Source organism: Mesoplodon bidens (genome assembly GCF_964165515.1).
Source record: "Mesoplodon bidens genome assembly, chromosome: 6".
In the NCBI taxonomy this organism is placed as follows: domain Eukaryota; kingdom Metazoa; phylum Chordata; class Mammalia; order Artiodactyla; family Ziphiidae; genus Mesoplodon; species Mesoplodon bidens.
The window spans coordinates 89,323,922-89,468,100 of NC_138162.1; positions in this window are offsets into that span (position 1 = coordinate 89,323,922).

The following is a 144,179-nucleotide window of genomic DNA, read 5'->3' on the forward strand; positions in this document are numbered from 1 at the left end:
ACTATCCAAAACACTTTTGAGAAAAAACAAAGCTGTAGGCATCATACTTTCTAATTTCAATCCATCCTACAAAGCTATATTAACCAAAACAGTATGCTATTGGCATAAAAACAGACACATAGGCCAATGGAAGAGAGCTGAGAGCCCAGAAATAAACCTTTGCATGTATGGTCAACTAATACTTGACAAGGGAGCCAAGAAAACTCAATAGGAAAACATAGTCTCTTTAATAAATGGTGTTGGGAAAACTAGATAACCACATGCACAGGAATGAAATTAGACCCCTTTCTTACACACCTCACAAAAACCTGGAAATGTGCTAAATACTTAAACATAAAAACTGAAACTGTAACACTCATAGAGGAAAGCATAGGGGAAAATCTCCTTGCCATTGGTCTTGGCAAAAAGTTTTTGGATATGACACTGAAAGCACAAACAACAAAGGCAAAAATTACTAAGAGGGACTACATCAAGCTAACTACATTTCTTTGGCTGTGCAGAAGCTTGTTAGCTTCTGCACAGCCAAAGAAATGATCAACAAAATGAAAAGGCAACGTAAGAAATGGGAGAAAATATTTTCAAATCACATATCTGATAAGAAGTTAATATCCAAAATACATGAACTCATACAACTCTATAGAAAAAAAAAATTTTAATGGGCAGAGGAACTGAATAGACATTTTTCCAAAGACAGACAGACAAATGGTACATGTTCACTACAGTATTGCTTACCATATCTAAGATATGGAAAAAACATAAGTGGTCATCAATGGATAAATGGACAAAGAAGATGTGGTCTGTATATACAAGGGAATATAATTCAGCCAAAAAAAAGAAGGAAATCCTGCCATATGCAACAACATGCATGGACTTTGAGGGCATTATGCTAAGTGAAATATAAGTCAGACAGAGAAAGACAAATACTGTATGATATCATTTATATGTGGAATCTAAAAAAGCTGAAACCATAGAAACACTGAGTAGAACGATGTTTACCAGGGGCTGGAGATAGGGAAAATGGTAAGATGTTGCTCAAGAGTGATAAGATGAACAAGTTCTTGGGATCTAATGTGCAGCATGTTAATTAGTGTTAATAATACTGTATTATATAGTTGACAATTGCCAAGAGAGTACCTTTAATGTTCTCACCACAAAAATAAATAGTAATTACATGATGTGATTGAGGTGTTAGCTAACACTATGGTGGCAATAATTTTGCAATATATATCAAATCAGCATGCAGTACACCTTACTCTTTCACAATGTTATACATTAATCATATCTTAATATAGCTGTAAAAAAATAAAAAGACTATCAGTTCTACTTACCCAAATCACTTAATACACCTCCAATAACTGTCATATAAACTTATCCAAAAACAGTTTTCATAAAAACAGCAATCCCACTCCTGGGCATATACCCAGAGAAAACCATAATTCGAAAAGATACATGCACCCCAATGTTCATTGCAGCACTATTTATAATAGCCAGGACATGGAAGCTACCTAAATGTCCATAAATAGAGGAATGGATAAAGAAGATGTGGTACATATATACAACGGAATATTACTCAGCCATAAAAAGAACAAAATAATGCCATATGCAGCAACATGGATGGACCTAGAGATTGTCATACTAAGTAAAGTCAGACAGAGAAAGACAAATATCATATGACATCACTGGAATCTAAAAAATAAAAAGGGGGGCCTCCCTGGTGGCGCAGTGGTTGAGAGTCCGCCTGCGGATGCGGGGGATACGGGTTCGTGCCCCGGTCTGGGAGGATCCCATATGCAGCGGAGCGGCTGGGCCCGTGAGCCATGGCCGCTGGGCCTGCGCGTCCGGAGCCTGTGCTCCGCAACGGGAGAGGCCACAACAGTGAGAGGCCCGCATACCGCAAAAAGAAAAAAAAAAAAAAAAAAAAAAAAAAAAAAAAAAAAAAAAAATAAAAAGGGTACAAATGAACTAATTTACAAAACAGAAGTAGAGTCACAGATGTAGAAAACAAACTTAGGGTTACCAGGGGATAAGGGGAGGAAGGATAAATTGGGAGATTGGGATTGACATATACACACTACTATATATAAAACAGGTAACTAATGAGAACCTGCTATATACAGGGAACTCTACTCAATACTCTCTAATGGCCTATATGGAAAAGAACCTAAAAAAAAAAAAAAGAGTGGATATATGGATACCTATAACGGATTCACTTTGCTGGATACCTGAAACTAATACAACATTGTAAGTCAACTATACTCCAATAAAAATTAAAAAAATATATATATATACCTTTGTATTAATTTGCTAGAGCTTCTATCACAAAGTATCACAAAGTGGGTGGCTTTAACTACAGAAATTTATTTTCTCACAGTTCAGAGGCTAGAAATCCATAAGTAGCATGTTGGCAGGGTTGGCTTCCTCTGAGGCATCCTCGCTTGGCTTATAGATAAATGGCCATCTTCTCCCTGTCTTTACATAATCTTCCCTCTTTGTATGTCTGTGTTCTGTATTCCTCTCCTTATATGGATACCAGTCATATTGGGTTAATGCCTACCCTAATGACCTCATTTTTTTTTTTTTTTTTTTGCGGTACGCGGGCTTCTCACTGTTGTGGCCTCTCCCGTTGCGGAGCACCGGCTCCGGACGCGCAGGCCCAGCGGCCACGGCTCACGGGCCCAGCCGCTCCGCGGCATGCGGGATCCTCCCGGACCGGGGCACGAACCCGTGTGCCCTGCATTGGCAGGCAGATTCTTAACCACTGCGCCACCAGGGAAGCCCCCTAATGACCTCATTTTAACTTAATTACCTCTTTAAAGACCTTATCTCTACATAGAGTCACATTCTATATGAATGTTTCAGAGAGAAAATTCAGCCCATAATAACCTTAAATGAATTTTTCAAAAGATAATTAGAGGGCTTCCCTGGTGGTGCAGTGGTTGAGAGTCCGCCTGCCGATGCAGGGGACGCGGGTTCGTGCCCTGGTCTGGGAAGATCCCACATGCCGCGGAGCGGCTGGGCCCGTGAGCCATGGCCGCTGAGCCTGCACGTCCGGAGCCTGTGCTCCACAACGGGAGAGGCCACAGCAGTGAGAGGCCCGCGTACCGCAAAAAAAAAAAAAAAAAAAAAAAAAAAAAAAGATAATTAGAAATAAAAGTCTATAAAATAAACAACTTCCGAATATCTTAATAAGAAACAGATAATACAAATGTACTTTAAAGTATCTGTGAATTACACAAAATTCAAAGTAGTTTCATGAAGAACATTAGAACACGGTTCTCTGACACTTTGCTTCTTATCCTTCATACCTGAGGGAAGTTATGTTCTTTCATCATTCATTTATTAAATGATACATCCCAATCACATACCTAATTGATTTCAAAAAGATTAAAGACTATATGATCTACTTTTACAAAAGTGAAAGGACATAAAAATATTTTCTCAATTTTGAGTTGATTGCATTCAGAATACTCTTATTTAAAATGGTAAGTCACAAAAACAGTTTTAAAGAACTTCTTTCCTTAATTACAATTGGGCACATGTTTGAAGACAGCTGAATACAGAATACAATAAGCTAAGGAATACTGAGGTATACATGTTAATATATAACTGAAGAATGATGCAGGTTACAAAATCAACATATGTCTTTTAAATTTTTTACATTTCAAGTACATAACTAAAAGCTGAAGACATTTTTGGTTTGTGTATGATAAAAGAACACCATTTTTTATTCCTAGAATGATAAGAAAGAACTTATATCAATGTTTAGCTTCAAGAGTTTCAGGCAATCATAAATTCCCCCTTGCTTTCTTTTTACTAGATATTTGCTGCCTAAAAAGTGACTTTCCAGCCAACTGAAGCCCATCCATTGAAATATTTCATTTTACAATTTTACTAATTGGGATATAAAAATTTATGAAATGCTTTAATACTTATCTTCTTTCTTCCCTCTTAAGGAGAGAACATGTATCTCCATTCTTTGAGTTTTCACAAGTAGGCATTTCCCTAAACACTTTCAGCATCCTGCCTAGTCCCTTACTCTTCCCTGTGGATTTGGAATGAATCACCTGTTAAGTAGGTGTCAATGTTTCTCAATTGAATTGAGCTAATATTTGAAAAGTACTTCAGAACAAGAGAATTGGCTTTTTCTTCCCTCTCCACGACACACAAAAAAGAAGGTACTGATTCTTTGTAACTACATTTGCCATTTCACATAGGTAGGCTGTATTAATGTCTTAACTGAGGAGCAAGTAGAAATATAAATCCTGCTTATCTATCAGACTTTCCCCATGTCCCTCAATATAGCTATATCAGTCATACAGGTGATATTTACATCTTCATCTATCTAACTCCTCTAATCTCTCAATTGTTTCTGAATCTGAGCAGGATAGAGGAGCATTATTGGTTGGATCCTATCAAAACCCATCACCCAGTTCATTGGCCAGGAACACCGAAAAATACATAAGCAGTAGAATTTGAGGAGACAAAATAATGTTCAATGTTTGAGGTTTGTCATGTGATGAAGCTAGCATATGAGATTTTACACCTTGGGCTTCTGCAAGTATAAACCATGAAAGTTCTTAATCTTGGCATTTGTAGTAGTTTACATTGTGTCATGCCGCCAGTTATTAAAATGGTTTGGTTAGCTTTTTAACTGGCATGGTCTGAAAGGATTGCTTTTTAAGATGGGTTTAGTAAGCACTGGTAACATATAATTTTTATTTTGGTGGATCACTGTAGCTTATCATGACTTTGTCCATATCAGTGGCTGTTTATTGGCAGGAAAATGACTGTTCTGGTGCAGCATTAGGCTCTTTAGGAAGCAGACACAACTAATGGGAATATAACATTATAGGAAAAAAGAGAGTGTAATCTAAAGACTTAAAAAATTTTTAATGTGTGGAATGTTTTTTCCCTACATTTTTACTATGTTTCTCAGCCTGTTCTGCAGGGTGGAAGACCAGAACTTCAATGAGCAGAGTGCTCTAATTCTAGAAAGCACTAGTGATATTGTAGTTTTAAATGATTAGATTTTTTCTTTCAGTTTCAATACTACCAGTTTCAGCTCCAACACGTAAAGAGCTTTGAAGTTGTCACTTCCATCTTTACAACAAGAAGAAAAACTCTACAAACTGAAAAGTGATGACTTTTCTTGGAGCCATCAGAGATTAGAAGTTGTAGGGCCAACCACCAACAATGAAATCTGGAGAGACAAGCAAGATGAATAAAGAATCACAGCCAAGATCTGCTGACCTAGAGTAAAAGCTACTAGAGCTATAAACTGGTAGGAACACTGAATGGCAGTTTAGACAAATTGTGGAGGCTGCCTGTGGACTAGCATGAGAATGACAAAAATCCTGGGTCCACAGTCTTAGGTGTACACTCAACACTCATGTGGGGTTTATCTCCAGGAACGACACCAGGTTCTCAGAATGAAGGGCCAAAAAAAGAGCCCCTCCCAATTCTAGCAACAGAGGAGAAAAGCAACCATAATAAAATACACTGAAAGGATTCTCCAGGAAAAAAGCCTACTGTATTAACCATGTCGGGTTTTTTTCTGTATTCTAATGCTTTGACATCTTGAGGCCTTGTTGACCTCTTGCTGGTTTCAAATGCAAACCAACCAATCCAGAGACCACACCCCAACCACCTCCTTTATCAGGATCTCACGCTCTTGGCTAGTATCCATCTACCCTCATCACCCCAAAGCCAGGTAAAAGACAACCAGGGATAGCCCCTATGCCCCAGAGTCCACTGTAAGTTTTCAAGGTAGCCAATAATAAGACGGTTTACCCACAGTAACAGACTATTTTACTTCATCCACTCCTTTCCATGGAAACCATAATAAAGGCTCTTACCCACCATTCTTCCTTCTTCTTCTGCTTTATGACAGACCTTGGTACTTCCCCATGTACCTCCACACCCCCATGATATGGCATGTCCCTTCCTCTTGGGAACTGTGAGGAATAAACTATCTTTTCTTTTCTTTCTTTTTTTTTGGCCACGCCACACGGCATGTAGGATCTTAGTTCCTTGACCGGGGGTCAAACCCGTGCCCCCTACAGTGGTGGCGTGGAGTCTTAACCGCCAGGGAAATCCTCCTAAACTATCTTTTCAATGGCAATCACATCCAGGTAAGTTGGCCTAACTATATGTCAATTTTATTAATATACTATATTTTAAAACATCTATGTGGTAGGGAAAAGGCTTTACTAGGGCCTACCTCACTCTTCCAATTACTTGAGTTATTACCCAACTCCAGCTCTCACTAACCTTCCTATCTCACATAAGGGGTGGGTGAGTGGAGAGACATAAGCCACGAAGCATTTGTGAAGCCATGGCCCTGGAACACAGGCCAACTAAAAGGCTGAGATTTAGTCATAAAATAATAGAACACTTTCCCTCCTCAGCAATTTACCACCATGTCAACAGGACTCCTGTGTAATAACAGTGGATTACAGCAAAAAGCTGCAAGGTATAGATTCTATTTAAAGAGTAGCTCTTAGAGGAGCGCAAAGAAAACAAGAGGGACAAAATCAAGGACGCTAGAGGAATTTGAAGCCTCTGGCACTTTCAGCTACAGCAAACATTAAATATAGCCCAACTTCTAGTTAGATTAACATAAAACCTTGCCCTGAAAGTCAATACACATGAGTTCCTATTACCCAAGATATCATGTCTAAATTTTAACAAAAAAATCACAAGCCATGCTAAAAAGCAAGGAAAACAATATAGTCTGAAGGGACAAAGGAAGCATCAGAACCAGACCCATATAAGACACAGATTTTGGAATTATCAGACAGGTTATAATTAATATGTTAAGGTATCTACAGGAAAAAGTAGACAATATTCAAAACAGATGAGTAATGTAAGGTGAGAGCTAGAAAATCTAAGAAAAATCAAAAGGAAGTGCTAAAAATCGAAAACACTGTAACAAAAATGAAAAATATTTTTGATGGGCTCATGAGTAGACTGGACACAGCAGACATAAAAGTCAGTGAGCTTGAAGATACATCAATAGAAACTTCTAAAACTGAAAGGCAAAAAGAAAAAAACAGAATGAAAAATAAATGGTAAAATTTCAAAAGGTATAACATACACATAATGGGAGTACCAGAATAAAGAGGAAAAAAAAAGAGTATTTGAAGTAATAAGGACTGAGAACATTAAACTAATAACAGACACCCAACTACAACACCAGGAATCTCAGAGGAAACTCAGCATAATAAACACACCCCCCAAAATATTCAAATTGCAGAAAACCAAAGACAATAAGGAAGATATTAAAAGAAAGCAGAGAATACAAAACTTTACCTAAAAAGGAATAAGGGTAAGAATTATACTGGACTTTTCTCCAGAAACCTTGCAAGCAAGAAGAAAATGGGTTAAAATATTGAAAATATTGAAAGCAAAAAAAAAAAAAAAAAAAAACTTTCAGCAACCTAGAATTCTACTTCCAGTGACTTTATCTTCAAAAGTGAAGCAGGGGCTTCCCTGGTGGCGCAGTGGTTGAGAGTCTGCCTGCTAATGCAGGGGACACGGGTTCAAGCCCTGGTGTGGGAGGATCCCACATGCCGCAGAGCAACTGGGCCCGTGAGCCACGGCTGCTGAGCCTGCGCGTCTGGAGCCTGTGCTCCGCAACAAGAGAAGCCGCTACAGTGAGGGGCCTGCGCACCACGATGAGGAGTGGCTCCCGCTTGCCACAACTGGAGAAAGCCCTTGCACAGAGACGAAGACCCAACACAGCAAAAATAAATAAATAAACTCCTACCCCCCGCAACATCTTTAAAAAAAAAAAAAAAAAGTGAAGCAGATATTGTCTCTCAGATAAGCAAAAGCTGAAAGAATTCATTGCCAGAAGACCTGTCCTACAAGAGATGTTAAAAAAAGCTCTTCAGGGAGAAGGAAAATTATATAGTCACAAAACTTAGATTTACATAAAGACTGTCAGAGAAGGAATAAATAAAGATAAAATAAAATCTTTTATTTTTCTTATTCTTGATTGAGAGCATAAGTGTTTATTTAAAATAATCATAGTGGAGGCATGGTCCTGCTTTTTCGGCTTGGTGAGCCTGTGAGGATGTGAGGTGCCGGGGCCACCTGGCCACCAGGAGCCAAAGCAGGTCTGAGGAGGGCATCAAGGTAGCCCTGGAGACACCTCAGTGCTGGAAAAATGACCCTTGCTCTTGTGCCCCAAGTTCCTCCTCCCCAACCTGGTCCCCAGCACCTGCCTGTCCTGTCCTGTGTGGTGCGCTGGACCATGCTGAGGTGCGCTGCGGGGAAACATGGTTCTTCAGGTTGTGAAGACCAAGATAAAGCCATGTGGCTGACAGGGTCTAGGTGCTCTGGCCGGGTGTCAGGCCTGAGCCTATGAGGAGGGAGGTCCACCAAAGACCTCCTGTCCCCATGTAATATCAAACAGCGAAAGCTCTCCCAGAGATCTCCATCTCAACACTAAGACCCAGCTCCACTCAATGAACAGCAAGCTACAGTGCTGGACAACCTATGCCAAACAACTAGCAAGACAGGAACACAAACCTGTCCATTAGCAGAGAGGCTGCCTAAAATTATAATAAGTTCATAGACGCCCCAAAACATACCACTGGATGTGGTCCTGCCCACCAGAAAGACAAGATCCAGCCTCATCCACCAGAACAAAGCCACCAGTCCCCTCCACCAGGAAGCCTACACAACCCACTGAACCAACCTTACCACTGGGAGCAGAAACCAAAAACAATTGGAACTACAAACCTGCAGTCTGCGAAAAGGAAACCCCAAACACAGTAAGTTAAGAAAAATGAGAAGACAGAGAAATACACAGCAGATGAAGGAGCAAGGTAAAAACCCACCAGACCAAAAAATGAAAAGGAAACAGGCAGTGTACCTGAAAAAGAATTCAGAATAATGATAGTAAACATGATCCAAAATCTTGGAAATAGAATGGAGAAAACACAAGAAACGTTTAACAAGGACCTAGAAGAACTGAAGAGCAAACAAACAATGATGAACAACAAAATAAATGAAATTTAAAATTCTCTAGAAGTAATCAATAACAGAATAACTGAGGCAGAAGAACGGATAAGTGACCTGGAAGATCAAATAGTGGAAATAACTACCACAGAGCAGAATAAAGAAAAAAGAATGAAAAGAATTGAGGACATTCTCAGAGACCTCTGGGACAACATTAAACGCACCAACATTCGAATTATAGCGGTCCCAGAAGAAGAAGAGAGAAAAAAAAAAGGGACTGAAAAAATATTTGAAGAGATTACACTTGAAAACTTCCCTAATATGGGTAAGGAAATAGTCAATCAAGTCCAGGAAGCAGAGAGAGTCCCATACAGGATAAATCCAAGGAGAAACATGTCAAGACACATATTACTCAAGCTATCAAAAATTAAATACAAAGAAAAAATATTAAAAGCAGCAAGGGAAAAACAACAAATAACATACAAGGGAATCCCCATCAGGTTAACAGCTGATCTTTCAGCAGGAACTCAGCAAGCCAGAAGGGAGTGGCAGGACATATGTAAAGTGATGAAAGGGAAAAACCTAATACCAAGATTACCCTACCCAGCAAGGATTTCATTTAGATTAGATGGAAAAATTAAAAGCTTTACAGATAAGCAAAAGCTAAGAGAACTCAGCACCACCAAACCAGCTTTACAACAAATGCTAAGGGAACTTCTCTAGGCAGGAAACACAAGAGAAGGAAAAGACCTACAATAACAAACCCAAAACAATTAAGAAAATGGTAATAGGAACATACATATCCATAATTACCTTAAATGTAAATGGATTAAATGCTCCAACCAAAAGACACAGACTGGCTGAATGGATACAAAAACAACACCCATACATATGCTGTCTACAAGAGACCCACTTCAGACCTACGGACACATACTGACTGAAAGTGAGAGGATGGAAAAAGGTATATCATGCATATGATAATAAAAAGACAGCTGGAGTAGCAATACTAATATCAGACAACTAGACTTTAAAATAAAGACTACTAAAAGAGACGAAAGAGGACACTACATAATGATCAAGGGATAAATCCAGGAAGAGGATATAACAATTGTAAATATTCATGCCCCCAACATAGGAACACCTCAATACATAAGGCAAATGCTAATAGCCGTAACAGGGGAAACTGACAGTACATAATAATAGTAGTGGACTTTAACACCCCACTTTCGCCAATGGACAGAGCATCCAAAATGAAAATTAATAAAGAAACACAAGCTTTAAATGGTACATTAAACAAGATGGACTTAATTGATATTTATAGGACATTCCACCCAAAAACTGCAGATTACACTTTCTTCTCAAGTGCTCATGGAATATTACCCAGGATAGACCAGATCTTGAGTCACAAATCAACCTTGGTAAATTTAAGAAAACTGAAATTGTATCAAGTATCTATTCCGACCACAATGCTATGAGACTAGATATCAATTACAGGAAAATATCTGTAAAAGACGCATACACATGGAGGCTAAACAATACACTACTAAATAACCAAGAGATCACTGAAGAAATCAAAGAGGAAATCAAAAATATCTAGAAACAAATGACAATGAAAATATGATGACCCAAAACCTATGGGATGCAGCAAAAGCAGTTCTAAGAGGGAAGTTTATAGCAATACAATCCTACCTCAAGAAACATCTCAAATAAATAACCTAACCTTACACCTAAAGCAATTAGAGAAAGAAAAACAAAAAAACCCAAATTTAGCAGAAGGAAAGAAATCATAAAGATCAGATCAGAAATAATTGAAAAAGAAATGAAGGAAACGATAACAAAGATCAATAGAACTAAAAGCTGCTTCTTTGAGAAGATAAACAAAATCGATAAACCATTACCCAGACTCATCAAGAAAAAAAGGGAGAAGACGCAAATAAATAGAATTAGAAATGAAAAAGGAGAAGTAACAACTGACACTGCAGAAATATATGGATCAGGAGAGATTACTACAAGCAACTATATGCCAATAAAATGGACAACCTGGAAGATAAGGACAAATTCTTAGACGAGCGCAACCTTCAGAGACTGAACCAGGAAGAAATAAAAAATATAAACAGACCAATCACAAGCACTGAAATTGAGACTGTGATTAAAAATCTTTCAACAGGGGTAAGATGGCCGAAGAGTAAGACGCGGAGATCACCGTCCTCCCCACGGATACACCAGAAATACAGCTACACGTGGAACAACTCCTACAGAACACCTACTGAATGTTGGCAGAAGACCCCAGACCTACCAAAAGGCAAGAAACCCCCCACATACCTGGGTAGGGCAAAGCGGAGAGATCCCCACACAGAGGATCGGTGCCGAGCGGCACTCACCAGCCCAAGAGGCTTGTCTGCTCGCCCGCCGGGGCGCGCAGCGCTGGAAGCTGAGGCTCGGGCTTTGGTCAGAGCGCAGGGAGAGGACTGGGGCTGGCGGCGAGAACTCAGCCTGAAGGGGGCTAATGTGCCACAGCTAGCCGAGAGGGAGTCCGGGAAAACTCTGCAGTTGCCAAAGAGGCAAGAGACTTTTTCTTCCCTCTTGGTTTCCTGGTGCGCGAGGAGAGGGGATTAAGAGCGCTGCTTAAAGGAGCTCCACAGACGGGCGCGAGTCGCGACTGAAAGCGCGGAGCCCAGTGACGGGCGTGGGAGGCAGGGGCTGCTGCTGCCGCCGCCAAGAAGCCTGTGTGCGAGCGCAGGTCACTGCCCACACCGCCCTTCCGGGAGCCTGTGCAGCCCGCCACTGCCGGGGTCCCGGGATCCAGGGGCGGCTTCCCTGGGAGAACGCACGGCGCGCCTCGGGCTGGTGCAACGTCACGCCGACCTCTGCCGCTGCACGCTCGCCCCGCACTCCGTGCCCCTCCCTCCCGCCCGGCCTGAGTGAGCCAGAGTCCCCGAAGAGGCTGCTCCTTTAACCCTGTCCTGTCTGAGCAAAGAACAGATGCCCTCCGGCGACCTACACGCAGAGGCGGGGCCAAATCCAAAGCTGAGACCCAGGAGCTGTGAGAACAAAGAAGAGAAAGGGAAACCTCTCCCAGCAGCCTCAGAAGCAGCGGATTAAAGCTCCACAATCAACTTGATGTACCCTGCATCTGTGGAATACATGAATAGACAACACATCATCCCAAATTGAGGAGCCAGGAGTCAGTGCTGTGCCTCTGAGGTGGGAGAGCCAACTTCAGGACACTGGTCCACAAGAGACCCCCCAGCTCCACATAATATCAAACGGCAAAAATCTTCCAGAGATCTCCATCTCAACACCAGCACCCAGCTTCCCTCAACGACCAGCAAGCTACAGTGCTGGACACCCTAAGCCAAACAACTAGCAAGACAGGAACACAACGCCACCCATTAGCAGAGAGTTGGCCTAAAATCATAAAAAGTCCGCAGACACCCCAAAACACACCACCAGACGTGGACCTGCCCACCAGAAAGACAAGATCCAGCCTCATCCACCAGAACACAGGCACTAGTCCCCTCCACCAGGAAGCTTACACAACCCACTAAACCAACCTTAGCCACTGGGGACAGACACCAAAAACAACGGGAACTACGAACCTGCAGCCTGCAAAAAGGAGACCCCAAACACAGTAACATAAGCAAAATGAGAAGACAGAAAAACACACAGCAGGTGAAGGAGCAAGATAAAAACTCACCAGATCTAACAAATGAAGAGGTAATAGGCAGTCTACCTGAAAAAGAATTCAGAATAATGATGGTAAAGATGATCCAAGATTCTATTTCCCAGATCCAAAATCTTGGAAATAGAATAGACAAAAATGCAAGAAACAGTTAACAAGGACCTAGAAGAACTAAAGATGAATCAAGCATCGATTAAAAACACAATACATGAAATAAAAAATACTCTAGATGGGATCAATAGCAGAATAACTGAGGCAGAAGAACGGATAAGTGAGGTGGAAGATAAAATAGTGGAAATAACTGCTGCAGAGCAAAATAAAGAAAAAAGAATGAAAAGAACAGAGGACAGTCTCAGAGACCTCTGGGACAACATTAAACGCACCAACATTTGAATTATAGGGGTTCCAGAAGAAGAAGAGAAAAAGAAAGGGACTGAGAAAATATTTGAAGAGATTATAGTTGAAAACTTCCCTAATATGGGAAAGGAAATAGTTAATCAAGTCCAGGAGGCACAGAGAGTCCCATACAGAATAAATCCAAGGAGAAATACACCAAGACACATATTAATCAAACTGTCAAAAATTAAACACAAAGAAATCATATTAAAAGCAGCAAGGCAAAAACAACAAATAACACACAAGGGAATCCCCATCAGGATAACAGCTGATCTCTCAGCAGAAACTCTACAAGCCAGAAGGGAGTGGCAGGACATAATTAAAGTGATGAAGGAGAAAAACCTGCAACCAAGATTACTCTACCCAGCAAGGATCTCATTCAGATTTGATGGAGAAATTAAAACCTTTACAGACAAGCAAAAGCTGAGAGAGTTCAGCACCACCAAACCAGCTTTACAACAAATGCTAAAGGAACTTCTCTAGGCAAGAAACACAACAGAAGGAAAAGACCTACAATAACGAACCCAAAACAATTAAGAAAATGGGAACAGGAACATACATATCGATAATTACCTTAAATGTAAATGGACTAAATGGTCCCACCAAAAGATACAGATTGGCTGAATGGATACAAAAACAAGATGCATATATATGCTGTCTACAAGAGACCCACTTCAGACCTAGAGACACATACAGACTGAAAGTGAGGGGATGGAAAAAGATATTCCATGCAAATGGAAACCAAAAGAAAGCTGGAGTAGCAATTCTCATATCAGACAAAATAGACTTTAAAATAAAGACTACTAGAAGAGACAAAGAAGGACACTACATAATGATCAAGGGATCGATCCAAGAAGAAGATATAACAATTGTAAATATTTATGCACCAAACATAGGAGCACCTCAATACATAAGGCAAATACTAACAGCCATAAAAGGGGAAATCGACAGTAACACAATCATAGTAGGGGACTTTAACACCCCACTTTCACCAATGGACAGATCATCCAAAATGAAAATAAATAAGGAAACACAAGCTTTAAATGATACATTAAACAAGATGGACTTAATTGATATTTATAGGACATTCCATCCAAAAACAACAGAATACACATTTTTCTCAAGTGCTCATGGAACATTCTCCAGGATAGATCATATCTTGGGTCACAAATCAAGCCTTGGTAAATTTAAGAAAATTGAAATTGTATCAAGTATCTTTTCCGACCACAATGCTATGAGACTAGATATCAATTACAGGAAAAGAGCTGTAAAAAATACAAACACATGGAGGCTAAACAATACACTACTTAATAACGAAGTGATCACTGAAGAAATCAAAGAGGAAATTAAAAAATACCTAGAAACAAATGACAATGGAGACACGACGACCCAAAACCTATGGGATGCAGCAAAAGCAGTTCTAAGAGGGAAGTTTATAGCAATACAATCCCACCTTAAGAAACAGGAAACATCTCGAATAAACAACCTAACCTTGCACCTAAAGCAATTAGAGAAAGAAGAACAAAAACATCCCAAAGTTAGCAGAAGGAAAGAAATCATAAAAATCAGATAAGAAATAAATGAAAAAGAAATGAAGGAAACGATAGCAAAGATCAATAAAACTAAAAGCTGGTTCTTTGAGAAGATAAACAAAATTGATAAACCATTAGCCAGACTCATCAAGAAAAAAAGGGAGAAGACTCAAATCAATAGAATTAGAAATGAAAAAGGAGAAGTAACAACTGACACTGCAGAAATACAAAAGATCATGAGAGATTACTACAAGCAACTCTACGCCAATAAAATGGACAACCTGGAAGAAATGGACAAATTCTTAGAAAAGCACAACCTGCCAAGACTGAATCAGGAAGAAATAGAAAATATGAACAGACCAATCACAAGCACTGAAATTGAAACTGTGATAAAAAACCTTCCAACAAACAAAAGCCCAGGACCAGATGGCTTCACAGGCGAATTCTATCAAGCATTTAGAGAAGAGCTAACACCTATCCTTCTGAAACTCTTCCAAAATATAGCAGAGGGAGGAACACTCCCAAACTCATTCTATGAGGCCACCATCACCTTGATACCAAAACCAGACAAGGATGTCACAAAGAAAGAAAACTACAGGCCAATATCACTGATGAACATAGATGCAAAAATCCTCAACAAAATACTAGCAAACAGAATCCAACAGCACATTAAAAGGATCATACACCATGATCAAGTGGGGTTTATTCCAGGAATGCAAGGATTCTTCAATATACGCAAATCAATCAATGTGATACACCATATTAACAAGCTGAAGGAGAAAAACCATATGATCATCTCAATAGATGCAGAGAAAGCTTTCGACAAAATTCAACACCCATTTATGATAAAAACCCTGCAGAAAGTAGGCATAGAGGGAACTTTCCTCAACATAATAAAGGCCATATATGACAAACCCACAGCCAGCATCGTCCTCAATGGTGAAAAACTGAAACCATTTCCACTAAGATCAGGAACAAGACAAGGTTGCCCACTCTCACCACTCTTATTCAACCTAGTTTTGGAAGTTTTAGCCACAGCAATCAGAGAAGAAAAGGAAATAAAAGGAATCCAAATTGGAAAAGAAGAAGTAAAGCTGTCACTGTTTGCAGATGACATGATACTATACATAGAGAATCCTAAAGATGCTACCAGAAAACTGCTAGAGTTAATCAATGAATTTGGTAAAGTTGCAGGATACAAAATTAATGCACAGAAATCTCTGGCATTCCTATATACTAATGATGAAAAATCTGAAAGTGAAATCAAGGAAACACTCCCATTTACCGTTGCAACAAAAAGAATAAAATATCTAGGAATAAACCTACCTAAGGAGACAAAAGACCTGTATGCAGAAAATTATAAGACACTGATGAAAGAAATTAAAGATGATACAAATAGATGGAGAGATGTACCATGTTCTTGGATTGGAAGAATCAACATTGTGAAAATGACTCTACTACCCAAAGCAATCTACAGATTCAATGCAATCCCTATCAAACTACCACTGGCATTTTTCACAGAACTAGAACAAAAAATTTCACAATTTGTATGGAAACACAAAAGACCCCGAATAGCCAAAGCAATCTTGAGAACGAAAAATGGAGCTGGAGGAATCAGGCTCCCTGACTTCAGACTATACTACAAAGCTACAGTAATCAAGACACTATGGTACTGGCACAAAAACAGAAAGATAGATCAATGGAACAGGATAGAAAGCCCAGAGTTAAACACACGGACATATGGTCACCTTATCTTTGATAAAGGAGGCAGGAATGTACAGTGGAGAAAGGACAGTCTCTTTAATAAGTGGTGCTGGGAAAACTGGATAGGGACATGTAAAAGTCTGAGATTAGATCACTCCCTAACACCATGCACAAAAATAAGCTCAAAATGGATTAAAGACCTAAATGTAAGGCCAGACACTATCAAACTCTTAGAGGAAAACATAGGCAGAACACTCTATGACATAAATCACAGCAAGATCCTTTTTGACCCACCTCCTAGAGAAATGGAAATAAAAACACAAATAAACACATGGGACCTAATGAAATTTAAAAGCTTTTGCACAGCAAAGGAAACCATAAACAAGACCAAAAGACAACCCTCAGAATGGGAGAAAATATTTGCAAATGAAGCAACTGACAAAGGATTAATCTCCAAAATTTATAAGCAGCTCATGCAGCTCAATAACAAAAAAACAAACAACCCAATCCAAAAATGGGCAGAAGACCTAAATAGACATTTCTCCACAGAAGATATACAGACTGCCAACAAACACATGAAAGGATGCTCAACATCTTTACTCATTAGAGAAATGCAAATCAAAACTACAATGAGATATCATCTCACACCAGTCAGAATGGCCATCATCAAAAAATCTAGAAACAATAAATGCTGGAGAGGGTGTGGAAAAAAAGGGAACACTCTTGCACTGCTGGTGGGAATGTGAATTGGTACAGCCGCTATGGAGAACGGTATGGAGGTTCCTTAAAAAACTACAAATAGAACTACCATATGACCCAGCAATCCCACTACTGGGCATATACCCTGAGAAAACCATAATTCAAAAAGAGACATGTACCAAAATGTTCATAGCAGCCTTATTTACAATAGCCCGGAGATGGAAACAACCTAAGTGTCCATCATCGGATGAATGGATAAAGAAGATGTGGCACATATATACAATGGAATATTACTCAGCCATAAAAAGAAATGAAATTGAGCTATTTGTAATTAGGTGGATAGACCTAGAGTCTGTCATACAGAGTGAAGTAAGTCAGAAAGAGAAAGACAAATACTGTATGCTAACACATATATATGGAATTTAAGAAAAAAAAAAGTCATGAAGAACATAGGGGTAAGACAGGAATAAAGACACAGACCTACTAGAGAATGGACTTGAGGATATGGGGAGGGGGGAGGGTAAGCTGTGACAAAGTGAAAGAGCGGCATGGACATATATACACTACCAAACGTAAGGTAGATAGCTAGTGGGAAGCAGCCACATAGCACAGGGAGATCAGCTCGGTGCTTTGTGACCGCCTGGAGGGGTGGGATAGGGAGGGTGGGAGGGAGACGCAAAAGGGAGGGGATATGGAAACATTTGTATATGTATAACTGATTAAATTTGTTATAAAGCAAAAAATTTTAAAAATAAATAAATAAATAAAATTAAAAAAAAAAATCTTTCAACAAACAAAAGCCCAGGACCAGATGGCTTCACAGGTGAATTCTATCAAACATTTGGAGAAGAGTTAACAACTATCCTTCTCAAACTCTTCCAAAATACAGCAGAGGGAGGAACACTGCAAACTCATTCTATGAGGCCACCATCACCCTGATACCAAAACCACACAAAGATGCCACAAAAAAACAAAACTACAGGCCAATATCACTGATTAACACAGATGCAAAAATCCTCAACAAAATACTAGCAAACAGAATCCAACAGCACATTAAAAAGATTGTGAACCATGATCAAGTGGGGTTTAGCCCAGGAATGCAAGGATTCTTCAAGATACGCAAATTAATAAGTGTGAAAAACTATATTAACAAATTAAAGGAGAAAAAGTGTACGATTATCTCAATAGATGCAGAAAAGCTTTTGACCAAATGAAACACCCATTTATGATAAAAAACCCTCCAGAAAGCAGTCATAGAAGAACTTACCTCAACATAATAAAGGCCATATATGACAAATCCACAGCCAACATTGTTCTCAATGGTGAAAAACTGAAACCATTTCCACTAAGATGAGGAAAAAGACAAGGCTGCCCATTCTGACCGATATTATTCAACACAGTTTTGGAAGTTTTAGCCACAGCAATCAGAGAAGAAAAAAGAAATAAAAGGAATCCAAATAGGAAAAGAAGAAGTAAAACTGTCACTGTTTGCAGATGATACGATACTACACATAGAGAATCCTAAAGATGTTACCAGAAAACTACCAGAGCTAATCAATGATTTGGTAAAGTAGCAGGATACAAAATTAATGCACAGAAATCTCTTGCATTCCTATATACTAATGATGAAAAATCTGAAAGAGAAATTAAGGAAACACTCCCATTTACCATTGCAACAAAAAGAATAAAATACTGAGGAATAAACCTACCTAAGGAGACAAAAGACCTGTATGCAGAAAAGTGTAAGACACAGCTGAAAGAAATTAAAGATGATACAAACAGATGGAGAAATATACCATGTTCTTGTTTTGGAAGCGTCAACATTGTGAAAATGACTATACTACCCAAAGCAATCTAGAGATTCAATGCAATCCCTATCAGACTACCAGTGGCATTTTTCACAGAACTAGAACAAAAAATTTCATACTTTGTATGGAAACCCCAATGACCCTGAATAGCTAAAGCAACCTTGAGAAAGCAAAACGGACCTGGAGGAATCAGGCTCCGTGACTTCAGACTACACTACAAAGCTACAGTAATCAAGACAGTATGGTACTGGCACAAAAACAGAAATACAGATCAATGATACAGGATAGAAAGCCCAGAGATAAACCCATGCACATATGGTCACCTCATCTTTGATAAAGGAGGCAGGAATATACAATGGAGAAAAGACAGCCTCTTCAATAAGTGGTGCTGGGAAAACTGGACAGCTACATATAAAAGAATGAAATTAGAACACTCCCTAACACCATACACAAAAATAAACTCAAAATGGATTAAAGACCTAAATGTAAGGCCAGACACTATTAAACTCTTAGAGGAAAACATAGGCAGAACACTCCATGACATAAATCACAGCAAGATCCTTGTTGACCCACCTCCTAGAGAAATGGAAATAAAAACAAAAATAAACAAATGGGACCTAATGAAACTTAAAAGTTTTTGCACAGCAAAGGAAACCATAAACCAGATGAAAAGACAACCCTCAGAATGGGAAAAAATATTTGCAAACTAAGCAACTGACAAAGAATTAATCTCCAAAATTTACAAGGAGCTCCTGCTGCTCAATATCAAAAAAACAAACAACCCAATCCAAAAATGGGCAGAAGACCTAAATAGACATCTTGCCCACGATGATATACAGATTGCCAACAAACACATGAAAGGATGCTCAACATCAGTAAACATTAGAGAAATGCAAATCAAAACTACAATGAAGTATCACCTCACACCATTCAGAATGGCCATCATCAAAAATTCTACAAAACAATAAATGCTGGAGAGGGTGTGGAGAAAAGGGAACCCTCTTGCACTTTTGGTGGGAATGTAAATTGATACAGCCACTATGGAGAACAGTATGGAAATTCCTCAAATATCTAAAAATAGAACTACCATACGACCCAGCAATCCCAGTACTGGGCATATAACCCTGAGAAAACCATAATTCAAGAAGATTCATGTACCACAATGTTCACTGCAGCTCTATTTACAATAGCCAGGATATGGAAGCAACCTAAGTGTCCATCAACAGATAAATGGATAAAGAACATGTGGCACATATATATGATGGAATATTACTCAGCCATAAAAAGAAACGAAATTGTTTTTTGTAGTGAGGTGGATGGACCTAGAGTCTGTCATACAGAGTGAAATAAGTCAGAAAGGGAGAAACGAATACCATATGCTAACACATATATATGGAATGTAAAAAAAAAAAAGGTTCTGATGAACCTAGGGGCAGGAAGGAGTAAAGATGCAGACATAGAGAACGGACTTGAGGACACAGGGAGGGGGAAGTGTAAGCTGGGATGAAGTGAGAGAGTGGCATGGACATATATACACTACCAAATGTAAAATAGATAGCTAGTGGGAAGCACCCGCACAGCACTGGGAGATCAGCTCGGTGCTTCGTGTCCACCTAGAGCGGTGGGAAAGGGAGGGTGGGAGGGAGACACAAGAGGGAGGAGATATGGGGATATATGTATATGTATAGCTGATTCACTTTGTTATACAGCAGAAACTAACATACCATTGTAAAGCAATTATACTCCAATAAAGATGTTAAAAAAATTAAAAAATATAAAATAAATATAAAATAAAATAATCATAGTAAAATGTGTAGGTTGATTTTAGTATATGAATAAGTGAAATATGAATGGCAGTAATGTGATAAATTATGTGAGGTGTGAAGTACCTAAATAACCCATGAACTGGGATAGTGTTATTGGAAGGTGGGCTTGTATTAGTTTTCAATGAATATTGCAAAGTCTAGGGCAACCACTAAAAAAAAAGTTTAAAAGAAGCTGTCATAGTTAGTTCCATCTGCTATAATAAAATGCTGGTGACTAAGTCGCCACAATCCCATTGGATTAGGGCTCCACTCTTATGATCTTATTTAACTTTAATTACCTCGGAAAGACCTTATCTCCAGATACTATCACACTGAGGGGGAAACATGATTCAGTCCACAGCAGAAGTGTAAGTTATATTCTAAGAGAGGAGATAAAATGAAATCATATAAAATTCTCAGTTAAAACCAGGGAAGACAAAAGAAGAGGGAAGATTAATAAAGATGGACATTGCAAAATGAGAAAGGAGTCAATTCTTCAAATACACATAACAAGTCTTAATGTGCATGGACATAGCAACAGTATCAAATGACATGAGGATAAACTGATAGGACTGCAAGGAGAAATGGAAAACACACTATTATAAATGCTGACTTTAATATTCCTCTTTCAGTTATTGGCTGATCAAGCAGTTAGAAAATCTGTAAGGACAGAGGTGGCCTGAATAAAACTATCAGTCAACGTCTATAATTGACATTTATAGAATAATTCATCCAAGTACAGCAGAATACATATTCCTCTCAAGCTCACATGGAACATTCACCAAGAACAGACCACATTCTGGGCCATAAATAATTGGAGCTAGAAGAAGGTAGAGGTATTGGATCAGGTGCCCCAAATTCTGCTCTTCATATATTGTTTTGAAACTGGATTAGGCTCTTAACAGCTACAAGTTGCGAAATAGTCCTAAACTGGCTCCTATTTTGTTAATGCAAAAGCTCTGATCAAGCTTCTAAACTTAAAAACCCAACCTTGGAGGCCTATTTAATAACAAGTGAAAAAGAATAGAGTTCTTATTAAAGGATTTTCTACCAACATGGGTCAAAGAAGGAGAAAACATCATTGCTACAAAAGCAATTTAAAATGGAACATTCATGAAATCGTTTCTCTACAAACCAAGTTTATTCAGAAATTTAAATGAAATAGAATGGTTTGAAAAATATAGTACTTCAGCCTTACTATAAAAACAGGGGCGGTATAATTATAAAAATAAAGGGAGTCAGACATTAAATAATCAGTGGAAGAAAAGATTTCCTTTCTTCCTATATATTAAAGGATATATATATATATATATAAAGGATATATATATAAATTATATATCTAGAAATCTGCACTCAAAGTAGGCATTAGAAAGGGGGAAACACTTTAGTTAACATCGGATCAGAAAATGTAATGGAGCCTAAAGAAATCTCACAGAAGAAAAGAAGCAAGATCTCAGACAGAAGGCCAAAATTACTCACACCTTAGAGGCGAGAATTCAGGAAAATATTAAAAGCATCCCTTAGAAAGATATATATTTAAAATTCAGTAAAAGCTATGAGAAACTATCGTTTGAAAGTAGAGAAGACTTGGTAAATTCATTATAGCAATTTGAACAGATTTGAGATCTAGAAAGTCAGGTAAAATTCTCAATGAGTTCCAAGTGAATTTCAAAAAGATACATCAATTGTAGGTGGAGACACAAGTAACACCTGTGCCCTGAGAGACTGTGTCTAAAAATGTGGAATGAAGGAAAAGTACCAAAAGGATGAGACACGTGAACATGAAGTCAGTCCTTGGTTAAATGTAGTCCTGAAGGAAAGCATGTCCTGGGCAACCAACTAAAGGAGAGGAGGGCGGACAAAGATTTGCTGGGCATTTCTGTAGCTCACGAGTTTTACATCAGGATAAGAGCTGGAAAAGTGTGTTAGGACAGCAGATGAGTGGGCTCAAAAGCAGAAGAGACAAGGAGATGAGAGCACTAACCTCACACATAGTAGAGAAGAAGAGAGACCAAAGTATGGAGTGAATATGTTGCAGACTCTGGTATTCAGGGAAAGAGAAGAGCTGTGCTATGGGAAATGGAGTATGCAGCGGAGGCAGAAATTTTCAAGAGCAGCTTCTCAGGAGTGTGCAAAGATACTGTAAATTAACTGAAGGGATATAGGAGAAACCTGACTGAAGTTCCTGAGATTCCATAAATGCCTGATGATAAGATACGGTGGAGGCTCTATCATAGGCAGAGCTCAGCCCTCAATCATCTAAGGATGCACAGCAACACAGGGAACAAAGGGATTGGAAATTTTAAAGTTTTTGATACAGTGGGTGGGAAGAAAATGCAACCAAAGTAAGACCTGGTAGGATGTCATTAATGCAAGCATCTAAATTTTTCAGTAAACGAAGAATACCCCTAACAACACTTTTGTGGGAGTGGGGGATGGAGTAGATAAGCAGATCCCTGCTCACCTTCCCCACAGATATTTTCAACCCTCAACACCAAAATCTCTCCTGCTGTTTATCTTCACAAGTCAGAGACTTTGGTCTAGACTGACTTGCAACATGGAAATCTTGACATTTACCTTCATATACCTTCCTTCTCTCAGGTAATACTTAGTTTTTAATATGGTCTTTGGCAACACTTAACTACTGGGTTCTGGAATCATAATTTTGATCAGGATAACTGCTTTAGGGTTTGGGGCTCATTGCATTTAAAATTCATGGGCATAGGGGCAGTAGTGTGAAAATCTCATATATTCTATTAGCTTTTGAAGTTTTTAAACAGGAAGCACTAAAGTAATACTGTTACTCAGGTCCTAAGAAAACAGCAGAGACTAAAACAAAAGCTTCTTAAGGATTCCAAGTGTTACAAACTCTTCTGACTGAGTCTGAGCAAAACATGAAATTTTAGAGGATTTTAATTTCTCTGGACTGCGAACATTTAATTCACAAGGGCTAAGAAGATTTTATTGTAGGTTATAAATTATTTGGGTATAGGACTTTAGAGTGCAAGAGAATGTAATCTTTCTCTGTTAATTTCACTCTGTATTTATAATAAGGAATTCACACTAAAATTTGGAATACTTCTAGACTGTTGGGTTTTATTTATGTTGATTTTTAATCTCAGTACAGTTCTTCAGATGGGCTTTCTTAGACCATCTGGCTGGACATAAGTTGGTCTCTGGTCAGAGTAATGTCTTGGAATTAATGTACTTAATTGTGTATTGCTTTGAGCCACTTTAGGGCTTTCTTGGGGCAAAGCCGAAATGCCCACTCATGGACCTAAGAAAATACAAACAAATAAAAAATAAAAAAAGTAAAGCTGTTGGAGTTAAGCATCATAAAGGTGAAAGTACGCTATGCTGTCCTGATAGATTGCTGCTCTTTGCTGATGGGTGAGTCTGGAAGGAGAAACTAAAGACTTATGCTTCAGCCTTCTCTTCTTCTTTTTTGGGACTTCCTTCATCTCCTTGTGAAGAAGGTATGTTCTTAGCTCTTCCACAATGTGAGCTTTTCCTGTCAAGGTCAGTTACTGTCCAACTGCCTGGACATAAGTCACTAAATCTAATTATAGGTTGTATATTAGCAATGACATTTCCTCTAGCCCCAAACCACACCCTCTAATATTAAACTGTAATATTTTGGTTTAATTTATATTAAACCAATATTTTGGTTTCTGTATGAATACTGTGAGTCTCAGCTGGTTCCACATAACGAATGGGATTGATATTCATTAACCACTTACACTCCAATAATATGGAAGATATTTATCCTTTTCTGATGATTCTGGGAAAATAATTTAGTTACATTGATCAGTTTATAATTTTTGCCATAAGTAACAGAAAATCCGTCTCAGTGGTTTATTTCCCTTGTGTAAATGATACTACAGAAGTATGTGACAGTGGCAATGATTTAGCAGCTCAAAGATATCAGGGGGTGATGTCTCAGGGATCCACTTTTACTTTCCCGGCAAGATCACAAGATGTTACCCCAGCTCCAAACATCAGCCATAGTCAAGGTATAAGAAAGGAAAGAAGACGTGACATCTATTTCTCTCTCTTTTATCAGAAATGCAAAAATCTTTCCAGAAATTTCCCAACAGTTCTGTATATTTCATTGGCCTGAACTATGTCACATGATCACATCTCACTACAAGAAGACTGAGAAAATGAGTAATTAGCTTTCCCAGCCTTTATGGTGGAAGGTGACAAACGTGACAGGGGCTGATAACGCCTGTTGGAACAGCCAACCAGTAGTGTCAACCACAATATGGACAGTGATGCTTTCAGGGGCTCTGAAATGAGTAAGGTTTATGACCTTCATTTTGGAAAGGATTTATTATGGATGGTGTTATTTTAAAATTTTTCTTTGTGTATTCTCACCTGTTTTTAATCTATGGCATGACTTTCAACAACTATGTAGCTCAGTGGTGATACTTTTATGGAAAAAAAGAAGCTCATGAGCTTTGTCATAGCTCTTCCTCATTTTGATGGTTTTTAAAAAATTTTACTCTGGTTTCACATGTCTATCTAGGGCTGTTGATGTTACTGAATGTCTTGACATATATAAAGGTTTGTATTATTTTTAAAGTAAAAATTTTTCTATTTTTGTATTTTCTTCTGGTTGCTTAGTCATATTTTGGGCTTTACAAAAGAAGAATTTGGGATGCTCAAGATTTGGATTATTAAATCCTGCTAATACTTGATGTAGGGTATTCAAAATATGGTTTCCATTTTTATTTTGTGTTACCCTTGTTGTGACATTGTCACCACTTTCTTTTTCTCATTGCTTGAAACCTAGCCAAATAGTAATGGAAGGTACTACCCTTACAAATTTAGTTCAAATGTTCTGCCAATTTTGATTTTCATTCAGACTGACGTGGGCTTCACAACAGATTTATTTCCTGCTTTTCATGAAAACTTAAAAGCATATCTGTTAAGATTTTTCCCCTTTCAACTATGAAACATTTTATTAATAGAACAGTATTACATCATGATGTAATATTTGTTGATATTGTGGAGTCTTTTCTAAAATGTCTTGCTTTGGATTAGAATTGGCAAAACTTGTTAAACGTGAGTGGATTTGTTTACAGTATTAACTGTTATAAATAACTCCACTTTTTGAGAGTTTCCTGTTTTGTTTGATAAAAAAATACATATATATAATCTGCCATGTATGGCATTTAATAAAAATTGCATACACAAAGACTTTAGGTCAATCTTTCCAGAAAAAGACACAGTAAGAGGAATTAGCCCTTAAATTAAAGGCTAAGTAAATCTAGTATAAATAACAAGGTTGCCTTCCACGTACGCATCTTTTACCTAACCATCCATTTTCACGTTTTCCACATGCTCTGTACACATGGATCACAAATTGGAGAAGGAACGTACCAAAAACAAACAACTCAGGCAAAAATGCTGAACATCACTTTGCACAAGCTTCCAGCCAGAATAATTAGTGCAGAATCTGCCTCTTGTTACAGATACAAGATGGGCCTTTTGCTCTATGTGTGTACCAACTGCATCCCACGGCCAGGCTGGGCAAGCTCCCTCAACAGAGCTGGCAGTGAGACTAAGGCACTTGCTGTCTCAACTTGCTGTTCGGAATTGAGGCTGCCAGACCACTGTTAAAACTGATTGGTATTCACACTTCATTTGAGTGGGTTTGCATTTGGACAAAGTCTTCATTTTCACTTTCCTTGTTATTTCCTGAGGAAAATGAGCAATTCTTCAAGGCTGATGTGCTTTTCAATTCTAGGATTGTTCAGTTACCCACTGCCCCCAAGCTTACTTTATAAAAGAAAGGTCTGCATACTTAAGCTTGTAGGTAAAGGGTGTTATATTCAACTCCTGCATTTTTCAAGGAGATTTTTCTTCCCTTATTTTTTCTTTCTTTTCTTGGCTTAGGAGCTGTGTGAATGGTTGCTGACTGAGAACATTAGATACATAGTAAATTCCTTTATCTACAGATCAAGGACAAAATTAAACTGGAGGCAATGACCTTGTGACAGCTTTTGGGAAGTATGAATCAGACTTAAAAGGGGAAAAAGTTGTTGACATACTGTTTCTATATGATTCTTTCCACTGAGAAGGAACAATCTGTTTTCCTCACAAGGAGCTGGCATTGGTCAAGTGGATTTTAGAAAAGTTACACTGAACTCAATTTATTCAAAGCTGTGAAGCATCCTTCAAACATTAACAGACAGTACTGCTGATATTCATTTGATTTTTTTTATAAGCTAAAATCCATGTCTGTAATGCCATACTCGATCAGAATTTGGAATCTCCCACACTAATCTTAGGCAATATAAACAACCAATATTTATATACACATATGTATATGCAAACACACAATAAGTTATTTTTTTCACAGAAAGAACCTAGGCAAAATGAGCCTACCAAAAAAAAAATTAACCTGAATTATTCAGATTGAATAACTGGCACAAACTACCATAGCAACTAGTCAATTCTATACTCTATTTCTGCAGTGTTCTCTTCCAAAATTGTGTATGATCAAAAAAGTATGAGCAAGCTCAATAGATCATTTCAATTATGAAATTAATCCAGATCTTGTGATTACAGCAAAGACAGGTTGTTTTGAAATAAACCCCAGATCTCAGGGACTTCCTGCACCCTCTTCCTTCTGCCTGGCAATACTTTTCTTTTCTCCACTCTTCACCTCCTTTGCTATTGGGTAGACCCTAAAATTCCCTTCGAGAATTGGCTCAAATGTCTCAGTGATTATTTCTTTGACTCTGCCTCTACTCATTCAGTTTAAAAAGTAAATGTATTAAATATATATATATATATATATATATATATATATATATATACATGAAGTACAGAAGTGCTGTTATATAAACTAGAATACAAGACACTGTCCTTGTCTAAGGAGGAAGTCACTTAACCTGTTCTCCCCAGAACCTTAGGATATACTTGGATCATAGACTTTTTCACTTGTAATGTAGTTTAATCTTCATTTCTATCTTCCCCCAAGACCAGCACTGTCCAATATGGTAGCCACTTGTCATTCTTCAGCACTTGATATGTTACTAGTCCAAACTGAGAAGTGCTGTAACTACAAACTAAATTTTAATGACTTAGAATGTAAAAATAGAGCTACCCTACACTATAAGCATCCTGAGTATAAGGACCATGCTTTACTAATTTCTGTATTTAAATATCAATTGCATAAAGAATACAGGTATTTGGTAAATGTATGTTAGCTGAATGTATATTTGAATAGACGTTGCTAATGTCCTATAGCTAAGAACAAGATGCTAATTTGTGGAGGCAAAAGTTACTTTAGGATCGAGACCCCTCATATCCTCTAATTTTTGTTTTTATTTCTTAAGACATGACAGCTTGGGAACAATTTCAATGATTTCTCCTTACAGATAATTTGATTCAGTTACCTCTACATCCTGTTTCTTCATGTCTACAATCCTTCTCAGTTACTTGACCTGGCACATTATACAGAGGTGATTTTCCTCAAGTGCAGGGGGCAAATGTTATATGCTGACTCTCTATCTGGCAGGATCACTAGCCAGGTTGAAATGAAAAAGCTGGCAAGTAATAGCACCATGCTCCAGCAAATCTGCTCATTTACTACCAGTATTCCAGTTAGCTGTCTGGGAAGCCTCAGGAAATCTAAAATGCATTTTTTCATGAGTTGCATAATGGAGAGAAAATCTCTGGGAAATCTGATGTTTCTTTGGGATGTCCAAGATTTAGGTAAGTTATTATTTCCTATGGGCTACTAAAATCTAAGTTTAGCCTCTTAAGGCTTCAGGGTTTGGGGGGGGGGGGTTGGCAAAGGGTGGAGGCATAAAAGGCTGTGACAGTCTTATTTGCTGTAGTCCCCAAATAAATGACTGATAGAGTAAAGGATACTAAAGAAATATGTCAACTAAATGCAGCATGTAATCCTGGTTTAGATGCTACTGGTAAATGTTATTTATGGGAAAACGGACAAAATTTGAATAAAGTATATAAAATAATGTTACAGTAATATTAATTTCCTAATTTTGATCAATGTACCGTGGTTATGTATGTTCATTAACATTCATGTTACTCAATTTTTAAAAAGTAAATTTTCATATTTTATAAAACTCAGAAGCTTTGACCATTTGAAGAAGTTTTCTGATTTTTTAAGTTCCATAATTGTAACTATATTATATTTATAATATATTCACAGTGAATTTTCTGAACAGCATAGGCTTCTTCTGGTGACCAAGTAATATTTTCTGTCAATTACTCCAAATGATTAAAATATATTTAAACTGCTGGATAAAGTTATTAGTATATATTCAGATAAAGTTAAACCAAATATGTATGGATTTTTAAATTATGTTTTCTCTCTGTATTGGCTTACAATATGCATGTTCAGCCTAAATTACCTCTTTAAATCTGCTTTTAAAAATTCAAGTTACTCTCAGAATCCTGAGGGGATCTCACATTCCATGTTGTGTGAAGTAACTTTTATTCCTAACTTGGGCACTGGGAATTATTCACTGTTTTGAGGAAAACTGTGAAATGATCCAGTTGAAGTTTCAGAAAGGTATCTCTGGTGACAGAGTAAAGCAGAGATGGCAAAGAGTAGAGATTGGGAGTATCACGACTGTATCTGCAACAGATGATAGGGACCAGAACCAGAACAGTGGCAATAAGAACAGAACAGAGGGTCCAGTTATAAAGCCCATCTCGAGGGCAGTGTCACATCATTTGAATGCCCACATTAAGGCTGAAAGAACTCATGTTTATACCAGAGTTGCCAAGACTGGTGACCCAGAAGGTGGTGAACCTGAGAGAGGGCACCCAACAAAGAGAAGATATTTTTGCATTATTTTATCACTGCTTATCATTTGGAAAATTCTTTTCATTAATATATTCTCCCTAATATTCATTTTCCATAAAAATTCACACAGGAGTCTATTACTGCTAAGGGAAATTCTGGGGAATTTGCTTTGAGAAATTTGTGAATCAATTAAGAGGGCATTCCTATAAAGCCAGGCTCACCCACGTAGGTCTGCAAGACTGAAAATGTTTTCTAGAGACAGAACTTATCATGGGTCACTGTGCTTTTTAACTTTTCAGATTTTCCATGGGACGTACCATACTCAGCTTTAGAACATTACCATGAAAAAGGAGGAGCAGCTGATATTTTCCCAACAGTTCAGAAGTTATTTTCCCTTAATTACGGTATTACATGGTAGGAAAATGTCCTGACAGCGAAAAGGTTAAAAAAAAAAAAAAAAAAAGAGAAAGACCAAAAGAAAGAATCAACTATTCCAATATAAGTCACATGTAAAATAACCCAGAAAATAATGCATCGAGTCACAGGAAGATGTGAGAGTTTAAAATGCGAGTCACAATCAAAAGTCTTCTTTTCTTCGAAAGCTGACGGCAACTGGCCAATGCCTTCATAACAGATGTGCTAAAGGGTCTGCAGCCAAGAGACAGAAATGAATAAAGTGAAAATTACTGCTATTACTGTGAGCTGAAGATGACCCATCAGGCCAAGTCAACCCATGAGGTTTGAAAGACAGCAAGCCGAAAGTGATGCCAGAGACCTGGCCTGCTCTGAATCCTAGGGATCCTACCTCACCCATCAGCAGTAATCACTGCTAAAGGCCTGTCATCGTCCACTTTTTGTCACTGCAAGGAGACATGTGAGTGCCACAGCCATACCATATCATTCCCTCCTTCATCAGAACCTGAAATCTGCTACTGTCCTGTAAAATCTGTTCTTTGAAGAGATTTGCTTTCCTGTTTATAACTTCCCTTTAGTGTGAGTTTCCCACATCAGAAAAAAAGGCCTTGACTCTGAATTAGCTAATTTATCTTGAGTGTGCCATTAATCTAAATTACCTTTAGGTTTAAGCAACATGAAATCATCTTGTAATAGCTTAATTTCACCAAACTCCTATTTGTATTTTAACTAATGATGATGCAGGGGTTTTGCTGTTTGTATCCACTAAGCAGTTTGCTATTTTCTCCAAAACCCTTCACCCTTTCATCACCTCCCCCCCCACACACACGCACACACGCACACGCACACACATGCACACATGTGCACACACATGCACACACGCATGCACAAGTAATCCAAATGGAAACGTTTTCGTCCCGTATGTTCTAAAATAGGTGAGTTTGGTTTAGCAAATACCTGACTAAATCCAGGATTTAAAGTAGTTGGTACTGAAGATAATGCCAACGATTCTAGACCTAGGGATTAAACGGGGAGTTTCACTTTAATTCTTTGAAAATGCGTCCATTCTTGTTATGCGACCAGCAGCCACCCTGCCCTGCAAAGGGTAACTAACGCAGGCACTGGCTGGCTCTCTTGAACTATCACATCACATTCTCCACTAATCCTCCAGACCAAAGAGGAGCTGAACAAGTCCCCGTTCCGGATGTGTCTCTTCCTGCCAACTCCTGTCCTATCCAGGCACAAGTGTCAAAGTTCTGCCATTAATAGGTCTGACCCTGGTAGCTCCTGCACCCATGAGAATCCAGCATGACAATGGGTGAATGCTTCTGACCCATGAGCACTCTAAGCCAAAAAGCAATCGCCTATGTCTGGAGTGACTTTAGTGCTCTGAGGCTCACTGGGCTACCACTATACCCAATCCGCACTGTGTGTGGCTAGTCTGTCTCAACTAGCCCCATACCTGGGGCTCTGAGTCCAGATCTCCAATATGGCTCCCTCAAACTGAAGCCTAACCTGAATGGCCTTAACTATTTCTGCAATGACTTCTCACAAGATTAGATTCTGCTCCTCAAATCAATTCATATCCCTGACACTGCTCACTGCTACCACTCAAAAGTGCCACCTCAGAGTAGTGGCTCTTGACCCTGGGCGTGCATTGGAATCAGCTCAAGGTTCAACTACATTCCCTCAGATTGAGAAACACTGCCTTAGATACCAAAGCCAGTCTGGGCCAATGTGCAGTTTTGCATATACATGATTCTAGTATGGAAGCTGTCTCAAACTTTTTTTTTTTTTTTTTTTTTTTTTTTTGCAGTACATGGGCCTCTCACTGCTGTGGCCCCTCCCGTTGCGGAGCACAGGCTCCGGATGCGCAGGCTCAGCGGCCATGGCTCACGGGCCCAGCCGCTCCGCGGCATGTGGGATCTTCCCGGACCGGGGCACGAACCGTGTCCCCTGCATTGGCAGGCGGACTCTCAACCACTGCGCCACCAGGGAAGCCCTGTCTCAAACTTTTTAAAGAAGTGGTCAGGCTATAAATCAGAAAGTAATAAAATATATAATACTATGGATATTACTGTTGTGTAATGTATTGCCATGTTAATCATAGCATGATTAAATTACTGCTTTAACACTTTCTTTGCTTTAGGGAATCTTCCTCCAGCTCCCCTACTAGTCATCCCTATCTGGTACTGTCCAGTTCCCCTGCCCATCAGGTCTGCAATCATGGCCACCTGTTGGTACCATCCAAAAGCACACACCCTAAACCACTTGTTCTTCGTCCTCTCAACACAGTTCCTCGACTCTTTCTACTCTCTTTGGCTTTTGATCTCAGGATTAATTTTTGACTCACTACCACTTACACTTAGCCCTGCTACCACAACCAAAGGAAGACTCAGTTTTCTCCTTCATCTGAATCCAACTTTTCCTCCAGGTCAAAGACCTTCAACTGCCCTTATAAAACTGTCCACTTAGGTATGCACAAATTTATATCTGAGTTGCAGAGTATCTAGAATTTTTTTGTCCCTATGTTTATGTATATAAAGGTATTGTAATAATACCTTTACAATAAAAGAAGGACAGAAAAAGTGTAACTTCCATTTTGGTAAAAGGGAAGCTAAACAACATAACCCACCGGGTCGTCCTGCTCTCTGGAATCAAATCATCAGATTTCTACAAGCAGAATCCTCACCAAGTTGCCCATGGCCCTCCCAACTGATGCCCACATTTTCTCAAACCCTTCTTGTACCCCACATTGTTGATAGTTTAGGATGCACTAAATGTTAGATCTGTCTCATGGTACAGTCTTTAAGTGTGGTAGCATGCCACTCTCCTGATCTAAAAGATTCACTGACTTCAAATTTTCTAGAGAAGTGACCCTTACTTGGTGGGGCATATCACATTAGGAAAAGTGACAGAGTATAGGGGAGATATATGCTCCTAAAAGCAGTTTCAATATTATAATTCCAAACCATATTTGGAAAACTTTCAAAACTCACATATTGCTTCCATAATAAAACTTATAGAAGGGACAGCTCACTTACTCATTCATGATGAACAACTGTTCATCATACACATACTATGTAGCCGGCACTATTCTAGCTATTCTGCTAGCAGGGAAAATCTTTACTGGCATGGGAAAAGAATGCAGACAAGCTGGAAAAGAGTCATGCTAAAATAAAACATCCAAATTAAAATCTCAGGAAAGCTCCACAAAGTGGAAAACTGTACTTCTACTACATCAAGTCTCAACTCATTGTTTCTCAGCAGCCTCCATCCAAGCCATCTTCAAGGGTTGAATGGTGGTTCCCAAAAGATATGTCCGTGTTCTTGAAGCTGTAACTACGTTAAGGGCCTTGAGATGAGATCATCCTGGTTTATCCAGGTGGGACCTCAATACACTAAGTGTCCTTGTGAGAGACACAAAGAGGAGAGACATACAGGGAAAAGAGGAGAAGGCCATATGATGACAGAAGCAGAGATTGAAGTGATGCATCCACAAGCCAAAGAACACCTGGAACCACCAGAAGCTGTTGGAGGCAAAGCAAGGTTCTCTGCTAGAGTCTGGAGAAGGAGCATGGCCCTGCTGGCACACCTTAATTATAGACCCTGGCCTCCAGAACTGTGAGAGTAAAATTTTCTCTGTTTTAAGCCATGAAGTTTGTGGCAATTTGTTACAGCAGCCACAGGAAGCTAATAAAACCATCTACTGTAATTTGCAGTAAGTTTTCCTCACCCTATAGCAACAGAGAGTGTGCATAGTTGATATAAAATGAATTCTTAATGGACTCCAGACCAACTGCTTTATATAGTTTAAGGACTACCTCTGAGGTAGGAGAGAGGGAAAGGGCAACCTAAACTGATTCAAAGTTATTATTCTGCCCATACAACATTTGGAAGCTTACCCTAGGAAAGATACAGTACATTTTTCTTTTCTTATCTACCATTTGCTGTATCAAACAAGACAGGGGAAAAAAAAAACCACATCACAAAGAACCCTTGATTTTTTTCAAACACAATGTGCTTGATTTTCAAGGGAACTGTTCTCCAAATAATTCCAGAAACATACTTTAATTATATTTTACACAGGATATACACTGATTGGACCCTTGTTTTTTACTCTTTTCAGGTCAAAGACACTTCCCATTGATCTCTTCTCATTAGCTACTGATAAAATAAGTAGCTCATAAATGAATTTTCACTTGGCAAAAGTGGATTAGGAAATCCAACATTTATTCTGAAATAATTCAGAATTCTAATTTTATCACATAGTAATTATAAAATAAATCACAAACCAAGATATACTCAATGCTTCATGTAAAGAATTTTCACATTCAAATGAAAGAAATTTTAAATAAGAACTAATCATAAAACATAAAACAGCATAGAAAGTAATAAAACATTTGTACAAAAATTAAAACACAGGGGATTGGTTCAAGATGGCGGAGTAGAAGGACATGCGCTCTCTCCCTCTTGCGAGAGCACGGGAATCACAACTAACTTCTGAACAATCATCGACAGGAAGACACTGGAACTCACCAAAAAAGATACCCCACATCCAAAGACAAAGGGGAAGCCACAATGAGACGAGACCCCGACCTCTGGCCAGAGCCTGAGGAGCTCCGTCCTGAAAGGTTCAGTAAGAAGAACAAGGAGAGCATAAATCCTTACACACACCTGCTTTTTGGAATTGGACCCCGAAACCATATTGGCATGAGGTTTGCTATCATGAACATGAAACTTGGTCCTGCAGAAGTTCTCCTTCAAACCTTGTAAAGAAACACAGATCCCCCTGAAATTAAGCACTCAAGGACTTATGAAACCGGAAAAACCCATCGTTCTAGAGGTTACGCTCAGAGATGGGACCATAAGTAGAACCTGACTTTCCCTAAGGACTTGGGCTTTGTTCTTCAAGGAGCTGTGTCCTAGAATTTCAGAGAACTTGATTTACTTTGTGATAAAACCCAGAAATAAAGAAAGGCTTCACCTACTGCACTTGCAAAAAAAAAAAAAAAAATTAAAACACAGAAAAAGAAGTGAAAAAGTTCTTATCAGTTATGTTTCTGTACACTTGATCTTAGCTACGTAAACATAGCTTGGGCAGTTAATTAAGCATTGAGAAAAGATAGATGAGGAGTGAAGGAAAGGGAAATAAATAAAACTCTAAGTGAGAATTTTCTGACAAATGTGCCTTCCGAGTTAATTTTCACATCCAGAGCTAAGCCACATCTGCATCGTTTGCACTTCCTTTCATTACCCAGGCACAAATCACTTGCTCATTTATCATTCCTGTAACACATGTATTATTGAAGTGCGATGATTCATCACTTTTCATTGATCAAATAACATGCAGAATTACCTTCCAAATGCTTTGCCTGTAGAGGTGACCAAATAACTAAAAATCTGTGACGCTTCCTTTTAATAACACCTCCACGAAAAGATTTAGTAAACCTGATTTCTTATCATTTCTCCCATTAGCATGGGGACCGTGCTCTCTTGCTGGCTCCATGGGCCTGAGTGCCTCTCTACCTGCACGCCTGGTTCATTCCACATGCTTTCATGTGCAAATGGACAAAAATTGCTGTCAACTGAGAACATTTGGGAGCCATTCCCCTTGCCTTTCCTTAAGTAAAATATAAAAAGCACTAGGAGCAAATAGATGTGACTATTATATAAGAAGACTCTTTAATATGTTGCTTGAGTAGTCAGTCCCGAGGAAAACACCATCTATAAATGAGCAGATCAGACTTCGTAAATAAATCAGAACTTAGACCACCATTCTTCCAGAAAGTGGCTGCTTTCAGGGGTGTGGGTTGTATGTATTGAGTGGAAAGAAATATGGTCTCCACGTGAGTCATTTTTGCCACCTTCTCAGAGCCTACCCATGTGTCAATTGCAGATATTCAGAAATTGTTTATTGACTGCAGTGGACACGTGGACTTTCCTTTTCCAAGTTGCAGAGTCTCATTCAGAGATGTTGGCAAACCGAGGATTTAGGCCCCCTGCTGCGTTGGCTCTATTGGAAGTTAGTAGGAGATGGCGCAGCAATCACACATCTAAATCTCATTCTGATCAAACTGCTGAAGGCAGTTGTCCCTTGCATTTCCCTCAACAGGTAGGCAGAGCTAAAGGCATGAGCTGAATTCAATGAGAGAATATGAACAGCTGTGAAAGGACACGATCTCTTCTAAACTGAATCTGAAAAATCCCTTCACACACAGATTCCCTCTCTCTTCTCTCCTTTCCTCCTTCCTTCTCCCTGTTTCTCTGGCAGGCAGAAGAGGGGAAAAGACCGACTATGTACTAGGTAAGCTCTGTGCTAGATGCTTTATCTCACTTAATTCAACTGTATTAAGGACACTGCCCTTGGAGAAACCTGAGCTCAGCATGATGCCAGCTCACAGCTCAGGGGTGTAAACTGAACACATAATCAATAGCCCACACCCACCCACATCCATCGTCTTTCTCCTGCATTGTGATACCTCCAGCAAAGGGGCTCGATAAAATTGGTCAATGGCAAGCCTTACAGCTCAGCCAGTAGGTAAGCAGACTACATGGAAAAGTATTTTTAAAATAAAATCTTAGTGGATATATGTAAGAAAATAGTATTACATTTACCACTGAGCATCATTCTAGGAAAGAGCAGACTTGAGTGCAGATATGCAGAGAAGCCTGTAAATACTGAAGGGAATTTATCTTGGCCACAGACAACAATGAACTCGGGACAAGAATAAAATCGGATGTCACAAACGTATGGACACCAAGCGGGGAAAGTGGCGGGGGGTGGTGGTGGTGAGATGAATTGGGAGATTGGGATTGACATGTATACACTAATATGTATAAAATGGGTAACTAATAAGAACCTGCTGTATAAAAAAATAAAATAAAATTCAAAAAAAAATCAGGATGTCAAATCAAGTAGAAAGGAAGTTAGAGTACAATCTAGAACCCAGGAAAGATTAAGACAAAGATAAGCATAGTCACCAAGTCAGACGCAAATGCAGCTGATAACTCCATGGGAATTAACAGTTTCTATTAATATAGTTGTCTCTCAGTATCCTCCCATATACTTTATTTCTAGATTACTTATAATACCTAATACAATGTAAATGCCATGTAAATAGTTGTAAACACAATGTAAATGCTATGTAAATAATTGTTAGCACGTGGCAAATTCCATTTTGCTTTTTGGAACTTTCTGGAATTTTTCTTTTCCAAATATTTTTGATCCACAATGGGTCAAATCTGCAGATGTGGAACCCGCAGGTACTGAGGGCTGACTGTAATTTTCTGCAGTGAATCCCAGTGTGACCGTGCTTGCATAGTGTTTTTATTCTTAAAGGTCCAGGACAATTTTAAGCCTAAATCCTAATTCTAGAGTCTATGTACCTCAGGAGGCAAAGAGATGCTTGTACCCTTTCCAGGTATCTCTAAGTCATCCTTCTAAAGTTTTTGAAAATTCCCTTGTAACTAAAGAGGCTACAGAGTCCAAGCTTTAGTATGCCTTCATTCAATACCATCCTTACATCCTTGTGTTCCATAAATTTAACAGGAATACATCTATCCAAGGGCTTGCCAGAAATATTTCAATTTGTGCAGAATGAGTATTTGCATTTTCAACAATATTTTCCTTTAACGCCTAATACAATTATGAAACTATATCCTTAAATGAAAAATAAAGGATGTCACCACAACAAAAATGACATTTAAGATTCTTAACATTTACTCGGTATATTGTCTCAGACACTTCAGGTGTCTCTCACATAACAAAATAAGCCAAATGAACACACAACAGTCACAATGCTGTAGTTATTTCAAAACACATATGTTCTGTAATTTATCTTAATATATTTTAGCAAATACATATATTTTACTATCTATATATATAAAATATATAGAGATGCACTCACATATGTATGTGTGTGTGTGTGTGTGTGTGTGTGTGTGATATATAAAGCAAATATAGCCAAATAGTAACCATTATTAGATCTAGAGGATGGGTGTCTGGTTGTTTACTATACTCTCTACCTTTGTGTATGTTTGAAATTTTTCGCGGACAAACATCACAGAAATATGTATTCAAGTACCTAGGCCTGCGGTTCCCGTTTCATTCGGGATTCCCACCACCTCATTGGCAGCTGTATGTGTAATAATTGCCTCATTCATTTAGGCAGTGGGCTTTTGCCATTACTTAAGGTATCTAACGCTTCTCATTAGGGAAAAGCACTTAAAGATACTTGTCTAATTGTGTTCAGACAACGTAAATGACCCACCTTTATCCAAGTTGAACTCCCAGTAGCTATCAATCAATGTATGTTGATACTAGGCTCTGACTAATTGATACTAAAGAGAATCTAACACCTCTGATCCGATAAGTATTGAAGTAGTGCTGATGAAGGCAAAGAAAGATTTTCCACAAAGTCTTTTGGAGACAAAAGCTCCAGCATTAAAGAAGCATCAGATATGCAAAACAAAACCCCTAACACCTCATTAAGGTGCAAATGTATGAGTAAGCTAATGGAACATGCTGGGGGTAAGGATGGCCTCACAGCACAGCTGCATTACTCTGCACCTGCCCTCTCTAACTCCATCTAACTTGGTAGATGATAAATCCTTTGGATTTGGATATTTTGGGTAAGAGAAGTTGGTCAAAATCTTGGTAAGGGAAAAGAGCATTAGGAATTTATCAGTATATTCTCTCTCCACAATCTCCATTCTTATGCTCCTAAACATGTTTGTTACAGAAGAATTTACTATTATGAGTAACTTTAAGAATTTATGAAGTAAACATGGGTTAGAGAGAGAGAGTTCATAAGCAAACCTGTGAAAGTATTTTAAATGCTGTTTATATGTATAATGATAAAAACAACAAAATCAGGAAGAAAAAATGATGACAGCACATAAATTAAAAAACATCAATGCCTTTTTACACATCTTGAATTTGTAAAAAGTGGTACTAAACAACATATTTCCTTGGTCTAGTCTAGCTCACTAAAAAACTTGAGAATATATCTTCGCCACAGTGACAGTCACATTATTTGTTTGCTTTGATGCAATACTATCCATGTGCATAGGCACATAAAATCTGTTTGGTCCTCCAGCCTATTTTTAAATTTTATTTTTGGTTTTGTTTTACTAGTCAAATTGTGATTTCTGTATGTTAGACCCCAAATTCTCACAAAATGTGGAAGTGATGTCAATTTGACTTTGGGAGTGTTAAATTAATTAAACAAAGAGGCCATTAGACTGAGGTGGTTCTAATATCCTAGGAGTCTGCCTACACACCCAAACCTAAGCCTGAAATGCCTCAAAGTCAAGAAATCAGAACCCGAGGACAAGTAATCACAGACGACCAACTAGGCCTTCCCAAATAAGGCAACCACTTAAGGCAAGCCAATCAAAAAATGTCCTTGCTTTGCTTCTCCATCTTCTCTATAAAAATCTTTTCATGAGCTCTGGTCCGTGGAGCCCTCTGAACGACTTCCAATTTGGTGCTGCTTCATTCAAATCGAGTTTTGCTCAAATAAACTCTTAAAATATTTAATATGCCTCAGTTTATCTTTTAACAGGAGGAATAACTGAACTCTCATTCATGAAGGCCTTGATCCTAGTGGCATACCTGCCTGACTAGTGGGAAATCTGGTATAAAACTTCCAGATTCTCACCATTATAATCTGCCCATTAAAGTGAATTGTGAAATTAAAATAACTTTGTTAGCAAAAAGCCTAGGAATATATAATTATCTTAAAAATAAAAGCTCATTTTAATATCTTGTCTATTTTAATTTAAAAAAATTTTTTTAAATTTTTATTTTAATGTTTTTAAATTTTTTTCCTGTCAATCTCAAACATAAGTTACTAGGGTAGGATTCTTATGTTTCTTAATCTCTACTGAATAATTTTTTTCACATCCCACACTAGATACCAAGGACTTTAGTCTCCCTCCCTCTCTCTCTCTTATCTCACAGATTATTTCTGAAAGCATCTAAAGTGAAAAATGACCCAAAGGACAGATTTCTGTCTTTGGAATTTCACATCAAGTAAGGAAGTAAGGTTTTGTTTTCCCCCAGATAGTTCAGGCCCCACTCCCAACCAACTCCCTCTACCACAACTTATTTCTGGAATCCTATTTCTGTAAGAACTGGAAAAAAATATATAAGCCCTGATGACTCAGCTTCTCGGGGCACTGCTGAAGCAGTGGTGTGGAGAGGCTGCACAAGCTGGAAGACCCAAGCTTTGCTGGGCATTTCTCTCCATTTGAGCCTCTCTCTGGCATTCTGTTTCTCAGGGCATCTTCCCCACTGGGCAGCAGAAAGGGAAAATCACATGAAATTAAATATCATTTTATATGAAATATGACTTAGGTCCTTAAACTGGTCTGGATTTGCAGGGACACAAGCCATTATCCTTGGGACAGAGACACTAATAATAAAGGCACCATTTGATAAAGTAAACATTCACAGAGAAAGAAACCATGAAAAATCAGTAGTGAAATTAGTCACTGTTCCTATACTGTCTTTCTGAGAAATGAGATGCATTTAAAATAGCGCCCTACACTTTAAGATGGGAACCGTGATTAATGACAATGCCTCACCTTATCCAGCAAGGAAAAGAATTGCACGTCAAAACAGACACAAGGTATCTTAAAATTGTAGATGGAGTGGGGAATGTATTTTCCATCTTTAAAAAAAAGGAAGCAGGCAAATAACTGCTGCCTCCTTCCAAAGGGTTAAGCCTTTCTGATTAGCTTTGGGTCATGCATCACATTCTGAGGGCCTAAGCTTAAAGACACACTTCATTGAACCCCATCTAGCAAGCTTCATGCTTATGAAGGTGTTCCTCTTCATTGCTTCTCATCTGGGCTACAAAACGATTGGGCTGGAGACTGACATTGATTAAGTGCAAGAGAACCATGTTTTACTGTGACAGCTGCTAGGCTTCTGTCAACAAATCAATGTTATTTTTTTTTCCCTTTCACCTTGACTCTCCCGTTAGCATCCTGCTGTTACTAGAGATGAAAAACATCTCTATATAACTGTCTGCTGATTGACCACTTTCTGATTTGCCAATCACATATAATGTTTTTATGATGGAAGAGGCTAACCCTTCATTCTAAGCAGCTTTTTGTGCACAAACAGTGCAATTTGCTGGAATCCTCTGGGGTGTGGCTGCTGCTCTTATAACTTAGAATCAAGAGAGACAGACATATTTTACAGAAAAATGTCACTTTACTCTCTGGATTTGATCAGTAAGGGTACAAATGCACCCTGGCCCTGAACTTGGGGAGTGTTTTAGCAATGGTTCCACCCACTGACCTCCTGCTATCTAGATAAGACAGTCACCCTTAATAGCTTTTTGTGCACAGAATATCCTTGGTTATTTATAATAGAGTGAGGCTGTTAAAAGCTGTACATCACACTGTGCACCAGACACAGGAGGTGTGGTTAGGAGACAGCAGATATAGAGATCTCCAAAGCAATACTGGGTCAAAATAGAACTTTTATAGATATTCTGCTTAAAACAGCAGACTTGCCTCCTGCCTTCTATCTCCAACTGTGTGTGGCTTGAAACTGAGCCCTGAACTTGCTTGACTGGAAACATATAGGACAGACCCATACGGAATGAGTAAATTACTGCGTAGTAATTAGAGCTTTCTGGGACTATTTAATGAAAGGTGTATTTTCATATGCTTCTGTCTGTGATTCTATTTCATAACCAAACGTTAAGTAACCTTAAACCAAGATTTTCACCGTGTCAATCTTGGACAACATGGTTTATTTTGCCCAGTCAATCTCTCCTCTTTTTTTAACCCAGGAAAGAAGAAATAGAGCTAATATGGGAAAGTAATGGGGCCAAAGGTGAAAAGAGGAAAGGGTAAAATAAACTAATTCTGTCACAAGGAAAATAGGCATTGGGAGAGGATTCCAGGAGGGTTCTTGCTAAACAGCTCCTTGGTGTTCTCTGGCCCCAGTCTCCATACCTCCAGAGGTGCTTTTCAATCACTGAGGAGCTGGCTACCTCTTGCACAGAATAGCTTTGTGATTTCTGTAGAGGGGTAATTGGAATTTTGAAAAGTTTCAAAGTTCATAGCAACATTTAGAAACAAAGTGTGAAAAACAGTAAGCATACCTGGTTTTATTCTAAATGACCAAAATAGAAAATAAATTAGATTTAGGATAATAACCCAAATTAAAAGAGAGTGTTTTCTCATTTGACTTCATGCCCATACTAAAAGGGTCTTATTACTATAATGCCATTCATCCTGGATCTCAGAATATTTCTTCACATTCAGCCATATTCTACTCAAATGTCTTATATGACTGTTAAGAACCTAAAAGTTTGAACAATACTGTTGCATCTGTTATGAGATAGCCATATAGAAAAACGTATTATCAAAACATTTAAAAACATATCTATAAGTGTTGCATATACTCACTTTTTAGGGACAGAATTTACTTTTGTTTTTCCCTTGTCTCTCTTACCTTATAGTTAAGAAAACTTTTCACTCCAAAAGAAGTAAAAATTAAATTAGAGCAAACAAACTAGTGAATGATAATGATATTTGCCCCCAGACCATTTATGGGGGAAAGGGATTCCTTCTATTACCAGAAAGTTGACAGCAGTTGCTTTGTTTTGTTTTTTAAGCTCTGGAAATTTTTCTTTCTCTTCGTCACACACTTTTTTAAAAGTTTCTCCACTCTCATCTATGAAAGAAGACTTTTAGGCCTTTAGGTTTGGTATACAATTTTCCATCACATATGAGAATTGAGGAAAACTTATTTAAAAAGCATGCCTCTCAATTATTCTAACATATTGTTGCAGAGGGAAGCATCTAATCATGAAGTTCTCAAGCCCCAGCTTTATCCCATGTCCAAGACCACATACTTGGTCTAAAAGGAAAGGACTTGAACATATTTTCACCAAACCCAGGTTGAAGGCTATAATTTAAAGTATTGTCTCATCTGAGATGGTTCAAGGCTCTACTAACTATTGTTTCTAATAACATAAGGAATGACATATATACAAGGTCATTCGAGAATCCAAGAAAGAGCCTGAAGTCCATTGCCAGATATACACTGTTTAGGTGGATAAACAGGTACATTTGATACATTGTGTCTTAGACTGTTCTCTGGAAAGAAATACTGAGATGGAGAATTGAAAGCAGAAGGTTAAGCAGGGAAGTACTCTTGAGAGTTACAATTGTAAGAAAGGCTAGGATAGTGTAACTGGGCAGTGGGAGAAGCTGACCTGCAATGTGGCTGTAGCTGGGGCATCCACCCATCCTGGGGAGCTCCAAGGATGGAATGGCTCCTAAGAGTTGTGTCAAATGAGTTGAGAGTTCTAGCCTTTATCCCCATAGCAGCCGATTTTCTGCCTTGGGCAGCTCCCTGTGAGGGCCCATATCCCTGGGTGAGCCAGTACCTACAGCCAAGGGCAATGCCCAGTAAGGGAGGCAGCTGTGAGCTGTTAGCAGCAAAAATTCCAAGGAACTAGACGAGGAGTGCAATGGCCAGAAGAGGGGACCTGGGCAAAGCCATGCAGTATCCACGGGAGAAATACACTGTTTATGATATACACTATTCTGCCTCAGTGTTAAAATTCAGTATTTTATTTACAGTGGCTCATTTTCACAGGGAAAATGTGCTCAAGCTTTGGTGTTTTGTTTTGTTTTGTTGTTGTGTATGTGCATCAGTCCTTGTTTACATCTAATTTAAAACTAATTCCTCTTGGAACCATGAGTCAGAACTTAGAGAAGATCTGGCTTAATATACTTATTTTACTAATAAAGGAACTTTTTTTCCATGTCAAAAGGCTACTTAGTGACAGAGATATATCAAGAAGGGGTTCCAATCAATTTCCTTTCAGATCACCATTCTGCTTCATTAACTTAAAAATCTTTGTCCATTATATTTTTATTGTATTGGAAACATTGTGGAGATACAAAAGAAAACCCATGTAGCTTATCATCTTGAGATCATCTGTACTAAAATGTGCTCCACTGTTACTGAAAATGTTATTCTAAGAATTAGCCTTGACAATATTTGTATTAGTTGTTTTATGAGAATCTAATGTGAAACCCCAACCTCTTCTGACCAGTAGAAATGTGTCAATCTTCCCATATTTTAATTATGAAGCTATGGGGAGGAAGACTTTTCCCTTCTTCCTTTCTAGGTTCTTGGGATGACCTAATAATTAAATTGACATAAACCAGATTAACAGGAGAAGAAAAACAAATGTAATTTTGTACATATGGAAGTTCCATAAAAACATAAGTCTCTCTCCAACAGTCAGGCTACTGAGGTTTAGATGCCCGCCTGAGCGAAGGAGAAGTGGGTAGGAGTCTGGGACTTCAAAGGGGGGAAAGACAATTCACAGGAAAATGATAAGAGCAAATGTCTGATAAACAAATGTTTACCATGTGAAGAATTCTTTCTGATGTAAAAAAAAAAAAAAGTTATCTTTGGTAATACTCTCTACCTGGTATAGGCTCCCTATCCAAATTCTTTTAGGCAGTTAAGGGGGAGGTAAAAAGCTCTTCTTGAGTTTGTTGGACCTTGACTGTCTTTAGCTCAAAATAAGCCACATGCCAAAGTGGCATATTCTGGGGCAGGCTGCCTTGAACCCCATCAAAGCCAATTTCAGTAATGTCCTCCTTCTTAGCTATCACCTGACACTATCTCAAATTACCATGCCCCATGAGTGATAAGGCTGTGCTTCTTCAGAATTACTTATACCCTACTCTCCTCATTCTTTGAGCCTTCCTCTGTTACTACTTAATATATTTGCAGGCTGATATTTCTCTTTGCATACCAAATTATGTGTCCTACTACCATAAACTGCTCTTTTTAAAGATAATTTCTGTCAACATTACATGGGTCTTCCTATTCTGTCATCCCCACTGCAGACAACTGAAGGTATCTAATCACAGGAGGTAGAATCTACAGCTGTCAATCCTAGGGAAGGTGACTGAAAGAGCAGTGAGTGCATCCTACCCAAGCAGCACAGCAAGCTTCAGCCACCGAGACTGCTCCTGTCCACATGGTGTTTCCTCAGTCTACTTTTCTCTCTTACCTTGGTTTTTATGATTTATGACAAACATGCTAATGACAATGATATTGATGATAATCATATCTATCAAGCACTGACTGTATCAAATATTTGTATAAACACCACCTCATTTATCTTTTGGTCTACAAAAAGTAGTGTAATATATTTCATAATTGTTGTTGCAAACATGGCCAACTACAAATCATATTTTTTTGCATGATTCCAGTCTCCAGAACACAACTGTCTATCCATAATAGTCCCCTGTCTGATGCTTCTGTGGAATCTTCAAAAGATATTGCCATGTTCCTGCTGGAAGTCTTATACCAACATTCATTATCTTACAATTGTTCCACGTTTTTAAAATTTTTCTTAATGTATAAAATTTGGTAGAACCTGTCTTCCTCTTTATAGCACATAAAAATAGTAATAAAAATGGAGCCAAAATTCAGCATAAAACACTCTTTACACAAATGCATCTCTTCCCCCCCACAACCCCCCTCCCCCCAATTCACCCTGAAGGTACCCATTATAGAACCCCCACGTAAAACAGGATCCTAATGGCACTCTGCCCTTAAAGCCTACATCAGCACAACCTGGCATAAAATGTCAGACACAAATCTAACCCCAAAGCATTGATGAGTAACACATCTTTGATGCTTGTTTGTTTTGATGAAGAGATAAGAGTAAAATTCCCTTTAATCATCTCTAGCTCATCCTCAAGGTTCCATTCCTTCAGTGGCTGCCACATCTTTTCCCTATTTTCATCAAAACATTTCTTTTCATAGTTGCTCATAAGAAAAGTGATTCTTTATCTTCTCTCACTCTAACCTTTCCAAACTGTCCCTATATCTTCTCACTTTATAGAATCACTTCACATAATAAAAACCAACCTAGTAGTTTCTGGAAGAAAAGGAAAAGAAAAACAACTAGCATATTCAGTAGATAACATTTTGCTCCACATGGGAATAGGCTTGAAGGAAAGGGTTGGTGATGGAGAAGGTGTGGAGGGGTGTGGAAGGGATGCTAGGGGAGCTGTGTTGACTCCTCCAAATCAACTTGGTAAGCTTTTCTTTAATTTGAATGCCATCTAGCTCCCATAACTCTCCTCAGTTTTGGCCTTCTATCAACAACTTCCTGTTGAAAAGCTCTCCCTGGATATCCTACTGGAATCTCAAATTTATTACATTATTAAAAGTAATTCATTATGGGCCCTGGGACATTTGCTTCTCTGCAAACTGTATGATTAATCTCATCATCAAATTGCCCAAGATTCAAACTGTAGAGTCCTCTCGCCTCCCACATCCAAGTGATTCTAACTGAAAGCATTGTAAACTCTTTCTCATGAACATATCCATCATTAAAGCCTTGGCTTAATCCCTTGTCATATCTTACCCATATTTTTACAATAGCCTCTTCAATAATTTCAGTTTCCTGCCATCAGAAATTGCTATCCCCTTCCCTCCTTCCTTTCCCTATGATTAAGAACTTTTATTTTTTACTTTTTATAATGGAAATTTTGAAACCTATAGGAAAGTAATGGAAATAATAAACTCACGTATCCATCAACCAGTTTTAACAGTTCACAGCCAACTTATTTTCATCTATATCCCATCCCTGATTATATTAAAGCAAGCTCCAGGCATCATATCATTTCAACTCTGAAGTGTATAAGAAACTCTTTCCTTTCTTAGAAACCGAATTACAAAACATTATCTTGCTTAAAAATTAACTATAATATTTTAGTAGTGACAAGTCGAGCAATAATCATGAAGTCCCTCCTTGTCTTACACATTTTTATTTTACAGTTTCAATCAAAGTCTAGATAGGAACCATAAACTGCAACTTGTTCTTTATCTTTCAAGCCTCTCTTACTCTATGGATGTCCACTCCTTTTTTCTTTCTTTCCTCGTTGTTGTGGAAGTGTAAAACAAAGAAAAACAAAGAATGCTGCTCACCATCCTGTTCCACAAGGACTAAATCATCAGCCCCTGCAGTCGCTGATCAACAATGCACTCTGAGAGGAATTTAGGATGAAAAACAGGATAAGGCACTCTGTGCTTTGCACAAAAGACATATATCTCAGGAAGAATTTTAATGAACACTGATTCTTCCATCTCCCCATACGTAGAAAAGCACTAAAATCATTAACTTGAATTATCTGTTTTTTGTGAATAGCAGTAGTCTTTTACCAAGATGTATGCTTGACTGCACATTTTTCCTAGCCAAAAGTCATATATAAACTGGCCTGTCCCGTACCCCTTTGCAGCAGTTCCCTCAGACCTACTGAAAGGCTGCCTCCTGGGCTATAGTCCTCAGTAAGGTCCCCAAATAAAACTTAAACTGCCAGCTCTTAACTTGTGCATTTTTCTTTCAGTTGACAGTACTTGGTGAAGAAAATGTATTGTTTGTGCTGAGTTTTTCTGAATTCCATTTCCATGATATTGCTTATCATGTTTGTTTGTTTGCTATGTATTACCTATAAATTGGTGATCAGATATAGAGGTTTGATCTGTTTTAGATTTAATATTTTAGGCAAGAAAATTTCATAGGTTATCTAATATGCTTACATAAGAATGGCTTATCTCTTTTTTATGTTACCTAGATCTATTAATGCATGAGGTATCACAAGCAAAATTGTGATATTTTATCATTTCTTCTTAATTTATTAGGTTGAAATTGTCTATAAAGAAGAAATTTTCCTCATTAATTATTTGGTTACCTTAAACTGTAGTTTTAAGCTTTGTACTGAAAATGCCTCACAATCCAGCTCTGACCTATCTTGTCAGGTTCAACCGCTCCTCCTCATCACATATACATTTTCCCCAGGAGTGTGATGGTTTATAAGAACTGTGTTTCAAGATCTTTTCTTGGCATCCCCAGCATTTAGCAACTGCTGGCATATATTAGCCAATTAAGAAATGTTTGCTGAATGGGAGAGTGAATGAGAATTTCCTATATAAGTAACTGATCGTGTAATACTTGTATTTATGCATGATTTCAAACAATTCAGACTTTCAGATGCTCATACTTAATGTCAGAAAGAATTCTTTTCTATGTGAATACAGTAATGCACTGACAAGTCATATTAACTTCTAATACAACATTAGCAGTGAATTAAATGAAGACATCCTAAATTATAAGATTCAAGAGATAAATGTTATTCTAGAATAGATTTGGCACCATGCACTCTTAGCAATATGAAGTCACCAGTTCTCAAGGATTTTATTTCCTATCACCTGCAGTAACCAAACCATCACTCCAAGCAGAGTGAGGTAACATTAGCCTTTCAAAGAGAACACTAAGCAAACATTCTTCAAATACAATGAGAAGATTTCATTCTGAGGAATAGCGTTATTCTCAAAACATTCTCCCCTTGCCTTAGATGATACCATACCCATAGGTTTTCCTCCTACAAATACCACATTCATTCTGTGTCTGCCTGCTCATCTTTTCTAAGTGATCTTTAGATAAGAGAGTTCCTCAAAGTTTAGAACTAAACTTGCCTTATTTCTATATTTACTCTTAGGCAATGCCATCTATCTATCAACTTCTTCTTTCTTGCCCACATCTTTCCTTTGGGTTTTAGACAGTAACTGTCACCATTTCTGCTTGGAAGTTTCATAGGCAGCTCACATTGGACATCAGCTTCCTCCTGCCACCTGCTCCTCTTCCATTTCTTAGAATCTCAAAGAAGGGCACGACCACATGTAATTAGATAAACTAGGGCTCTAGCCATGCCTTCTCCCTCTTCTCTCCCCTCATATCCAATCAAGAACCAGGGTTTTTTTTTTCTGTTTCATATACTAAATACTCCTTGAAGGTTCAGGGGAGCAAAACTGGCTACCCCAAAATGTTTTCGTGGCACGTGAACTTTTTCAAATGGAAAACAATGGAGGCCCAAAAGACTCAGAAAGAAACTTTGACCTACCCCACTAACTGCCTAAAAGAATTTAGATAAAGTGCCTGTTCCCAGAACAGAGCTATCATGAGAGTTATCTGCAAAGAATATAGGCTAGATGTGGTAGAGGAAACTCTCGGGCAGGGCCTACAAATCAGAGTCCACTCTGTGTCCCATGGTCTCTGCATGGCCCAGCACACATTTGTTTACCAAACATTTGCTTTTCTATCTCCATGTCAACTGCTTCCCTCCCATATGAAGTCCCAAACCACTACCTGAAACATCCTCTTTTGTCTTTAGCTGAAGATGGTATTTAAGGTAAGACTTTCAGCCATTTCAGTGAGCTACTCAGTTTTCCTGGGTCTCTCCCATGTATACATGTTATTAAACTTTGTTTTGATTTTCTCCTGTTAATCTGTCTTATGTCAATTTCATTCTTAGACCAGCCAGAAGAACCTAGAAGGGTAGAGGAAAATTTCTTCCTCCTCGATAAATGAAACCACTTTTCTCACTTTCCCCATTTATCATGCTGGTCCAGGTCATTAGGGAATTTTTCCTGCATTACGGTTAGTTTCTGCCAATGGCCTCCCTGCATATATAATCTTGCCCTGACTCAATCTAGAATAATCTTTAAAAAATTCTTTCACTCCCTTGTTTAAATTCTTTCGGAGACTTTCCTATTCTCTGGGGATAAAGACAAAAATCCTTGACATTTCTTAAAGGCTTTGCATGATCTGGATACAGTCCTTTCCACTTCACTCTAGCCACATTTGGCTTAATTTATTAGGCATATTGTATTTGTTAAGGAAGGGAGAAGTCTTTCCCACATAGGCTCTTCCCTCAGTCTGAGATACATGGCCAGACACTCCTATTTCACTGAATTTACCATCAGGACGTGGCTCAAACACTGTCTTTAATAAACATTCTATGACACACACACACCACACTCCCTGTCATCACCACCAAAACTAGGTTAGGATCCCTTGTTATAAATAACTTATCCAACCCTATACCTCTTTATAGCACTATTACAGCTACAACTAAATAATTAATTGGTTTAAGTAGATACGGTGTTTTCAAAAAAGCATTCGTTTCCCAAGCAGCCGCATAGCACAGGGAGATCAGCTCGGTGCTTTGTAACCACCTAGAGGGGTGGGATAGGGAGGGTGGGAGGGAGGGAGCCATAAGAGGGAAGAGATATGGGAACATATGTATATGTATAACTGATTCACTTTGTTATAAAGCAGAAACTAACACACCATTGTAAAGCAATTATACTCCAATAAAGATGTAAAAAAAAAAAAAAAGTATTAGTTTCCCAAACTAAAGCATGAACTTATAAAAGCTAGGGGGCTAGAGCTTTGTCAGTCTTAGTCTCTGACCTCTAAATTATTAACACAGTCCCTGATACATAGTACAGTACACAATAAATAAATATTTCCCAAATGAAGAAAGGGACCAATCATTCAATCAATCAAAAAGGCACAAGAGACTTTCACTTTGTAATTTGCCTCCTAGGTTTTCAGGAATTTTCATGTCTGGGCCAAAGTGAAATCTTCTGCTAAGGTACGAGGTATACACACTCATCTTTGTAAATAATAGATATATACTACCTGCATACTTGATTTTGTCCAGTACAATTCTATTCAACTATCATTTATAAAGCATCCTCTATTAAGCTGCAATTTATTCATTCAATATACTTTTACTGAGTGTCAATTATGAATACTTTGAGCGTCAATTATGAAAGCCCCTCTAAAGTTCTGAATGACTATTCGAGATTATTTATCCTTCCAGTGCCTACTGGCATAGTATCTGCCTCACAGAGGTTGCTAATACATTTTTAACTTTCTTATTATTTTTACAAGTAATGAAGTTACTGTAGGAAATACGGGAAGGTAAGATTGGGCAGATTTGTGCCCAAGCCATCCTTGACTCACAGCATGGAAAAGGAGTCTCCATTATATAATTTAGTTGCCATAATGTCTGCATGTTTTATTGTAGTGAAATTGTACTGATGGACAATCAAGATCAAGGTACTTGACTATGGATTTTACAAAGTGGCTTAAAATGGAGCCTAATACTGTCCTTCACAGAAGACTGCTGTGCAATATTCAACAGATGTTTTGGGGAACATTTTAATGGAGTCATTTGTAAATCTAGGGTCTTTGATAAAGGAATTCCAGAAATTAGGGAATCTCACAAATTTAGAGAAAATTCTGATTCTCTGTAGCACATTCTAGCTTCATTGGTACAGCTATTATGAAATAGTCTTGGTTCATGTACTTTACACCGGACTTAAGGTTTGCTAGTATCCTTTAAATTCAAATCTGACTTTAATGATTTTTAAAAAAATCTCCTACTCTAATTGTGGTTTTATTCTGTTTTTCCTCCTATTTCCATCAGATTTTGCTTTGTATGTTTAAAGGCTATGATATTAGATGCATATAAATTTAGGCTTATTATTTCTTCCTGCTGAATTCACCAAATACTATGAAATGCCTGTTTTTATCTTTAACATTACCTCTTCCCTTAAAGTTTACTTTAACTAATATTAGTATAACTTCACTGTATCTCTTTCTGGGGTGATCTTTTTAGTATCCTTTTGCTTTCAAATTTTATGCATCCTTGTCTTTACAGTGAGTCCTTGTAAGCAGCACATAGTTGGATTTTGTTGTTTAATCCAATCTAACAATATTTATCTTTTAATTGTAGTACTTAATCTATTTACATTTACCGTAATTACTAATATATATGCATTTATACCTACAATTGTAGTATTTGGTTTTTTCCGCCCATCTGCATGTTTTTCTTTGTTTTTTATTTCTGTCATCATTCACTTGTTTTATTTTTAATTTTATTGAAATATAGTTGATTTACAATGTTGTCTTAATCTTTGTTTTTTATGGTTCTCTGTTTCTCCTTTCCTGCCTTTTTTTTTGAGTAATCAATCTTTTTATAATTACATTTTCCCTTGTATTAGCTTTTTATTTATACTGTCTTTAATTCACATTTGATCACTTACCTTGGTGATTAAAACTTATATTCCAGTTTTATTAGTGTCTACCAAATTTAAGCTTTTCACATTTCCAGACAGTGAAGGAACTTAGAACCCTTTAATTTCACTTATCTTCCTTCCTCCTTCTGTATTCTTCTTATCATATACTATAATTCTGCATATATTTTAAAACTTACAACACATTATTATTGCCTTAAGAAGTTCATATTTATTTAGGTTACACAAATGTAACCTCCCTGGTACTTTTCAGTCATTCCGGCATTTCATCAATTCAGTCTGATAATATTCCAACATTTTATTATGAAAATATTCAAATATATAGAAAAGTTAAAGAATTTTACAGTGCATGAGCATATACCTACCACTTAGATTCTATAATTAACATTTACTCAACTTGTTTCATCACATATTTATCTAAATTTCCACCCCTCAAACTATCTGTGCATTTTATTATTTGATGTATGTGTAAGTAAGTTGCAGCCCTCACTATGCTGCTTGCTAAATATAATACCTCAGGGTGAACACCAACTACTAGAGTTCAATATTTATCCACAGTTATTTTATTCTGATGTAAAATATATCTGCAAAGAAATGGACAAATCTTAGGAGCGTCATTCAATGAGATTTGCTGGATGTCTAGTGGTGTCTCGTGATGTTGAGCACTTTTTCATGTGCTGATTTGTGTACCTTCTTTTGTAAAGTATCTGTTCAAACATTTTGCACACTTTTACCTAAATTGTTTACCTTTTTATTATTGAGTTGTAGAAGTTCTTTTTATATCCTGAGTACCAGGTTCATATATTTGTGTTGGAAATATTTTTTCCCATCTGTGGATTTCTAACTCATCCTTTTAATGGTATCTTTTGACAAGAATTTAAAATTTTGATGAAGTTTAAATTATTATTTTTTATGGTTATTGCTTTCTCTATCCTGTCCAAGAAAACTTTGTTATCGCCAATCCCGAAGATATTCACCTATGTCTTCTATTACAAGTTTTATGTTTTAAGCTTTTACACTTACATCTATGAGTCATCTCAAACTAATTTTTGTAGGATATCAGGTACTATTTTATGTTCATTTTTTCCCATATGGATATCCAGTTGTTGCAACACCATTTATTTAAAAGACATCCCTTTCTGCATTTAATTTCTTTGAATTCTTAATTGCAAATCAAATGTCATTCTAATTCTTGGCTCTCTATTCTGTCCCATTGATCTATCTGTTAATCTCTATTCAAATTACACACTATCTTGATTACTACAGACTTATAGTAAGTCTTGAAGTCAGATAGTGTGAGTTCTTCAACTTAATTTTTCTTTTTCAAGACTCCTTTTAATATTCTAGGATCCATATCAATTTTAGAATCACCCTGTCAATTCCTTAAAGAAAACGCCTGGTGACATTATGATTTAAGATTTTGTTCCCTCAGTGTCCAGCATGAATTCTCCTTCTTAAAGTTATCTATCATACCCAACTTCAAATTCCTCTGCTGTCTAATTTTCAGAGCAATGTTCAGCACTAGTCTAATTCCTATAATCCAACCTAGATACACAAACCCTTACCAAAAAGTCTTCAAGTATCCCCTAGTCTTAATAGGTAGTATAGTAAATATCTTAATTACTTGTTCAAATTTTTGCACCTCATCTCTCCTTCTTCACCATCACCCATCCCATGTAATTGAGTTATTAATATCTTTATGCAAACCACATAGATTTACTCACATGAAATTCTGGTAAGTACTCCTTCAAATCAATATATCAGCAAATAGAAGGTAAAACTGTTTGTGACTGCAGCACAGACATGCCCTCTTCAAATCTCTCTCTCACACACAAATATACATTCAATATTTTCACTTCTTTTACTCATTTACCAGCCTGAGATCTGTTCATATATTACTACTCTGCTGCTAACAGAGATTTCAAATATATTATTCACCCATCCAACAAACATTCATGGGATGTTTAAAATGAGACAGCCTCCTTACCAGGTACTTCCTGTAATGCCCACAATTAAGTCAAGTGTTAAGGTTATTCCCAGAGTTATCAGACCATCATCATTTTTTTCTACTCTTTGGTGTGACAGAAGATACATCAGAGGATCTGATTTAAGTTTCAGTTGGATCCCCACTTTTACTTTTCAAGGCAGATGTGTCATTATCAAAATACAGCCTCCCACACCACTTCCTTGAATTTCACATGTTCTCTTTTTCACTCCCCTAACATCAATAAACGCCAGCTCTTCCAGATTTGTATCTCTGGTTCTAGAGACCAAATTGAATTCTGCTCCTGCTAGTTTCTGGGTTTTTGCTTGTTTGTTTGGCCGCGCCGTGCAGCTTGCAGGATCTTAGTTCTCCCACCAGGGATCTAACCCATGCCCCCTGCAACAGAAGCGTGGAGTCTTAACCACTAGACGGCCAGGTAATTCCCTGCTCCTGCTAGTTTTATATGTGAGATGACTCCAAATATGATTATCTATGACCTAAACTAAAAGCTTTCATAAAATATCTGCAGCAAACCCAGAAAACACACCTTTTCTAGATCTGCTAATTAAAGTCAAAGCCTACATTCCACCATAATGTAGTTTTGTTCTTTTAAATAGACTTAACGTTTTTAGAAAAGTTTTAGGTTTACAGCAAAACTGAGCAGTAAATACAGAGAGTTCCCATATACTTCCTACCCCTGCAAATGCACAGCCTCTCTCACTATCAAAATCCTTCACCAGAGTGGTACATTTGTTATAATTGATGAACTTACACTGGAACATTATTATCACCCAAAGTCCATAGTTTACATTAGAGTTCACGCTTCATGTTGTATATTCTATGGGTGTTGCCAAACATATAATGGTATGTATCTACCATTACAGTATCATACAGAATGGTTGCACTGCCCTAAAAATCCTCTGTGCTTCACCTGTTCACTTCTCTCTCCCCCCTAATCCCTGGCAACCACTGATCTTTTCCCTGTCTCCATAATTTTGCCTTTTCCAGAATGTCATATAATTGAAATCATACACTATGTAGACTCTTCAAATTGGCTTCTTTCACTTAGTAATACACCTTCGAGTTTCCTCCATGTCCTTTCATGGCCTGAAAGCTCATTTCTTTTTAGCACGGAATACTATTCCGTCATCTGGATGTACTAGTTTATTTACCCATTCACCTACTGAAGGACACGTTGGTTGCTTCCAAGGTCTGGCAGGTATAAATGGAGCTGCTACAAACATCCATGTGAAGATTTTTGTATGGATGTAAGTTTTCAACTCTTTGGGTAAATCCCAAGGAGCACAACTGCTGAATTGTATGGTAACACTATGATTTATTTTATTAAAAAACTGCCAAACTGTCCTACAATGTGGCTGTACCAGTTTACATTCCCACTAGCAATGAATAGAGCTCGTGTTGCTCGACATCCTCACCAGCATTTAATTGCCAGTGTCCTGGATTCTGGCTATTCTGATAGGGGTATAGTAGAATCTCCTTGTTGTTTTAATTTGCATTTCTCTGATGACATATGATGGGGAGCATGTTTCCTTATGTATATTTGCCATCTCTATATCTTCATTGGTGAGGTGTCCACATCTCTTGCTCATTTTTAAATGGGGTTATTTGCTTATTGTTGACTCTGAAGAGTTCTTTATATACTTTGGATAATAATAGTCTTTTATCAGCTATGTTTTACAAATACTTTCTCCTAATCTGTGGCTTATCTGCTTATTCTCTTGACAATATCTTTTGCAGTGCAAAAGTTTTTAATCTTGGGGAAGTCCAATTTATCCATTATTTCTTTCATGCACTGTGTTTTTGGTGTTGCAACTAAAAATTTTGCCATGACAAAGGTCATCTAGATTTTCTCTTCCACTAGACTGTAAGCTCTAAAAAAGAAGGCAGTATATTTTTATACACAGGAATAATTATAATACAGTATATAGTAATTCTTTAAAAATATGAATACAAAGTTAGTCAAGCATTGTTGAAATGAATAACAGTATGACAAAACCATCACTAAACCACAAATAACCATCTTCTCCTTGTCTCTTTCATGTTGTTATTGCTTTGATCTAGTACGGGTTAGCTTAGAGGGAGGTAGATTTATAGATTCAGAGTGCTTACTTCAGTGATAATCCCAGGAGTACACTCACGGCTTTTCTGTGTTTGAGCTCCCTAAGGCAAATACTAAATACTTCCAGAGTCAGGGACTTTATAAAAGGGGAACGTAGAGCATGAAACACAGTTCTCAAAAAAATCTAGTCTACAAGACTAACGTCTGATCAATGGAGCCAGCAGGATAATGTAAGACTGTAAGGAAAAAAAATGATTATACAGCTATTGTTATATTTATTTACATAAGTTGGAGGCCACATGAATTTTTGTAACTGAATGTATAAGTAAACTTTGTAATAAATATTTCTGTAAGTAAGTATATAAGTAAATGACAATGTAACTCTTGCCTGCATAACTACCCAAACACGCACTTAGTTAAATAGATATCAATATGTAAACAGAGATGTAGACAGATATTATTTTACATTAAAATAAATTTAATTCTTTAGTTTGCATTTTTTTTTTTTTTTTTGCGGTACACAAGCCTCTCACTGTTGTGGCCTCTCCCGTTGCAGAGCACAGGCTCCAGGCGCGAAGGCTCAGCGGCCATGGCTCACGGGCCCAGCCGCTCTACGGCATGTGGGATATTCCCAGACCGGGGCACGAACCCATGTCCCCTGCATCGACAGGCGGACTCTCAACCACTGCACCACCAGGGAAGCCCTAGTTTGCATTTTTAAGTGAAAAAGCATATATGATATGCTTAGAAGTTTGGGCTCTAATCTCAACGCAATAGAGTTCTATTGAAAAATATTAAGCTAGAGAGTAACCTTATCAATTTTCCTTTCAAAAAGATTGGAACATTTGATGAAGTTCAGTTTATCTGTTTTTTTCTTTTGTTGCTTGTGCTTTTGGTATCACACATAAGAATCCATTGGCAAATCAAAGGTCATAAAGATTTACCCCTGTTTTCTACTAAGAGTTCTAGAGATTTATCTCTTACATTTAGAACTCTGATCCATTTTGAGTCAATTTTGTATATGGTGTGAAGTGAGTGTCCAATTTCATCCTTTTACATGTGGCTATCTAGTTGTCCCAGCACCATTTGTCGAAAAGACTATCTTCCTCCCATTGAATGGTCTTGGCACCCTTGCCAATAATCAGTTGACCACAGACACACAGGGTTAGTTTGGACTCTTAATTCTATTTCACTAATCTATATGTGTATCCTTATGCCAGTACCACAGTGCCTTGATTACTGTTTCATTATAGTAAGTTTTGAAATCATGAAGTGTGAGTCTTCCAACTGAGTTCTTCTTTTTCAAGACTGTTTTGACTATTCTATGTCTCCTGGAATTCTAGATGATTTTTAGAATCAGCCTGTCAATATCTATTAAAAGCCAACTGGGATTCTGATAGGGATTGTGTAGAAACTGTAAATCAGTTTGGGAAGTGTTATTAGCATCCTGACATTATTAAGAAGTCCATCCATGAATATGCGATGTTTTTCCTTTTAATTCTTTAACCCTGTTTCATAGTTCGTAGAGTATATGTTTTATGCTTTTTTGCTAAATTTATTTCTAATTATTTTCTTTTTCTTAATGCTATTATAAATGGAATTGGGGACAAGCCACAGAGTAGGTGAAAATATTTATAAATAATATAGCTTATATGAAACTTTTATCTAAACTATGTATAAAGCTATTACAACTTAATAATAAAAAGACAAATAGCCAATTAAAAATGGGCAAAGGTTATGAGTGGATATTTCCAAAAACAATGCAAATGGCTAATCCACACATGAAAAGATGCCCAACATCATCAGCAATGAGGGAAATACAAATAAAAGCCACAGTGAAATATCATTTCATACCTACTATGATGACTATAACAAAAAAAATGTCAGATAAAGTTTGGTGAGGGTGTGGAGAAATTGGAATTGGTAGGCACGGAAAATGGCACAGCCATTTAGGATAACACTCTGGTAGTTCCTCAAAAGGTGACATATAAAGTTACCATATGACCCAGAAATTCCACTCCTAGGTATGTACCTAAGAGATCTGAAAATACATGTCCACAATTGTACACTTCTACACAAATATTTATAGAAGTGTAGTTCATAGTAATCAAAAGATGGTGACAATTCAAATGCTCATCAACTGATGAATAAACAAAATGTGGCATATCCATATTATGGAATATTATTCCATATTTTTGCCTATTATTATTTTATTATCCGTAAAAATAATGAAGGACTGTACATGTTAGAACATGGATGAATCTTAAAAATGTTAAGTGAAAGAAGACAGTCATAAAAGACCACATATATAATTTCATTCATATGAAATGTCCAAAGTAAGCAAATCTACAAAGGTAGAAAGTATGTTATTAGCTGTTTAGGTTTGGAGGATAGTGGTAGTGGGGTGATAGCTAAAGCATAATGGGCTTTCTTTTTGAGGTGATGAAAAATGTTCTAAAATTGACTATAGTGACAGTTGTACATATCTGTAAATACATAAGAAAAACTATGAAACTGTACACTATAAAAGGGTCAATTGTATGGCATGTGAATTATATCTCAATAAAGCTATCATGAAAGAATTATTAGATTAAAACAAATTAGGACTTCTGCTTTCAGCTCCAACATGTAAAGAGCTTGGAAGTCATCACTCGCATCCTCACAACAACAAAAAATGCTGAATAAACTGAAAATCAGTGACTTTTCAGGTCCTTTAGGGAATTGATGTCACAGGGCAAACCACTACCCCAAAATCTGGGGAGAAAAGAGAATACAGAGAATCACAGCCAACATCAACTAACCAGGAGCAGAAGCCCCTGAAGACAGTAATCGATAGGAACACTTAAATGGTAATTTTGATGAACTGCTGAAGGCTGAATATGGACTAACCTGAGAGTTAGAACTTCCAGGAGTATATTCTGATATTTTTAACCCTCAAGCTAGTCCATACTCAGCCTTCATCAAAATTATCATTTAAGTGTCCCTATCAGTTACTGCCTCTAGGGAGATGGGAAAATAGAAAGTTGCTAATCAATGGGTATAAAATTTGTTATGCAAATGAATAGATTCTAGAGATTGGCTGTACAGCTTTGTGCCTGCAGTGAACACTAATATACTGCACAATTAAAAATCTGTCAAGAGGGTAGATCTCATGTTAAGTGCTCTTACCACTACAACAACAAAATATTAGGGTAAGAGTGACCTTTTAAAATACATTGAGATATCCATCTTTTTGGTGAATTTCTTATTCGTGTCTTTTGTCCTAATTTTCATTTGTGATTGGTATTTTGTTAGTGTTTTTTATAAAATAATTTCAGTATTATACATGTTGCAAATACGTTTCCTAACTTATCAAATGCTTTTAAAATTAAGAAAAATTTCTGGGGGCTTGATCTTTGTGGAACTTCCACACTTTTGTGGGTTTTATACTTCCAGGAACCCGAGCAAATCCTTAAAGTGAATATATGCACAAAATTCCCTTCTGTTCCAAGCAGGAGGAAGGGGAGGGCAAAAGCTACCATTCTGAAATACATTCAGCGGTTCTCTATAACAAAGACCTGTCCTCCAGAAACAACTACTCTACCAGAGCCTCATCTGACTTGGGGGAAGCACAATTATCCAACACCCGGTCACACTAGACTTCTTGTCTAGAGAGGTAGAGAAAAAGGGCTAAAATGTGCTTCTGAAGGTTACAGCCCAGAGACTGAGGCCCTCTAAAAACTGAGATATATAATCAATAATGACAGTGGATTAAAATCCAGAGGCTTACAAGACACAGGTTCTATTTAAGTTCATAGAGAAACACAACAGGGGAGGAAACAAACAAGGAAGTTAGAGGAAAGTGAGTCCTCTGTCATGTTCATCTACAGAAATATTAAACAGCCTAGTTTCTGGCCTGATTAACACAAAACTTCACACTAAAAGCCTATTACCTCCTCACTTTAAAGTTCCTGTTACCTGACACATCATGTCCAGCTTTCAATACAAAATTACAAGCCATGTTACAAGGCAAGAAAAATGGTCTGAGGAGACAAAGCACACATCAGAACCAGAGCTCAGATATAAAACAGATTTTAGAAATAAAAAACAGGGAATTTTAAAAAACTATGATAATTATGTTAATGACTTTAATGGAAAGTGTAGACAACATGAAAGAACAGATGAATATAAGTAGAAAATTTGAAGGTCTAAGAGAGAATCAAAAGGAAATGCAAGAAATTTAAAATGCTGTAACAGAAAGGAAGAATGACTGTTCCAATATACAAGACACAGCCAAGGAAAGAATCAGTGATACTGAAGTGATAACAATAGTTACTTTCCAAAATGAAAATCAAAGTGAAAAAGGACTTAAAAAAAGGAATATCCAAGAACTGTGGGATAATTACAAAAGGTGTAACATATATGTAATGGGAATAGGAGAAGGAGGAGAGAGAAAGGAGCACAAGAACTATTTGAATTAATGATGGCTGAGAATTCTCTAAAATTAATGACACACCAAACCAGAAATCCAGAAAGCTCAGAAAACACCAAGCAGGATACATGGCAAAAATCTATACTTAGAGATGTCATGTGGAAACTGCAGAAAACCAAAGACAAAGAGAATATGTTGAACAAAGCAAGAGGAGTGGGAAAAAAATTTTGATAAAATTTTAACCTATGAAGGAACAAGGAAAACAATTACACTGGACTTCTTGTTAGAAGCCATGAGAGCAAGAAGAGAGCAGAGTGAAATACTTAGTGTTAAAAGGAAAAACCATCAACCTAGAAATCTGTATCCAGTGAAATTATCCTTCAGATGTAAAGGAGAAATAGACTTTCCCAAACAAAGACCGAGAGAATTTGTCAACAGTAGACCTACCCTGAAAGAAAATATTAAAATCCTCGGAGAGTAGGAAGACAATAAACGTCTGAAACCTGGATCTACACAAAGAAAGGAAAAGTGTAAGGAAAGGAATAACTGAAGGTAAAATCAAAGTGATTATTTTTTTCTTATTTTTAATCTAACAGATAGCTGTTTGTTCAAAGCAAAATTAGCAACCATGTATTGGATGATTATAGCATATAGATTAGTGAAATGACTGACAATAATGTTATAAGGATCAGGAAGGAGGAATTAGGAATACTCTATTATAAGATAACTACATTACACATGAAGTAGTACAGTGTTATTTGCAAGTGGATTTAGATTATTTGTAAATGTATATTGCAAATTCTAGTGCAGCCACTAAAAAAAATTTTAAAGTAGAAATAACATGCTAATAGAGAAGATAAAATAGAATCATATAAAATGTTCAATCAAAATCAGAGAAGGCAGAAAAGAGGGAACATAAAAAAGAACAAGAGCAATGAATTGAAAATGATAGCAAACATGGTAGATATTAATGCAACTATATCAAGAAAAACTAAAAAAAGATAGAAATTGGCAGGATGGATTTAAAAATCCTCAAGTAAATGATATTTGGAAGAAAATAATTTTAAATATGAAAACACAGATGGATTAAAAGTAAGGGGATGGAGAAAGATATACCATGCTAACATTAATCAAGAATAGCTATATTAATTTCAGACAAAGCAGACTCCAGAGCATGGAAAATCAACAGGGGTAAAAGGGGGCATTATAAAGAGGTCAATTCTCTACAACATAATAGTTCTTCACGTGTACACACTTAAAAATAGAGTGTCAGGCTTCCCTGGTGGCGCAGTGGTTGAGAGTCCGCCTGCCGATGCAGGGGACACGGGTTCGTGCCCCGGTCCGGGAGGATCCCACATCCCGCAGAGCGGCTGGGCCCATGAGCCATGGCCGCTGAGCCTGCGCGTCCAGAGCCTGTGCTCTGCAACGGGAGAGGCCACAGCAGTCAGAGGCTCGTGTACCGCAAAAAAAAAAAAAAAATAGAGTGTCAAAATACATGAGGGCAAAAACTGATAGAACTTCAAGGAGAAACAGATGAATCCACTATGATAACTGGAGATTTCCACACCCCTCTATCAGTAATTGACAGATATAGCAGTTAGAAAATGAGTGAGAACAGAGTTGATCTGAAAAGCACCAACAATCAAATTGATCTTTTCAATATCAAACAACAGTAGAATAAACATTCTTCTCAAACTCACATGGAATATTAACAGACACATTCAAAACTATGAAATACACCTTAACAAATTTAAGAGAATAGAAATCATACAAAACATACTCTCAGACTACAATGGAATTAAACTAGAAATCAGTAATAGAATGATAGCAGAAAAATTCCAAAATACTTGGATATTACACAACATTGCTCTTAATAACACACAGGTCAAAGAGGAAGTCTGAAGAAAACTTTTTAAATGTTCTGAATTAAACAAAAATGAAAATACAACATCAAAATTTGTGGGCTATAGTAAATGCAGTGCTTAGAGGGAAATCTATAAAACTGATATATTACAGAAGAAAGACCTAAAATCAATAATCTAAACTTCCACCTTAGGAAAATGGGGGGGGGAAGAGCAATGTAAGCCTAAAGCAAGCAAAGAATAATAATAATAATAATTTACAACAGTAATCAATAATTGAAAGCAGGAACTCAATAGAGAAAATAAACAAAACCAAAAGCTATTTTTAAAAAAGATCAATAAAGTTTACAAAATTCTAGCCAGACCATCCAAGGAAAAATGAGAGGACAGAAATAATTAATATCAGAAATGAAAGGATGGTCATCACTACTGATAACCTAGACATTAAAATGGTTATAATGTTATAATAACATATGATGAACAACTCTATGCCTACAAATTTGAAAACCTACAGGAAATGTACCAATTCTTATAGAGACACAAATGACCAAAACTCATAGGAGGAACAGATAATCTAAATAGGTGTATATATATTCAACAAATCGAATCAATAATTGATAACATTCTTAAGAAGAAAGCACTACCCAGATCGGTTCACTGGTGAATTCTGTCAAACATTTAAGGAAGGAATAATACCAATTTTATGCACTCTCTTCCAGAGTACAGATGAATAATTGACAATTTCTTAGTCATTCTATGAGTCCAGCACTATCCTAATACCAAAACCAAAGCTATTACAGGAAAGGAAAACTATAAGCCAGTATTTCTCATGAACATGGATGCAAAAATTCTCAACAAAATCTTAGCAAACTGAATCCAATCATGTGTAAAAATAATTATACACCATGCCCCCAGAGGGATTTATTCTAGGTATGTAAGGCTGGTTCAACATACGAAAAGCAATTAATGTTATCAGTAGGATAAAGAAGAAAAATGATATGATCATATCATTAGATGCAGAAAAATACTTGACAAAATTCAATATCTATTCATGATTAAAACTTTCACAAGTAAGGAATAGAGGGGAACTTCCTTAACTTGATAAAGAAAATTTACAAAAAATCTACAGCGAACACTAGTTAATGGTATGAAACAGATGCTTTCCCTGTAATATCAGGAACAAGGCAATAATGTCTTCTTTCACCACTCCTCTTCAGTATCATATGGCAGTCCTAGCTAATACAATAAGACAAGAAAATGAAGTAAAAGGTATACAGATTAGGAAAGATTAAGTAAAAGTAAGATTCAGGTCTTAAGATTAAGACCTGAATAGACACCTATACCCAAAAGATATACCTATAGCAAATAAGCATATGAAAAGATGCTAGACATGATATGTCATTAGGAATTGCAAATTAAAACAACAATAAGATACCACTACACTCCTACTAGATGGCTAAAATCCAAAACACTGACACTATCCAATGTTTGCAAGGATGTGGAGCGATAAGAGCTCTCATTCATTGCTGGTGGGAATGCAAAGTGATACAGCTACTTTGGAAGAAAGTTTGGCAGTTTTGTAACAGGGAAGAACATTTTGTATTCTATTACAAGTTAAGCACTAAAGGGATGTTGACTATAAGCTTAAATTATACACAATGGCCCATCTCTGGGAACCCTACTTTTCCGGTAATGAGCATTAAGCTAAAATACCTTTGTTTAGCTGACAGGAAACACCCTACCAGGCCCACCTGTGAATGACGGCAGGGAGGAAAAAATTAACACATCCCCTCCAGAGGCTGTTGGGAACCAGGAAGTGTTTGACTTTACTCCCTCCTCTTTTAGTATAAAAGAAGCCTGAATTCTAACTCAGGCAAGATGGTTCTTTGGGGGCATGAGCCCACCATTTTCCTGGTTAGCTGGCTTTCTGAAGAGAATAAAGTCATTATTCCTTGCCTCAACAATTCGTCTCTCAATTATCGGCCTGTCGTGCGGCAGAAAGCAGTACTAGTTTAGACTCTGTAACAGTTTCTTGCAAACCTAAGCATATTTTTATGGTATGATCCAGCAATTGTAGTCCTAGGTATTTACCTAGTTGATTGCAAAACAAAAACCTATTTATATCAGTTTTATTCATAATCACTAAAAACTGGGAGCAACCAAGATGTCCTTCAGTAGATAAAATGAATCAACAAACTGAAACATCCATATAATGGAATATTACTCGGTGATTAAAGTAAGAGAATTATCAAGCCACTAAAAGACACTGAGGAACCTTAAACACACATTGCTAAATGAAGGAAGATGGTCCCCAAAGGCAATATACTATCTGATTCCAACTATATAACATTCTTGAAAAGGAAAAACTATAGAGATAATAAAATTGCCAGGGGCTCAGGATGAGGATGGGGGATAAACAGGTGAAGCACTGGGAACTTCTAGGGCAGTATTCTGGATAATACTGTAATGGTGAATACACGACATTATGCATTTGTGAAAACACAAAGAACTATACATCACAAAGGTTGAACCTTAATATAAACTATTGACTTCAGTTAATAATAGTGAAGCAGTCTTATTTCATTAATTGTAAAAATTGTATCATATACTAATGCCAGATGTTCATAATTGTGAAAACTATGTGAGCGTTGGGCGAGCAGGTGGTGTACGGGAATTCCATTACCTGCTCATTTGTTCTGTAAATTTAAAACTGTTCTAAAAACAGTTTATTAATTAAAAACAAGATTAGCATGTGGTAAGTATGGAAAAGAAAATTAGAGAACCATTAAGAGTAAAGGCTAGGAGGTCAATTAGAAAGCTACTAAGGATAAGTTAGAGAATGATGATGCTGGTTTAAAGTAAGGTAAGAGTGATGAGAATGAAGTGAAATTTAAAATTCAAAATACTGTGAGGAGGAGGACAGGGGGAGACGGAGAAAAAGAAAGAAATGTATAAAAGGCTGGGTGGAAAGAGGTGACAGATAAGAGGAGAGAAGTCGACCCCTCAAATTTCTGGCTTGACAAAAAAAAAATCTTCAGCAATCGTCAACACACCACTATTGTACTAGACACAAATATCCATGGGTGTTATAGAGATTCATCTTGCTAAGAATCAATAAACACTGCTAGTAATCTTGCTAAAAATAACAGACTAGAATTATTTTAAAGTTTTCTATGGAATTTCAAAGGCTTATAGAGACAATATTTTATCATGATGATGGAAGATCCCTAACATAAGAACCATGTCTACATGATTTTCCTTTGTAGTCAGACCTTATGAAACATGGACTTTGATCATTCTACTCATGATGGATATAGTAGAATTAATTGCTGTTGAACACACTGGCAGTTTTTTAAAAATCGGTATATCTGTTTAGCAATGGTAAAATAGACAGTTACCTGTGATTTCAAGATGGAAGACTCTCTGTGGTGTAAGCTGTAGGGCAGCAGCAACATCTCCTTAAACTCCATGTCTCTTTGTCTTTGCTCACACCCCTGTTGTCAAAACCTGTGATAAATGGAGCAGTAAAGATTTACTGGTATGTTTTCCTGTCATATTAGGCAAGATATACAGAAATGGATGCTTGAAATAGTCATTAATAAGACATGAGTTGTCAGCATTGTATAGTAGGGCAGGCTAAATCCATTATGATTAAGGGCTCTCATCTTCAAGGTAATTTGCACTAAAAAGGTAGGCAAACAGCCAAAAGCCCATAACTGTACTTGGAAGGAAAAGAGAAGAGAACACTATATTTCAGGGTCTTGGTTTGCAGGAGATGCCTAGTCTGTGTGTGTGTGTGTGTGTGTGTGTATGTGTGTACACACGTATGCCTGCATGAAAAGTTTTTTTAAAAGCCACAGAACAGTTCTATTTGTGCACCTTGATATGAACTATGTGATATTCACTAAGAAGAGAGTTAAATTCAACAAGTACTTTTGGCCTAGTGTGAGGAATCCACAGAAATAGAAACATGATATATTTCACTTGATGACATTTATTTGAAGGTTCTGTTGATCATACAAGCCATTTTGGACATTTACTTGGCTCAGCTTAATCTAAATCTCATAAAAGAGATTTCCTGTAAAACATCAAGTCAAATTTATTCATTTTTGTGGTCAGATTTCTCAACCAGTTAGGATTGCATTCATCTACATGTAAAAAAAACCCCTATAATAATATGGTCTAATTTTGTTCACCAAACAAGAAGTGCAGAGATAGTAGCCCCAGGCTGCTCAGCAGTTTCTTTAGACCAAAAATGCCCACACAACCTCTCTGTCTGCTCCATTGTCCTCATTATGTGGCTTGCCTCTTCCTACTTTTTGACTCAGGATTATAAGAAGGTGTTTCAGTCTCAAATTCACATTCTAGGGGAAAAATAGACAAAGGCACAGAAATAATGCATGCCAGCTCATGCTGTCTTTTAAAAATTTTTGAAACAGGACAGCAATAGCACTTCCAGAATCCCAATCCAACTGACTTCTGCTTACATCTCCCTGACTAAGGCTGGGTCACACGACTACCCATAGCTGCAAGGCAGCTGCGAAATTAGTTTTTTTCTAATATGGGCACACTGCTGTCCCAAGCAAACTTACAGTTTTGGTAGCAAGTATTAAGGGTGAGGATATTTACTGGATAGACACCAAGTCAGACTTAAAACACTCTTTCCACTCTAAACGCTACTAGTCGCTTTTTTCTCACTTTCACATTTTGAAAGTATTCATATCATCTTCGCCTTTCTGCAGCGAGTGATACCTCAGGAATAACTGTTTTCTTGTCTGGTTACTTTGGCAAAAAACAAAGAACTATTCTTTCAGATAGGAAACAGTAGTTCTCAAAAGTAACCAAAAATTTCTATGATTAGATTATAGCCAAACACAATAGAAAACTAATTCTAATAGAGCCAACACAGTATTCTACATGTTATGATTCGGCACAAATGTATCCACATTCTTTGGTAATATCACTGCATCCCAAAGACTTGTAGAAAATCTGGGGTCCCCATAACCACAATCAGTGTGATATCTTAGACTGTCTCACTTGTTTGCTAGAGTGGGTAGGCTCTAATACTAACTTTTTTAAGAAACTGGGTCTTATGTGTAGCATACTTTTTGACAGATGTTTTTCAACTACACTTACTTATCCTATTTTTAGATGTCTTATAATGCAAACATAACTCTGTTTCTCAGCATAGGTAGGAAATATTTCTCACGGACTCCTCTATTGATTTCAAACCTATTCCTCAGCTCCAGGCTCCACAAGTATACTGCTGTAAATCCAAGTTAACAAAAGGACTGGTTACGCATTTTACCACAGAATCAAATGAATTATTTCCCTTTCTTTCCTTCCTCCTTTTCTTCCTTCCATCTTTCTTTTCCTTCTTCCTTCCTCCTTCTAGAGTATCTGACATGAAAAAGCATGAAAGAATTTTGAAGAATTCTTGGAAAATGGAATTATATGTGTCACGTTGACAGTGCCAGAATTCTAGTCCTAATTTGTAAAGTTCACTCAGAGATTTCATAATCATTCACATTTAATTTTTAATTGTGGCAATTTCTGAAAGGCAATTTATACAAACCTACACACTGCTAAAGAGAGAGAAAATTAGGATAAAAAGACTTGATGATACCAACAAGACAACATTTAAACCTGAAAAAGATACAAACTTCCTGTATTCTGATTCAAGAACTCAGTTCCATAAGAATGAAAATACGATGAAAACAATCATGCTTCGCCATATTCCAAATTAACTAAGCACCGACTCAGCAAAAGTCAGGAACATAACAGGTTTTGCTGGTAAAAAAAATTTAAAAACTCAGTACGCACCTAAATCAGGTGACAGGCTCCCTTTATCTACATTGATTAGATCACATTTAAACGCAAAATAAAGTGTTTAATTCTGGGATCTGGACAAATACACAGAGTCTAGAGTATGGTCAAAATAATAGGAGCCAGGGAACCACAGCATACAAGAAAGCTGAAAACTGTTGAAAGAGCTGAGAATTTTTAACATGAAGAGGAATAACACTGAGTTGGAAGGGTAGGGAAGTGTAGGGGAAGTGGTTCAGGGTAGACAAATAGAAACAAAATATTCATGGGGGAAAAAAGAAGCCTTTTTTTTCCCCAAAGCAAATGATGATGCTCCCCGCTTAAATCCTCACTGGCTTCCCGTTGTACCGTATTCCTAAAAATATCTGGCCCTGCAACCACTGCACCCTCATCTTGTGCCACTGGCTTTCATGCCTACTTCTGTGCAGATTTGCTGGATTCCACTGGATCTCTGGCAGGCCAAACCATTCCTGATGATGTTCTTTTTTTTTTTTTTTTCATCTTTATTGGAGTATAATTGCTTTACAATGTGGTGTTAGTTCCTGCGGTACAACAAAGTGAATCAGCTATATGTATTCATATATCCCCATATCCCCTCCCTCTTGAGCCTCCCTCCCACCCTCCCTATCCCCACCTCTAGGTGGTCACAAAGCACCGAGCTGATCTCCCTGTGCTATGCAGCAACTTAAGAGAGGAATGTGACAACCACTTTCTCTAAAGCAGTATTCCATTTCCCTCAGGCACTTTTTTTTTTTGCGGTACGTGGGCCTCTCACTGCTGTGGCCTCTCTCGTTGTGGAGCACAGGCTCCGGACGCGCAGGCTCAGCGGCCATGGCTCACGGGCCCAGCCACTCCGCGGCATGTGGGATCTTCCCGGACCGGGGCACAAACCCGTGTCCCCTGCATCGGCAGGCAGACTCTCAACCACTGCACCACCAGGGAAGCCCTCCCTTGGGCACTTTTGATGCACTACCTGGTTAATGTCTTTCCCTCTCAGTATTATCTTTATGTGCTTGTTGACTCATTTTTTCATTGCCTCTACACTAGAACATATTCAATGAGGGTAGAGACCCCTTATTTTCATTCACAAGTGCGTTCCTGGGATCTAGAATAGTGTTTGGTGCAGAGAAGTTGCCCACCAAATAATTATCAGTTTAATCAATTATACCAGAAGGTAGAATTTGTTTCAAAAAAGAAAATTACAAGGCAGTGGATTTTATTTTAATATGAGGAAGAACAGGATAATCATCTGTGAAAGCAAAACTGCAGTTGTCTCTCATGGACGTGTTGAATGAAGCCCAGCCTGAAAGCTGACCAAAGATAATTGTTTTAGAAGCAAGGTGGAAATAAGTTAGAAAACTAAACAAGCTGATCTCATACATTATTTCCACGATATGATTCTATGATACAAAACAAATTAACTACGCTGGGAGTTCCTTGAAAGGAGATATTTTTATGCTCCCAGTGAAATACTCAGCTCAAATTTTTAAATAAAAAGTCATTTTGAATGTAATCAATGTTGTCAGCTATATTAATAATTCTCTATGTATCCATCAAGGTCTAGTCAGGACAGAGAAGATGCACCAATGATTCGAGCACAGAATAAAGAACTGCTAACTACTGTGGTGAATCATGGTAACATGTGGCTAACAACCGATGGGGTGAACAGAGGGTGCACAGAAGCAGCAACTGCAGGAGGCAGCTGCCTCTCCTAGGATCTAGGAGAAAAGTGAACAAGGAGAACACAGAGGTTATGAGTGTGAGATTCAGACCTTGAAGGACATGTCAAGGCTGTGGTAAGGACTCCTCAACCACCTGTGCAGTGAAACCTGCAGGGCCTGCCATGAACTGAGCCACTCACTGCCACGGGAAAAGCAACACCCAGGAAAGAGCACTCCCTTCTTCCTCCAGCCCTGCAGCCTCCGTCTGCGCTCCATGCTGGCAGAGCCTAACACTGAGCCCCTGGCAAAGAATAAATATTGTTTGTTGAGTCCAATAGCACAAAGTGGGAATAGCACAAAGTGGGACAAATAGCTCCAATAGCACAAAGTGGGACAAAGAAGAGTGGGTTTGGTGCTGAGAAGCGATACATAAATAACGGGCGCACTCCAACATTTTCCAGAAGTATTTAAGGCAGCTTCCAAAGGATCACATCCTCTAGCAACAGAAAAGCAAATACGTTAAGTGAGTAGTTAGAACTCTATAAAGGCAGGAAAACTAAGGCAAATCCAGCAGTTTTATGGATACACAAAACACATGCTTTAATGGCTGGTACCAGTTTTATACACATTACCGAAATTAATTCTCACAAAATCCTTGCAAGATAGATATTGTCCTCAACTGTATATATGAAGAATCTTCCAGAAAATCGTGTTCTTATCAAGTTCTTAGGCACAGTCAAAAATGGTTACACACCAAAGTTTATAATTTTCATTATATCGAACTACCTCCTTGGGATGTGTGAGGAGTTGAGATATGATTAGGAAGAAAGACATTCGGAATGGAAAGTGCTGCCTTTGCTCTTTATTTTTTCCTTTTTATTGCTCTGCTATTTTTCAAGGGCAAATTTCCTCATCAACATCTCTAGCACAATGATGTATTAAAATGAGACCTGGAAACTCAGCAAGTGTGGTAACAACATATTAGACACAGGTGGAACTAGCACACAAACCCCAACACTTCTCGTGGGAGTAGTGGAACCCAATTTCTCTATCAAAAAAAGAAAATAATCAGAAATTTGTAGCTCTAGACCTATTGGTACTCAAAGCCAAGCTTTCAAACCGGCAAATCAACAATTAATATTTAAAGAAGAAATAAAAGCCAGGTCAGTAGCAAGCATCCCTTAGAAGTCATCACAGAGACTATATTTATTGAAACTTTCATTTTGTTGACCCATTTTTATATCCTTTTATTATAGGATTCCTTTAGTCATACACTCAAGAGCATCATTTCAAAACTCCTTTAAGAAAAAGATAAAAATTTCAGGCACCCCTGAATATTTTATCAGTTTTCATTGATGATGACTCAAACTTGAGTGCCAGGAGAAAGCAATTGCTCCTATGTGCAAGGAAAATGCCACACAGGGTTCATCTGAGTAAGACATACATTTGTTATTATTGTTACATTTGTTATTATTGTTCAGACTTATCTAATTTTGTCATTGTTGTGAAAAGCTTACATCCAAAGCAAATTTAGAATTTGTTTTTCTCATTGGATTTTCTTTATAGCTTCTGCCACCTTTATTGCAATACACAATGGGTGGGTAATGAACAGAGTGAGGTGGACAATTTGGCACAAAGAACTAAATAATCTCAGATATCTCAAGGTGAGCTGGGATGAGAATAGTGTTGAAGAACCCAGTGACTGACTTTGTTCAAAAGCAAAGATCTGATAGAAGGAGCAATTAGGCAGATGAAATGAGATTCTGTAGGTAAGAGCATTAAGGGAGTAGTAAAATGTGAGGATAAATCCTTAACATGTTGAGTCATGAATTTGGTAAGCAGAGCCTTCCTGAGACTGTAAACAGTTTAGCTTCTTAGGGGGATTATTTTTTCTTTATTTTAAATGTAAGAGAAAATATAGCAAGAATAAATGAAAAGCTGTCATCAATGATGTAATTTAATCTGCTTAACTATAGTCACTTCATTTTTGCATGTTGTACAGTATGGTGGGTCTTCAAAAAATTAAAAATAGCATTACTATAGGATGCAGCAATTCCATTTCTGGGAAGATATCTGAAAGACTTCAAAGCAAAGTCTTGAAGAGATATTTGTACACACATGGTCACAGCAGCATTATTCACAATAGTTAAAACAACCCAACAGGATGAATGGATAAGCAAAATGTAGTGTATACATACAATGGAATATTATTTAGCCTTTAAAAAGAAGGAAATTTTGAGTCCCTCCCATCAGGAAACTTACACAAGCCTCTAAGATAGCCTCATCCACCAGAGGGCAGACAGCAGAAGAAAGAAGAACTATAATCCTGCAACCTGTGAAACAAAAACCACACTCACAGAAAGAGAGACAAGATGAAAAGGCAGAGGGCTATGTACCAGATGAAGGAACAAGATAAAACCCCAGAAAAACAACTAAATTAAGTGCAGATAGGCAACCTTCCAGAAAAAGAATTCAGAATAATGAGAGTAAAGATGATCCAGGACCTCGGAAAAAGAATGGAGGCAAAGATTGAGAAGATGCAAGAAATGTTTAACAAAGACCTAGAAAAATTAAAAAACAAACCAACAGAGATGAACAATACAATAAGTGAAATGAAAAATACACTAGAAGGAATCAATAGCAGAATAACTGAGGCAGAAGAATGGACAAGTGACCTGGAAGACAGAATGGTGGAATTCACTGCTGAGAACAGAATAAAGAAAAAAGAATGAAAAGAAATGAAGACAGCCTAAGAGACCTCTGGGACAATATTAAACACAACAACATTCACATTATAGGGGCCCCAGAGAAGGAGAGAGAGAGAAAGGACCAGAGAAAATATTTGAAGAGATTATAGTCAAAAACTTCCCTAACATGGGAAAGGAAATAGCCACCCAAGTTCAGGAAGCACAGCAAGTCCTATATAGGATAAACCCAAGGAGAAACACGCCGAGACACACCATAATCAAACTGGCAAAAAATTAAAGACAAAGAAAAATTATTAAAAGCAGCAAGGGAAAAACGACAAATAACATACAAGGGAACTCCCATAAGGTTAACAGCTGATTTTTCAGCAGAAACTCTACAAGCCAGAAGGAAGTAGCATGATACACTTAAAGTGACGTAAAGGAAGAACCTACAACCAAGATTACTCTACCTGGCAAGGATCTCATTCAGATTCGATGGAGAAATCAAAAGCTTTACAGACAAGCAAAAGCTAAGAGAATTCAGCACCACCAAACCAGCTCTACAACAAAGTCAGACTCCCTGACTTCAGACTATACTACAAAGCTACAGTAATCAAGACAATATGGTACTGGCACAAAAACAGAAATACAGATCAATGCAACTAGACAGAAAGCCCAGAGATGAACCCACGCACCTATGTTCAACTAATCTATGACAAAGGAGGCAGGAATACACAGTGGAGAAAAGACAGCCTCTTCAATAAGTGGTGCCGGGAAAACTGGCCAGCTACATGTAAAAGAATGAAATTAGAACACTCCCTAACACCATACACAAAAATAAACTCAAAATGGATTAGAGACCTAAAAGTAAGACCGGACACTATAAAACTCTTAGAGGAAAACATAGGAAGAACACTCTTTGACATAAATCACAGCAAGATCTTTTTTGATCCACCTCCTAGAGTAATGGAAATAAAAACTAAAATAAACAAATGGGACCTAAGGAAACGTCAAAGCTTTTGCACAGCAAAGGAAACCATAAACCAGATGAAAAGACAACCCTCAGAATGGGAGAAAATATTTGCCAACGAATCAACGGACAAAGGATTAATCTCCAAAATACATAAACAGCTCATGCAGCTCAATATTAAAGAAACAGACAACCCAATCAAAAAATGGGCAGAAGACCTAAATAGACATTTCTCCAAAGAGGACATACAGATGGCCAAGAAGCACATGAAAAGCTGCTCAACATCACTAATTATTAGTGAAATGCAAATCAAAACTACAATGAGGTACCACCTCACACCAGTTAGAATGGGCATCATCAGAAAATCTACAAACAACAAATACTGGAGAGGGTGTGGAGAAAAGGGAACCCTCTTGCACTGTTGGTGGGAGTGTAAATTGATACAGCCACTATGGAGAACAGGATGGAGGTTCCTTAAAAAACTAAAAATAGAATTACCATATGATCCAGCAATCCCACTACTGGACATATACCCAGAGAAAACCTTAATTCAAAAAGACACATGCACCCCAATGTTCATTGCAGCACTCTTTACAATAGCCAGGTCATGGAAGCAACCTAAATGCCCATCAACAGAAAAATGGATAAAGAAGATGTGGTACATATATACAATGGAATATTACTCAGCCATAAAGAGGAATGAAACTGAGTCATGTGTTGTGACATGGATGTATCTAGAGACTGTCATACAGAGTAAGTCAGAAAGAGAAAAACAAATATCATATATTAACGCATATATGTGGAACCTAGAAAAATGGTATAGATGAACTGGTTTGCAGGGCAGAAGCTGAGACAAAGATGTAGAGAACAAACGTATGGACACCAAGGGGGGAAAGCCACGGGGGGGTGGGGATGGTGGTGTGATGAACTGGGTGATTGGGATTGACGTGTATACACTGATGTGTATACAATTGATGAGTAATAAGAACCTACTGTAAAAAAAAGTAAATAAAATAAAATTTAAAAATTAAAAAAAAAAGAAGGAAATTTTAACATATGTTACAGCATTGGATGAACCTTGAGGACATTATGCTATGTGAAATAAGCCAATCCCAAAAAGACAAACACTGTATAATTCCACTTGTATGAGGTATTAAAGTAGTCAAAATCATAGAGATAGAAAGTAGAATGGGACAGAGGGTAGGGGAAGGAGAAAATGGGGAGAAATTGTTTAATGAGTTCAGAGTTTTCATTTTACAAGATGAAAAGTTATAGAGATGGATGGTGGTGATGGTTGCACAACATTATGAGTGTACTTAATAGCATTAAATCGTACACTTAAAAATGGTTATGGTGGTAAATTTTATGTGTATTTTCCCACATAAAAAATGGGGTTAGGGAGAAGAGTCTTCAGGAGGCATCCATTCATCCAATACTCTTGGGGTACATGGTTGGGGAACTCTAATTTTTTGTCAACTACACTGAAGTTTCAAGACAGCAAGCCTTGTGTCTATCATCTATCCTCAGCACACCTCTGTATATATGATGCTCAGTAGATACTGGTTGAATACAATTTAAAAAAATTAAATGGGATGGAAATGAAAGATAACAAGAAAATCAGTTTAAAACTTAATACTTAGCATAAGGGAAAAAAGAGCAATTTTGACATAAAAACAAATCAATAATATAATTAAAAATACTTTTAGGGACAGTAAAAATAAAGGAGAATGAAAATGTCATGAAAAGAAGGGTCAAAATGACAGAAATCTATATTGAAACATAATCTGGAAAATATTGACTATAAGAATAATAAAAATATCATTAAACATATGGGAAGAAAAGGAATATACTGTAAAAATGAAAAAATCACAATTTTAATATCAAGCTTATGTTGCAATCTCAAATATCAATATAAACATGTCAATAAGTATTTCTGAGGCAAAAGATTATAAATCCAAACTTTTATTGCTGTGTAATTAATTTACGTGTGAAAGCAACAGATTTTTTACAGATATCCCTGTGTTCATATATTGCAATTTATGCCTTTCTTGAAAAAAATTTATATTTTATATAAAAATTGACCAAGCAATAAACTACAAACAATAGTATAATAAAGGAGAAAAAATTAAATTTAAAAAACTTCAAATACACATTGAAACCAATTTAAAAATAGAACTGAGTCATACGAAATGGGAACTGAATGCATAATAATCCTAAAAATAAGATGTTTGTAAAATCATTATATGATAATCTAATAACAATAATCTGGCTTTCTTATCCAAGCTTCTATATACATCATCTGGGGATGGAGTGAAAAGTGGAAGTAAAAGTTTAGTAAATGCCTCATTTTGCCTGAGTGGAACTCAGGGGACATTTTAAAATTTTCATCTTGTTTTAATAATGAAAGATGTGTAAGTAAAAGATTTTACAAATTTTAAAAAGAACCATCAGAATGGTGGAAGCTGGTATTCATAACCATCAGATCATTTGAAAAAGTTAAAATAAATAAGTTCATATAGTAAAATATCAAAAAATAGAAAACATCAAATGATAAAGAAACAAATAATGGTTTTGTCAATGAATGTGAACAACTTGATCGTCTGTCTTAAAAAGTAATGACTCTCATAAAACCCAACAGATGTATTCCCAAAGAGACTATACAAGCACAGGGCAGCAAGCACATGAAAAGATGTTCAACGTCATTAATCTTGAGGGAAATGCAAATCAAAACCATGAGATACCACTTCACACCCACTAGTATGGCTCTAATGAAATAGAGATAATAACGTGTTGGGAAGGATATGGAGAAACTGGAACCCTCACACACTGTTGCTGGGAAGTAAAATAGTACATCCACTTTGGAAAACAGTCTGGAAGTTTCTCAAAACAAAAAAAGAACATAGATTTACCATTTGACCCAATAATCCCACTCCAAGGCAGATATACAAGAGAAATGAAAACACATATCCACACAGAAACTTATATGTGACTGTTTAGAGCACCATTATTCATAATAGGTAAAAAGTGGAAATAGCCCAAATGTCCATCAAGTGATGAATGGACAAAAGAAATCTGATATATGCACACAATGGAATATTATTCCACCATAAAAAGAAGTGAAGTCCCAATAGATGCTTGAAACATGTATAAACCTTGAAAGCATTATGCTAAATGAAAAGAAGCCAGACACAAAGGCCATGTCTTACATGATTCCATTTATAAGAGATGTCCAGAACAGGCAAATCCAGAGAGAGAAAGTAAATTAGTGATTGCCTAGGGCTGGGGATGAGGGATAGAGTGACTGGGAGGTGATGACTAATGGGTACAGGATTTTGTTTTGAGGTGATGAAACTGTTCTAAAATTGTGGTGATGGTTGTGCAACTCTGTGAATATATTAAAAACCATTAAATTTTGTATTTTAGATCAGTGAATTGCAAGGTATGTGAGTTATATGTCAATAAAGCTGTTACTAAAAAATCTTAAAAAGCTATGAGATACCTTGAAAAAATACACGTAAGCTGAAAAGACAGAAAAAGACTGAGCAAAGATCAGCAGGGAAACAAAAGGAAAAAGAGCAAATTAATTTCAGATAAAAAGAAATTTAAGGAAAAAAGTCATTAAGTGAAATAAGGCCATTTGATATTAATGAAGTAGGTAAAAACCACCACGGAGATATAAGTCAGTAACATTTATGTGCTTATAACAAAGTATTAACATAAATCAAGCAAAAATTAATAAAAATATAAGAAAATATTAATAGAACCATAGACTTTTCAGAAAAATAAACTAAGCAAAGTACAATGAATTATAAAAAAGTAAAAATAATAAAGATTTAAATAATATATGACAGATTAAATGTTCTTTAAGTATCTACCAAATGCAGCAAAATTAAAATCCTAATAAAAACTTTAGAGTATAAACTGACGACTATACTCTCTAATTAGTGGAAAAAACAAAATTAGCAACACAATTTTGAACAGTAACGAACATAGCATTTTAAAAATTCAAAATTATTGTGAAAACTATTTCCAAAGGCAGTTCTCTTCCAAACCCTGAAAAATATTTCCATTTACTTCCAAAATCTATACTACTTCTTCTTCTTCTTCAAAAAAGGCATTTTCTAATGACTCCAGCCCAGTACCTTCTTTTTCATAGTATCTGTTATTGTTCTCAGTCTAATTCACAGGGTTATTAGCTTAATAACATATGGTTTTGTTTTATAATGATTCATACATGTAAATGCCTTGTTGACAGAGACACTGCAATAAATGTCTTCTATTACCTACATTTAAATATCTTTCTGAACATAGAAGGTCTCCAGTAAATCTTTATCAATTGATTTCATTGTACAGTTGAGAAAGGAGGACTGAAAATTAAGGAACAAGAGTTCTTGACCATTATTGAAAAGATTTAACGATTCTCGGCATGTCAATTTACCTCCCTGGATTTCATTACCCTCCTTCATTAAGTGAGGTAGTATTAAAATATTTCTAAGATTCCTTCCAGTTCTAAAATTGTATGAGTTAACCAATAGGGAAAGCAAAGACATCTCTCAGTACACTACAAAATTTCCCTCCATGTTCAGTAACACTGGTTTCTTTGAATGTCAAGGACTCAAACAGATTGTGCATTGTTGAGAAGAGAGTTACCCTCAATTACTCATCAGTGATGGAATCTGTGGCTTATTCTCAGTAACCCAGTGTTTCCTTACTACCACCCACCTAGGTCCAGGGGGGATATACATGTGTCTGAATATGTGTGTATATTTGCCTCTCTGACGACATTCCAAGACTAATATAAACACCTCCTAAATTACCCATTACTCTGTGTCACTCCTCTTTTCCATTAGAAAGAGGTAGCCTATATTTATGTTTGAAGTTCTAACACTCTACCCTTTCCATCACCCCTCTCTTGCTTAAAGACTGATCTCTTCATCTCTTCTTATGTGGACCACATGGCAAATATTTCTTTAAATTTAGGTATTGATATGAGCATTCTATACTTATTTAATTTGGGGTTGGCCAAAAAGTTCGTTTGGGTCTTTCAGAAAACACGAATGAACATTTTGGCCAACCCAATATTATATTAAATGATATATTTAATATAATTAATTGCTGTTTAATTAAGTTAATATAGTACATTCAATATAATTACACTTAATTAATATTATTGCATGAATAAAAGAACTCAAAGAACATATCCGAAGAGATAAACAATGAGGTGAGATCATGCATGATTTTTTTTTTTTTTTTTTTTTTTTTTTTTTTTCTTTTTGCGGTATGTGGGCCTCTCACTGTTGTGGCCTCTCCCGTTGCGGAGCACAGGCTCCGGACGCACAGGCCCAGAGGCCATGGCTCACGGGCCCAGCCGCTCCGCGGCATATGGGATCCTCCCGGACCGGGGCACGAACCCGTATCCCCTGCATCGGCAGGCGGACTCTCAACCACTGCGCCACCAGGGAGGCCCCATGATTTTTATATTTCAGTTTTTGTGTTTCTATTTTTCTACAGTTTTCTACAGTAAACACAATAATTATCTATGCACACACTCACATATGCCCTTGTTTACACGGAACCAAAATCGAAGTCCACACAGCTCTTTACTACTCTGCATTTTATGAAAAATTTCAGATAAATACATATGAATTTACTCTAAAAACAAATATCTTAATATATGAATGACTTCAGGTTGTTGATATCAACTCTTGAGTTAATAATAACTCTGAACCTGTGAGAGTTCAAAATATGTTCATTTTCACAATAGTATAATTATTAAGGTAAGAAAGCAGACAGTATACTCAAGAAAGATTTTCAATTATCATGAACAAAATAAAACACCACGGTTAAATAGAAAACTCAATAAGAACATATTCTCTAAACATCCATTATTCAGGCAAGTTTCATTTTTCAGGGTCTTGTATGGAAGCTTATATATACGTGTATACTCATAAATAAGGCTAATTATTCACATTTAAAAATTAAACACTAAAGTCCATTCCCAGATTTAAAAATAATCTAAATTTATACTCTTACCAAGACTTTATATGATCATTACACATTCCTTTGCTCTATTGCTGAACTTAAATGTACCCATCCAATAAAGCCTATTTTACTGGGTGTGCTTCCATAAAACATTGACATTTTATCATATCGTAAAGTTAGAATTTATTCTAAATACATCACTATTTCCCTAAAGATAAATCCAAGTGAATCAAACATTAAATGATGTAGCAAAATGTATTATTGTAAAACAAAATTCCTCTAAACATGTTAATAATAAGTAAATGGCTGTGATGTTCTCTTTTTAAAACTTCAGTCTCGGGCTTCCCTGGTGGCGCAGTGGCTGAGAGTCCACCTGCCCATGCAGGGGACACGGGTTCGTGCCCCGGTCTGGGAGGACCCCACATGCCATGGAGCGGCTGGGCCCGTGAGCCATGGCTGCTGAGCCTGCGCGTCCGGAGCCTGTGCTCCACAACGGGAGAGGCCACAACAGTGAGAGGCCCGCGTACCACAAAAAAAACAAACAAAAAAAAAAAAACAAGGGCTTCCCTGGTGGCGCAGTGGTTGAGAGTCCGCCTGCCGGTGCAGGGGACACGGGTTTGTGTCCCGGTCTGGGAGGATCCCACATGCCGCGGGGTGGCTGGGTCCGTGAGCCATGGCCGCTGAGCCTTGCGTGTCCGGAGCCTGTGCTCCACAACGGGAGAGGCTACATCAGTGAGAGGCCCACGTACCACAAAAAAAAAAAAAAAAAACAACAAACACTTCAGTCTCACTAAGGTCAACAGTCTTAATTCTCTCTCATTCCCGTCAATTCCTATTAGATACAAGGAGAAGCACATTGTGCTTATGAGATAGGCTTCCTTTTCTACTCAGCATATAAGAGCTCCTATTATTCTATCTTAAAAGTTACTGAATGTACCTTTGAATGTTTGATAAGACAATGACGGACATTCATCAATAAGAGGCTTGCATATTTTAATTCCAAAAATCATCAGTCAAACTCAAGCACCTAAAGGAATAAAAGTTTCCACGGATTAAAAATTCTTGTTTTTCAGCTCCAATGTATTTTCAGTAAGGCTTGAGTGGGAGTAAGGAAGGTAGGGTATATTCATGTACTATGGTAACAAATTTAGCAGCTTAAAATAACATCCATTTATTAGGTCACAGTTTTGTAGGTGGGAAATCCAAGCAGGTGCAACTGGGTTCTATCCTCAGAGTCTCACAAGGCCAACATCAAGGTGTCACCAGAATGGGTTCTTATGTGGAGGCTCTGGAAAAATATTTGATTCCAAGCTCATTAAAGATACTGGCAGAATTCAGTTCCTTGTGGGTGTTAGACTAGGTATCCCTTTCCTAGCTGGCCATCAACCTGGGTGCAGGGCAGGGTGTGTAGGATGGAGTACAGGCACTCAGCTCCCTAAAGGCTGCTTGTATTCACTGGCATGTGTACCCTCCATCTTCAAATCAACAACAGAGCATCAAATCTCTCTGACCTTTCATTTTCCTACCAGCTGGAAAAACATCTCTGCTTCTTAAAGGGATTCTAAATAATTAGATGAAGCCTTCCTGGATAATATCCCTATCTCCAGGTCAGCTGTGCCATATAACATAACATAATCATAGGAACGATCTCTCATCATATTCACAGGTTCCAAGAATTAGAGTGAGGAATCTGGGGGAGCATTTTTAGAATCCTGCCTACCAAACAGAGACTTGGAAAAATTGAAATTAGGCTCCAGATGTTAGAGTTTATGAACTTAGAGGCCAGGCCAAAGATGTCTTACCGGGGGAAGGGCATTCAGGGGCACAGTCTAATGCTATTAGCACTAGGAAGAATGTCAGACCTTAAGAATTTTTTTTTTTAATTTCACCTTGGAGAACTGCTGAGGGCCTCTTGTCATATAGATGAGTCATTATAACACATTTTATCATTTGACAATTCTTCAAAAATGCCCCTCTTCCAAAATGGCCCTATTATTCTCTACTGTCTGATTTATAAGATATATGTATCTAATTGGACTTTCTTTTTGCTTTAATTTCTGTGTGTTGGGCAAGGGTGGTGATAAAGTCATTCTTCATTTCCCAGAACCTTGTAAAACAGGACTGTATACTAAATAGCACCACTGCTTCCTGCTACAGGGTGGAGAGTGGGAATGAATCCTTTACTCTGAGCACCTCTGTTGGATTTGTGCATTCCTGGTACAAAAAGCTAGCAGATCCACTTCTGGGGTCTGGTTCTGTGGAACGCTTTTATTTGTTTTATTCCCAAGCAATTAGAGTAAGTCATGCTTCTCCTGGTTAACCACTAGGTGTTACAACCTGAACACAATGCCCACCGGTCCTGTTGATGGAGAAGCAAGATGTGGGGGTTCAGTCAGGGCAGGCATGGCTGGTGGGGATTGCGGAGGGGATGGTTTTTCCCTACCGAGTGCAAGAAAGAGATAGAGGCCTGCGATTTGTTGCTAAGAGTTGGTGGTATAGAGAACCCTGTGACAGTCATGTTCAGAGCCTCCAGTGCTTAAGATGAGTGGTGTGCTGCTTCAGGGCATTTATGTTTAAAAAGCTCAGTGGAGCAAGAAAAGACAAGGAAGCACATGAAGATTAATTCTGAAGTTCTTGTTAAAACCAAACACTTTAATCCTGGGAAAAAGGGGAAAAAAAATCTCTTTGTCTAGTACATTCAGCTGAGTTCATCTTCAGAATTACCAGGAGGCTGATGCCCCTGCAGTGAGGACGGAAGAAGTGTTCAACACAATTTCTTATCCTCTGAGTCAGGTTTCAGTTCATCTACTGTGTCCACTGTGTCTGTCACACGCCAACAGATCTTTATTTGGAACTGATCACTATAATGATTTTGAGATTAACTTGATGAATCAAAAGAAACAAATAGGGAGAAAACTGTTACAAAAATACGGGGGTGGGGGGAGGAGAGGGAGTGTTTACTTCCTGGCATTCATTTTTTTTCATGTTATTAGATGTAAATGCAAAAACCAGGCAAGAAGAAAGAATGGATCACAGATGCCTTCCTAAAAACATGAAGACCACTTAAAAAGGCTTTATGCATATAATTTTGAAATAATACACATTTGTTGCCAATGTTTTATAAATTCCTCACATTGATTCAGTCAATAGTCCCTCAACTGAGGAGTAAGTTCTTAGAGGGCAGGTCTATTCTTCAGTCACCATTTTAAACCAAATGATAAATATTTATTATACATTTCTTGATTAACTGACTGACTCCGGAAGGGAGGGATGAAGGAGAAAAGGAGGGAGAGAGAGAAGGGATAAGGAAGAACGGAAGAAAGGAAAGGAGGGAAGGGAAGACTGATTTGGAACACGTTTGGGGATTTACTATAGGTCACAGAAGGATGTTAAGAATGCAAACACTGACTGAACTCCAATTACATGCACATACATTTGATCACAAGCACGTGATAATTCAATGATTTGGTCCACAACTTACTAACCTATGGGGAGCCAACCTCCTAAGCAAATGAGTTTTAGAGCTTTGTTTTGCATTGGAATCTTAGTCATTACATTTGGGAGCAGATTCTGGAAAGATTCCCCTGAAGCAACTATGCAGTTATTAGATAGACAGCCTCTTTACAGAGTAGCCACAGCACAGCAGTAAAACACAAGAGATCCATTTGGGGCCTTCCTGATTTAAACTATAGTTAAACATGACCTGAGGGAAATTATACTAAAGAAAAAATTGATTATTTCTTTATGGTAGCTCAAAGCCAGTGATCCCCTAAAACAGAGACTCTGATAAATGGTCCTGTAATATTTGCATTTGGTGTTTCACTTGGAGATGCCCAAACAGCACAAGCAGCTATATATTTCACCAGATGTTGAAGGGGTCCCTTGAAGAGAGAGCTATAGAAATCTGCCCAAGCTTGCTCCTGTTGTCAGCAAGTTCTAGAAGAGATAGCAACCCAAGAACTTGAAGCATCTATAATCTACTCCCCACTTAGTTAACATATTGCAGATATCTACCCCAGATTTCATCTGAAAAAGAAGAGTTAAGATAAATTATCTGGCAGTTGCTGGGGAAATATCCAGAACATATTTAGAAAAATTCTGAAAGTGATGAAATGGATTCACAGTCTCTCCAGAATGAACCTGAGGCTTTGTCCAGGTCCACAAAGGCCAAGTGGAAGGATGAATGGATGCTGTCATTCCTCCTTCCTGTACTCACTGTATACACACTGCTTCTTACCCATAGTGCTCTTCCCCACGAAGAGAGAACCAGCTTTAAGGTCTTTCAAAAAAATACTCCTGAGTATTTTTCATTCTGAGTTGATCCACAAGTGAAAACCTATTTGCCACCATTTGACTAAACCATAATTTCAGAATTCTTCATCGGTCTTCCCTGAGCTGCACACAAACCCCATGCTATATACAATCATTTTTTAGTTGAAGTATGGTTGACGTACAATATTATATTAGTTTCATGTGTACAACATGGTGATTTGGTATTTTAATAGATTACACACCATACACAAAAATAAACTCAAAACGGATTAAAGACTTAAATGTAAGACCTAAAACCACAATCTGACAATAGTTTGTATATTGTATCTTTCAAGTAGTTCAGAGTCTTTACATATAATTTAGATTTTACCCTAATTTATGCTTCACCTTCTCCCATTTTGAACCACAATATTCTCTCTAGATCTTTTTAATCCCTTCACATTAATTGGGTAGTTGTGAAATAGACTCATCAAGGAATGCAGTGGTTTTCAAGAATGCCAAGTTACTAAAAGTCTGGCTTTGATTACCTATTAGGAAAAAACAAAAACACTGTTGATCATTATTTATGATGCTTCATTTTACAACGTGGGAAATGTTCCCTCAGAAAGTGAGTCATTTAACATTTATATTTCGCAACGGATATTCACTGAAGGCAAGTATACACCAATTAACGGGAAGGATCTGTCTAGAGATAAGAAACATTAAAATGAGATCTATAGCATTTCTTCTGACCTCAAACCACATAAACGAAAGGCTTGCAAACATTGTCCCTGTCACAGCCAATGCACGGAGAGTATCCAACTCAGTAATTATGCCTTAGAAATGTTTAACCATGAGCCAGAAAAATGAACTACCAAGACCTGAAGCTAAATGCCACTGCAACTACAGTCTTCACTCTACAGAAGGAACTACCTCTACAAAGGCACTGCAGACTCTACAGCCTTTAATGGCTTTCCCCTTACTTCTTACTCCCCATATTAAGACCTCATATCTAATTAAGACTCTTAGAGCTAACAGAATGGAAATTTTTAGTTAAAATCATATACAAAAATTGAGCAAATAGGGCTTCCCTGGTGGCGCAGTGGTTGAGAGTCCGCCTGCCGATGCAGGGGACACGGGTTTGTGCCCCGGTCTGGGAAGATCCCACATGCCGCGGAGCGGCTGGGCCCGTGAGCCATGGCTGCTGAGCCTGCGCATCCGGAGCCTGTGCTCTGCAAGGGGAGAGGCCACAACAGTGAGAGGCCCGCCTACCGCAAAAAAAAAAAAAAAAAAAAAAATTGAGCAAATAAATTTATTTAAGGTCTGGACCACCAGTGGACATGATATTACCACCAGACACACCACCATTGGAAAAGTAAAGTGGAAAGCTTGTTGGACTTGATGAATTTTGTGCATCCCATACTGATTGGCAACCTTCTTGCTGAGGGACCTTGAAAAGGCCACTGAACCTCTCTGAAGCTCAATTTAAAAAATACTAAAAGTTTACTCTGTTCCATGGACTCTACTAGACCCTAGGACAAAAATATGAATATAAAACTATCTCTTGCCATGGAAAGCACAATTTCTAAAGAGGAGACAGAGAGACCAAAAGTGACTAGGTTTCCTAGGGCATGTAGTGAACACAGACCTCATCTTTCTCACAAATTTGTTTCATATAAACATGCTTTGTATACTTCTGTACAATGTGTATTTGTATGATCACTGTTTATTTAGTGCCTGTTGCACTAAAACTGGACTTCAAGGATGTTAAATCACTTGTCCAATATAATAGCTTCTAAGAAATTGCAGAAATAGGGTTTGAAACTGGATCTGACAGCCTGATCAATTGCCAACATGCTATACAGCACCTCTTATGTGCTTCTCATAGTAATAAAGTGGTGGTCTTCTCTAAAGTAATGTGTCATGCCTCAAGTACCTGCTAGGCCCTTCACCGTGGTAGCTACCTCCAATAGCTAATTCCAACCCTGGTTTCTATAGCATCTAATCAAGGGAGGAGAGAGTACGGGAAGATGATTGAAACTATACCAGTAAGAGTTATTCTATATTCATTGAGAGCAGATCTTAGCTTTTGGCCAGCCTAGCTAGAGTCACTAAAGAGGAAACCATAATCTAGGGGTATATAGTACAGAAGTCATCCTGACCACACCCCTGACCACACCCCTGACCACACCCCTGACCACACCCCTGACCACACCCCTGACCACACCCCTGTGTCAGAGGAGATTTGAACTGTCACAGCATTAGCGATTATGATTTTCTATTTATGTAATATTTCATTCATGACTGTTTGGGACATGGTCTTTAGCTAATCAAAAAAACTTTTAAAAAAATATAGACCACTCAAAGATGAAAGCAGAAATTCAGACAAAACCAAAAAGGAACAAAACTCAGTTTCAGAGAAAATGTCACTTGACAAATCTGGAAATAACAGAGGTAATAGTGGCCTAAGAACAAAGAAATGATATGTAAAATCCGAAATGATCTGGTAAAAGCTCCTTAAACAAAATAATGTTCTTGCTCCCAACATGCAGGAGAAGGAGAACCACTTCAAAGTGGGAAGCAGGGGAGAACCATGGTCTTAATAATAGAGAAAAGAAATTGTTTTTGCTGAAATATGAATCACTGACTATAGGGAAATAGCAAAAGATACTAGTGAGAACAACCAGATTTTTTGAGCATCTTCCCTATTCTAAGCTCTGTGGTGGTTACGAAGTTGAAAGACTTAATTTAGCGGTGGGGGGGGTGGTAAGAGAAAAATAGCCTTGTGATCGGTGCGTGATAGAGATTAGCCCAGAGCACCATGAGAACACTTCTGAAATACAGCACTATTGAGACAGGAAGTAGAAGGAAAGGCTTCCCAGAAGAGGTTTCAGCTACTCTAAGGCTTGAAGAATGTGTGGGAATTACTGAAGCAAAGAAGGAGAGGAAGCACTTGGAGTCAAAGATGCAGAAGACATTTCAGGAGTTCCATGAGAAGTTCAATTAAAAACCAAATGAGATGGGGCCTCCCTGGTGGCGCAGTGGTTGAGAGTCCGCCTGCCGATGCAGGGGATACGGGTTCGTGCCCCGGTCTGGGAGGATCCCATATGCCGCGGAGCGGCTGGGCCCGTGAGCCATGGCCGCTGGGCCTGCGCATCCAGAGCCTGTGCTCCGCAACGGGAGAGGCCACAGCAGTGAGAGGCCCGCATACCACAAAAAGAAAAGAAAAAAAAAAAAAAAAAAAAAACCAAATGAGAGGGACTTCCCTGGTGGTGCAGTGGTTAAGAGTCTGCCTGCCAATGCACGGGACACGGTTTGAGCCCTGGTCCAGGAGGATCCCACACGCCTTGGAGCAACTAAGCCCATGCACCACAACTACAGAGCCTACGCTCTAGAGCTCGCATGCCACAACTAGTGAAGCCCGTGCACCTAGAGCCCATGCTCCGCAACAAGAGAAGCGACCGCAATGAGAAGCCTGCACGCTGCAACAAAGACCCAATGCAGCTAAAAATAAATAAATTTATTTAAGAAAAAAAACAAATGAGAGATCTCAGGCCATTGTTTCCTAGCCAGTGACATTTAAGGAACAGTCTACAGTGTTGTCACATTGAGGCAAAATATGTGTGTTTCTCCTGCTGAAACTGACTCTCATTTGGCAGGGATAAGCCTCCAAAACAACTGATATTGTAAGGAGTAGGAAAACAACTGACTTCAAAATCAGACCAAATTGGATTTAAATCCTTATTCTACAGCCCCTACCTGAGTGATCCTGGGCACATGGTTTGACTTCCTCGAATCTCAACTGAGTCTTTGGCAGTTTCCTCACAGGTGTACAGTGAGGATTAAATGGTGTCCTATGTAATTGAGTATAAAGCCCTATATAGATTCAGTGCTTAATAAATATTGATATTATAATTATTGCTAATACATATGAAAGAACATTAAACTTGGAATCTGGAGACACTAAATGCGTGCGTGACATTAGACAAGGTGCTAACCACGCTGAAACTCAGATTGCTCATCTATTAAAAAAGAAAAAAATTTCCAGCTATAAGATTGTTTTAGGAATTACATGTGGTAACATCTAAGAAAGCACCTAGCACAGTATCTAGCACATAGAAGGATGTTAACTTAAATATGAGTCTGAAATACCCACATTTAGAAACACAAAGTTTAATACAAAATGTGCTTTAGTGAATAAGAAGAGTAAATTATTACTTTTAGTGTTCCTCTGTGTTGGGCATCTTTTAGACATTTTATATATACTTTCTCATTTGGTCCTAAAGATCATCCTTTTTATTTTCTTGAGAAGTACAGTTACTTGCTCAAGTTCTCACAGCAATTTTTTGACCATTTGAACATCTTCTTTAAAAGGCTTCTAGGGCTTCCCTGGTGGCGCAGTGGTTGAGAGTCCGCCTGCCGACGCAGGGGACACGGGTTTGTGCCCCGGTCCGGGAGGATCCCACATGCCGCAGAGCGGCTGGGCCCGTGAGCCATGGCCGCTGAGCCTGCGCATCCGGAGCCTGTGCTCCGCAACGGGAGAGGCCACAACAGTGAGAGGCCCGCATACCGCAAAAAAAAAAATAAATAAATAAATAAAAAGGCTTCTAAATTTTCAAGGGTTCTTTGTTTCACTATGGTAAAAGGATCTAAGAGTCCAGCTATGAAACCAGTTCCAAAGAAGCAACATCATCATCATCATCATCATTATCCATCGACCAACGCCGAGGGGCTGCCATGCCTTTGAGGAGGCATGGAAATCCCTAACCTCTTAGAACCCACACTGTAGCTCTGCAAACAGATTCGTCTTCTTAATGCAGTATGTACTGGAAACAGATTGATAGTGCAGTTATTAGTGCTAGATGCATTCTGAGGACATTAAAACTGCATCTGACTGGGGTGATAAAGGAAGCATTCCAGAAGAGAAAGGACCCAATCAAGGTTTTGAAGAATGGGTAGGCTCCTGATATTCAGAGTTGGGTGGGAGGTATTCTAACCTGAAGAAACCACATGGGCTAACAAGGGAAAAGAGAGAGCACAAAGAAAATTCTGGGAATGATAAGCAGTAACTTTGAGAGGACCAGAAAGACCACATCGGACCACAGTGAATAATGGGGCTGAAGAGGTGAGTTAGGACCACATTTAAGGTAGCCCTGACTACTAGGCTTAATGATAATTAAAACTATACTTAAAATAATCATAACAACTCTCATTTATTAGCATTCATCAATGTCAGGAAGAGATCAGCACTTAAAGTTCCTCCTACCACTTTATGAGGTAGATATTACTACCTTTTACAGATGAGGAAACCGACATTCAGGAAGGTTGTTACTATCCCAAAGTCACAAACTAATGGGGGCAGAGCTGGGACTCAGATCCAGGTCTATCTGATTCTAAAGATATGTTTTTAATGATTATAGAGTCGTTGCCTCTTGAAATATTCTAGTATTTCCTTGTGAAGGAAAGGAATTTACTTAAAAGCTTTAAGTTGAACCCCTTCCCCACAATTTTCTGAATGTTAATTCTCAGTCCTCTCCTTCCTTGACCTATCAGCATTTACCATAGTTGGTCATTCCTTCCTCCTTGATATACTTCTTAATTTGCTTTAAAGGACAAAACACTGTCTTGATTTTTCATGTGCTTCACCTTCTCCATCTTCTTTAGAGAAGTCTCTTCTCCTCAGCCTCCTACTGTTAGGGTTATTCAACATTTCATGTACCTCTTCTTGTCTCCTTCAACACTCACTCCCACTGGTAATCCCCTCTAACCTGACTGCCTTTAAATATTTTCTATGTGTTAATGACCCTTAAAGTGATATCTCTAGCCCAGACCTTCCTCTGGAGTCTAGACTCATCCAACTGACTTCTTTACTTCTCCACTTGATTGTCTAAAACTGAACTCCTGATCTTGCCCCATACAAACCTGCCCCTTTGCATTCTTAACTTTTTGATAGCAATTCTATCGTCACCATTGTTTAGGTCAAAGCTGTGACATCATCTTTGGCTTCTCATTTTCTCTCACACCCCATTGTCTAGAACTTTGGATATGTTCAAAATATCCAGAATGTGATCACTTCTGGCTACCTGCCCTGCTATCACCCAAGTGTGAGTCACCATCACTTCCCACTTGGCTATGCAAGCCTCCTTCCTCCTATGCTGCTTCTACCGTCCCCCCAATGGTCTATTCTCAGCACAACAGCCATACCATTCCTTCCAACCATAAATCAGGTCAGTCAATAGCCCTATGTAGTTGATTTCATCCTTTACTTCACTCAGTAGCTCCATAATGGCACTGGCCTCCTTAGTGTGATTTCCAATTTGCCCTAGATGTTTCTCCTGCCTGGAGGGTCCTTTCCCAAATATCTGCCTGGCTCTCACCTCTTTCAAGACTTAGCTCAGATCTCACCTTTCCAAGGAGGTCTATCCTGATCATCCTATGATCATCCCTTAAAACTGCCACTGCCCACCAGCACTCCTGACCACACTTACCATGATCTAATTTTTCTTTTTTTTTTTTTTTTTTTTTGGCTGTATGTGGGCCTCTCACTGTTGTGGCCTCTCCCCCTGTGGAGCACAGGCTCCGGACGCCAGGCTCAGCGGCCATGGCTCACGGGCCCAGCCGCTCCACAGCATGTGGGATCCTCCCGAACCGGGGCACGAACCCGTGTCCCCTGCATCGGCAGGTGGACTCCCAACCACTGCGCCACCAGGGAAGCCCTAATTTTTCTTTTTTTTCCACAGGGCTTACAACCTTCTAACCATATCATATAAATTACTTTTTTATTTATATGTTTATTGTTCGTTGCCTACTTTCCCCAGTAGAACGTAAGCTCCTTGAGGACATTTTTCTGTTTTGTTCACTCTTCCCAGTTCTCAAACGACTACAAATTATCTGGTATGAAGAAGGTGTGTGTCTAATAAGCATTTGTTTACATTCAAGTGCTGAAAAGGGAAATAAACAAACAGATGTGGTTTGCATACTGTTCCTTTGCTTACTTTGTCTCCCTCTCTTCCTGGACATGTTTTCCAAGGGGGGTTTGTCTGGGGAGCCAGTCCCTAGAGGGGGCCAACCCGTGGAGCAGCCCTTCGGGGTGGGGGCAGACCAGTCTCCCCCTCCACCCCAAAAGGGACGACAGAAGCCTGAGACCCTAAGCTGTGGACAGTGTTCTGGGAAGGTGGTGCCGCCTGGGCCCTGCTTCTCTGGGTGCTCACTAAGGAATGAGGGCCTGGAACAATTCTCATCCACTAGAGGGTGCGGGAAGGGAGCATGAAGAAGTCTGCAGGTCAGTTAATGTCCTACAGGGTGAACCTAGGGGTGCTGCTGTGGGGAAGGAGGAGGGCTCCACCCTAGAACTTGGCCTGGTGGACATGCACAGGGGCCAGCAGCAGTGCCCCCAGGAAGTCAGCTTCTTTAGTGAGGGGTCCTTCCCCCAGACTATTCTAGTCCTTTCTCTGAGCCTGCTTCCTCACCTTTAATTGGGGCAAAAGTCATGCCCGCCTAATCCAGGCTCACAGCAGCCAGAGGGTCTTTCGGGCACACAGCTGTCACCCCGTTTGTCTCCCCACCCCAGCACTCGGTCCCCACACTGGCCTAGGCCTTTTGGAGTCAGGCACTACCCCCAGCCCCTGGCTTCCGCTCTGCTGGGGCCACCAAAAGAGGCTGTGGCTAGAAAACCAACCCAGGCCCTTGCCTAAAGCCGCATGGCAGGCGTGAGTCTAGAAAAGGTCCTTTACATACCCTGGCCTCTGGAACTGGCCCTCGGGGAGAGTGGGTGCTTGAACAGCGGAGCAGCCTGGACTTGGCTTCCAGAAGGAGAAGTGGCGGGGGGGGGGGGAGGCCCCAGGAGGGAGGGAGGAGGGGCATGGGAATCGACCAAAGCAAACACACAAAAACAAAACAAAACAAAACCTCCCAACTCTTAGATGAGAATGTTTACTACTTCTATGATGAATCCTTCAATGAAATATTTACTTTTATCCCCCAAGTAAGGTAATTTACATCTTCTAAGAAGTGACTACATCGTGCCTGGACACTTTGTAAAACTTAGGAAAGGGGCAGATAAGTAAAGCAGATTGTCCTCAAGATGCAGGTCTTTCTACATGCAGGTCTTACATTGAAGGTGTGTATCTAGCACACTGCAAGCGATCAATACATACTTGCGGAATGAAATAAATGACCACATTTCAGATTACAATAGGATAGCCAGGATGTGATCTCGAAATATGTATGGGGAAGCAAACTGAAAATAATTAGGAAAAAGTAGGCTTGACATCACAAAATGGCTCTGATTCCCAAATAGCAAGATTTCTTATGCACATATTCAATGACAAAAGAGCAGGCTGAGAGGGACAAAAGTAGCCTACTTTCCCTGTGCTCTAACTTGAATGTGTGATGGGAAATCTATACAGAAAACACTATGAGGAAAACATCAGAAATGTTAAAGCTCAAACTTTCTCCAAGAAAATAAAACTAACTTAAAGTAAGATCACATGGTGCAGTATCACACACTTACGTATATATGTGAATGCTCACACACACAACACACCCCACCGATACAGTAATAAAAAGTAGTCATCCAGTCTTAAACAATAAGTCCAAGAAACTGAACATAATTAGCCTTCCTTTTATACATCTGTATTATTGTTTTCGTGGGAAAATTTTATAAGTCAGCACAGAGTCAATACTGAGAAGTCTATCTGTACTGATTAAAGTTTGCCCTCTAGGGAAAGGCCCTGGCCCCTTTTTGCCAAAACTCTCTTTACAGGTGAACCTCATCACTGTATTTCTAGATTTCTGAATGAAGTTTGCCTTGGGTGTAGATTGAATTTTTGTTTCAGAGCACAAAGTTGCTAGCTTATAAGTATGTAATATTCTTTTCCTACAGTGTTTGTTTTGTGTGTGTGTGTGTGTGTAATTATCAAACTTTGGCTTAATGAAAGTAGATCACACTGATAGCTCATGATACTAGTCTCTTATTCACCAAAAGATCCATTTTTCTCTGCCTGCTTCTTAGCAAAGGATTAAAATAACAAATAATCATCCTCTTTTTGATGTCACGTATATGGCAGCAGAAAATGAATTTTGTCATGGCTTGATATATCAGCATTCACTAAAATCTTCTGGCTTGACTGTGGCTTTATTTTTATACAAAGCTTAAAAAGAGAAAACATTAAACAGGGGTATAAGATATTTGTCATTTTTACAGCCTTACTCCCAACGCTTAGATGAGAAAGGTTACTTCTTCCTTAATGGATCCTTCAATAAAATGTATTTATTTTTATACCCCTTGACTTCACAGTGTGCTGATATAGTAGTTTCCATGATATCACATATTTAAATCCTGAGTTTCTTCACAATGTCAATGAGGGAGAGACAAAAGGCTGACAAGAAAAAAGTCTCTTGTATCAAAAGAACCAATAAATAACTTGAAAAAATAATGAGAAAAAATTTTAAGTTATAATAGGTAAATGGGTTTACATTTGAAAAATGACTCATTTAAAGTATTCTCTACAAATTTCTTCCTATAAACAATGTTTCATCAATTCTTGACATCCATAACAATAACGAAATATCCTTTCACATTTTCATTTGTGTTATTTTCTAAATGGTATAATAAAAGCTGTCAGTTACTCCCCTGCATACTAACAGAAAAGTAAAATTCTTTGTTCTATGTGTGACTGCATTTGCACATTATAGAACTATGAAATATTTACAAAGGGAAGGTTAAATCAATACAGCTCTAAAATTTGTACTTCAGTCTTCAGGGATTTATATCATCTTGATTTAATGAAGTATGAGGAGTGAGAATGTTGACATATAGAAAAAAATATTTCGGTTTCCTCTTTATTGTACATACAGAAAGTATTGAAGTAGAATTCGTTGATACCTAAGCAGTAGCTAATTATTACCCATTTGATGCCTCAAATCTCATGGTGAAAAACAGACACCAACTATCAAAAAGAGAAAAATGTGATGCATACTATAGTAAAGAAATAATGTCCCTTCATCTAACTTAGCTTGATTGTCAAAAATCTTTTAAATTATTTTGTATTTTAAAATTCTATTTAATTCTTACAGTACAAAGAATAGTACAGATATGTAAAGATAGAATTATATTAGTTATTTGTAACAACTTATGCTTATTATATTCTTTAGATATAATGTATTTGATTTTCATATATTGATTATTTATGCTTACACATCTCAATAGTATATATTAGACCTATGGATATAAATTCTCCTATAGCAGTACAGGACTATGCTCAATAAACAGAACAGAAACCTTTCCTCTTATTTGCATAAACAGCCAATCTCACAGTTTGTCCCAGTGAGAGCTTTAATGAGGATGTATAAAGGTTGGAGAAGAGAAGCAAAGAGCTTTGTAAAATATATTTTTTAATAAACAGATGATACACACTTAGAATAATAAGCATTTATAAAACGGCACAGGACACAGATATAGAGAACAAACTAGTGATTACCAGTGGGGAGAGGGAGGAGGGGCAAGGTAGGAGTAGCAGATTAAGAGGTACAAACTAGGGGAGCTTCCCTGGTGGCGCAGTGGTTATGAATCTGCCTGCCAATGCAGGGGACACGGGTTCGAGCCCTAGTCCGGGAAGATCCCACATGCCGCGGAACAACTAAGCCCGTGCGCCACAACTACTGAAGCCTGCACGCCTAGAGCCCGTGCTCTGCAACAAGAGAAGCCACCGCAATGAGAAGCCCACGCACAGCAACAAAGAGTAGCCCCGCTACCTGCAACTAGAGAAAACCCGCAAGCAGCAACAAAGACCCAACGCAGCCAAAAATAAATAAAATAAAATAAATTTACTAAAAAAGAGGTACAAACTATTATGTATACAATAAATAAGCTATAAGATGTATTGTATAACATAAGGAATATAGCCAATATTTAAAAATAACTATGAATGGAATATAACCATTAAAAATTGTGAATCACAATATGCTGTACACCTGTAACTTACATAATATTGTACATCAACTATATCTCAATAAATAAATAAATAAGTGTGCAAAATAGCTGAGAATAACAGTAGCATAATACGAACTAAGAGCAAAAAAAAAGACACAGGATTTATAAAGAGGAAATGCAACTTGCTTCTTTTATAAAATTGATCCATTCATTTCAAGTTCACATTGTTACATATTATATATTTTCTATTACCTCATATAAACTAGAAAACTTTTGAACAATTAACATCAATTGAAAGATCAGACTGTCAGAAGTGCTGGCCATAGATGCCTTCAAAATATTCACTAGAAAGGCCCAGTGACTGTAAACTCCTGATGTAAAAGAGATCAAATGGGAAAGAACAAAATTTTGATAAACCTGAAACTCTAGTTCTGACAATTATCTCCTCTGTGACCTCTAAGATAAATCTCCATATCTCCCTTGAACCCCAATTATAGTCCTATAAAAGATAAATAAACCCGCTTTCCTGCTTACTTCACACAACTATTTTAAAGACCCAAAGATATAAAATAGTTTGAAGTCTGTTATGTAATTCTGAGGGGATATAAAAATCAGTTTCACCTCTGTATTACGTATTGCTGAAGTTTCCATTAAAACAACTCAAAAGTAATTAACAACTATTTACTGAGCACAGATTCCCCAGCACACATCTGTCAAAAGGCAGGCAACCAGAGCCTCCTTGAGCGTGCAGCAGTGGAAAGAGGAAGTGGAAATTAAATTTGAAAAGTGAAGCAAACAAATTTCATTAAGGTAAACTAAACATAATTTTTTATTATCCATATTCAACTGGAAATGCTTATCTCATATTTTATTATACTTCACATGGGCCTCTTAATTAAGTAATACTTTTATTATGTGTCTTGGCCAATGTTCCCCAGAAAATAGAACATTAGAAATAGCTTTAAGTGCTAATGTGTAATTAGGGGCTGCAGTACCAGGGAGCAGAAGAGAGACACAAAGAGAGTGAAGCAGGGATGAAGCGGGGTGGGGGTGGGGTGGGGGTGGTGATTAAGAAAGCATGCTATCAGGTGGCTGCTGATAAATGCAATTGATTGCTTGATTTCCTGAGCCCTTCCTTTGAGAAAACATATGCATAGACTAAATCTCAGGACCATTCTTTGAGTGCACAGAGAATGAGGGAAAGGGAAAGGGAAATAATTTGATACTAACTTCCACTGAAGTTTTTGCTACACTGGGTATTAACTCTTGTTGCCTCTCAGAACCCTACAGTGACCCATGTTTAGTAAACAGGGAAGCCCTGAAGCAGAGGTGAGACAGCTCTATGACTTGAGATTAGACAGTGTTAGATTACACCCATGTGAAGTTCCTCAGAACCCATAGCAGCAGCTGATCCACAGACTACTGGAGCTGAAAGGATCAGAAATGGGGCATAAGAGATCCCACAGATAGAGTACTCACTACAGTCCAGTTTTATTCTTACAAACACCTGACTAACCTTATCCTGCTGACATTCTCATGCTGCCAGTATGTCCCAAAATGACTACTGAGCTAAAATTTCAGCCTATTTCAAGTCTCCTTTGCTCATACCATGTTGCAACCAAACTAAGCGCACTTTAGAGACACATCGCTAAAGGAAACAGTCCTATTGGACATGGTGGAAGATACTATGAGAGCTCTTATCATACCATTATTCCACTAATAATTCCCAATCTCTAGTGCCAATGTAAAAAAAAAATATTATGATCTTGGTGTTTTCCTCCTATAAATGATACTAATTACTTAGCACTCTTGAACTAAGACTTGCACACTGCTGAGTGCCCATTAAGTTGCTTTGCTTGTTATTTCAAAGAAAGTCAAGAGGGAGGCATTTGAAATTATCATGTGAATGAGCAAGCTGTACACTTCAGCAGCCCAAGCTTGGACAATGGCTCAGCCACCTTAGAAATAAGTTGTTCCTCCCTTTCCAAACTCTTGTCAATTTGAGCAAGGCTACTTTCTCCCTGGTCTCTTCTCTCCAATCTATTTTATCATTTAGTGATTTTACGGAGAGGAGGTGATTTTTATTAGCTGGCTCATTTATCTTAAGATGGCAAGATTTGTCAATAATTAGGAATCAAAATATTTTTCTGGCCAATTTAGGCTAATCAAAGTGATTTTTAACCCACTGAACAATTTAAATAAAAAACAAAGCCAAAAATTATTGTATGTGCCTCAAATAGAAATGACCCATGTTTTAAAAATATGTAGTAAATTCTGTTTTAAAAATATGTATAAACATCAAAAAGTAAGGACAGTACTCTTGAGTTGAACAGAAAGATAGAAATTCTCAACAAAGAAATAGAAGATATAAACAATAAACAAATAGAAATTTTAAAACTAAAAAGTAATAAACCCCACAAAAACCTTACTGTATGGGCTAAACAGCAGGATAGAGAAGATAGAGGAGTCAATGAGAAGTTTTAGATAAACAGAAATTATCCAAACTCAACAACAGATGGTAAGGTTTCTATATTCCAAATAAAAAGGAAAATACTGATTTTAAGTATAATATGAAAGGTTAAATATATATTTTGTAATTTCTAAAATAACTAAGAAAAACTATACAAAGATATACAGACAAAAACAGAATTGATAAATTGAAATGATACTAAAAAAATTCAAATATCACAAGAAAGGGCAGGAAGGGGGAAACTGAAGTACAAGAAAGGGAAAAACAAACAAAAAAGTATTTAAATTGTAGACTTAAATCCAAATGTCACTAATTACATTAAATGCAAATTGTTAAATGCACCAATTAAACAACAGACATTCTCAGAATTAATAAAAGCATGAACCAAGTCCTCTCTGTGAAAATCTCACTTCAATTCAATGATACAGGTAAGTTAAAAGCAAAAGGATGGAAAAAGATATATAACACAAGCACCAATGAAAAGAAATCTGCCTTCCACAAAAATTAGCTCAAGATTGATCATATATTTAAATGTAAAATGTTAAACTATAAAACTTTTAGAAGAAAAACTTTGTTATCTAGGACTAAGCAAATAGTTCTTAGATATAACAACAAAAGCATGATCCATAAATGAAAAAATTGATAAACTGACCTTCATCAAAATTAAAAACCTTTGCTCTCCGAAAAATATTGCTAAAGGAATGTAAAGAGAAGCTACAGACTGGAGAAAATCAACTGTAAATCATTTGGATCCTCAAACCCAAAACTCAACAGTAAGAAAACAAACAACCCAGTTAAAAATTGGGCAAAAGACTTAAAGAGATAATTCACCAAAGAAGATATACAGATGGCAAATAAGCCTACCTAAGGGTGTTCAACATCATTAGTCAATAGGAAAATTCAAATTAAAACAATGATGTTGGGCTTCCCTGGTGGCGCAGTGGTTGAGAGTCCACCTGCCAACGCAGGGGACACTGGGTTTGTGCCCCAGTCCGGGAAGATCCCACATGCTGCGGAGCGGCTGGGCCCGTGAGCCATGGCCACTGAGCCTTAGCGTCCGGAGCCTGTGCTCCGCAGTGGGAGAGGCCACAACAATGAGAGGCCCACGTACCGCAAAAAAAAAAAAAAAAAAAAAAAAAACCAAAAAAAAACAATGATGTTGTATTACTATGCCTCATCAGAAGGACTAAAATTAAAACTACTGACAATTCCTAGTGCTGCTGATGAAGCAGAGCAACTGGAACTCAAATACACAGCAATGATAGCAACGCAAAGGGCAAAGACTCCCTTATAAATTAAACACATACCTACCATATGACCCAGCTATCCCACACTCCTAGGTATCCTAGAGAATTTAAGACTTATATATTTAAGACACATATAACATATAATTTAAAACATATATATAAACATATGTTTGTGGCAGCATTATTCATAATTGCCAACAATTAAGAATAACATGAATGCTCTTTGATAACTGAATGATAAACAATGTGTGGTACATTTATACAATGGAAACTACTCAGCAATAGAAAGGAACAAACTATTGATACACACAACAACTTGGGTAAATCTCAGCGTCATTATGCTGAGTGAAAAACACCACTTTCAAAATATTACATGCTGTATGATTCCATTTATAAAACATCTGCAAAAAGACAAAACTGTAGTGACAGAAAATATATTAGCAGTTGCCAGGGATTAGGGATAGGGGGATGGCATGACTATAAAGTGGTAGCAAACTGGAAGTTTTGGTGGTGATCGAACTGTCTGTATGCTGATTTTGACGATGGTAATAAAGATGTATATATTAAAATTTCTAGAACTGCCCACCAGAAAGTAAATTTTACCTATTTTGATTTTAAAAAAATAAATACATATGTAAGAAACCATGAGAATAAATTAACTTTGCCCTGCAGAGGAAGATGCCTCCAGTACAATCAAACATCAGCTTTACATGTCCTCTCTCAGGCAATTTCAGATAATCTTAAAAAAGAACTTTGAGAAATGGCTTTACACTGTATTTCTCCCCAAGCCCCCCACATCTTCTATTAATAGTATTTTCTAGGCAGGTAACCTTTTAGAATGTAAGAATATACTCCATGCATCAAGTTATTCTGTATTTCAAATTATTATTTCTTTTCCAATCAGTTATTATATAGCATCAAATAGCATTTGTAAGGCAAACTTAAAAGTAACCTAACCTGTTGGAAAACTAATTACTATTCAAAGCATTTATTTTTCCCTGTGTCAAAAGAAATGTGTGTGAAGATGATATAGACCTCCAAAGAATTTGGTCAACCTCAGTCAAAATTACACTGCCTTTGTCTAAGGATGACTTGAAACATCACACAGAAGAAGAATTCAATGTGGCACCTTTTTAAAAAAATTACTCTTTTCCTGTCTGCTTATAATTGCAACTTATCAATATCCCATGTGATATCTGGACCATGTTCATGATGATGACACATATTAGATAGCAATGATTTTTGGATACAACAAAGGCAGCATTTTTCACACATATGACCTGGAAGTGAGAGACTTTAAATTCCATTAATGATTTCTTGAGACAGTAGCCTCCCCACTGTGAAGTCCAGGGAAAGGCGTGCATTTGTTGTTAATATATTATCTTAATGTTCCAACCATCTGCCTAAATAAAAACAAGGATTGAGAGATATTAAAATAAGTGTCATTTCAAGGAACTGATTTTTTCTAATTAATTAATTTATTTATTTTTGGCTGCGTTGTGTCTTCGTTGCTGTGTGCGGGCTTTCTCTAGTTGCAGTGAGCGGGGGCTACTGTTCGTTGTGGTGAGCGGGTTTCTCATTGCGGTGGCTTCTCTTGTTGTGGAGCACAGGCTCTAGGTGAGCGGGCTTCAGTAGTTGTGACATGGAGGCTCAGCAGTCATGGCTCGCGGGCTCTAGATCACAGGCTCAGTAGTTGTGGTGCACGGGCTTAGTTGCTCCGAGGCATGTGGGGTCTTCCTGGACCAGGGCTCGAACCAGTGTCCCCTGCACTGGCAGGTGGATTCTTAACCACTGCACCACCAGGGAATTCCCCAAATAAGTGTCATTTCAGAGACAGAGATAAATTAAGATGTAAAACTCCTTAGCCCTTTTCAATAACTAAATTCGAGAAAATTTAATAACTAGCATAGGAAAATCTTTTCTTCTATCATTGTTGTATTTTGGCTTTCTTACTACTATTTCTGGGTAAAGGAAAGCTACAGACATAAACAGGAAAACACTGAACTGATGATTATGTCTGACAGTACAGTGAGTTCAATACTCGACATGGCAACTAGTAGTCTGCTAATTACTACTGTCCTTGATACTTGACCCAGTGTGAGCAAAGAATCATCCAGTCAACAGCACATCTGATAACACGTTTGTGGCTGTGGACATTAGTCTCACCTGTCACAGGTAAAAGGAAATCAAAATTTATACATAATGGCCTAAGCTCTATTTTAAGAGTATATTCTTGCATTTCTGAAATCCCAGAATAGGTTGGTTTGGTTTTGTTTGGTTGAACATTTTCTTCTTGGAATGCATGTCTCTTCCTTCTGGGCTTGATCATCAGGAAACAGAGTCCTAGCTATTATGTTCCACCTGTGCTGCTGTCTTTGCCTGCCTCGCACCTTAGGACATAATCTTATATTCCACAGACATGACTGTAAGTGCACTTTACAGTCATGTCAAGTGCACCTTAGGAGGCTTACACAGCTGATCATCATCTCTGGCAAAACTTTTAGTTCTCTAATATCGCCTTTGTCCTCCAGTTTCACGTTCAACATGAGACATAGGAGGGAAGGAGAAAGAGCAAACCAGAAACTAGCTCCACATTGGAGCAAATGAAGAGATCAAATGCTAAGTCTTCCTCAGACTCAACAGTTTATCAGAATATGGGATTAATAGAAGTATTGTAAAAAATTCTTACTCCTTCTGAACGGGGTGCTTTCTATGTTCCAATATGACACATTAACTCTGAACTCATATAAGTCTTTTTTAAAGACTATTTCACCAATTGACTTAGTCTAGTTTCTAGTCCTGGTATTTCTATGCCTTCTACATCTTATGGTACAAAAGAGGCTAACAAATTGTACAGTATGAATTTACACATAGTCTGCATCTGAAATTTTGCCAGATATTAAGTATATAGAGACAATTAACACCTGGTTGCTGTCCTCTATGTGTTTATATTAAAATGGAGAAGGCATACATAGCAAAACTAAGATCTAGTATAAAGAGAGGAACATAAACAGATGTTCACAGAGAATGGTGTGAATGCCCAAGAGAGTGACTTACTCTTACACAGGGCAGTCGAGAAACTACACCAACCAGGCTATGACACAGACCATGGAACCAAGTCAGGTCAAGAAGTGGATAAAGGACATCCCAAACCCAAATTCCTCATCCTATTAAATGTTTCCAGTTAGTTGGCAGCAACTTTTTTTCAATGGATTCTTCACCTTATAGTATAATCAATATTCTAGCTCATGTTGTTAATGGCCTTTAAAACAAGTATGAATATAAGTATTGTCAGTTAACAAAAAAGGATCTTCATCCTGAAAAAGAATATTGGTAGCGCTGCAGTTCCAGAGTACTTTCTGAACAGTACTGTCTGTTTTCAAGCTGTAAGTTTATAATATATATATATATATATATATATATATATATATATTGATTTCAGTGCTAATAGAGGTTAGGGCATACTCAGTATCAGGCAGGGTTCTAAAAGCTTTACATGTACTGTATTTCATTGGTTCTAAGATGTACATTTTTTCACATTTTAACAACCTGTGAATTTGGAATATGCCTTACAGATGCTGGCATATAATAATTTAACAGGCAGCATTTTCTCTTTCTTATTAGTACATGAAAGAACGCTGAGTGTTATAAATTAATAACATCTTTGTATTGAGGAAATATAGTAGTAACTCATTCAATATTTATATCAATCCTATGTAAAATCCCCATTTTACAGAGAAATTAATACACTTGCTCAGGTTCGCATAGCAAATAAGCACCAGAACCAGGGAGTATGGGTTTCCAAGCTTGTGCTCTCAGCCACTATCCACAATGCCTCTCAAACGACTTTGCACAGTACAAACCAGACCTTTCACTCCTCTAATAAGATCACCCTTACCAAAAAGAAATACAAAACGACCTGTTTGTGTTAATTTATGACACAAAATGTTGCTACAGTAGTGTGATTAATAAACAGTAATAATCACACACACAGAAAACAATGGTTTATCATGAGATGATTAAGATGACCATGGGAGAAACAGAAACCTCCAAGCAGTGATACAAAGACTCCAGTGCTTTCTACATATGGAAGGAAATTATGCAAAACTGTCATCTTCACTTCCCTATTAGAAGTTGTGAGGGATCAGGCAGAAAGCATCTGGCAGGAACATTGTAGAAAAGATGCCAACACTGAGTGTATGATAAAGCTAGCCATTACTTAAGACAGGGTTTTTCCACCTCAGCACTATTGAGATTTTGGAACTCTGTTGTGGGGAGTACTGTTCTTTGTAATGTGGGATGTTTAACAGCACCCCTAGTTCTACCCAGTAGATACCCTTAACCCTCCCCCAGTTGTGACAAGCAAAAATTTCTTCAGATATCGTCAAATGTCCTCTGGGAGGCAAATCACCCTTTGTTGAGAGCCACTGATTTTAAGTCTCTTCTATTACTTGATACATTCCATGGCATGTAGAAGATGATCAATGTATGACAATTATGACAGAAATGAAGGATGGGTGGATGGGTGAAAGGAAGGAAGAAAAGGCAAGAAGGAGAGAAAGAGGGAGGGAATTGGGAACAAAAGGATTCTACAATATTTACTAATATTCATTGGCAGATAATTTCCAGTATAAACTGAGAGACTAGCTAATAATCAATACCCACTATAAACCAAACAGGAAAATTACTCCTAATTCAAAACCAAATTTTGTAGCTCTTACATGTTATGTTAGAAAGCATGTAAATAAAACATCAACCACCGGAGTGAAAAATACTGTCCCTCAGGAGTGCAACGGTTATAGATCTGATCTCCTTAAGTATATTATAGGTTTACATAAAAGAAGTAATAAACAATGTTATTGACAGACATATGCTCATTTCGCTGAGATAAAATTATAATTGAATTGATAGGTAATGGCCCTTTAAATCATAAGAGTAAAGCTCAAGTGTATTCGTGCATGAACCTCAAGGCAGAATTTCTCTGCATTAGTCATATTACTATTGATATGCTGTCATATGGATATTAATACTCCTACATGAGGCTACATCAATAAAGTGTTAACAAAGTTTTCATATTTTCTGTTCTTATGAGAAAATTTTAGAAAACATAATAAAAAGGAATAGCTCTGTGCTAACAATATAAAATAAACCTATTCCAACTGCATTCACTTATTTAATAAATATTTATTGAGCACCAACTCAGGAATTCTGATATGATATTAAGATTTTGCTTGAAATATATCCATAATAATAAAAACCTAAATCTATAAATAGTTTCAGCTACATGTAATTAATACATTGTATTTTTATTTGCATTTATACATTCCAATTATAGATCAGGATTTCTTAGTCCTAGAGTAAAATATATAGTTTAATATAAAAAGTGTTAAATGGTGCCCCCCCAAGATATTCTATCATTAGTTAAAATAAAGTAGAACTACTTTCACCAACACTTTCTCTGTCTCTCTCTCTGTGCTCACAACTACTCTGTATCACTAAGTTTTTTTTTTTTATCATTGGTTTTGTTCTAATTATTGTATCTGTTTTAGAGATGAGCAAATGGAATTTCAAAGAAATTAAGTAACTTGGCTAAGAACACTTCACATCTAGTTAGTGAGAAAAATAGTGAAATATCTCAGTGAAATGAGCAAGTTTTTTTTTTTTTTATCATTCTTAGCACTATTTCCATCACATAATGTTTTCAGACAGGCTGGGACCTGGGACCCTTCCCTGCAATGCTGCAGTGCTTGCACCTGGACACACCTCTCCTTGAGCAACAAAATACAAAGAAACTGTCTGGGACCAAAAATAACTATGTGCATGCGCAGTTAGGGCAAATTCTGGACCCAAAAGATACAAGGAGACCAAAAAAAAACCCAACTGCCACTTCTGAAGAGCCTGGAGCAAAAACAAGCTGTCGAAGCAAAAGCAGGGTACTGCGGATGCCCCCTGCACACACCAACTAAGGGGTGGGCAAAACACCTAAGCCACCCCTCTGGCCTGACCCCTGGACACACCCCTACCCTCACCCCATTAAGAAACAAGCACGCCCCACCTCGGGGAGTGAGCACAAGAACCTGTGGTTTGTTCTAGCTGTCCTCTGCTGCAGCAGGGGCCCCAGTAAAACCTTGCCTGAATTTCTTGTCTGGCCTCTAGTCAATTTCTATTGATTGGGGAAGGCCAAGAACCCTAGGTGGTAACAGTTTCATTCATTTCTTTTGTAATAAAATCAGATTCTTCTGACTTTCCTGTTAAAAGAGACAGATACTTTTAGAGCAATGCTTTTCCAATGGGATGAGCTATCAAAATCATCTGAGTCAGTAAATCTGGGTTGTTCACTATCCACGCTTTGGATAGTGAAATAATATATTCATATTGTGGAAACAACAAGTGTCCAACAGTGGATGGCTGGTCAAAGAAAATGCAATATATCTGTATCTATATATATACATAATGGAATATTAGTCATAAAAAAAAGAATGAAATCTTGCTGTTTGTGACAACATGGATGGCTCTAGAAGTCATTATGCTAAGTGAAATAAGTCAGAGAAAAACAAATACCACATGATCTCATGTATATTTAGAATCTAAAAAAACAAAAAACAACTGAGCTCATAGATACAGAGAACAGACTGGTGGTTGCCAGAGGTGGGGGGTGGGAAGTGGGGCAAGTAGATGAAGGGAATGAAAAGATAGAAACTTCCAGTAATAAAATAAGTCATGGGGATGTAATTTACAGCATGGCAACTATAGGTAGTAATGCTGTATTGCATATTTAAGAGTTGCTAAGAGAGTAGATATCAAAAGTTCACATCAAAAGAAAAAAAATTCTGTTACTATGTATGGTGACAGATGACTTATTGTGATCACAATATATACACATATCATATCATTATGTTGTACACCTGAAACTAATATAACCTTGAATGTCAATTATACCTCAATTACAAAATAGCATAATTTAGGACATTTATAAAGGTAGACTGATTAGAAAAAAACTAATAATAAATGCAAATGAAGTTTAAAAAGAAATACTATATTCATATTTTATTTGGAAGTGAATTAGTGTGTGATAATATATTCTCCAAGGTTCAGAACAATTCCTTAGAATTGTTAACCAAAATTTCAGAAACGGAGACCTGACTGAAATAAAGAAGCATTTGTTTGGGGGCTGTTAGGACTGCAGCCCTGGAGACACAGATTCAAGAAGCATTTGAATTGTGTTCTGCCCAACTACAAAATGCGGGAGATTTATATAGGCAAAAAACCGCACAGTTACTTCAATTATTTGTCAAGAATTAGGATTGGAGCTGGCAAGAAGTAAGGGTGCTTGTTAAGAAAGGATTGGTTGGGGTCTGAAATGACTGCATAGTTTCATAGTTGGGGAGACTTTGAAACTACAAGGCTGTAGCTGGCAGCTGCTGGCATATACTGCTTTGAAAATGGCTGGTGGTGTCCTTGAGTTTGATACAATTCAGAGAACATTGGAGTTTTCAGTGATCCAGGAATGTGTCTGAAACCACATCCACAATGACCACCCAGCTCCATTTTGGATGCCTGAACCCTAGTTACTCCATTTTGATTTTTAAGTGATCTTAAATATGTCATCAGAAAGAAGGTAAATAGGGAAAATGTAGCAGACAGGACTAAAACAGGAGGAAGGTCTGTGAAAAAGTAGAAGCAGGTAGTAAGACAAATTCCACTGACTGTTTAAATTTGCTTTTCAAACATCCCTGACACTGGAGCATACTTCTAAGACTATATTTATACTTAGCCATCCATTTTGAATCAGAAGCCCCACTTCCCTCCCGTTTCTTTCATAGTGATACCAAATACATAACCAGATTTCCAAAGGCTGATTTTCTTAGTGCTAATCCAATGTCAGCCTGATCATAAGTGTATACCACAGTAAATCTTTAAAAATGTAGTGTGTCCTCTGTTCTACATCTTAGAAGTTCTTGGCCTATTTGGCAGTCTTGTAAAACTTTTAGTAATTTTTCTCTCAATGAAAGGATGATACAATAGCAGAGGCTGAAATGATAAGCCCCCTTAACATTTCAGTCAGTAGAAAGGAGGAGAGAAAGGACAAACACAGTCAAGAGAAGTCATTGTCTAGAAAATAATAAAATTCCACATTTATATGGTGCTTTGGAGTATTCCCAAGGTATTTGCACATATATCAGCTTTTCTGATATAAATCTATAAAGCAGACAACAAGAACCATAGCCTCATTTTTCATAGGAGAAAATCAAGATTCAGGGATGTGAAGTGATCTAACCAAGGCCACATGCTTAGAAACAGCAAAAGAGCACGGATTATCTGACTCATAAACCAGGAAGCCTTCCCACACAACATATATATAAAATACTTAAAGGGTTTTACATCTCCCCATGCTTCTTCTCTGCCTTCTTTGTTGTTTTCTATTTCTTCTTTGGCCATACAATGTCTTCATTCTTTCCAGGATATGCCATAGGCCCTCTGCTTTTCTTCCTCTACATTAAGATTTATTTCCTTATTACCAACACTATCCAAGTTTTCTCCAACTCCAACCCTATAATCATATCTCCAACTACCTACTGAATATTTCTCCTTAGATATCATATAGATGTATATAACTCTGAGTGAAACTGAATTCAACATATATACCAGTAAACCTGCTTCTCTGCCTGTATTCTCCATCTCATAGGGAAATGACATCGCCATGAACTCAGTTGCCCAAGGAAAAAGTCTGGAAGTCTTCTTAGATACTTCCTACTCATTGCTCATGCCTCATGTCCAAGTACACATGCCACAGTTCTGGTGGATTTAACCTCTATAATATTGTCTATCACCTTCCCCTCTTCTCAATTCCTATTGCCTTCCTTCATCCCTTTATCTTCTCTTTCCTGGGTTATAATAATGTATAATAATATATATATATAATATATAATATATAATTATAACTGGTCTGTCTTTAGTTTCTCCAATTTCTACTGCTCATAGCTGCCAAAAAATCTTTCTGAAGGTAAGTCTGTTTATGTAGATCCCACACCTCCATGGAGAATTTGCCAGTGCTTTCATGATAAACAACCACTGGTTTAGTTCCTAAGACCTTTCATGATTTTTGCTTCTAGCCACTTTGCTGCCTCATACTTCTACCAGCTATCTCACTCTTTGGCCATATGCAACCTTCACTACAGCCATGCTGAGCTACTAACAATTACCCAGCCATATCATGTGGTTCTGTCTTCCAAATTGCCTGGAATTTATTCCTTATCATTTATTCCTTATCTCCATTACCTTTACATAGTTAATTCTACTCTTTTCTTTCCAGAACTCAGCTCATACATCACATATTCCAGAATACATTTCTCTGTTCATCTAATATACACGGCCCCCACTGTATTCCCATTTACTGAGTCACAAAATGTTCATACTATTCAATCCACTTATTTATTTTTAAAAGGTCTATAATACAGGAATGGTGAAAAGCATGAAAAGTCATTGGCATATTGTAGGGAAACACAAAACTTTTTATACTCTCAATTTCTATAAAACTTCTATACTCATTATACAACAACACTAAATTACTTCAATACTTCAGTTTTTTACGTCTGTATATCAGCTAAAGAATGGACATTTTAACCTATAGTTCCCCTGTTGGAAACATTTGTATTTGGCCATGTTGCCATCATTTTTTCTCTTCAGCAATGTTTGTGCAATTATTTTGATATATTTTTGAATGTTTTATTTTACAAATAATGTAAATATTAGTAGAAAAGATAAAAATTAAATTGCTGATACAAATTAAAAATACTGGTTTCACAAATGTAAATTTGCAAAAAAGGAAGAAATCAGGAAATTTTTAGCTTCAGTCAGTCACTCATGAGAATTAAACCAGTCGACAGTGTTCTACTGCAAATAAAAGAACAAAAGCTTTCTGTGAGTCACTGTTGAAAACATATTGTCTTAAAAGAAGTATAGTTATAGATTTCACAAATTTTTTAGCTTTGGGAAATGAGATATCCCTTGTAACTTGTAAGTATATTGTACAAATTTCATGCATTTCACTTTCATAGACCTGCTTCAGAACGCATTATATTTGACTACATGGGACTATTTGTATGTGTGAAAAATTGTAAGCAATCTAAATATGCATCAGTAGAATGGGAGCAAATTAAGTGATGCCACAATCACTGAGTAGAATATTATGTAGCCATTATTATGAAGGCTATGTAACAACCTGAAAACACAGTGATAATTTAGTAGCAAACTGAATGGTAAATTAGAATTCCATGCCTATTATTAATTCACGATACACAATAATATATCACACTGGGAAATTATTGAAAAGGAGTACACCAAATTTACAAAGCTATATAGTTTTAATAGCGGGGTTATGGACAACTCCCCTCTAAATTTCAAACTCTTCATAATTGTTATTAATTCTAGAAGAAAAGTTTAGGAGGAGGTTATTTCTAAAAGCTCGGCATTTAGGGAGGAATGAACATCAACTGTAAATAAGATAAATGTAGTGGGACTTTGTAAATCCTCTATTGGAGAGAAAGCAAATTTTCAGTTGTAAGGAAGACAGATGAACATTAGGCAGAAGCATGATTTTACTGTCTATATTTGAAACTTAAATATGATGAAAAGAGCTGTGGGTAGATATTGAGTTGACAAGGATTGAAATATGCTGGATTGTTCTCTGATCAGTTTGTTTACATTGGGAGCAACATTCCCCAGAATCCCCAACTCTGTATGGTTTCAGCTTAGAGTTGACTAAAAGTGAAGTTGCCCAAGATCTGAGAAGCAGAACTGAAACAATGGCCATTACATTCTGATATCAACATTGGTTAAGACAAGGGTAGACATATGCCAGAGTACTGCTGGGTTCCAGTTTGTCTTCCTCTCCTACTCAGCAACCAGCTTTCCTTCCCGACTGCTGGCCATAATAACCAATAGTGACCCCAAGCCTATCTATCACCACCACTTAGAATAAGAACTCAGAAAGGCAGTAGCCACAGAGAGTAAATAACTTTCCATAGATTTCTACACATAAGAAGCATGTGTAGGTGATCTGATGAATGGTCTAGCTGAGGATCAGCTGAACCCAGCACCTCTACCAGCCACGTGAACGGCCATCAGAGATGTTCAGATGACTGCAGCCCCATGAGAGAACAGGAGCAAGAAGCACCCAGTCATCCACAAGGAGACAGATGAATAACAGATGTGTTCTAAACCAATAAATTCGGGGGTGATTTGTTATACAGTAATAGATAACAGAAGTGATGACAAGGAGAAAGGAAAAGCCTTAAACAGCACAAACTGGAAGTCACAAGTGGACATTCTTTCTTCTCAGAAGAAACAGGATAAATAAATTATCATGGACCTAAAGGCTAAAGATTTAGAATTAAGTTATTCTTATTTTTATTTTTAATTTGGCTTCTTGGACATGAGAATTAAAATACATATCTGAACACTACCCAAAGCACATTTTTATTAGGTTAAAGATTTCTCTTCCAACAGACATATAATCTTTAAGATACTACTCGCAGAGATGTGTCTGGTGAAAACTGAAACCTGTATAGATCAAGGACTTCTGTGTAATAATCCTCAAGCATTATGCTACCATTTAATCAACTAATTTTACAAAATGCCAAAAGTCAGTATGTAATCTAAGGTAATGATTAACATATATTTCTTTTTTTTTTTTTTTTTTTTTGCGGTACGCGGGCCTCTCACTGTTGTGGCCTCTCCCGTTGCGGAGCACAGGCTCTGGACGCACAGGCTCAGCGGCCATGGCTCACAGCCCCAGCCGCTCTGCAGCATGTGGGATCCTCCCGGACCAGGGCACGAACCCACATCCCCCGCATCGGCAGGCGGACTCTCAACCACTGCACCACCAGGGAAGCCCCAACATATATTTCTTAAATACAGGTAAAAGTAAAAAGTAAATCATTTTAATTTATGGATTAGGAATGATAAATTCTGAAAAAAAATGTGCATTGTGTCTTATGTTTTTCTTTTTTTCCCCAGCTTTATTGAGGTATAATTGGCATACAAAATACTGGACATAATTAATGTATACCATTTGGTGAGTTTGGTTTCTTAGGTCTCTCTAAAAGCAAAACTAACCTATACTACACTTTTCAGAGAAAATGTGAAAGTAACAGGATAGATGTTATACCAGGTACTGCTATTCCAGGTACAATTACACAAAAAAGATCTCTTTTTTGGCTGAGATACAGAAATAAAGAGAGAGAGAAAACGAGGTGAATATGGCCTGAGAGATATTCCAAAATGTAGATAAAGAATATCCTTTGCATTTACATGATTTGGTCAAGGTGGTCAAATGGGAAAATTCCTGACCCACACAACTGGAGTTCTGTGGTTTCAGTTTCAAAGACTCTATTTCAGGAAGGAATAGCAGTGGTTATCAGCACTGGCACTCCCTTCTTATGGGGAAGACCAGAACCAACAGAGCCATCTCAAACCTAAAGAGTATTCTTAAAAGAAAAAGAAAAAAGATTTTAAAGCTCAGGCTCTCTTGCAGTTTCCTTGGTTCCTAAGAAGTTAGTGGTACTGTACAGATTAAAATCTTAAAACAGGTACAATTCAATTCTACAGGTCCTGCCAGTCAAACTAAATCCTTTCCTAACACTGATGTGAGGAAAGTGAACTATACACTCCTTGGGGAATTAATCTCAAAGTTTTAATAAACTGGGCAGAGCATTACACAAGGACATTTTTAAAATCTATGTCAAAAGAAGGATGTAAAACTTCTGTGCTATTTCTTTCTTAATATTTGAAGAAATTTTTCATCTACCCATAAGAATGGGGTTGTGTCCCTTATGCCCATATAACAGGATCAGACAGAAGAACAAAAAGTTCACATCCTCCTCCTCCTCATGTTAGTTGCAATACAGTTAATCATAAGATGAGTCAGAGTAAGCTGACTCAGTATATTCTTTTGTTTGTTAGCTCATCATTCCAAAATCTAAGGAACACTACAAATCATACACATGCATGCCTTGACATTCTAAAGAAAACTATTCTGTGTAAGTTTTGAAGTTGTATGCTGGATACAATGAGTAAAAAATGGGTTTCTGTTCTATCATTTCCTGCAGAAAAAAAGTGCAAATTTTCCTCAATTTGTGTTATTTCAAAACATTCAGTACTGAAAGGAACCCTGCCATGTGAGAAAAATGAAGTACAATAATATACCAAAGAAAGGTTTTTCAAAGCAAAATAGCCTAACACATTGAAAGTAATTTGATACTTTACAAGTAGTCCAAATGATTCTCTGTATCGTTGTTTCTTAGACCTAATATACCAGAATGCTGTTTGAACTACTACATTCTAAAGGAGACAGAATGAAAGACCTTTACAACTCGGTGACAGCACATCTCCCCACCCTCTCACTCCCAATCTTATAGGATAATAGTGTAATGCTAGATTTTTTTAATGGAATTTTAAAAAATGTTTCCCAAAGACTCGGTCATTTGTCCATTTGTCATTAGAGCGACACAAAGAAATGTATGACAGAAAAACTGAAGAGTCCTCTAGTAGGCTTGAACTGAGTAAGTGATGGACATTTGGCCGTGAGGCACTAGGACATTATCAAGGACCTCTAAAGCTCTAAATTCCCCTGAGAACACTCTCCACCAAAAAACCCGTACTTCGACGGACAAAGATTAGCTCTCTTTTGGATTAAGGACCCAATAGAGTATTTAAAACCACATAGATAAGCCAACTTAATTGGGATTGGAGGTTTAGGGGGCAAACAAAGGGGTTTATAGAATTAAACTGGGTAAACCATGTCTTTATTTCTACCATATTATATGCTATATTCTACCATATGATAGTGTACTCTATCATCTGTCTGTCTAGCTAGCTACCTACCTACCTACTTACCTACCTTTTTGCCTGCTAGCTAGCTAGCTAGTTAGCTGCCTACCTACCTACCTGTTTGCCGGCCAACCTATCTATCTATCTATCTATCATCTAATGCAGCCAAATAAGGTAAAACAGACCAGGGAAATCCTCCATCATGAGAGGAGACAACTGTACCCATAGAATGCCAACCAACCAACAAGTGACAGCCCATGGAAAAGGAGGCAAAAACTAGGCCAATTATACCCCTAGACCTTATACTAAAGAGGCCGAGTCTTCTAAGCTCATTTGAGTCAGAGAGACTGTAAGTATTTGGGGCAAAGCAAATAACACAAAGGGTACTTTTCTTGAAATGTGCTTATACCTTTGCAGCACCTAATGTAGCAGTGAGTGACTGGTCAGTATTTAAGGATTTCAAGATATTTATCTTGACCACATATTAACACAACTAACAAAGGACAGCTTATGAATTTTATTTTCAAATTGCCTAGACAACCAAACACAGCAGTGGTCCAGTGTCCCAAATAAATTAGATCACCAGATTCTTCAGTTTGAGAAAAGTTTATACTATTTCAGCATGTTATTGCAAAGCTTGATTGATACAAATAAAAGCTTTTGTCTGCCTGATTTGAGAGGAGTCAAGAATAGAAGTAAAAATCAGAAATGAAAACATTTTAAAACTGACAAGCACCTTAACGTTATAATTGTCTGTGCTTAAAGACCCAAGATTCATCATGCACTCAATACCCTAAAGATTTTCAAGTCAAGTACCTTCAGCGCCCCGCTTGGCTATCGACACTTTGCTTCACTTTCACTCATTCTTTCTTCCTTTTTCTTTTCTCTGTCTTAATGATAGATCTCAGAATGACTGCCACACATCTTACCAAGCATCACCTGCTCCTTCCAGAGCCTGTGGGATGATCTCCATGCTGATGCTGCAGCCCACTTATTTCCAAGTTCTGCTCCCTCATCTTGGTAACCGCATAAAGCTTTTCTCCTCCCACTCTGGAACAGCATCTCCCTCAATTTTCAATACTAGTGCCTACTCTCTACCCAGGACTACAGTAAGTGTCAACTAAAAGTTTCTTGTCTTCATTAATAAACTCAGGAAAAAAAATCTTCCTGAGAATGAATAAATCATTTTAGCTCAATGTATACAATGAAATCAAACTTTTCAATGTATTTTATGATTTAGGTTGTGAATTGAAATAATCATCTAAAAATATCTGCTGATTCAATAATAAGGATATGTAATAATATGTGAGCATGAGTTTTCATCTTCCAAATCAACCCAAGATAGCCTTTTTTACTCCTTCAAAGTGGGAAAAGACCGAGTGCCAATGGGATTGTTTCTCAGGTAGACTATAACCTCCTCCAATTAGAAGTCAGTTCAGAAAAAAAATGTTATACAATTGTTTATGTGTGTGTGCTTCTGTATACATACAAGTTCCACATCTTAGCTACCATACCTTAATAAAGAGCTACAAAACACACCAAGATCAATTCAGATTAACCTTAACAACCTCTTTAGAAATGGTGGTGATTTCAGAAGAATATTTTATGATCTGAGATGGCTTCTAGCCCTTCACTATTTATGAGAATCTTGCCTTTGAAGGCTGAAGAGTTAATATCAGCTAAGTACATTCTCCTGAACAGTTGATGACTTGAGCAAACCATCTATTTTATCTTTAGGATTTCTTATTACTTTGGATCATTTATGTAGTCTTGTTCCAGAATTACCTATTTCCATCTGAACCATAAAGCACAGGCACACACAGGCACACACACACACACGGAAATAAGACCTTTGAGACGACATAAATTCTCAAATAAGACAGTTGAGATTCCTTCAAAATTCACATGAATTATTTGGCTTTAGCACTGTCCCACATGTTTAAAACCATATAAATCATCTCAATAAACCAGAAAAAGATGAAAGTTATGATTTCCTCTCCAATAAAATGTGAACTGCATGAACCTCTTCAATTTACACCGATGCTCACTGTGAGCAACTTTGTCAAGTTAGAGCCTTAGAGAAAGAGCACAAAGAAAAATCTCAGCTCTGGCCACTGAGCCGTGACTCCTGGACCCAATCAGCACACTACTTTTCAGCCAAGGGTACCTTTGGGGGAATTTCTACCCACTTCACACTTCCAGAATTGGTTCAAGTAAGGTAAAAGGGCAGCCAGGCCTTTAAACAAACGGCTTAGCTTAGAAAGGAACAGTTTCAAAGCCACGGGTTTTGACTTTTCTTTTTTTCTTTTTTTTTTTTGCAGTACACGGGCCTCTCACTGTTGTGGCCTCTCCCGTTGCGGAACACAGGCTCCGGACACGCAGACTCAGCGGCCATGGCTCACGGGCCCAGCCGTTCCGTGGCATGTGGGATCTTCCCGGACCGGGGCACGAACCCGTGTCCCCTGCATCGGCAGGCAGACTCTCAACCACTGCGCCACCAGGGAAGCCCGACTTTTCTTTTTAAAGATTTGGAAGGCCTCTTTTGAAGTCTTTATCATCAAATAAATAATGACAATTTCTCTTTCTTACACACTTTCAGGCTTATAGAGGGTTTTCCAGATACTTTTTTCTTCCTCATTTGATAGACCGTGTGGCATCTGCCCAAGCCCAGTAGGTACTGTTATCTCTTCACCTACAGTGAGCTATCTGAACCTCAGATATTTTAGTTGATTTGTCAAAATCCACCAGAGAGTAAATGTCGAGGTCAGGACTGGAACCTGGGATGTCCAACTCTAATCCAGGGTTCGGTAGAGCCCAGTTCTTCTCTATACACAGGTATATGTTTGCTCGCTTCAACTGTTAAATGATATTTAGAAATAAGATGCTCCCAGAACTAACTGTCTTCAGTACCCACAGTTATCCATATTCCTCCTTAAGCACCTGATTTACCTCACAGAGTGGCTTGGGCCCAAGGGAGAGTCTGGGTCACTGATGTTTAGGGCACTGTGCACTCCCTAGCCATTGGGTTTAATGTTTCCAACTTTATGACTCCAGGCTCTGTCCCACTTCTCCGCTGGATTGCATTGTCCTGAAATATGTTTATATGTACCCAGGGACTCCAGTAATGGGCCCATAAAAAATTCAATAAAGAAATGTTTTAATCAAAATACGCTGTCTAACATCACAGAGTCACCGGAATTCTCATTTAAAGTTGGAGCACATCTCTGCAAAACGTTGATTGCTGTTGTAACCTCACTGGTTTCTAAATGCATTCTGTTCATGCTCTGCTGTTGATGGAACTGGCTACTGATGTGTATCCTCAGAAGAACCTTTTTTGTATAATGAATAAAAAATTTCAAAACATATGGAAAGGGCCTACAATCTCTCTCAGCCATGGTGCCAGAGAAACAGAGAAAGGGCAGCTGTGCCACTTCCTTTTGTTGGGTGCAATGATCATGTGAGCACCATATAAGAATACTACATCTTTAAGAGGAAAAAAATGTCCTCTTTTTTCCCCACTGAGCAACTGCATGTGCACGTTTCTTAAAGCATCTTTTCTGTGCAAGCTGTAGGTCCTTTTCCAAGGTGAATAAAATCCCCACAAAATGCCTGTAAGAAGAGATGTTCCTGATGCTTCCCTTGGGCATTTGCTGAGCCAGCCAAAGTATGCACTCATGCTATAGATCACTTTGGCACCATTAAAGAATTACAGGGCATCACATGGTCTTGTAGGAATTAATCACTGCTTAACAGTATGTGCTCCTGTGTTTATAAAGTCATTTGGAATATCTGCCTGTAACCAGTGGCTCACTGAATGGAGTATCTGCAGGTAATGAACCATGGCATTTTGCTATGGTCGAGCTAAAGAATGTCCCAATTTAAAATTAATATGATGGCAGCGAAATGTATTTATTTTAGGGAAAGTCACAATCATAATTTGAAATTTTTTAACAAAGAGAGGTCTGATTTATATCATATTTTGCCAATAGATCTTCACAAAGGAATTCAAGGTGGGACAGGACAGCATCCAAGATAAATGCCCTCTAGCATTTTATAGCGAGTAACCCTTTAAAGGCACAGCTCATATAGCCTTGTGCCTGTATTTTCCTTCAGGGACCCCTCAAAAATATTAACTAAAAAGTATATATTAAATTTCAGTTTCAAGTATTTGCCATCAATGAAGTAGAACTGCAGGTTATGGTCTGCTAAAGATTTAACTGCCTTAAAGAACCTCTGAAAAAAAAAAGAAAAAGAAAATGAAAGGAAGTGAAAGAAAAAATAAGAAAAGAAAAGTAGAGACCAATAACCTTACACTGTACCTGAGTAGGTAGTAGCTGTTTAGTGGGAATACAGTGAATATTAAGATGAAGTAAGAGAGTCCCTTTCTGGATTTCTCAAATATTACACAAATTTTCACTTCGAAATATTTATCTTGCTTGTATGATTCAGATGATATACTCAAGCATCAATTAGCCTCCCATAAAAGACAAGATGTAGAAATGTGAGGATTTATGTCAGGCTGTTGAGCTGTGTGCTCCTAATGCGTTTCTCGTTCAAGTTGTTTATCATTATTGTACCTCATTTTTAAAGTGCTGAAGAAGGTTTTAAATAGATGCTTTTGGAATCTATATGTAACAAGTACTAGAATGAGGGTACTCCATTTCTACTAGCATCCTGGTATAAGCACTAACCAAATTATTGCGAATTTTATATAGCTGAGATAAGGCTCATTGCTCCCATTTCTGGTTGTAAATTCATACCAAGAAAGGTAGGAAATAGATAAGAAATAATTAGTTCATCTTCCTTTCTCCACTCTTCAACCTCCATGAATTATCACATTGCCAAATAATTAGGATACTGTTTCACATGTCCTATTTGCTTAGCAGTTGAAATCATTACCTACAAATTATGCAGGATTCTTTTTTTTTCAGCCTAACTTTGATCATGCTAGATTAAACAAATAAATTCAAAATCACCGGTAACTGTAAAGATGTGTGCCAGGTAATATCAAATTCTCCTGTTTCAGGATTTTCATGTTAGTAGTTAACCTTTCAAGCAGGTCTCCCAGTTCCAAAATAGTAGAAGTATTCATTCATACTCTTTATTCATTGACTACTCTACCATCATCTTAATATGTATTGGTTATATCCTTAAAAAATTTCCTGGGTTAATGTGGGAAAAGGCACTTGTAAGAAATTTGTATAGAATGCTGACATATTGTTTTTGCTAGAAAATAAATGTCCAGTTGGAGTAGGAACTGTTTTCTTCCTTAACCAAGGAGAGAGAGAGAGAGAGGAGACAGAGAGAGAAGTCCTTTAAGGAAGTAAAATTTAAGAATGTCCAGGTCCATAAGAAGTTCTGGAGAAAGGTATGAGTTAACTTATCCAGGCTCTCTTGTGACCTATATAACCCCAAGATGTACAGTCTTTTAAAAGTAACTACATATACATCAAATTAAAGATGAGAATACCTTAGTCTCTATCACTCTCCTTGAATCAAACCAGATTTTGCCTCTCATTCTGTTTATATCCCCAATGTCATCTTGGTTATCCAAAGGTAGACAGTCAACCCTGAAACTCTTCCTTTGGAAGCAGATTCAGGTGAGAAATGATTTCCTCCTGTTATTGAGACCTATCCCTTGCCATGAAATTTTGCTGCAAATCAAGAAAGCAATTTCCCATGTGATCATTTCATGTTTCAGTTCTACTGAATTTTCTGTGCTCTTTGAACCCTAATTTGGGATTGAAATTCCACTTTCTTGTATTAGGAGCGGCGAGGAAGAATGTCTAGATATGGGTTTGTGTTTAAATGTGAGTCCTCCGAGTTGCTCGATGCCCTGGTCTTGGGCTTATGAGGAAAATGAAAATGACCTGGCTGCCACAGCACAAGTCAGAGTCACTTTCATTTCTCGCCTTCCAGCCTTGACTTGCTCTAATGTAATTTTGTCTGCTAAAGCAAGAGGTATGACCACTGTGTTATTATCTGCATTTGAGCTCTAAACTCCTCTGGCCTAACAGCACAGGGGCTCTCCCTCTCCAGAGCACCCCTCAACCTGATTATGCTTCGCTATGACAGTGAGCTCTGGCCTCTCCACCTGCCCCTTCTGCCTCTTCGGCCTATATCCTGAATGTTCTAGCAAACTTTACTAATGCTACTGTTATGCCACTTTTTTTTTTTTTTTTTGCAAAGCAAGGGTAAATAAAAGTTACATGCCTATCAGAAAATCAAGAGTTTCAAAGTAAATATAAGTTCTCTCATCATCTCTAATTGTCACTTGCTGTGGATGTCAAACTGACAGAGTAGCAGAATCTAATTTCCTTGTTTGATTCACCATGAAATTAAACTGAACTGACAATTTTTATTTTCACCTGGCAAATTCATCCGACACTATTTAAATCTAGCTAATCAAGTACAGTTATCTGCTGTGCACACTCATCTTCCCTACCACACCTCTGATTTGCAGTATCCCACTTCCTGGACTCCCTCAGACAGCCGTGCTTTGGATTACATTTACAGTTTTAGAAGGTGTAAAGGAATGCATGAACGTAGTTAGCCAAGGTGCCAGCAACTGTATCATGTCACAAAATTACTACTGAAAGATGAGAAAAATAAGAGTAAAAAAGCAAAACACTGCTCAAAAACCCAACCAGTCAGGTGGTTTGGCGAAGCCTGTGCTCAGTAGAGTAGAAAATATCATTCTGAAGTTAACTGACTTTCAGAAAAAAAAAAAGTGTTTAACCTCTGTAAGGAATAAACATCACCATTCAGAAATAATATTGTAGTAGGAAGTGCCAGATACATATTTTTCTGACGAAATGAGGCCATCTTGCAGTGTGGGAGTGGCAACCTACAGATGAACTATAATTTGAGTTTCAAAGATAAGGAAGGCTCCACATCCTGGAGCCATTATACAATGTCCCAAGGTAAGGATAGAATGTATGATACTGTAGGGTACCCAAAAAGGTATGTGTCTCGCCATGTAATGGCTGGCCATTACCAGCAGCTCTCAAAGAGTAACTTCAAGGATCATCAGTGAAGGAAAGAAATTAACTTATTGAGTCCACAGAACATTAAATGGGTTTCTTGATGCCTGAGTCCAAGAGGAGTTGCATATTAGCTGGACCCAAAGCTACGAGTTATATCATGTCATCACCCTGAACAGCTCTTCAGTTCCAGGCCCATTTCTTATATTTACAATGATTTATCACAGACATGTGTCTGACCTTTCTTTGTTCTGGAACCGAAGTGAATTTTCATGGGTTGAATATCAGTCCCAGGACATCTTCAAAGATGAACAGAGGCTCTGGGTTGATTCCACATTTGAGATAAAAGCTAAAAGATTTCTATACGTTAATAGAATCAGAGTAAATATGTGCATCAACCCTTATAAAAATGCATACTATGCAAAAACATCAGCATGCAACTTCAGAAGGGCATTCATGGACTCCTTGAAGCCCTGACATTAACTAAACATAACCATAGCTACAATGTTTTAAGCATTTTCCACATGCTAGACACTGCTAACACCTCGGAGATATCAGCACACCATCTGGCCTGGCCTCTTCAGCCCTGCTGGGGAGGATCATTAGATTAAAAACTCCAGGCCACTCACTCTGGAGGAAGTCACATGAACTTGCTCTTATGACATGCTACTCAAGTACAAATAAGTACCTGCAAAGTAGGAGTGGCTGCCATTGTAACTTTAATTTAGGGTCCCTATTTTAAAATCACTTATTGTTTTCATTGCTCCCAACATCTTAATATATATAATATATTACTCTTTTATAGGGAGTCCATCAGGCATGTTCACTGAATCTCAGTAACAGCAATTCTGGAGAAAGACTGGTTGCATCTGCATTTCCCACAGGTTTCCCCAAATGATTTTTGCATCTACCATACAACTTGAGTTTCTTTTGAACCACACCAAATATATTCCTCAAGTCATTTTTTTTTCAACAGCAGGTGCAGCAACTTAAGCTTCTTTGTATTGTTTAGATCCTTAGAGTCCTGAAAGAAGACATTATTATCCCCATTTGATAGAGTGGGAAACAAAGGCCCAGAGCGGCTGAATAACTTCCCCTTGTCCACATAGCTCATGAGTGGTAAAACAAGATTTAGAATGCAATTTGGCCTGACTTTAAAGCCCGAGTTCTGAATTTCTGTGCTCTAGTACTGTAGACTGCAGGGTAAGAACCTCTGCTTAACATTGGTGTATTGTAAAATTTATGAGACATTATCAAACATTAACTAGAATAGAATGAGCAATAAGAAGTTGACCTTAAGCATCTCTTTAAATATCCAGGTTATTTCAGGCTGAGAATTAAGATTAGAGATTTCATTTCACAAATCCCATCCCATTCACTGCCAGGAGTACCTTCCACAAATCTCCATCCAGTCAGTCAGTTCTATTTATTGGAAGACTTTGTGATTACCTATGGCCAACCCCAACAAAAAGGCTGCATCCAAGGAGAATCTGCATCCCAAAGGCTTAAATCTATATTTTTGCACAGCATCCATGCTATTCTTAGGATAAATATGAACTATGAAAATACTTCCTCCTAGCAAACAGAACAGAATGAGCTGCATGGAAACCCAGTGATCTGACCTTAAGGTGCATGTTTAGGATAAAATCAAGAATCTACACAGAAGCAGCATGGGTAAGTGAAGGTAACGTTACAGGAGCAACTGCTACAAAGCAGAAGAGAAGCCCTGGAACCAATGGCATTGAGTGGTGGCAGATGACGGAGGTCTTGGAGAAAGTTGAGACCTGTAGGAGCAGCAGAACAAGGGCTGTCAGGATGTTTCAGAGGAACAACGCCAGATAAAGTGATCTGCCAAAGACTAAAAGAGGGCAAGGAAGGAAAGAAAAAATGCAGGGCCTCTTGATGTTCTGTGCTCACTGCACTATAGGTTATGCTTGGGGAGAAAGGAGAAGCAAGAGCAGATCTTTAAGAGAACATTTCCCTACAAAGATCATTCCCAGGGAGGAACAAGTAGTCACTTGACTATAGAAGCATGTGCAGTTAGAGACTGAGCCCAAGGATGCTCTTTCTCAAATACCTGTATGCTAAGTCATTAATACTTCTTTCTAATCCATGTGTGGATACTGGACATGGAATTCTAGAAAGAACTCCATAACGAGGATTCAGATAAAGAAACAGAAATAACTCTGTTTTTTTTTTCCATTGGAGATACTGACACCCAAGCACTCTTCCCACTTTTTAAAAACAAATTAAAACATTATGAAAAGGGATATTATAGCATAGTACAATATACTTACCATTTTAGTGAAAGCAGTGGACAAGCTCAATCAAGGCCCAGGAAGTAAAATGTGAAACTGAATTACTGAGGAGGAGAAAAATTTGATCACCTACTACATGTTTTAAGAGCAGGTAAGAGCTACATCTGGCAAAAGTCTCAACACATTTCTTCCAGTGTAAATTGTGAGAAGACCAGAGAGTGTTTCACAGGCAGCCGTCGTTATGCATACTAATACTCAAAGTTGGAAAAGGATACAAGGGTGTGGAGGAGACGCTCACACGACAAAGTTAAATGAAGAAACCAAGGAAGCACCTTCTTTTAAGAACTAGGGAAAAATAACGACAACAACAACAAAAACAAAAACAGGAGCTCCAAAGATAAAAGTAAAGTTATGGAATAAAGGAGGTAAATACAAAGTGTAGGCTTGTGCTACTCAAGGTACCAGACCCAGATGTGGGAATGTAAATAAAGCCACTGTGTCTCTGAGAAAGTTGTGCCATTACTGCTACTACTACCATTTAAAGAAAAATAATCATATTAGCCTGAAGAGCCACGCAAAACAGTGGGCTTAGTGATGTAGTTAATTTACATTCTGTTGAAAACTCCTATCTCCTCATGGACTGTCAACAAAACTAGATACAAACACTTCTGGGGACCACGTGTTGAAAAGGACTGGTTTCAACTTCAAAAGAGAAGAGACTGTCAACAAAAGTGTGGCAGGGCGAGCAGAGTGCCAAGGGGAGAGCAAACAACATCAACATCTGAGGCAGGAGAGAAGACGTAGCTTTCACAGAAGGATGCTACAAAGGAAGAAAGTCATTAGGAGAAAGGGACAGAGAAAGGACACTTAAGGAGAGACGGAGGAGGATGATAACTTCTCTGCTCATGTAGGGAGCATGTGGATAGAACAGAGAGAGAGGATGTCATTGCTGACAGAGAGGGTACCCGGGCCTTTGGATATTACCCCAAGTAGCTAGTGCAGACTAGAAAGAAGGGCTTCTCACTTTCAGGATGAGTTGGTAAAGGAAAACTTGAGGACTACTGAGAAGGTTCCAAGTATATTTTTAGAGTAAACCATTGTTCTAAATATCACTTTTAACATGATTGGTTAATATAATTTATAGTCAAATATCACACTGAAGACTTTTACCACTGATATAAAGTATAGCTCCCATTAGTTTAGGAGTACCTACACCCTGAAAATGGTTCTTGGCACAGATAGTGATAACTGATTATATTCATTTGCTAGGGCTGCCATAACAAAGTACCACAGACTGGGTGGTTGATACAACAGACATTTATTTTCTCACAGTTCTAGAGCCTAGATCGTGGTGTCAGCGGGGTTGGTTTCTTCTGAGACTGTTCTCCTTGGCTTCTAAATGGCTGTCTTCTCCCTGTCTCTTCACATGGTATATGTCCATGTCCTAGCCTCCTCTTCTTTTAAGGACACCAGTCATATTGAATTGGGGCCCATCTAATGACCTTATTTCAATTTAATTCCCTCTTTAAAGGCCTTTCTCCAAATACAGCCATTGTCTGAGGTACTGGGGGCCTAAGGCTTCAATATATGGATTTGGGGATCATAGCCCATAACACTGATAAAGCTCCAACCCTGTGAGCACACCATGTCACGTGCAAGCATGCTCTCTACCCATGGTTGTGACTAGCACAGCACATTCCAAATGGAGTGGGAGGTAGGTTTGGGGGCCTTAGTTCATCTGGGCTAGCTGGATGGTTTTGAACCACGTCCCCATTCTTTTTCAAATTCTCTTTGAATCAACTACCAATTTTACGATATTTCACATTGAAAATAAGATTAGAATACGGACCCACATATCCAAACAGAAAAGTTGGGTGAAGGAATGAACAGAGTCTAGGGTTATGGGTGGCACAGCTCGGGTCAAAACAGCTTACACAGGAACACATGGTAAATTTGAGGGATTTGGGTTCTTGATTCCTTTCTTAATCCATTGCAATGTTCTCTTTAAACACATGGCTACATCCTCTTCAAACAATCCAAGACATATTCCAGAAAATTCGGAACTTGCAGTCCATAATTTAGACCTCTAGCCATCAAAATCCAGTGTACTTACTTCAACGAACCCAGATATTTGAAGCTTTTTATGTCTACCCTATATTCCACTGGACTAGCATGCTTATCTTTTGATGTCAATTAGATGATGTCATGGCTTTCCTCTACCTTTGGGGCATTTCTTCCCCATTCAATTAGTTCTCTTCTGTAGGCAAAAATTTTATCTAGGTATCCCACTCACTGAAAGATGTTATTTCATTTGCAATACATCGGAGCAAGCACTTCAAGTGATCAGTTTGGATGAGACCCATCAGAGTTGGAATCCTTCTGCAAGACTTATGCGCAGGATTTTATTTTACTCCATTCCCTTTATAGAGAATACCCAACCTGCTCTGATTCTTTGCTCATTAACAGCTTAAATCATGCAAAATGTTAAAAGTCACTGTCGCAATGGTATTTGATAGAGAATTTAAATTAGACCACGGAGAAAAATGACAGTACTCCCCTAACGCTGTATGATTCATTTCTTGGTACCAAACCAGGAGTTGAAAATGCAATGCAATTTTATAATGAACAGAAGCACTGCCTCTGGCCCTCATACAACTCCAAAAATAGTTAGAACAAGGCTGACCAAAATTCAGAAGGGTCTTATGCATATATATGTATAATATAAATATATTACTCTCTATATATATATTTTCCCCCTTCCTCCCTCCCTCCTTCTGACTCTCTTTCCAACTTTGGGACTCTCTATCCCTCTGTTCGTCTCTTGGTCTTCTTCTCACTCCCTTTCTCTCTGTCTCTCTTTTTGTCTCTATTACTCTATCTTATTTTCTCCAACTCTGCCTATGCCTCCTTTGGGTCTCTCTTTGCCACTTACTCTGTCTCTCTCTGTCCTTTTCATTCTCTTGCTGCTCCTTTGTCTGTATGCCTCTGTGTCTCTTTATTCCTGCCTGTCTTGTTTTCTTAACTGCATACCTAAGTCTCTTTTACTATGTGAATCTTTCTTTGTTCCCATAACAGACTCTCTCTCCCTTTCCCTCCCCCTCCCTCTCCCTCCCTCCCTCCCTTCCTCTCTCTCTCAGCAGTGTTTAGAGCAATTCCATTTTGATATATTCCATTTTTTGTAGAGAAGCTATTTCTCGAGAGGCTTGCAACTCCCCTCTGCCTGCTGGAGGAGTTTTCTTGTCTCTTCTCTCCAAGCCTGGGCGTGGATTTCACGGATCATCCAGCAGAGGAAGTGCAACCAGCATTTTCTACACCTCTTCACCCTGGAAGCTAAATATATGCTCTTCTTTCAGACTTAGCTTAGCTCAGCGGGAAACCTGCCAGGAGGGTCTCAGATCTTCACCAGAAGTGGTTTGTCCACAGCGAGTCTGCTGAAGCCATCCTCTGGGCTTTTGCTATTTTTGCCATTCTAAGAGACTTCTGGGTTACTTAACATAAAGCCCTACACAATATTTCAGTTTTATGCTTCAGTTCTGAACTTCATGATAGAACTCTAAAGGATGAATAAGCTTGTCGGGCTTGAAGAAGAGAGATTATGAAAAGGATTTAGGTTTAGACTTTTGAATAGGGTAAGGGGCTTGATGTGGGACAGAGGAAATTAGGGGCCAGAAAACCAAGAAAGAAACCCTTTATGAGCAAGTGTGCACATTAGCTGAGAAGTGGTGTGTTTTGTACCTTTTGTACAGTTAATTGCATAGTTGTTGCGAAAAATAAAACAGCGCTATCATCACGTTACTGTATAATTACCATTGTTTCCTAAGATGTTACTATGTAGTTACTACATTATTACAGAAAAATAAAACATGTTATTTCATGGTAACTATGCAATTAGTTCATGTCACTACCAAATGTGAACCAACAAAGACATAAAATGTTCCATTTTTTCCCTCTGTGCTCATAAGTCACAATATTGTCCCTCTTTTCGAAATGACATAATGAATCAATGTACTAACATGGGAAATATGCAGATGATGCTTTTTCATCATTTTTTTTTTCTGGTAAGCAAATGAATTCCTTGGAAACTACAGATGCAAAATAGTTAGCATGCCAGATAGGCAGGCAAACAAACAGATTCTATCAAGCAAATCTGCATTTAATAAGCTGGGAACAATGAGTCCATTTGGGGCTGTGGTTAGGAAGGGGTACCTTGGCGAGCCAAGGGCCTTGGTGGCTAAAAGGAATGAGAAAAGAATTAAATACATTTCCTTCTATGTTGCTTGCAGGCTGAAAGCACAGCAAACAAAAACTGGTACCATGTTATGTGTACATTCACAGAAGAACTTCAGTTTCTGTTGCACATACTGCGAAGGAAAAATGCAGTGTTTCAATATTTAAATCAGTTCTATAAAAAGCAGACCACTTGGTAAAAGTTTGAATTCCCCCTCAGAAGTTGTTGGTCTGATAGTACAAAAGAGATTTAGTTTTATAGAGAGGGGGTAGGCAGTATTCTTTGTCAACGCCAGCATGTCTTTATACTCAAAGCCTTCTGTACAATCATCTTTCTATGAAGCTAATTGCAAACTGCTTCAAATAATGAGAAAGGGTATGTTTATTGTAACTAATTGATTTCCAATACTTAAAAATTAATTGGGCAGAACAGGTCATCCCAAGCTTTCTTTGAGTCATGTTTTAATGGGCTCTGAATTTAAGGAATTAATGGATAGATTAGTATAATTTATTTTTACATTTGTTTTTTTCTCAAGAAACAGTTTTAAAATTCTCCTGGGAAGAAACCATATTCTTATTCCTTTTCTCAACCCTTTCCCTTTTACTGCACAACACTGAACTCACCTCTTCTTTATTTCTAGCAGGAAAATGCCTCAGCTTCCTAGCTGTTCTGACTTTAAATTCTAATCATGAAAGTAAAGAGTCGCAGGGATCATGTGAACTCACTAGTAAGTCTGCAAAATATACCAGCCACCCTGTTTGACTGACAAAAAGATACCTGGGGAAACTGTCTTTGTCCTCTCACATATACAGTACTTATATTTATATGGAGATTTCATAATTCATAGCTGATGTGTTATTTTTGGAAGTGTAGGTTGAATTCAACACCAGTTTCCATTCTTTGTATTAGCACATACATATAAAGACTGTTCACAAAAGGAGGAAAGCAAATACAACTTTCATCAATGAAGCAGTTACCTAAATTCCTGGTGATCTAATTCAACAACTGTCAGTCATGAACATATATGTGTATCCTTTTAAAGGCAAGATAATCAAGTACCTACGATCATCTTTATTCAAGATAGGTCACAGAGATTCAAATTCCTTAAAGGCAGATGCAGATAGAATTAAACCTAAGTTTACATGTGATTAAAGCAGGGCTGCTGTGTCTTTCTCATCTTTCACCTAACCACCCTTTCCTGGACCCAACTTTTAGGACTTTTATTACACACCAAACACAATCATTCAGTTGAGCATCACCCCAAAGTACTTGTTCGCTGTTAAGTATAAAGAAAACATCTCATTTTTTCACAATAAGAAGCATGGTATTGTAGGTGGAATTCTAAAATGGCCTGCAAGATTTCCCACCTCCCTGATGCACATGCCCTGCACAATCCCTTAGGACTGCCAGTGTGATGAGTTTTACCCAATAACCGGTTATGTTAAAATAAGGAGATTATCCAGGTGGGCCAGATCCAATCACATGAACCCTTTAAAAGATAAGGCTCTTCTACAGCTGGTCACAGAAAAGGAGGTCAGACAGATGTGCTCCCACTGGCCTAGAAGAAAGCCGGCATCCATGTGTGAACCATCCATGTATGGGGGTCCCATGGGAAAGAACTGCAGATGGTTTCTAGCAGCTGAGAGGGGTCCCCAACCAATACCTAGAAGGAAAATGGGTACCTAGAGTCCTGCAAGCACAAGGAAATGAGTTTTTCCTATAACCAGTGAGTTTGGAAGAAGACTCCAAGCCCAGATGAAAACACCTTAATTTTAGCCGGGTGAGACTGAACAGGGAATCCAGTCATACCACGCCAGATACTTGGCCTACAAAAAATGTGAGATAAATAATTTCTATTGTTTTAAGCCACTACATGTGTAGTACTTTGTTAGACAGCAATAGAAAAATAATACAACTGGAAAGAAATCATGTGACCCTTGAATCTGGAAGACTTTTCCACGCTTACACATTTCATTCCAGACATTTTGGAGATACACTATAGAGGTTTTGGCACCACGTTAGCTTTTCTCTGGCAAAGTGTCAGCTATAAGATTCAATATTAACTGGCCATACCTAGTATTTAAAGGCTTCATGACCAAGAAGAAATTTCTAATGGAACCAGAGTTCCCCCAAGAGTATCCACGTGCTCTGTCCAAGTAAGTTCACTTATGAAAGGAGCCTGTTTCCACTCAAACTATCATGTTTCTTATTTAGAAAAGTCTAAATAAACATTTCATGAAGCCCACTGCCAGGGCTTTGTTTTGTGGGAAGCATCCACTAGGCTGAGAGTGTAAATGATTGCACTCTCTGGGATGGTATAATTCACAGACAAAGTAAGGAGAGAAAAATGCAGCTTTGCATTAGCCCACGTCACATTTGTGAAAGTCATAAAAAGGATAAGGTTTCAGCTCACACACTTGATGGTGCTTTGTTAAAAGGGCTAGCCCATCAAACTCCCACACAAGAACCCCAAAAGGAAGCCTGATATTGGCAAACATGCAAAGGCACACAACACTGTGTTTTCATTAGTGTCACGGCAGATAAAGACATTACAACAATTTTTGTGAAGATGAAACCATGGATAGACTGTCATTTAGAAATAAGTACAATTACACTGTCCTAAAGGTAAGTCATATTACTGTATGTGCAGCATCCCAAATTGAGTTGTCACCTAAGTGCTTATGTATGTTCAGCCAGGAAGGCTGCCTGTCACTTGTCATCAGGTCATGCCTCATTGAAGAATCTGGGGTGGAGGAGCTTGTTGTTCTCTTGTAGTCTATTTGTTTTTTACATATGAACTAAATAACATAAATAATGTGTAGGTGTTTTGTTTTATAGTGAAAGCATCTGCTTTTTAATAATACCTTTATTGAGATACAGATAAAATTCACCCTTTTAAAGTATAAATTTTAGTGGTGTTTGGTATATTCACAGAGTTGTGCAGCCATCACCACTGTCTAATTTTAGAACATTTTCATCGCCCCATAAAGAAACCCTGTGCCCACCCAGTAGTAGTCACTCCCCATTCCCTCCTCCTCCCAACCCCTGGTAACCTCTAATCTAATTTCTGTCTTTATAGATCTGCCTATTCTGGACATTTCATATACAAGAAATCATAAAATATGTGGTCTTTTGTGTCTGACTTCTTAGTATAATATTTTCAAAGTACATCTATGTTATAGCATAAGTCAGTACTTCATTCTATCTTAAGACCAAATAATGTCTCATTGTATGGATATACCACAGTTTAACTGTTCATCTGTTGATGGACATTTGGGTTTTTTCTACTTTTTGACTGTGATGAATAATGCTGCTAAAAACATTCACGTACAAGTTTTTGTGGAGGTCTATGTTTTCATTTTTCTTGGGAATGGAATTGTTAGATTATATGGTAATTCCATGTTTAATATTTTGAGGAACTGGATAACTCTTTTCCAAAGTGGTTGCACCATTTAAAAATCTAACCAATAATGCTCAAGGTCTCCAATTTCTCCATATACTCACTAACACTTGTTATTATCTGTCTTCTTTCTAGACATCCTAGAAGGTATGAAGTATTATCTCACTATGGTTTTAATTTATATTTCCCTAATGATCAATGATGTTGAGCATCTTCTCTTGTGCTTATTGGCTGTTTGCATATCTTCTTTGACTTAATGTCTATCCCCATCATTTGCATATTTTTAAATTGGGTTACTTGTCTTTTTCATTGTTGAGTTGTGCAAGTTCTTTATATATTCTGGATATAAGTCCTTTACCAGATACATATGATTTTCAAATATTTTCTCCCATTCTGTGGGCTGCTTTTTTATTTTCTTTATGCACAAGAGTGTTTATTTTGATGATATCCAATTTATCTTTTTTTTTTTTTTTTTTTACTGTTGTTATTGCTTGTGCTTTTTGTGTCATATACAAGAAACCACTGACTAATCCAAAGTCATGAAGATTTCTGCCCAGGAAAGTTCATAGCTTTAACTCTTTTTTTTTAGTCTGTGGTTCAGTTTTTGTTTATTTTTGTATATGATATTAGGTAGGGGTCCAATTTCAGGCTTTTGCATGTGGATATCCACTTGTCCCAGGAATACTTGTTGAAAAGACTATTCTCTACCACTGGATTTTCTTGGCACTCTTATCAAAAATCAATTGAGCATAAATATATGGACTTATTTATGGGCTCTCAATTGTATTCCATTGATGAATATGTATATCCTTATGCCAGTACCACACTTGCTTGATTACACTATCTTTGTAGTAAGTTTTGAATAGGGAAATATGAGTCCTCCAAGTTTGTTCTTTTTCAAGATTGTTTTGGCTATTCTGGGTCCCTTGCATTTCCATATGAATTTTAGGATCAACTTGTCAATTTTTGCAAAAAACTGCAGCTGAGATTTAGATAAAGGTTGCATTAAATCTGTAGTGCTGTAGTGCTATTGGGGGAATATTGTCATCTTAACCACATAAGTCTTCTAATCCATGAATATGAGAAGTCTTTCCATTTATTAGATCTTCTTTAATTTCTTTCAAAGATATTTTGTAGTTTTCAGTGTACAAGTCTTATACCTATATGTTAAATTTTAAAAATTGTATTATTTTTTGTTATTGTAAATGAAATTATTCTCTTCATTTTCTAATTGTTCATTGCTAATGAGAGCAATGTGCTTTTAGGAGAATATGACTGGTTAATTCTAGGACACTACAGCCATGTCAAAGACATTCTTCACAGCTCTGTCATAGTTGTGTTACACTTGCAAGGAATTTTGTGTCTTTCTATCTCTGTTTCTCACATAAAATACCTCCCTGATTGTTAACTAATAAGAACATTTCCTTTAAAAAAGCTATAAATATAGTAGCAACTATCTATATTTTTCATTCAGGCAACACACATATGCCAGGCACTGCTCTAGGTGCTTGAGACATATAAGTGCTTGAGACAGATATATCAGTAAACAAACCAGTGAAGATCCATGCTTCCTTGGAGCTCACCATTTTTATGTCCAGCACTGGTTCAAAGTTTGAAGATGAAAAATAATTACTAAGGTTCTTATTTTTCCTTGAGAAAACTGCAACGTGATTAAGATAATGAACAAAGTAGTGGACTTACATTTGTCATGGACATAATAAATAAACAGTGTGTGTGTACATGCAACAATTAACTCATTTAACTATATTTACTAAGGAGTAAGATCAAGGACCTATGCTAAGCGCTGATTAAAACATGGCCCAGAGCTCAAATCGCTTGCATTTTAAAATGAGAGCTGTAGAGTCAAAGCAATGCTAATAGATGGTATAAGATAAGCCACAAATAAAATGTCTAATGATTTTGGAGATGAGAGATCACATCCAGCTATATTCATAGAAGTGGTGAAATTTAAATTGAGATTGTATGATTAAGATTTGGATAAGCGAATATTATGAGGTGGAGCTGCATTATAAAAAGAAAATTATATGTGTGTGTATATATATCCTTACTTTTGTAGTCTAATTATATGTATATATACGTATATATATATACACTTGAGTAGTCTAATTATATGTATATATGTATAGAGACATGATTGTATGTATATGTTTACATGTATATATGCATATGTGTAGTATATATGTATATATACTTGACAGTCTAATTGTATGTACATATATATATATATATATATCTCCTTACTTATGTAGTCTAATCCGGTATGAAGAGATGATGAAGAGTACGTGTAGGGAAAAGAAGAAGGAAAGAGAAAAGAAGAGGTTAAGTAAAGGGAAGTGATGGAGATGCATGAAAAAGGGGAGGAGGAGAACACTGGGGAAGGGCTAGAAAGAGAAGGAGGGGACAACTAAAATTTTTTTAGTATATTCTACATGGAAGACACGGAACTGGACACTCTGCATGAATTGCTTCATTTTCTGTTCATAAAAGTCCAAGAAAGAAGGTATTATTCTAATCTCCAGTTTATAGATAACTAAGGCCTAGATAAGTTAACACATAACTTACTCAAAGTCTTGTATTTATTAAGTTAAAAAGGCAGAATTTATTCCCGAGTTTGCCTACTCAATTATATTTTCTTCAGGTAGAAAAATTACTTAAGGTTAGGGTAAAACAAGAAGGAAAATAATCTTCACGAAATCCTGGGCAATCCTTACTGATCATATTAAAGTCAGAAGCCAGTGAATGAGATCACAAAATAAGGCACTCATTTCCCGGTCTTCTACTCCCAGCACCTATTACAGTGCCAAACACATTGTAAAGGTATAGTTATATTTGAAAACCAGTGAAACTTTGAAAAAAATATTAGGAAAAGGATAAAGATCATGGAGTAGCATCACAGAAACCAAGCAAGCCTCAAAAAAGGTGATGAATTACATCTAATGCCACAGAGACGGCAAGAAAAATGAAGACTAACAAAAAACTGCTAAATTCAACAATTAAAAGTCCTTTTCATTCTCTTACTGGTGACATTATTCATGTTTTTCTTTCATTAATTTTACTGAAGGATAATTTGCATGTAAAATTAGATCTAGTAAAAGGGTACAGTTTGATGAATTTTGATAGTTTTATACCATATAAACCACCATAATCAAGATACAAAATAGTTCCATCACTCCTCAAATATTCCTTACATAATGGTGTCTTTTAATGATAGTATTTCTTAGTTTTAACACTTCAATTTTGATGAAGAGAGTGTCTTTTCATGAACAGAATTTCTTAGTTTTAGTGTAGTCCAATGTATCAATTTTTCCTTTATAGTTAGTGGATCTTGTGTTCTGTTTAAGAAATGTTTCCGTACTACTCAGTATGGAAGTTCCTTAAAAAACTAAAAATAAAGCTACCATATGATCCTGCAATCCCATTCCTGGGCATATATCCAGAGAAAAACATAATTCGAAACGATACATGCACCCCAATGTTCACTGCAGCACTATTTACAATAGCCAAGACATGGAATCCACCTAAATGTCCATAGACACATAAATGGATAAAGAAGACATGGTACATATATATTGATGCAATGGAATATTACTCAGCCATACAAAAGAGAGAAATAATGCCATTTGCAGCAACATGGATGCACCTAGAGATTATCATACTATGTGAAGTAAGTTAGAGAATCATATGATATCGCTTATATGTAGAATATTTTTTAAAAATGATACAAATGAGCTTATATACAAAACAGAAATAGACCCACAGACACAGAAAACAAACATATGGTTACCAAAGGGGAAAGGGGGAGGAGGGATAAATTAGGAGTTTGGGATTGACAAATACACACTACTATATATAAATAAATAAACAACAACGATCTACTGTATAGCACAAGGAACTATACTCAATATTTTGTAATAATGTATATATATAACTGAATCACTTTGCTGTACACCTGAAACTAACATAACATTGTAAGTCAACTATACGTAAATTTCAAAAGAAAAAAGGAACCTTTCTATATCTCAACTTGATGAAGAAATCCATGCATATTATTTTAGAAGCTTTATTGTTTTGATATTCACGATAATCTACCTGTAATCCAACTATATACATCGGCTGAAGAAACTGAATAAAAATGTGTACAGCTATTAAAATAACTAAACTTTTAATGTCAACTTGAACGTTCATCAGCAGATGAATAGATAAACCTGGTATACTCATAAAATGGAATATTACTCAGAAATAAAAAGGAATGAACTTTCTTTTGAATGAATCTTAAAATAATTATGTTGTGACAGAGCCAGACACAAAAAGCACACTTGCTGTGTGATTCCATTTATATAAAATGGTTTAATGAAAACCATAGTAATAGAAAGCAGATTAGCAATTGTTTGGGGATAGAGCAAGCAGGATGCAAAGAATTATAACAGCACACTATGAAGCTTTTTGGGGTGGTGAATATATTTATTATCTTGATTGTGGTGACAGTTTTATTAATGTATTAATATGTTAAAACTCATAAAATTGTATACTGAAAACATGTGCAGTTCACATATATCAATTATGCCCTAATTAAGCTGTTAAAAATAATTAAATTGTGTATCTTCACACAACAGAACATTAAACAGAAATGAAAAATTTTAAAGTACAGCTCTATGTGGCAACACAGATAATTCTTAAAGCATTAAGCAAAGAGGCCAGACAATAAAAAATACATAGAGTATTACCACAATAAGTATGAAACTTATTGTGGTAATCATTTCTCGATGTATATAATTCAAGTCATTATGCTGTACATTTTAAAATTATATGGTACTGTATGTCAACTTATCTCAATAAAACTGGAAGAAAAATAATTTTAAAAATTAAATTAAAAAAATAAAATGGGAGAAAATACAGAGAGTCTGATTCCATTTAATATGAAGTTCAAAAGCAAGCAAAACTATCTATGGCATTAAGAGATACAACATTGGTAAATCTTGGGAAGAACAGAAGAGGTAGAAATCGGGAAGGAGCATGAAGAGAGCGTCTCAGGAGATGAAAATGTTCTATACAGCAGCATAAACAAAGTTCAAATTTAGTTATTGATTGGGAGAAAATATCTGCAAGATGTGTAAGTGACTATAAAGTTTTAGAATACAGAATAAAGAAATTTACATATATAAGAAAATTACATCCCATGTTTGAAAATTGTTCAAAGCTACAAATAAGCAATTCACAGACTGGACAAAAAAAAGGAAAGATATTTAACTTCACTAATAATTTTAATTTATATTTCCCAGATTATTAGTGAGGTTAAATATCTTTGCATATTTTTTTTCTTACTGCATCTTCAGCACCTAGGACAGTGCCTGGCTCATGGGAGCCACTCAATATATACTCCTTAAATGATTAAATACTCAATATTGGTAAACATGGGGAATACAAGTGGCCTTTTATTAAAGTGGTCTAAAAATTGATGTAATTACATTAGAGAATAATCTAATGAAGCTGGAAGGTGTGTGCATGCCATTTAACCCAGCTCATCCAATTCTAGTTATACATCCTGGAGGTATTCTTCCTCATATGTTGAAGAATATTCACTGCAACATTGTCTTCAGTGAATATTTGAGATAAAAACTCTCAATTTCCTTCAAAAAGGAATTGGTTAAATAATTATAAAATTTCATATTATGGAATACTATGCAATAATAAAAATGAATGAGATAAGGCCATATGCAACAACATGAATTATCATAAGTATAATAGTGAGAAAAAAAACTATTTACAAAACAGTGTATCCAGCATGATATGATACCACTTGCATAACATGGAAACAGTACCACATATCGTTTAATGAAACACCTAAACATTTTCTTTGTAATAAAGCATGTATGGGGAATTTATTTGCCAGGTCCAGGATAGTCATTACCTTTTTGGGGGGTGGTAAGAAAAGATTGAGGAGAACACTTCTAGTGTAAGAGCTTCTACTGAGCTCTTCTACTGTACATATCATGGGTGTTTCTGTTCGTTTAGATAAAAGATCTGCGTCAAATATGACAAAATATTAAAATTGGCTGAGGTTGCTTGGATAGTAAATACATGAATATTGTTTAAAATATCTCTGTATTTTCTGTATATTTGAAATACCTTACATTTAAGATAAAGAAGTGGGGGAAAGATACAAGAAAGAGATTTACCTTGTCCTCGAGCTAGGTGAGTACAGTGTGTCTGTAATGTGGGGAGCAATGTCTGCTGAGGGATAAGGAGCTTGCAGTGGAAGTGGGGCTAAATGAGTATGGCAATATATGGCCCATAACCTCTGAGAATAAGGTAAGAATTGTGGTTAATAGTATATGAAACATCCTAAGTTATATAGATCAGCATATAAAATGCATATCCATGGCAGCAATGGAATTCATAAAAGGGTACAAGATCTATAGAATGGATTGGGATGCCATGTACCAAAAAAAAAAAAAAAAAAAGCCGAAATCTTTGGCTATTCGTAATTTCAACACATATCTACTGACAAATTTTAAAAGTTTCCAAAATAGGTCTAACCCTGGTAGTGCTATCTTGAAGCTAAAAACTAATAAATCTTACTACTACCAGAGAGAGTACATTGTCATTAGGACGAAAACGTAGGACCCTGTGTAGGGCCATACTGAATGCCAAGGACGGAGTGGGCATAAGTATCCAGTCTTTTTTTTTTTTTTAAACATCTTTATTGGAGTACAATTGCTTTACAGTGGTGCGTTAGTTTCTGCTTTATAACAAAGTGAATCAGTTATACATATACATATGTTCCCATATCTCTTCCCTCTTATGTCTCCCTCCCTCCCACCCTCCCTATCCCGCCCCTCTAGGTGGTCACAAAGCACCTAGCTGATCTCCCTGTGCTATGCGGCTGCTTCCCACTAGCTATCTATTTTACGTTTGGTATCCAGTCTTTTCAAGTCCTTTCCTCCCCACACAAGGAAATCTGTGCTTCTGTAGCCAAATGAAGATTTAAGCTCGGGCTGACCTTGGCTCTGCTCCCATCAAACTAGAGCTCACTGAACTGTTCGATTGTGAGTAGCTTCTTTGATTTTTAAACTGGTTAAATATGATGAAAAGCTGTGCACAAACTTGCAAATGAACCCCAGAAAGACAAAGGCCTTCGAAATGGACATTTCAAATGAGCTAAGTAGGCGGAGAAGTAATTGTTCGTATTTCATGGGGACTTGGCTTTTCATGAATTCATCTCAGTGTCATCTTTCATACATATTACAGTGTCAGTTCATTAAAATTCTTGATGCAGTGCTGAACCTGGTCAGACTGAAATGGGGCTGACAAACCTCATGTCTGCTGCACAGATAACCAGACCTTATGAAGGTGAAATTAGTTTTCAGGAGCTGTACTGCTCACTTGATTGATTCCGTCTTAGAAGTCATATGACTTAATGTTTCCTGCTTGGGCTGCCTCTGTCATGCAAACATGACCTGATAACACATTGTCAGGAGCGCTCCAGAGAGCTAACAGCAATCTAACATCTTTCTACTGAGTGTGAAGTTCCATCTGAAATGTGCATATTTGATAAGCAGCTTGTCTTCTCTCCGTCCTTTTCATTTTCAGAAAGTTAATCTTCTCTGCTTTAGTGAGTGCAGTGGGGAGATGAGGTGGGCAGACACGCCGCGGGTGGCCCCAAACTCTGCTACGTGAGGGAAGCTCACTGTCTAGAGGCCATTCTGTCTGGACATCACTTCCAAGAAACAGCCAGACAAGAAGTGACAATGCAGGTCCACTGTTGTGTTCAGGAGGGACAGCGTTTTCCAGGACTCGGGGTGGGGGGGGTAGAAAATGCAATCAGGGAGTTTCATTACTGAGTGTGATTTGACTTTGTTGTCAAAGATTCATTTAACCATCTCTTCACCATGGCAAAAATCCGTATTGTATATTCAGTCTAAAGTACACAACGTCTTCTTCTGAATCAGAGGTGGCTGACCTCATAGAATTTTAATGCTGGAATTCATATAGAGGCCCCCTTTCATATCCCATTTTACAGGTGAGCAAAGCTAAGCTCAGAGAGGCTTAGTGGTTCATCCAAAGTCACATAACTATATTAGTGGTAGATCCAGGGCTAAGATTCTGACCTCCAGATTCGGTTTAGTCCTCCTGGCACTCCACTGCACAGACCCTCACCCAGAGGTCTGACTTGGGCTTCAGAGAGATTCCAAGAAGGTCACATTTGGACCCAGGGTAACAGCTTCTCATTCCTGATCTAGGCTTCATATTTTCTCACATAATAACATCATTTTATATTAAAGTTTACAAGTTACGAAGTGTGACCACAGACGTTATCTCATTGCCCTTCACAAAGGAAGTTTACGAGACAAAGCATTCAAGGCATTGCTCTCACTTCACTGGTAAAGAAACTAAGAGCAAGAAAAGTACCTGCATTGTCACTCCTTGGCTGGCAGCCTCTTGGAAGTGACATCCAGACATGTTGGCTTCTAGACAGTGAGCTTTCCCATGTGCCAGAGTTTGGGGACACCCACAGGGTGTCTGCCCACCTCATTCCCCCACTGCACTCACTTGCTCAAGGCCAACCAGAAGGTAGTTGAAGGAATTGGATGGAGGTAACCAAAGAAGAGATAGACATAGGAATCCAGGAACCAGAGTATCCAACACTGAAGAGTGGCAACACTGAAGAGCTGCCAGTCTGCAGAGCAACCAGACCAGACAAAAGCAAGAGGAGCAGGAGCTCCAGAAAGAAGGCTCAAGAAAATAATAAAACCGAAATGATAAATCATCTGATATATCGGATCATCGATAAAAGAATACTTGTGGCCAACTCATCTAAAGGAGAATTTTGAAAAAAAGAAAAGGTACATAGAAGGCTAAGTGAATTTTAAAAAGAGAAACAATAATTATCCCCAGGAAAAATTCAGAAGGAAGCGTTGTTCTAGTAGACTATTTAGCTCTAATGTAAACAATATTCAAAAGGCATAACAATTTGATCACTGACTTTAGATTAACCAAGAGATGTAATACAGATACAATGAGAGGACAGTGGAGAGGTGAAGTTGTAGGACAGAGAGGACTGTAAGAGAGCCAAATGCTCATTTCCATAAAAAGAACTCAATAAACAATGTTTAAAGTTGATAAATCTGTTAGTTTTTGCAGCATAACAAACAACTACAAATGTTAGTAGCTGTAAACAAGAACCATTTTATTTGCTTAAGATTCTGGAGGGTAACAATTTTGGCTGTGCTTAGATGGGATGATTTATCTCTGCTCCATGTGTCAGCTGGGCTCCTTCATGTGTTTGTGGTCAGCTGATAGTGGACGGCTTCATGCATGTACTTGGAAGTTTGCTGGCTGTCACCTGGGTCAATGGAAGCAACTGGGCTAGCCTGGGCTTCTTTACATGGTGGTAGCCACAGGGCTCCCACGGGCAACAATAAAACAAATCCCAATTTCAAGCCTTTGCTTGTATCATGTTTGTTAAGGACACACTGGCCAAAACAAGGCACATAGCCAGGTCCAGATTCAAAGGGTAGAGAAATACACAATACCTCTTCAGGAAGAACCTATAAAATTACATTGAAAAACTGAGTATATTCAAAGGTGGGAAACTCTGTGGCCATTTTTGAAATCTACCACAATAGAAATGGACAGAATAGATATTTTATTTTAAATACGAATTGAAAAACTAGAATTAAGTGGTTATATTGTACAAATCACAAATATATATCTACAGGACAATTGGAGATAGAATGGCTACTTTAATATTACTTGAATGAATACATGTAGGTAGGATGAAATTTTCAATGTGTCTGAAAAGTATACTGAAAAAAAGTATACTGTACACTGAAAAGTATCTGACAGAACTTCAAAAAGTCTTGCATCTAAAACTACTTAGAAAATAAGATGATGTGCTCCAGAAATTGTGTTAGGTAACACAGAAAGTGGATCTAAAAATGGACTATGGACTAAATATGACCCTTAAAATTCATATGTTGAAACTCTAGTCCTCAATGTGATGGTATTTGGAAATGAAGCCTTTGGGAGGTAATTAGGTCATGAAGGGCCTCCAGGACCTCCATTAGGTCATGAAGGGCCTCCAGGACCTCCATGAGGTCATGGAGCCCTCATGATGGGAGTAGTGGTCTTAAAAGAGACAAGAGAGAGTCTGCTTCCTCTCTTTCTCTTTCTCTGTGCCATGTGAGAATACAAGGAGAAGGCTGTCCACAAACCAGGAAGAAGGTGCTTACCAGAAACTGAACTGGCCAGCACCATAAGCTTGGACTTCTCAGCCTCTAGAGCTTCAAGAAATAAGTGTTGTTGGCCAAGCCACACAGTCTATAGTGATTTGTTATAGCAGCCCAAGATGTTTAAGACAATAGTTCAATTCAACTATTTTAGGAAATACGTGTTTTAAAAAAGCAGTATTTCTTAGTCAGTATGTTATGTTACATGATTTAAACATGTATCTTAAATAAATTATGAATTAAATATCACCATTAGGAATTGAGTATACTATACCTTTTTTTAAAATATTTACTTATTTATTTATTTTTGGCTGCACTGGGTCTTAGTTGCAGCATGCAGGATCTTCGCTGCGCCATGTGGGATCTTTAGTTGCAGCATGCAGGAGCTTTTAGTTGCGGCATGTGGACTTTTAGTTGCAGCATGCAGACTCTTAGTTGTGGCATGTGGACTCTTAGTTGCGGCATGCATGCAGGATCTAGTTCCCTGACCAGGTATCAAACCCCGGCCCCTGCATCGGGACCGCGGAGTCTTTTTTTTCCCCCAAAGATTTATTTATTATTAATTTATTTATTTTGGGCTGCATCAGGTCTTAGTTGCAGCACACAGCATCTTCACTGAGGCATGAGGGATCTTTTATTGCAGCTCGCGGGCTTCTCTCTAGCTGTGGCATGTGTGTTTTCTCTTCTCTAGTTGAAGTGTGTGAGCTCAGTAGTTGTGGTGCTTGGGCTTAGTTGCCCCACGGCATGTGGGATCCTAGTTCCCTGACCAAGGATCAAAACTGCATCCCCCACATTGTAAGGTGGATTCTTTACCACTGCACCACCAGGGAAGTCCCAGGGAGCGTGGAGTCTTACCCACTGGACCACCAGAGAAGTCCCTACTATATCTATGAAGTAATCAATCTGGCCAGAAACTTTTACTTTAGTCTTCTATTGAGAAAATGATAATTGCCTTCTCTTTGGTGATATTTGGATATTCAGAAACATTTTATACATATATAAAAAATTACATCGAATTACTAGTAATAGTTATTTCTCAGTAAGCAAACTGCCAAGAATTTTAGAAATCTTCTGCTGGAATTATCTAGTTTTCTAAAGTAAATATACATTGTGATTTTAAGTGGTAACCATTGCCTACTGCACCAGCTCTAGGTCCTTAGTTCAAACCCCAAGTTTCCATACAAGAGAAGATTTTCCCCAATTTCCTCAGTCTCCAACATTACTGACATCATCATCATCTCACCAGATGCTTCCGGTCACCTTTGGCCTGACAGTTTTCCTAAGGATGCTGTAGGGAGGCTTGGGGGTGGCTGAAAGGTGATGAGTAATGATTAGTTATCATGAGTAATGATTACTAACTCCTAGGTGTCAGCCCTCAGAGTTCTTGGTATAGATGGAAGGAAGAAAGTCCCACTCGTATAAGATCAAGCAATCTGCTGACTCATGTCTGGTCCTGGCAAAGTGAAGTCCCATCTCACACAAAGACTGTTTGAGAGATTAGTTATTCAAGGTCAAACAGTGCCCCTTGCAGAGATTCTTCAAACAAACCAGAGAAAAATTAAGTGTGGAGGTGATGAAACATTTCTGTATCTTGATTGTGGCAGTGGTTAAAATTCATAAAACCAGACACAAACACAAAAAGTCATTTTTCTACAGGATAATTTAAAAATAAAATTTAAACAACATATTTGTCATGGAAAAAATGAGTTTCACATTCCTCCAGGATAGGAAAGGCTCACAGACTTTAAAACCAATACAGAAAGGAACTGCCTAACTTTCATTCCCTGGAAAGAATGTTTGCATTACATCCTAGATAAGGTGTCCTTTCTTTAGAATAGACCTAAATGCCACGAATTAAAAAATCATAAAACCACTGAATATCCACATCAAAAGAAATCAAACATCCTTATCTTGCCCCCTATAAAACAATGTTAATTTTTCAATTCATTCCATTATTCCTGTTGGAAAATCTATTTCCTGAATTTTGTCCTGGTTTTGTACAACTCCATTAGCATCCAACATTGTACCCAACACCTAGCTCGTTGTTTAGTACACAGTAAGCATGCCATAAATATTTGTTAAATTAATAATTTATATTTGCTCCCAAATTGGCATATTCTGATGAAGTCAACATAACACCGAAATTTCTCTTATAATCACCCAATAAACCATTTACCACTAGTGTTATCAGTAACCCCATAGAGCAAATGTAAGCAAAATAATTCGACAAATGTGTGCATTCAATAGCCTCTACCCACTCATCTCCACACATTTTGGGTAAGGGCTGGTGTCTGGCTCTGCTGCTCCAGCCTCTTGGAAGAGATAAAAGGTTAGTGTGCCAAAGAGAGCACTGCAACACTAAGGGCTGTGTTTAAGAATTCTGAACATTTCATATTTTAAGTTGGACAAAGGAAGGGAAAAATACTACCTTAATTACCAAACACCTCTTTTTCTCTTGCTTTTTCTCTAGTGTCATCAGTTCACAAACACCAAATCAACTAATTTTATCTAGCATTACTCAGGATGCCTTGTTTTATCAAAGCACCACACATACTTCCAGAAAGGAAAACAAGAGAACCGCTTCTTCCATGTAGTCACATCTCAGAGGACAGAAACCTAAAATAAACACAACCTTTATAACCTAACCCTGAACTGCAAGAACTCTGAACTCTATTATATTTCTTTGCCTTTCGGCTTAGGGAAAACCACGTTGCTGACTTCAGGTGAAGAGTGATGAATGAGTGGTCCTGCTTAATTCAGAACCTCATCAGCCTTTCCCAGGCAAACTGTTTCTTGCTTTTCCAGAACCAAGCCTAGGCTGCAGCCGCTGGCAGAGAAGGTTTATTACAGGTAAGGCAATCAGTGGCATGGGGTTGAAATCTCCAAACAGTTTTCCCATCTGTGGCATCAACTCTGTTTGGGAGCAGAGGTGATAGGCCTGTGTGGCTGCCTGAGTGTTTGCTCTGCTTCACAGAGTACAGACATGCCCGGTGCATCACCCTGCCTATTCACCACACACTTTAAGCTTGCTGAGGTTCATGTCATAAATGGGACTATAAACCTGGCCATGTTTATTGTGTGTCCCAATTCCCTTCTCTTTTTAACAAGAGGAACTATCATTTATTGGTCCCTCTTTCCTAACACATCTGAGAAAGTTCCTCCAGGTTTGAAGCATTCATTCATTTTCCTTTGAAATCCTCTAGATGCATTTTTCAGATCAGCCACTAGATGCCCAGATGCCAAAATAAAACTCTAGCAGCTTTTCCGAGGAAAACAATGGTTGTGTAATTTGACAAAGATAGTTTCTTTCAACCATGTTATCCAGTGGCCTGGGCGAGGTTTTCATGTACTTAAGGAGTTTTTTGTTTGTGTGTGTGTTTTTAATGTACTGATCAATGTTATTATATATATTAAGAGGAGAAAGTTCTCAAACCAAGAATTATTAGAAATAAAAAAATCCCAGAAGCTGCCAGTACTTCTCTGACAATACAGAGCTAGAAAAAACTGCCATAGATCCCAGTGCCCAAGCTTCAAACTTGATGACCCTCATGAAACATTTTTCACCAGCCACACTCCCTGGCTTACTTGTTGCAGCACCTAGAACACCAGGGTCTGAACTCTAGCAAAAATCGAAGTGGTGAGCTGGGACCTTGAAGTATCCCCGACACAGGTAGTTAATATGATTTCATTGTCAGTGTCCTTTTTACGGGAACTTTCTGCTTCTGTTCTTTTGAAGGATAAATGAGTTCCACTCTGGTTAGATTTTATATGGTACATCATCAATATACAGAGCATCCAGACATCAGTGATGCACTGCAAAGAACCTCAAAATCACAGCCTAGGAAATGCTAGTGAAGGAACAGAGTTGGATCTGCCTGCATGCATCAGAGTGACTTGGAAAGAGAGTACGTGAGCATGGGAAAGGTTTTCAAATATGTAAAGGGTCATAACATTAAAACCCAAAACTGTAGCCCTGGAAGAAAACTTTGAGAGCACTGCCACCAAGAGAGAGGATAATATTCTCAATCCATATGGCCCCTTCCCTCACTGATGGACACAAGCCCTTCTTTACCTATATGATTTTCAGCAAAGCTTTTTTTTTTTAAAGAAAAAATTGCTTTTCATTTAAAAAGTTTATTTTTTCCAGCTTTATTGAGATATAATTGACATAAAACATTGTGTAAGTTTAAGGTGTACACTTTGGCGTATGTATATATTACAAAATGATTACTACAGTGAAAGTTAGTTAACAGATCCAACACCACACATAATTATGATCCTGTGTGTGTGTTGAGAACTTTTAAGATCTACTCTTTTAAGCAACAAGGACTTAACTGTAGAGCAAAGGGAACTATACCCATTGTCTTGTAATAACCTATAATGGAATATAATCTGCAAAAATACTGAATCATTATGCTGTACACCTGAAACTAAAACTATACTGTAAATCAACTATACTTCCATTAAAAAAAAGGAAAAAGAAGAAAAAAAAATTAAACAAAAATATCTACTCTTTTAGCAACTTCTAAATATACATTACAGTATTGTTAACTATAATTATCATGCTGTACATTACATCCCCAGAACTTATTCATCTTTTTTCCCAATTTTACTGAGATATAATTGACACATAACATTGTATAAGTTTAAGGTGCACAACATAATGATTTTATGTGTGTATATATTATGGAATGATTAGTACAATATGCTTAGTTAACATTCATCACTTCACATAGTTACTCAACAAAGCCCTAATGATGGTTCAAAACAATGGAAGAAAATGTTGCGCAGATAAATGAAGAATCACCCAACTTGCCTCATGCCCATCGTGGCTAAAATGAACCATCTAAATAAGATGATTGCTTGCCTCATTCCTAGCCTGCTTCCACGTGGCCGGATTGCCTCACTTTTTGCAGTGGGGAAGTCTCTTATTGCCTCCACACTTTGGGGTCCAGGCCAAATTTCCTCCTTGGTCTTAGGGAAAGGAGGAAGCTGTTGAACTTCTTCATGCTAAGATTTGCCTCTGCAAGACTTCCTTTCTGGCTCCAGAGAACTTGGGGTGATGGTCAGGGAGCAGTCATTCCTTCTGCAGGCAGCATATACCTCA